Source organism: Pezoporus flaviventris, unplaced genomic scaffold, assembly GCF_033815535.1.
Source record: "Pezoporus flaviventris isolate CSIRO_AGI_PZ_B2104156 unplaced genomic scaffold, CSIRO_AGI_Pfla_v1 ptg000066l, whole genome shotgun sequence".
Taxonomy (NCBI): domain Eukaryota; kingdom Metazoa; phylum Chordata; class Aves; order Psittaciformes; family Psittacidae; genus Pezoporus; species Pezoporus flaviventris.
In genome coordinates this window covers 13,771,313-13,896,868 of record NW_026892614.1, presented here as the reverse complement: position 1 = coordinate 13,896,868, position 125,556 = coordinate 13,771,313, and the positions used below count along the sequence as shown (strand labels likewise).

The 125,556-nt window shown below is 42.5% G+C and overlaps 1 protein-coding gene across 2 annotated transcripts; it reads left to right on the top strand.

Annotated features, from left to right (window-relative positions):
• Nucleotides 1–50,452: 50,452 nt before the first annotated feature.
• On the top strand, nucleotides 50,453–123,412 carry PGBD5 (piggyBac transposable element derived 5). Of its 2 annotated transcripts, none has more exons than XM_061471298.1 (7): nucleotides 50,453–51,275; nucleotides 83,098–83,525; nucleotides 92,007–92,141; nucleotides 102,528–102,708; nucleotides 108,275–108,520; nucleotides 113,949–114,054; nucleotides 115,519–123,412. In XM_061471298.1, exons 1-7 carry the CDS (start codon nucleotides 50,597–50,599, stop codon nucleotides 115,712–115,714), a joined length of 1,971 nt encoding a protein of 656 aa, XP_061327282.1. In that variant the 5' UTR covers nucleotides 50,453–50,596; the 3' UTR covers nucleotides 115,715–123,412. The 2 variants fall into 2 exon arrangements, with proteins under 2 accessions (XP_061327282.1, XP_061327283.1); XM_061471299.1 differs by having other exon boundaries at nucleotides 50,463–51,275; nucleotides 108,323–108,520.
• The last annotated feature ends 2,144 nt before the right edge of the window (nucleotides 123,413–125,556 follow it).

Below are 125,556 nucleotides of genomic sequence, written 5' to 3'. Positions count from 1 at the left end.
AGATCCAAGGATGTGGATGTGGGAAGGGGCCCCAGGGGATGCTACAGTGCAGCTCCCCCGCCCTGAGTGGGGTTCCCCATGCCTGCTAATGGCCCATGGCCACATCCACTCGGGCTTTGGGTCTTGCCAGGCAGGAATGCCCCACAGGCTCTCCAGAGAGTGCCGGGGTCTGACCACACTTAACAGCCATAAGTGCTTTTCTTTATGTTTAAATTTATTGCTATTTGTGCCTGCATGGTCCCGAGTAACAGGAATCGAGCAAGAGTGTAATTTACCTCCTCCATCCCTCAGCTTTTCAGCAGACTTTTCTGTTAAGGTCTTGTTTCCTTCAAAATCTTTTGTTCAAGGTCACTTATGACTTAGTGAAGACAAATTTAGCTCTAAAATGCCTCCCTGCTGTCACTTGCATTACTCTTTACTGCCTCAGGATGTGAGACAGCAAATGATCTCGTTCCTTACATGTACAGTTTATGGATTTAATTTTGTCTCAGTGAGCTCAAATGAGGACTAAGCTCAGAGCCTTACAAACAGTTGTAAGGGTACAACTGCTGTAGCTCTGCCAGTTACTCTGTGGGCAAGTGTGGAGAAGACGCCCTGGGCTTGATGGGTGTGCATTCAGTGGCACTCCAGTGGTGTGCTGCTTGGAGTCCCCCAAGACCTTTTGAGCAGCCACCTAACTGTCAGCACTGCCGCAGAGCCTGCCTGGCTTGTAGCCAACAGTGATTCATGACAGTGATTCACGGCTGGCACTGAGTTTGTTAGGACTTCCCTATGTTGTTCAAAGTATGAATTCAGCTCATACTTATAATATGAAGTATGTTCAGAGATGAGCGTGGTGGCTCAGAGTTCAGAGGTGAACGTGGTGGCTGGCTTCTTTGTGTGCTAATTGCCCCTGCTTGCTTTTGCCCTGTCCCTTCGGAAAGCTCCTCAAGACTGGTATATTTCATGGTTTTCAACCCTCTCAGAGATCTCAGATGTTGGCAGGCATGTTTTATAGCTGTCATGTATTGTCAGCTAGAGAACAGAAAAGATACTCCCACCACATAAATCCACACTGGCCCTTTTTGTAATAGCTATGACTGTATGTGTTAGATCAAAAAGGTTTTCTTACATTGTGATATTTAAATGTCTACATTTTGATACAGGAACAAAGCCATGTTACTACTCAGATGTCTTTTTAATTTAAGAAACTGAATACCCAACATTAAAATTCTAACCTATTTTTAATGTTAATTCCTTAACAAAACAGTTACACCTTCTTTTTTTAAGGTCTTCTGTATTAGCTAAGACAAATCTTGCTCCAAAAAGACCTCCTGTTCCCAGGTAGGTTGTTTACAAAGCTCTAATTACAAAGTTCCTTGAGGAAATAAAATATATGCCTCCCCTTGAATTTGTTTATTGATGAGCTGTTTACGCTCCTCGTATGTATTGATGTCATTTTAAATTAAGTATGAAGTTTGGGGAATTTAGTAATTTGCCAATGCAAACTGCCATATAGCAATTTCAGTAAGTTAACAGTAAAACCAGAACTCATGGGTTATTTCCACATGCTGTCCCTGAACAGCCATCATCACCTGGGGCAGTGGTGCACAAAATAAAGTTTCTCCAAGATGGAAGAGACTAGCAAAGCAGTGAGGGAATTAGCCATTCCAAAGAGGCATATGAAGCTCTCTTTACTTCCATTGTTTTTGTGCTAGGATTGCTTAATTCATTTCTACCACAAGCCCCTTCATCCCTCTCCTTTCCCAATTCTTGTCACTGTCATTCCAAGATTTCCAGGCATAGAAAACAGTTTTAAGCCCTTATCTCCACCACCCTATTCCAATCACAAAGACATGATGCTTAATATAATCACTATTTAATCTGCAGATTTTTGATAACATATGATTAATGTATGCATTAGATGAATGGAGAGAGAGAGCATCTGAAAGTCTGCCTCAGTATTATTGCTATTATCTGAATAGGGATGATGTAGGTGCCAGAGAATAGAACAGCTACTTTCAGCTCTTGTAGGGGTGCTGAATTTTAAAGATTCCAGCCAATGACTAATCCACTATCTTGGAAATACTTTAATTCCAGTATATATCAGTTGAATTGGGAAGGAAAGCAGCTAATTTTACCTCCCACCACATGCTTAAAATCTCTCTCTGATACTGTTATTTTAAACAGCTGAAGGAATTGTGTGCAATTTATGATGAAGGAGAAAAGTGTGACAGTGTACAACATGCAGGGACAGAGATACTACCATTTATTTGTGGTAGATGCTCCAGGTAATAAGAACCTTCAGAAAACTTAGATAGTATTAGACAAACTAAGGTGCCAGTGCTGGTGGATTATTTTGAGCACCTTACCTTCCTAAAATGACATCTCCGTTAAGGTATTACTTTGATCTCAAGCAAACTTGTGGTAGAAAACATCTGTGTTAGCTGCTTTCAGCAGATGTGAAAAACAATGGTCAATAAATGATAAATAGAATTTCAAGTTCCTAATATTGACATCTTATTGAGTGCCTTTATAGAATCATAGAATCATAAGGGTTGGAAAGCACCTTAAGATCATCTAGTTCCAACTCCCCTGCCATGGGCAGGGACACCTCACACTAAACCATGCCACCCAAGGCTCTGTCCAACCCAGCCTTGAACACTGCCAGGGATGGAGCATTCACAACTTCCTTGGGCAACCCATTCCAGTGCCTCACCACCCTCACAGGAAAGAACTTCTTCCTTATATCCAATCCAAACTTTACCTGTTTAAGTTTGAACCCGTTACCCCTTGTCCTATTGCTACAGCCCGTAATGAAGAGTCCCTCCCCAGCATCCTCATATAGGCCCCCTTCAGATACTGGAAGGCTGCTATGAGGTCTCCACGCAGCCTTCTCTTCTCCAGGCTGAACAGCCCCGATTTTATCAGCCTATCTTCATATGGGAGGTGCTCCAGTCTCCTGATCATCCTCGTGGCCCTCCTCTGGATTTGTTCCAACAGTTCCATGTCCTTCTTATGTTGTTCTGGTGTCCTCACCAGAACTGCACACAATACTCCAAGTGAGGTCTCACGAAGGCAGAGTAGAGGGGCAGGATCACCTCCTTCGACCTGCTGGTCACGCTCCTTTTGATGCAGCCCAGGATACGGTTGGCTTTCTGGGCTGCAAGCACACACTGAAGCCGGCTTATGTTCGTTTTCTCATAGACGAACACCCCCAAGTCCTTCTCCACAGGGCTGCTCTGAATCTCTTCTCTGCCCAACCTGTAGCTGTGCCTGGGATTGCTCCGACCCAGGTGTAGGACCTCGCACTTGTCATGGTTAAACTTCATGAGGTTGGCATCAGCCCACCTCACAAGCGTGTCGAGGTCCCTCTGGATGGCATTCCTTCCCTCCAGCGTATCAACCGAACCACACAGCTTGGTGTCATCGGCAAACTTGCTGAGGGCGCACTCAATCCCACTGTCCATGTCAGTGACAAAGATGTTGAACAAGACTGGTCCCAACACCGATCCCTGAGGGACACCACTCGTTACTGGTCTCCAGCTGGACATTGAGCCATTGACCACAACTCTTTGCGTGCAGCCATCCAGCCAGTTCTTTATCCACCAAGTGGTCCACCTATCAAATTGATGTCTCTCCAATTTAGAGACAAGGATGTCGTGTGGGACAGTGTCAGATGCTTTCCACAAGTCCAGGTAGATGACGTCAGCTGCTCTACCCCTGTCCATCAGTTCCATGGCCCCATCATAGAAGGCCACCAAATTGGTCAGGCAGGATTTCCCCTTAGTGAAGCCATGCTGGCTGTCATCAAGCACCTTGTTGTTTTTCATGTGCCTTAGCATGCCAATTTTGTTTTATCTGGGGAATGGAACTGAATACAGGAATAAAGGTAGAAGAGTTTTTGTCCCTGGTTCCAGTCCTGAACACTGAAGTCAGTGAAGTGCTGCTGATTTCTGTGATTAACTGTCAGTCACAGTAATACTTGCCTAACTCCAAAGATGGCAATAATCCTACTGCAGCCAGTGAGGCTGCAGTCATGGTTAAAATTAGTTCTAACGGAACAAGTAAAGAAGAAGTTTGCAAATTCCTTAAGCAATGGGTGTTGGAAGCCAGATATAAAACAGTAGTAATGCCATTGTTTTGTGATTATATTAAAATATATTTTATATGTATGATATAAACATGTATCTTGACATAAAGAAGTTTTTTAAACAATCATTTATTGGAACAACCTCTTCAGGGATGCAGTGGAGTCCCCATCATTTTCAAGATACAATTGGACAAGGCACTAGTGTCATCTAGGCTCCCCCTCCCAGGAGAGCTTGGACCAGATGATCTGTGTAGGTCTCTTCTAACCTGGGCTGTTCTATGACACGTACAATAAGATCTATAGTGAATGTATGTTAAATGTAGAACTGCATTCTGAAAATTGAATGTGTATCATGTTAAAATGTTGCAGAATTGTCCCCTTTCCCTGATGTGTTCAGTATAGACTGATAGTTTACATCAAAGATAGGCTGAGCACGGAGAGATGAGGAGGGAGAGAGGTGGGGAAGGAAGAAGCTCCAGCTCATGCTTGAGTTGTTGTGTCCAAACATATCATAGCATATAAGAGCTGCTTAACTTACCACATCATGCCTCAGTGCCCCAAATAATAACTGAAAGAAAGGCTGTGGGTTTCTGCCTTCTCTTCTTCCTGAAATGCTCATGATGACAGTGAGGAGAGCTCTCAAAACAGGAATTAATTACTTTTCATCTGAAAATTTCTGGGTTGTTGACTTGTCAGCTGGCTAATTGGAATTCAATGATATCGCAGGCAGCACAAAAGTAGCAAAACTGGAACAGAGGTAACTGCCTATATCTGATTCAGCAGACTCTTACCCAAAATTCAGGAACTATCAACTTATTTCCATCAGGAGGGGAAACAGATGGTAGAGTTGTTTATTTCTTTGATAATGTGCTTGTTACAACAAAGCACAAAAGCCTACCTTTTTTAAGAAAAGAGGATTAAAACAACAGCACAATGTATTGGTTTGTGGATCCGAACTTCCTTTAGCCAGTTGTCTGCTTAAAAGCGCCTGCTAAGCTTTTCATTAGGGTTACATTATTTACAAGGAGGGCCATGAAAATGGTCACAGGACTGAATACCTCTCTTGTGAAGAAAGGGTAAGAGAGTTGGAGGTTTTCAATCTGCAGAAGAGAAAGCTCCAGAAGACCTCATTTCAGCCTTTCAGTATGTAAACGGAGTTTACAAGAAAGATGGAGAGGCCTTAAGTGACAGGACAAAGAGCAATGGTCTTAAACTGAAAGAGAGTTGATTTAGATTGGATATAAGAAAGGAAAAACTTATGATGAGGGCAGTGAGATGCAGGAACAGGCTGCCCAGAGAAGCTGTGGGTGCTCCACTGTTGGAAGTGTTCACAGCCAGGCTGGATGGGGCTTTGGGCAAGCTCATCTACTGGAAGATATCCCTGCCTATGGCAGCAGAGTTGGACCAAATGATCTTTGAAGATCCCTTCTGACCCAAATCATTCTTTAGTTCTGTGATTCTATGATGCTATAACTGTCCAGAAGATCACTGCTGTTGCTTTTTCTTTCATTCTGTATTATTTCTTCAGCTTGTCTCACTGTGTCAGGCACACACATCCCTGGAAGACTACATAGTGAAACCCATATATAAGTGTGTATATATACATATATATATATGTATCTCGTTTGTATTTCTCAGTTGCTTCCCATGTTTATTTGTTTGTTTTGCATTGTGATCTGTATTTGTGTTTTGCTTGGAGATGGCATGGTTTCAGCCACTTAGTTTCTTAAGGAAGTTCTATAGTTTGTTACAGTTATCACAAAAGAAAGATTACATTTGAATTTGCAGCTTCAGTGAGGTTTAATCAAATCCACAATGTGTTGTGGAAGAGCCAGGAAACAGGATTTTTCTGCTTTTCTCTTTTTTCTAATAGCTATCTGCTAGAGGAAAAGTTGGAAGTTTGGGTATCCCTCGACAATAGGGGTTATGCATTTTAGCATTTGCATTGGTAGCCACTGGATGTCACTAATGGTTCACAGAAACATACAAATCTGTGCACTTTTTGCAAACAGTAAAAGAATTACTTAAAGAGCACAAGGTTTGGAGGAGAAGCATTTCTATGTGGAATTGGAACAAATTTTATCAGTAAGCAGTAAGCATAAATCTGGTTGGTGTCAACAAGTTGTATTGAACTTGATGACTTTTTAGGTAGCAAACATCCTCCACTATAAGACTGGGGAACAAAGTCTGCAAATTTTCTTGCATAGGTCAATTAAGAGGTAAGCATAACCAAGAGAAATTCCACATGGGAAAATGTAGAGTATGTGTAATGGATATTGCACGTAAGTGTACACTCAAACACACAGAGTCCACCTAATAACATCGCAAGAGAGGAAAGAATAAAAAAGGCTCAGATGTACCATTATAGTATAAACAAGTTAAGAGGAAAAATACACATCTGAGGATTTTATCAAATGTACTTTAGGATGGCAAAGCATCTTCTGGCCAACAGAACCATGTATGTGCCACTACTGGTGTGTTTTTTGTCCTGCAAGTCTCAAGTAGACAACATAACGAATGACTTAATGCTGCCATGATTTTTGCATTAAACGAGCAACTACTAGAATGCCTGCTGCAGATGTGGGTCGGACTTCCAGACTTCTATTCAAGAAATCATAGAGAGATATTTCTATATATGCAGCTCTTATGCCAGATATCAGACAAGCCCGAGCTGCTTCACGTTTGCTGTGAATGTAGAGTGTACAGCCACCAGGCAAGGGATGGCTCTCTATTAGAGAGGTGTTTTGGTCAGGTCCACTGGCCTCAGACACATTCCCATTGCTTGGAATGCCACAGATTTCCTGACATACCCAGTCAATCTGCTCATGCACCACCAGCCATCTGCCTGATTTCTAGAAATGCCAGAAAAATTAGCCAGATTCTGCTTTTCCTTCTAGGACATAACCTGCAGGAAGGAAAAGAGGGCATGGTGGTCAAAAAATGAATCTATAAGCAAGCATACAGAGAGCGGAAGTAAAGGAACAATATAAGTACAGTAGAACTATTGCAGTCTGGAGGCTGGCCCACATGTTAAGACAAGCTGCCCTTACACATGAACACAGATTTGATCAAATTACTAGTTCATTCTTTGTCCTTTTGCTATCTCTGCTTTGAAAACTATTATTTTATGCTTTGTCCACTGTCAGTTCCTTCTATTTCCATCTTAAAGTTTCATCCCTGTTTCTAAGTTGTGGTCATGTTAATGTTTGTGTGCTCATTAAAGCTCGTGAACAACTGAAAGTGATAGAGTTATATGCAAGGTACGAATTTTACAGCACAGGATACAAAAAAAACCCAGGCAGACTAGAATGAGGCTCAATGCACACCTTGGTATAATCACCTTGGTACAATTATCATGACTTCAGATGGATTATACTGATAGAGTAAAACTTTAGTTTCTTAATATGTACAAAATGACATGCTGAGCCATGAGGCAACATCGGTCAATGGGAGCCAAATGTAAGAGAGACATCTGCAGTTTAAGGGACTGATCATTCTCAGACAGCATACCCATAGCTCTCTTATCAGTGCATGGGCCAAGGACAGATGCTTACAAGATGTGCTATCCATTCCTTTGTGGGAGCGCATCCTGGTCTAAAACCTTGGAAAGCTGGAACTTTAATCTCAGCTCTGACATCAAGTTTCTTTTTGATGTGGGGCAATGTGCTTAACCTTTACTTGACTCCATTCGTGTATATTTTTAAAAATGACTCTGCACAGCTAGAAACTTAGAGTGGCATTATTAAAAAAATAAAAATCCTAAACGCTCTTTAAGTTAAGCTTACCCAAAGGTTCAGAAAAACCCGTCTTTCATGAGAAAAGCTGTATTTGATGGAATTAATTTTGCCCCTTCCTACCAAGCTGCTGTCAGACTGCATCGTTTTCTTCTGAGAAGAATTCTTAATCGTCATGCAGATGGGAAGTAACAATAAACACCATCTGCTGCAAATTAGGTTACTCTCTTAGCAACGAGTGAGATCAAGCTCCGTCTCAGCCTCCCATTTTCTGTGCTGAAGTACATACTGGCACTTCAGCCTGTAACATGAACAAGTGATGAGAAACGAAGTGGAAATGAGAAATGAAAAATCTTTCTTACTTCCCTCTGGGTCTGATCCTTCTTGTCCATGCCAACCCCACAATGTTATTGCTGTACATCAAAGAGGATGAGCTCTGCTCCTCACTCCACCTTCCTCCGGCTCATAGCTTCTCCCAGGGGACTGCATGCAGCCTCACAAAACACTGGCAAGCTCTCACAACTGGGAGCCAGCCCAAAAAGTAAATAGAATCGGCAAGGGAAGGCTAGATACCAGTTGAGAGATGATTTAAAGTTGTCTGCTGCTGGCAGAGCTCATAGGGAAGAGGGCCAGTGAGGCACTCTATTAATACTTGGCGTCCCCTGGAAGGACCTGTCCCCTGGTACCGTGGCTACCCTGTGGGTGATGTTTCCCTCCCCAGCCAGCCATCAGCCTTCTCCTCCTCAGCTCCATCCTGGAACTGCTCAATGACTGCAGCATGTCAAGTTGGTTAGGACAGCAGCTGTCTGAGCAGACCCTTGTGGTTAACTTGGCATGGCATCTCCCTATGCAAAACTCTCCTGCGCCACGACAAGGTGATTTTAAATGAGAATGGTCTGATTTTCTATTCGTTTATCTCGTGTCTAATTGGCACTGTGTTGGTAATGTCCATGAGGTTTTGACCAGGTTTAGGCAGCCATTAATTCAAATGTTGTGCAGGTAACAAATCCACATGCAGTCTCAGAAGACAGAAATTCACTGTCTTCAGAAGTCATTTAAAGCATCTGATGCAGCGATATGAAGAAATGTTATCTTTGGCCTGAAATCACAAAAAAACCACTTGTAGATAAAGGACTTGAATTTTGCTTACTGCCAGGGGAAAAATGTCTCTACTCTTTATTCAAATATTTGTGAGAATAAACTGCGTATCTTGACAGTTTTGGGAACTGCTCATAGAAATACTGTCTGCATCATTCGTTTTTCGTATTTGTCACGCTATGGTTTCCAGCTAACGCGCGGGTAGGTGAGCGGTGGCATGATTAGTCACTGGGAACCAACCCTTTTAATCTGCTCAGAAAATTTTACTGGCTCCGCATTGGATTTGTTAAATTAACACGTGACGCTCCATAAGTTGTAAGACTCAGCTAATTGCAGTGAGCCATACAGAGTATTCAATGCTTCTAGGATCTGTCACATCTCACTGAGTGTGTGCACATGTGCTAATCAGCTGATGCTCCTGACAGACGTATGAGCACATGCCCTAAACCATCCACATTTGTGTGTTGGCCCTGCAGGTCAAGCACTGTACATCTGATGTGTTGATGCTTTGAGGAAATACCCTAGCATTCCAGACATACAATAGCCTGGTTGGAATTAGTGAGAAGAAATGTCAGCTGCCCAGAAATCATAGGTAGATATGAAAGATCCTCTCATTTGCCCAGGCAAAACTTTTGAGTGGAAAGAGGCTGTATTTGAGACATATGGAAGCCTGAGCAAACATAAGGCTGTGAGTCACTGTCATTGTCTTACACTGTACAGTTAGAGCTGGGAAAAAAGCCCTCAAAGCTATGATTTGCAATCTTCATTCTGACCTTAGGCCAGCTTTGTCAGATTCTCACTTAGGCTACCACTTAATTTACACACGGCAATAAATGATCGGACATAAGCTCATATTTTCTGTTGATTCTAACATTTTCTCCTTGTCCTCTGCTGTCTGTAATGAATGGCTCTTGTCAGGACACTAGTGCAGCCAAGTGAGTGCCTTTGTTAAAAAAAATTCTCCCCAACCTCAGCTACATTATGGGAAGATACTGTAACTGCAGATGAAATTTTCAGTTAACTACTATTGTGGTACTTTTGATTTAGATAACACTTTGAAGGGGCCACATATTTGAAAGCCGTGCTTGGGGCTTCTTAAGAATCAGATCCCAACAAGATGGATCACATTCAGAATCTGAAAAGAAAGGCAGGCAAAATCATGAGTCACTTATTTAAAAAGCAGAATGAATCTGTGCTTTATGAGTGGAATAATTATGTGCATTACATTAAGAAAGCTCTTTTTATTAAAATGAGTTTTTAGCATGCACCCTCCTGAGATACAAACAAAGAAATTCGCAATAGAAATTACCTGTTTGGTTGTTAAGTCCATCCCTTCACAGCAGTGTAACTGCTGTGTGATAAGAAAGAAAGGCTGAGAAAGTTGGGGCTGTTCAGCCTGGAGAAGAGAAGGCTGCGTGGAGACCTCATAGCAGCCTTCCAGTATCTGAAGGGGGCCTATAGGGATGCTGGGGAGGGACTCTTCATCAGGCACTGTAGTGACAGGAAAAGGGGTAACAGGTTCAAACTTAAACACAGGAAGTTTAGGTTAGATGTAAGGAAAGTTCTTTATTGTGAGGATGGTAAGGCACTGAAATAGGTTGCTCAAGGAAGTTGTGAATGCTCCATCCCTGGCAGTGTTCAAGGCCAGGCTGGACAGAGCCTTGGGTGACATGGTTTAGTGTGAGGTGTACCTGTCCATGGCAGAGGGATTGGAACTTGTTGATCTTAAGGTCCTTTCCAACCCTAACCATTCTATGATTCTATGATTCAAATAGCTCAAATAAACTTAAATGTCTCATGGTGAAGACTGAAGGCAAGATATGACTTCTTTATACAGATTAAAAAGACTTGAATTGATGAAGTTGTCAGCATTTGTTACAAAAAGAAAGAATCATTGTGCCAAGAAGACAATGCCCAGCCTGACCCAGTTTCTGAAAAGCAAAAACCACGGTTTCACCTTTTCTGCTGTCTTTGAGTACATAATTCCTATGAGATATAGGAAAGAAGTGTTAAGCATCATTTGCTGATTTGATGTGCTGCGAAGAATTTCTCCTATTCCTCCTTTACTGATCAGAGTTACTGGCCATTCTCCAGCCTCTCAGCAAATATGTGTGGCCCTATTCTGTAAATCTTGCATGAGTAGCATTGGATATACCTCTGCTGGGGCTCCCCACACCCACATTAAATATAAAGGTGGAGGGCATGGTGCTGGGCTGCATACAACAGCACATGTGGCCCTATCTGCTAAACTGACAGAGCCACCTACTCCTGAGTTACCACACTGTGGGGGAACCACCAGTGTGAGGGAGGCTTTTATGTCAGCTGCTCTCAGTGTTCCCACACATACTGCTTGCTGATGTTTTTTATTGTAAGTGTCACAACACAGCACTTGTTTCCCTGAGTTCCTATTTCATTTTCCTTCACCATAGTCAAATGGCAGAATGGATAACAGCTGATTTTCAGTACTTGCCTGAATCCTCTGGGGCACATATAGGAGAGCAGGCATAGACATTTGATGGACAGAGAAGTTAGGAGCACTTCTTAGCCTGAGACACGGAGTTTCATGCCTTCCAGATACAGGGTGCACCCCCGAGTTGGGCTGACAAGTGTCTCTGAGAGGGCTCTCTGGGTTGCTCTTTTCCAAAGGCTGTGGCACTGAGGATGGCCCAGAGCATACTGAGCACTACTTTGCTTTTTAGCGTAGTTGCATCTCAGCTAAGGAGAGCAAGAGAGCAAAAACAGAAGAAGAAGGATAATGGAGGAGCCAGAGTGGTCTGAACTTAGACAGTAAACCTATATACAGGTGCTGCTAAGATGCCCAAGAGTGCTGTGTGAAGCATTTGAAGTAAAGAAACCACAGGAAATTAACCTGGAAGAGTTACAGGACATCTGGGAATGCTGAAAAAATTGGATTGAACTCAAAGGAAGGGATAGCTGCTGTCTAAATTACGGAGGGGCACATGAGGAAAACAATGAGGCTGTAATACTCTGAAGCCTTTTTGAAGCCCATTTCTAAGTTGTTGCCGTAGAAATTCTTGGCAGTGCTGAGTCATCTGATGCTCTGCAATGACTATTTCCCTTGTGGTTCACAGCTTGATTCCACTTGACCGGTTACCTCTAGTTCTATCTCCATTGCCTGATTGGTTCTGTATCCATCTGACGTTTCATAAGCTGTATTTCACATGGCTGTGAGTGCTTCCTTACTGGGTATGTTGCTGTCCACAATGACAGCATTGTTTGAAAAAGAGAGAAAAGAGCCTGGGAGAATTTTCAAGGTTGAGGTACATTTTGAGCAGATATAAATAGACCAAAGCTATCATCACACCTGCTTCTCTTCTCTAACAGTCCCGCAGATCACAGGCTCTAAATGTCACACCCGGCAAGGGCAGGAGAATACAGAAGAAAGAAAGGAGTACTGCTGGCAGTGTAAAAATACAAGGTTTAAATTTATTTCTGGCTCACAGGCCCTAAACCATGACTATTTTGTGCAAGTTGTGAGTTCAAGCGTGAAAGCACTGTAGGTCACCTTGCTACCAACCTAACTGTCTGCAATTTTCTCTTACTGTCTCATAAAGTATGGCAGGTAAGGTTTTAGTTCTGTGTTACTGTTCCAGCTTTCTCTCATTTTGCAACACCCAATCTCTAAAATGTCTCCTAAAGTCCCCTCCGTAAATTAAAAAATGTTTCCAATTCAGCTTTTGGTTTCTTCTTTTCTAAGATGATAGCAGTTGCTACAGAAAGTCTGATTGACAGCTCAGCTGGCCCCACATTCTGTGTTTGATGGTGCCTAAAAACAACAGGGATATTTATTGAATCCCTGAAAGATACTGAAATCTCTCCCTAGCTAATACTCAAGAGGACACAGATGCCTCAAAGCAAATTAATAATCTGAGATATCAAAAAAAATTATTTTTGTCCCAAACAGTGGTTGCAATGTCCCTATTAATGAAACGAAAGACCAAGACCTAGGCTTAGTTAGATCCAGCTTCAGGCATAAGCACTTCGATGACTGTTGTAACCATGTGTTTATAAGGACCTTGCCATGTACCACCCTGCCCAGTCCTGCATCCTGTCAAGCCACCCCTCCACAGTAGCCACTGATGTGCAGGTTTTAATTCGCGGCAACGGAAGGCCTCTTTCCCTTCAAAGGAAAGACAGCTTGAAGTGCACTGTGGCACAGGATAGTAGTGACGCTGGAGCAGCAGATGTGTTCTTGTGGGAGATGATGGCTTTGCAGCTCTTCTATAGCACTTTGTGCAAAGACTGAGCCAGCGTTAGGAGCAGTACTGCTCTGTAAAAGCACTGGTGGGGCTTGGGAAGCAGGGTTGTGTACGGGGTGAGACACTGGAGGTGAGCAGAGAGAACAGAAGAAGTGGAAAGGATGAAGACAACCACAGAACGGGCTTTCACCCGGGGTTGGGAGGGGGGGAAGGTAAATGTGCTTAGTTTAGAACAACTTAGAGCCCTGAATCCAAGTTTGGCAGGTAGCCCAGTTTTATTTCAAGCCAGTCTTTACAGCACATTCACTCCTCACCAGAGAAGGAGAATTTTCTTCACAACATCTGAGTTGACAGGACCAGCTGGAAGCAGACAGAGTGGAAAAGGGAAGGGGGACACTGAGCTGGTCTTCAACTGGCCTGATTGAGGGCAATAATCTCATTTATTCCTTCAGCTCAGGGACTCTGCGGAGAGCAGCGTCTCATCAGAATCCCAATTTGTCTTTATGACCCTAGGGCAGAAAGATGTGCTCCTATTTTTTTTTTGCATTGACCTCTCAGATTTTTTTTTTTTAAGTGTTTCTTTATTTTAAGAGAGGGCACAGGAATTCCATGTGCTCTAACAACATTTGCTGTTTGCTGTCCTCCATCTCATTGAGATTATGGCTTGCAGCTTCTGCACACTGGGGAAGTCTGCATAACAGTTTCAGTTCACTTATTAACAGTAATTATTTTTTCCAGCCTCTCTTTTAATGTAAGCTTGGCCTGTAAGAGATGTAATTAGTGATTCCTGCAGTTTGCTATGGAATGGGGCAATTGCATTATTAAATTCAAGATAAGTCTTAACTTGGTGTTTCAGGCAGTCACGTAACATGTTATGCAACAAGGGAATAAAAGCTATTCAATCCTGCCCTTAAGAACTTTGCCCCAGTTACTTCTGCCTCTCCACAACTTTAGTGCAAGGAGAGGAAACTCAGATTTAGATTTACCCCTGCAGATGAAAGGGTATCAGCTGCCCGGATAGCATCAGCTGGTATGTACTTGGCTTGTGTAACATGACATGACGCAGCGTGTTTTTCCCCACTCTCTTCACCCTTTTGGCTCTGCTGCCAGCAGAGTCTGGGTATAACATGTGCAGCAGCAAAGACGAGGTACAAAGATGTGATGCAAAGATGATACTAACTCAAGAGAAACAAACAAACAAACAGAGGCCTACGAACAAAAATCAAACCACAGTCCAAACTTATTTGGAAGGAATTTTATCTGGGAAGTCAAGTCAATCATTCAAGAGTGTTACCATTTACTGCTTTCTCTCAGCTTGTTTATTGTTTCCTATGGGAACCAAGTTACTGTAATAATGCTTGGTATTCTTTTGGCATTTACCGATCTGAAAAATCCTAATGTTATTTAAGCCTCATCTCACTCCTGTAAAGTAATCATGATGTTATTACTAGGAGTACCTATTCCTTTCCTCATAGGGAAACCAAGTCACAGAAATTGTAATGTTATATGTGTATTGCTGTGCATAGAATAAGTGGTAGAGTGAAGAACTGATCCCTAGTATCATGCAGCTTTACCAATTCCCTACCTTCCTGTTTTATCCACGTAAAAAAATAATTCAGAAAAAAGTCCAGTTCCAAAGAAGGAAAAAAATACAATTTTATTTAGTAATACTGAAATCTACAGTTTAAAATATTATTCACTATTTTAATTTTATTCAGCCCACTTCTTTGCAGGTAACTAGGATTGATTTTAAGGTAATGCTTTCTGAAGTTTATGTATTATCTCCTTAAAAACATCCCTGCTTTGGGACTGTCCTTTCCTCAAAGTCGTATGGCAACCCTGTGTCAAGGCAGTGTTGTACCTGAACACAGAAATCCTAAGAATGCTGCGATGATTAATGGGACACTGCCACATAGGAGACAGGAACACATTCTTAACAAATTGCAGTCCTGTCTTAGGATCAGAACGGCGTGACACCTAAAAGAAGTGGCAAATACACCAAAACTCGTCATTTTATTTCTGCTTCCCCTGCTCTTAAAGCTAATGCATAGCTAGATGGGTATCAGCAGTATTTCTTATCAAGCTATCAGTTCAGTTATTAAAACCACACAAAACTCATATAGCTGTTCTTTGACTATTCTGCTAAGTGCACAAATGTGCTTCCGTTCTGCAACCATAAGACAGTTTTACTAGGGCTAATGCCTTGTCCCTTTGACACTATCAGAAAGCAGAGGTGAATAGAGATGTCCTTTCATTATGTTGCCTTTTCCCAGTTAATTTCGTGTGCTGTATCCTCTTGCCTACATACACGTTCTGAGATTCCATCATTGCCTTTTACCCTCTCTCATCTGTTTTCCAACAGTTTTTACTCCCTTTTCTTTCCACTATACTATCACATTTGCTTTAAGACTCCCAGAACAATACCCCAGATATCCCAATGGATCATGTGAATACTGGGACAGATTTAAAATCCATTTTAACCAAGGGAAATCTCTCCATTTCAGCTATAGACAAAAATAATATAACATGAACTGGGGTTTGGCATATCTGATGTCCTCTTCCAAAGCACAGATCATACACTGGAATTTGGCAGCTCTGTCCCATATGTTGCTTTTTAACTTTGCAGAGATAGAGAGCGCTAGTAGGCCTTAGGCCCATTTCTGAATTAGCCAGAGACCCTTTAATTTTAACACCGAGGCTTTCTCATAAATCATAGAATCATAGAGTAGTTAGGGTTGGAAAGGACCTTAAGTTCATCAAGTTCCAACCCCCCTGCCATGGGCAGGAACACCTCACGCTAAACCATGTCACCCAAGGCTCTGTCCAACCTGGCCTTGAACACTGCAAGGATGGAGCGTTTACCATGCCTTTGAGCAGCCCATTGCAGTACCTCACCATCCTCACAGTAAAGAACTTCTTCCTTATATCTAACCTAAACTACCCCTGTTCAAATTTGAACCCATTGTGCTTTATCCTATCATTACAGTCCCTAATGAAGAGTCCCTCCCTTTCATCCTTGTAGGCACCAGGAATGTATCTTATCACAGCAGCATCAGTATTTCCTAGAAGATAATATCCATTGCATTTTTGGCTTTCTTGGAAAAGCTATGTCTTATTTAAGGCCTGGATTCAGTTTGTGAAGATTTGTCTCATACCTAATGTATTAGGCATTTAATTCTTCATTCTTGCTGTGGCAAATAGGCAAGAAAAAAGTATCATTCCTCTAAAACTTTCTACTACAGGGATCAAGCCCAGATGCTTAGTGTGATTTATGGGGTACAAATGGCTGTGCTCAGGTGGCTGATCTTCTGTTTCTCTTCCCCACCACTGCCTGTCCCATTGATGGATGCACATTCCTGGGATCTGTGATGTGAGAAGAACTGTGCAGTATATCTCTTCACAGTTTCGGTTCACATGGTCCTTCTATTCCATCAAGGTTGCCAAAGGAAAAAGAACCATAACGGGTGGAAATTTCTGATTAAGCTGGGAGCAGGGGCTGTCCTAGTGACACAGAGTGAAGAGCAGCTCCCCTTGCATTCCCAGAAAGCTCAGCTACCAACATATCTTAATTAGCTCATTAGCATCCCCATTAGTGTCTGACAGTATGTGATTAAGCTTCATAGAGCACAATGGGGAAGCCAGTCAAACTAGGAGGAACTCAAGTCTCTCTGAAGAAGTGTGCCAGCAACAGAGCATTGGAGGATAGACCTCTACAGTGTCAACACAAGTCATGACTACTTCTGCAGGAGTGAAAGGGAATGGAGGTCCCACCACCTGATCGACATCTGGATACAATATGGTATAAAGGATCGCATGACCACCGGCTAGTTGGAAGACTTCTTCCACCTATCGAAACAACTAAGCGCCGTACTACTCTGTGGTGGTAACTGTTTGACTCTCTCTCTCTCTGCAACTCTATCGATATACTGCTTCTATCCTTTCCTTTCCTACTCTTCCTCTTTTCCTTCTTTTCTTTTCCTTCTTTTGTATGTTACAAAAATTTTAGGCAATAAATTGCATTATTCAGACATTTGACCTCGTTTGTGTCTTAATTTCACCCTGCGAGATCCGAGCCCTGTCTGTACCATCCACCGGGACATGACACAAGTGCATACATAGGCCCAAATTCAAAGGGTGGCATGACAAAATACAGAGCTGCAGCTCTTCGGTGTCCCTTTAGGACAATACAGATGCTAAAAACAGCTCCTCCACAACTACAGGTTGTTTTGTAGAAGTTGTTTTACGATCATCTAGGGAAATGACTTCTCCCTTCATTGACTGTTGCAATGACTTTGCAGTATGTGAGAGGCCAAGGCTTTACTGATTTAAAGGAGTTGTTACAGTATCCTCACCTCTTTGTATTTAATCAAGTGGCTTAAGAAAGTTCTAGTAGCTATGTTATAGCCATTTTTTCTCCAGTGGGATTTAGGTGCTATTTTTCCTGCAGTTCCCTTTCTCTGATGAGGAGCATAAATTGCCAGTTGAATAGTACTGTGCTGGGGATACATCCTTCAAAAATGCGAGAAAGAAGCCAATTATTGTAGAAATTATTTTGGATAGCCAAAGAAATCTGCTTTCAGATGCCAAGCTTAGCTGCCTTGGCAAGTCATTAATATTACATTGGCAACCCCCTTCTCTTTCTTTCTAATCCATACTTTTTAATTCAACATCCCCATTGATCTTACAGAAGACTAATACTGGACTAATAGAGCTCATGTAAAATCAGGGCACAAAGTTACATGGAAGAAATAACGAAAAGGAGAAGAAAGATGAAAGAGCATATTGTGGCAGGGACTGAGTTCATATCACTGCCTGTAAGTAAGGCTGCCTGACACTTCCCAGCTAAAACTGCTTTCTGTTGACTGTAATTATATAACTCTTTAGCTGTTTAGGATGAAACTTGCTTTTCTGGGTATCTGCCATAAATAGATTTCCTCTTTTTTTTTTATTTATTTTTTTTTTTTTTTTCTTTAATGCCAGCTAAATAATGACAGAAAGAAACCCTGGGGAAGCTTTCTCTGGTATTCACCATCTGGAACAGTAAATTCCAGAATGGCATCCTATGCACCAGGACTGTCCAGAAAAGCCTTCTTAATGGGTTGTAATATATCTGGATATTGGCATAAGCAGATAGGAAACTGCTTTAACCCAAGTACCAATGCCCTGGCCTTGGAAACCTTAGCCTCATTCAGTGACCTCTCCATTTTAAGAGATCCCATCACTGTTCCTGTGATGGGATCTGACAACTTCTCTGTTTTCAAAGGCAGTGCGCTACATCAGATCTATTTTTTCTGAAACTAAGGAGAGCAAATGTGAACAGCTTTGCCAGTAACACAGAGGAGAGACTAAACCTCTATACCTTGCAAGAGATAGCTGTAGTTGATGTTGGGAGCTGCACATGCAGTAGCATGTGTGGTTGAGGAGGAGACAGCCAGTCTTTGCATGCTAGCTTAACAAGGCAACTGCTCCCAAAGTGCTTTCTGATTTCACTTGTTGATGGCTCAGTTCCCATCTCTCCTGCGTAGAAGGATGAATTGCCTGAAGACTGTCACTCTACCCTGAGCCTCTCCATCCTTTCCCTCAGCCCTCAGCCTCCATGTGCTTAAGCTCATTAAGGTTCATGCTCATCCCTCAGTTCAGTCATGTCCGCTGTTGGTTCATTGTGATGGATGTGTCCTGCCTGCTTCTGTAAACATTGACCATGTCCCTTAGCTTCAGCTCCCTCTGTGGAAAGCAAACAACAAAAATACTTGCCCCAGGGATCTGTGATCAGTGACCTGCTTTGGGAGGGTAACTTCTGCTCTGCAACATATGACAGACGCAGACCCTGTATCCAGTAGACAAAGAATGCCCGGTGGAGCAGCGTGAGGCACGCAACCCAGAGAGATAAGCCACAGCAGCTTTAGGGACTGGTCCTCACTTCTTTGAAGTGCTTATGAGTTTTATAAGTGTACAAAGGACACACCGCCTTTGGAAGAGATGTTCACACCTCAATTTTATTTAAACCTGAGAAAATCAGTCATGACACAAACAAACTCACTAAAGCACTACTTTTTCTAAGCATGACTTCTGAAGCTGTAGAGTTGCTGAGCTTTTCTCTCTTTGCATTCTCAAGGAATACTTCTGCAACAATTGGAAGTCAAAAAACAACGGGCTTGTCTTTGTATGATGTAGAAACATTTCCTTTTTATGTTCTGGTGTCCTGGTTGATGTCACATATGATGTACAGTGGTAAAACTTTGCTTGTACGCATACCATTGCCAGTTCAATCAAACCAGCTAAGTAAAGACGAAAAATAAGTCAGTCATAGCTAGATTAAAGATACTGGTCTATAAATACACCCTGAACTGAAATTACTGATAAGAGTGGCAAGAATTGCCAGTTTTTGAGTAATTTTGTAGCTCTTTCCTTCAAATCTTGATTTGATATTGAACTTTTGGAAATAAAATCTTTGAAATACATGGCTTAAAAATGTTAATTCGTTATTCTGATTATCTGAATCTACATGTCCCCTATTTTTGCATTTTTTTGTTTTTTTCCATTATGAGGCTTATAAACCTCATACATTTCCAAGCTTCTGGTAGCAGTCCTTCCAGAAAAAGTCGTGGCTTCTTAACTCTTTACGTGAATGGAGATGAATTGAATGTTATTTTCATAAGAGAGTAGTTGATGAAATTTCCACACTTTGCAATACTTTGGAGATCATGACTCAGTAGCAAAGGGGAAGATTAACTTTTGAATCTGATATGACAGCCCCACCATTCAAAATCTCATTTCATGACCTTTCACTGCACCCTTTCAAAGCACACTGTACTAGATAACTTTGGAAAGTAGAGCCAGTGCTTTCACACAGACAGTTCCTCTCACTGGATTAAAGATGTGTGTACCCAATGCTGTGACTAACACTTCCCACCTTTTTTCCCCAAATGCAGCATCCTGTTTGGATCATTTTCTTGTTTCCTTCTCCTTCCTTCCGTAGTTATGCAAACAGCTTTTGGCCTGTCTCTTATGGTGTTTTTGGGTTGTTGCATTCAGAGCATGCCTGTGGCAACAAATACATGCAGCTCATACTTCCTTCTGTTGCCATCTGCTTTCTATACCTGACACAAAGCCTGGCCTATTAGCAAAATCATCATTGTGTGCGTGCTCTATTTTTCCTCTATCAGAAGCTGTTATTTTTCCTCGCAATAGCTGATGTCAATCACATACACCATGTGACTTGTTTATTTAATGTCCTTCAGTTTATTTATAGTTGATTGGAAATCATCACCAGCTCCTCCCTTGCACAATTTGATTGTGGACATTGGTTCACAGAATTGCACTGAGCAGGATGGCTCATACAGGCATTTATATTAAGCCTATGTCCAAATATCTGGGTAATGTAAGATCTGAAAAAAAAACTCTTCCTTGGCTAAAATTTTCCTTGGATGGTTCTGCACTAGAGACACACTTTTTACACTTTCAAATACCATTATTGCCTGTGTAATCTTTGTGGAGGCTGTACTGATTGCACATTGGAAGTACCTGAGCTGGACGTTGTGTTTACTTCTCTTCATTCAAGATATAAAGGTGCTTTTGATCAACAGTTTCTGTGTAGCCTTTTCTCATTAATTGAAGAAGGATGCCCATACTGAGTCTGAACAAAGACTCCTAACTCAGCATTGTGTTTCTGATACTGGCCAGTAGCAGATACTTAGAAAAAGAAAGTGAGAAAAGGAGCAAATATAAACCGATCTTTCTTCTATTTCTTGAAACATCAACAGCTGGAGGTTTTCGGACCAGAAGGTTTTCTTCACCTGGAAGACTTAACTGGAGTGTATGTTAAATAACCCTTGGTTGGCTTCTGCATTAATGGTTATGTCTAGCAGGTTTTTTAACCCATTAATGCTTTAGTCTCCTCAACACTTGTGGCAGAGTTCCACGGTTTAACTACCTGTTTTGTGAAAAAAAAGCACATCTTTTTGTTTTATTTAAATTTGCTAATGGCCATTTTGGTTTGGTGCACTTTGATTCTTTCATTATGAGAAGCGGTGAAGATCTGTTGCTCTTTTCCAAACCATCAACCCTAATCATACTTCCCTCAGTCATCTCTTTTCCAAGTTAAAAGGCTCTAAGCTATTTCCATAGCTTTGAACGGACTTATTTCCCTTTCCCGTACCTCTTCTGGGGGAAAAAAAAAAATCTCTGAAAAAAAAGTGGCTGTACAGTGGATTTATCTAATTAATGACAGTTTCTATTTGTGATTCCCATTATTTATTTTTTTAAACAATGTCAATAGCTAAATTAGAGTCCATTCACTTTTATGTATACTTAGAAATCTTCTTCTATGTGATACAATAATCTTAATCTTGTTTCATGTGCCATTTTATCTTGCAGCTATTAGAATTGTGAAATTCCTCAGCAACTTTTTGCATTCAGGTTGACAGCTGGTTTTACTAAATCATTTTTCATCATCACAGAAAATTTGTTACCTATGCATACATCTCCTTTTCCTATCATCTGTAGCTGTTTTACAAGTCCCAGCACATAACCTTTGGGATTCTTGGTGGTAAAATTTCCCTTCACTATGAAAAGTGACTGTTCCTGTCCTCTTTCCCCTATGTTGTAAGCAGATTTTAATGATAAGAGTTCCTTCTTTTCCATGTCATGATAACTATATTCCTTTAAGAGCTTTCAAAGAGAGTTTACTGCAAGTTTAGAAAGGAGCTGTGGAGTAGGGGTGACCTCTGAGAGCTGGGGATTCAGATTGCAGCAGCAAAGCATCTGGGTCAGCCGGAGGGAGAGAGAGCTGCTGAAGGTCATGACAAAACAGCTGGAAAAATATCAAGGAGATCTAAAATTGGGTATGGCTGAGAGAAAACAGGTTGGAGAGGCCAAATAATCAGCCCGAATCAGGTCTTGCTCAGAAAGCTAATTCAGATTAAGGCATATTGTGTGAATGCAAAGGATTATATTAAAATCATGTAGCAGAAAAAGGATTAGAGGACTTGAGGGAGAGGCTGTACGTCTCATTCCTATTTGACTGTCAGTTTATATCTAGATCAGAGCTGTGTTGCTCAAGACTTATTAGCATCCTGTGGCCAATCTGAGTGCAGTATGAATCTGTATTTGCAAGCACTAGATATTCAAATGGGGACAATTCCAGACAACAGAATTTCCTCTGGACGCCTGCTCCATCCCTGGCCCAGTTTTCATGACCAAGCTTGTTAGTGTGTATGGATGGCACTTTGCCCTAAAATGCCAAATTGGAAACTGTTCCTCTTTAGGTGGGAATTAATTCAAGGTGGGGATAGCTCTTCAGAGCAATAGTGGAGGTGGGTGTCATAGTTTGTCCCACAATAAATATTGAGGAGTCAGATCCCAAAGCTGGTTTTCTCATCAGCCTGTTAGTGATGAAGAGTGCCAGCCGAGAAACCACGGCAAACCCAGTAGGAGGAAAACCCCCATTCTCAGTCCACCAACATATCCATTTCTGATGTGCTTGCACTGATGACATACAATTTTTGGTTGGTGAGAACTTTTACGCAGCTTACACTGTCTTCTCCTTATGCCACAGCTTACCTCTGAGCCACGTGGTTTACACGTGTTATGTCATTTTGTGAGAGAGGTTGAAAATTAGTTTTTTTAAATATTTGGAGTTGCCTCTTAATTTCCCAGCCTTGGCTTTTTGGATGTGTTGCATGCTCGATCCATCTTTGTAAGGGCACATAGAGCCTACTGCCACCAAATTGTCCTTCTCAATAATAAAAATGTTGTATTTAATCAAATTTATTATTATTCCCCAGACTTCCATTCACTCTAACAACTGCACCTTCTGCAGTGTTAATAAGTGTTTTTAAAAGGCAAGGAAACAAAAATACCACATGATCTATTTGATGCAAAGTAATGGCTGACAGAAAACTAGAGTTTCTAAAAAAATTATGTTTTAGTTGACTGAGACAGAGATTTAACAACATTATCAGAAAATCCCTTCTACATGTGTTATGTGACCAATAGAATTACAGGTAAAAAACCTAGCATCTCTCTATAGAGTCTTCTCATGTTTCATCACAGAAATGCTCCTGGTTCTTCACTGAAGGAATGTGTTTGCTGCATGAAAAGGCAGAGTTCATGATGACATGTTGCTTTGCTGTGCTACTGGTAACTTTTGTTATGTTCCATGTCAGAGACATGTACAGTGTGTGTGTGTGTGTGTGTTTGTATCTTCTTCTCAGACTGTAGTGAACTCCCAGAGGGTTATATGCTTGAAAAGGTAGACACCTACAGCCATGAATCTCAGCAGTTGTCTTCGCTGCCTTTGTCTAAATCAGCATATCAATTTGGACAAGTAGTGTGGTTTAAAGAGAATTCCATGACTATCTCCACTTATGATCAGTTGGTTTTGTTCACCGAGCGGCATCCATGCACAGGAAGTGGATTTGCTTCAGAGAGATCTAAGTGAGAAACTCTGCTCCAGCTGTGAACCAAATGCCCTCCCATCCTTACTGGGAAACATAAAGATCTGAAACAGTTACTGATTCATGGGACAGGTTTGAACCACAAACACAATAGGATCATAGAGTCCAAGAGTCCATTGAGTAAAGGCTGGTTGAAAACTGAGTTTCCAGTGAAAAAAAAAATAATTCAGTAATAAGACATACTTTCCGTTGAAGGTGCTGTATTTCTAAGCAAAACTTTTGTCTGGAAGATCTTTGTCCCCAACTCTCCATTTTAGTAAAAAGACCTTCAAAAACATCCTTGGCGTCTTCTGTACTTTTACACCAGCACATTTGCTAACCAGCTTTCATTGGGAACTTGATGGCTGAAGTGAAGACACCCCTCTGGCAATACCCTTTCATTGCCACCCGTTGCCCATTCATTCACGCTTTCTGGGCAAAAAAGGAAAACAGCAGCTATGTGTTTGGGTAGGTGTGGGTGAGTTAGTGGAGTAGGTAGAAATTGAGAGAGACAACTGACAGAGGGAAGAAGGATGTTTGAAATGATAGGCAAACAAGGGACTACTCAAAGGGGAAAAAATAAGCATGAGTTTAAGTGTTTGAAAAAAAAAAAAAGGGGCAGAGAAAAGCAAAAATGCTAGACCTAAGAGAGAAAAGGGGAAAAGGATGTGCAGACAGAAGGAAAAAAATCAATGTGCAGACAGAATGAAGGAATAAAACTGTAGGGGAAAAATAATAAAAGGGATTAAATCTTAGAAGAACAGTATTAAAGAACCCTCAGTATTTTAATGATGAGAAAGCAATTTGGTTTTATGCCCATTCATTAGTGAATGAAGTTGGTTGTGGTGCCAGTTGGTTTCTGAGGGCTTACAACTTGTCCTCATTTTTCATTGCACTTTTTCTTTTGTCTCAGCCACAGTTTCATTTCATGAGCACAGCTGTAAGTCTCTTTTCTCTTACTGGAGTTCTAGGAACCATGACCTGCCATGTCACCAGCATCTCACTGGGCATGCACAGAAAGCCACAGGTTCCGTTGAAAGCAAGACAGACAGCAACTGTCGTTAGCCAGCTTCCTTGGCACCCACACACGTTCCTCAGCATAAAACCCAGACTGGTCAGGGCCCAGAGACTGGTTCTCAAATGTCGTTACTGCAATCCGGGGCTTCAGAAATTATTCATTTGGGGGATTGTTTGTTCTTGCAGTCTGACCCTTCAAGGTGGGTGCTTTCTTTAGCATTTTAAAATTCTGGGTAAAGCATCATTTTTAACTGAAAGTTATGGGCATTTTATGATGAATTTCAGTTGAACTCCATTTAGACACTTGATTACTCTGTTGTTCCTAGAGCTCACTCAGAGGAGATGTCTTTCTAAAGCCGCAGGATGTTGTGCAGAAGGACAACAGGCGCAGCAGCTCTGAAATATTGTTTTGCCATAAGGAATAAACATACAGTTTTAACCAAAGAAATGAGAAGCCTCTCACCTTTTCAACTGTACAGAGCATTCCCAGAGCTCCCCAAAAGAAATGGTGAGCTTTATTTTTACTCTGCACATGGCACAGTGCTGCCTTTCAGCCCTCCTGTTTATCTGAAAACAAGATACCCTGTAACTAATTGGTCTAGCTGAAAACTCCTCAATTCCTCATGCACTATAAAACATCAAAATCTGTGATAAAATAATTGAATAAAAGTGCAATAGTTTCATTGTTCATGAATGCTCCAGTAAGGAACTTCATGAAGAGTATTTTCGCTAACAACAAGAAAAATAGTAATAAATAATAATGATTGCAAAAATGAAGGCATATATTTTGCATTTCTACAAAGGAATAATTTCTCTACAAATCTGCTTCCAAAAGTGATATTCTTCCAATCCAGGCACATGCACTTACTATGTTACGTATATATCCAATTAAATCTAGGCAGCAATGCTCCAATTTCAGTTATCTTATATTTTTAATAAAACGTACAAGGATAAAATCCACCCTTCAACAGCATGAAGATCTTTCAGAGCAGGCTTATTAATCCTTATTCCTGCCTATGAGCACTTAGTCACACAAGGAATCCTGCTTACATGAATGAGAGAATAGTGTGGAACTTCTGCACCTCCACAGACAATTGCGCATAACTGGGAAGAAATCTTATCAATGCTGTCTTTGTCTCTTCTCTAACCACAGCGGACGGCTGACCAAGACATTTGGAAGTCACATACCCAGATTTCTAAATAATGTCTGAAATTAAGACTTTAAAGTTGCCTTCTATTGTTTTTGATCCAATTTTGGGGTGTACATAGTAAACAAGCCTGTTAATTTATCCCTTGTGCTTATTCCAGCTACTAACATAAAATGCATTCTGCTTATCAATAATGAAATGCTTTCCCTTGCGTTAGTGGGAAACTGCCATGTAGTATCAGATTTGCATGGTATAATCCTGAGTCTGTATTTTCCCTCTGACTTTGAGCTCCTCAGAGTTCCCTTAATGACTCAAATGGTCAATATAGTTTGTAGGTTCTGTGCTCCTTCATTTAAATTTATTATTGTGATTGATATTATTGTTTTTGTCATTATTATTACATACTGTGTTTCCATCTTCAGTGTGTTCCCCCGTTGAGAAGAACAATGGATGTGGCAGGTATAACAGAAAATTTCCAGTCCTTGCTTATATAATTATTTACATATCTGTTCACCCTAGTCCCCTTGGGTTTCTTAGATTCAGGGAAGGTAAATACTCAGTCGTTACATACAGTGCTAAAAACAACAGTAAAAACAGCAGTAACATCAAAATGCTTTGATTATTCTTATCATGTAATAGATCTTACAATTTGATAGCTTTTCAGTTAAGTCTAATGCTGTTCAAAACTAACTGCCAATTTCTTTTTAGATAGTAACTGTGTAGGTATTGCACTGGGGATTTTGATTCTCGAGAAATTTATATACCTGCCTTTTCCTTTATTGATTTGCCTCTGGCATTTCAAGTACTTATCTCAGCAGAATTATTGATGCAAGCCAAGTCTACCACAACAAACATATGCAAAGCTACACACCCACACAGCACTTTATGCCTGGCATCGTACAGGAATCACAAATGCTCTTTTACCTATTTATGCCAATCACCTGAATTTTTTTTGTCAATCTGAAGTCTATCATAAGTTTGCCTTTCATCAGGTAACTCTAACAACCTCTCCATTGCTGCAACAACAGCTAAACAAGCCCATTGGTGCTCAGACTCACTTTGAGTAGGTGCTTGTGCTCAGGTGGAGATGTGAGTGGTGTAAGTCTCAAAGAAGACTTTTCTGATAGCAGTTCTTCTACATGAGTCAGATTCCACATAGGCCTTGAGAACATAGATTGAAAGCCATCCATCTAACTTGATTCTGCACAGCTTCTCTACTTTTCCAGCCCACGATTATAAGATGTTTTGAAACATCCCTGGAAAAGGAAATCAGTGAGTTTGCCTTCTCATTTGACTAGCCCATTACCTGTGTTCAAACCTGGGGACCTTTCACAATCTGAATTTTGTTGCTCAAAGACACCTTAATTTTGTCTTCAGAAAAAAAAAAAACAAACACTTGCAAAGGGAGTGAAGAAGCACTTCTCCTGCAGTGAACACTCTTCTCTCTGTGCTACTTTCTTGTTTCCTTCACAGTGACTTTTCCTCTTCTGGGGGACAGCCAGCATTTAACACTGAGCATTACCATAACATTTTCTAAAAGCACTTTCCATGATTGAAGAGACAGCTGCTGGATTCCTCACAGGCCTGCTTGGTAGCCTTGCAACAAGCTAAAAAAAAAAATTAATGTAGAGTAATGAGAGAAATTTGCAAACTGACATAATTCCCTACGTTAATAAATATTTCAATGCAGCCCACTAATGCTGTGATTTTCTAAGAATACCCAGAACCTTTCATTAATGACCTCTGCTAATGCCTTTTACTGTCTAGAGTCATTCCTCTCAGTCACACTAATAGCAATATGATAGACAGGCCAGTAATGGCATTCTGGGGGCTGCAGCACCAGCAGCCCAGCCAGGGCCTTGCACTCGGGAAAATGGGCTGGAGGAAGATGTGTCATTCCCCTAGTGATTGCCAAGGGGTTGTCATCAGCTAGGGATGCCTCTGCTGGGGGTGGTCAGTGCAGAAGTGATGCCCATGGGACAACAGGGATGATCCAACAAAGGGGAAAGGCAGGGCAGCCCATGAGCTGATCTGAATTAGGGGAGAGGCTGAGCATGCCCATGGCCTTTTCAGCAACAGGGAAACAGTGGATGAAAGTTTTAAAAGCCCCTTGTTCCTCACCTCAGTTGCTGCACACAGGAATATCATCCAACATTTTAAACTAGTATTTACATTTTGTGTTAGTATTTCTGCAGCTACATCTCCTAAGAGTACAAGGAAGTGGGAGCAAATGTTATATCTATGTAACATAGGTAAAAAACCCATCCAGATTCTTGTAATTATTACTCATTTATAATTTCAGCCTCCATATGCAGGTAAGTATTCTGAATTCTTGTCATGGAAAATTTCTCATGCATTTTTCTGGTACCTGTTGAAAATGTAGGTATGCTCCTACCCACATGGAGGCCACAGAGGGGTGGAAACTGTCATTGTCTGACTCTGGGGAGGTAAACATTGCTGCTCTGTTGGATGCTTGGGGGCACATTCATGTGGAGCAGATAGGGAGAAAAAGCACCCTGAATAGGTCCGTGCCTGTCATTGAGGCTGGTAGAGTGCCCTTTGGTAAGGCCTTTGTCCTATTTTCAGCTGGGATAAAGTTAATTTTCTTCCCAGCAGCTGCTGCGGTGCTGTCTTTTGGCTTTAGTCTGAGAACAATGCTGATAACACACCAGTGTTTTAGTTGTTGCTAAGTAATGCTTACTCCGGTCAAGAGCAAGAACAGTTTCCCATGCTCTGTCACTGAGGGGGGGCACAAGGATCCAGGGAGCAGAGACAGGACATCTGACCTGAACTAACCAAAGGGATATTCCATACCATGGACCATCATGCTCAGTATATAAACTGGGGGGAGCTGGCTGGAAGCCACCGATAGCTGCTCAGAGACAGTGGCAAGCAACTGTGTTGTGCATAAATGTTGTTTGTTGGGCTGTTTTTACTTTTATCTGTCTGTTATTTCCATTTTCACTATCAGTATGAGAATTCATATTAGTATTATAATACATTGTTCTTTAATTATTAAAGTGTTCTTATCTCAACCCAAGGTTTTATCTTTTTTTTCAGTTCTGTGAAAGGGCTGTGGAGAGGCAGGGGTGAGTTAGCAGCTATATGGTACTTAGTTGACAACTGGGGTTAAACCACGACAGCCTTTTACTCTTTAGGTGCTCACTCTGCTACTGGCACAGGACTCACTGCTGGACTCAGCCTTCTCTGTGCGCATGGAAACACAACTCACCAGCACTGCTTTCGGAAGTGCCTTGTCCAGTTTTCAATAAAAAACTTACCATGGGAGACTTTGAGACCACCACTGACACCAGGAGTAACAGCTCCACCAACAAACACACATACTGACAGCCATTCCCCAAACTTGGGGGGAGCCTCCCCCAAGAGGGGCTCTGAGATAGATTGCATGCTGTATTGCCCATGCATTAGAGGAGGGTGCTGGTTTTTTAGTGTGCTTGAGCTGGTCCCAAGCATAAGTCATAATACGGAGCAACAGGGATCCTCTGAATCCTAACTTGCAGCAGCAATGTCTAAGCTGCCCATGTGTACAGGGCACAAGCATGACACTGCTCCTAATATTTTTCATCACTATCTCTGTCATACAGGAAATTATCGACAAACAGCTCAAATTTATGCAACACAAATGCACCTGGTGTGCACCTCATGCTGTAATACCTTTCATCCATTCACCGTATCAGTGTCTTTTCAAACAGATGCCAAACAGTTGATACAGGGGTGTTCTTTCAAAGAGACTTCTGGTGCGAACATCCTTTCTTGGTTCTCCAAATGAAAAACAGATCTATAGCTCAGCAAGATCAGTTTCCTCTCCCAACTTTCAGTCCTCAAAATAGCTTAGAAGCAAAGAATTTGACAGAGCTAGTAAACTGAGGTTTTTTTCCTCCATGTTCTTCTTAAAAATGCAGAGTTAAGAGATGAGCTGAAGGAACAAAGTTATGCAATACAACAGGTGCTTCTGGCAGAGATGTCAGATATGCCCAACATCAAACTGAGGTGAAATCAGCATTGCCTCTGTGTTGCATCTTGTAGAGAGAAAAAGATTTCTAATCTTAAAGTGGCTGAAAGGACATATTTTTTCCTTACTCTATCCTGAACACTTCTTGTGCTTTAACACATATTTTGGGTATAGCAGCAGACTACAGTAAATGGTAAGGAACATTAAGGGTGAGCAGTCAGAAATGCAGAGGTCACTCCCGTTGCTAGCATGTGATTCGAAACAGTGAGCCACATCTGTGGCTGATAAAATTAATCTAACTGTAACTCAAAGACAACACTGGTTCATTTGCTTACAGGTTATGGCCAACACACTTTCCCACACATTCTTGAGCAATGGACTGGGGAGTATCACAGATGATCACTTCCATTGTGGCTATATAGTATGCAAAAATTGTACCTCTCAGAGACATCAAAAAAAAAGTCAATACAAGAAAAGTTTGGGTTAGTGAGTTTCAAATGTTCCACTTTCAAATATATAATCTGTAACACACACCCCTGCCCCAAAAGTGCTAAATTAATTTTCTTCTTGATTTTGAGATCAAAAATATTAATGGTTGTTTTTCTTTAAGTACACCTTTGATGAAGATTGTTTTACTTTGCAGCAGCCTTAATCTGGAGTTTTTATAAAACCTTAAGCTATAGTAGACCCTCCACTGGATGAACTCTTAAATGTTTCATATATGTCCAGAAACTAACCTTGGCACTTACCCAAGGAACAGAGAAAACATGCTGCTTTTCCAGTTTTATAAACAAAGAGCGGATCCTGGATGTGACAGAGTCAGTGGAAGAACCAGCTCCTCTTGTGACTCCTGACCGCTAACTCCCCTCCAGAGACTGGGTTCCTCACCATATGTCTTCCTTCATGCTGCTGTGAACCCATAGGCATTTTGCATCAGAAGAGGGAATAACCTTCAAATCTAGCATTTCACAGAGCATCGTGCATGATCAGCCCAAATTTGGATCAACCTAAAACCACAAACAGCTCTTCACAAATAGGGATTGATCCACTGAAAACAACTGGTCTTTTTGAAAAGCTGATCTAATTCCCCTCCAAGTAGATTTAGTGCTTTAGCTCTTGAAAGAGATATTTGGACTCAACCAAATACAAAAAAATAAGGTTTTTTCTATCCACTGCTGAGCAATTCATGCCTCTAATTTCTAAACTGATTTCTCTTGAATTACATAAGCTGAAGTACTCAGATAGCCAAAGAAATCCTGTCTAAGCTTAAAAACAAAAAGTCAAATTGGCCTTAGACTGAGAAATCAGATTTCAAATCCCCCTAAAATTAATTGATCAAAATTGTGCTTGATTAAATTAAATAATAAGAACAGTTTTCTAACATATAGCAGATTTTTTTTACCATAAAAAAATGTTCAAAAGTGTTTTTAAAAAGTTTCGACATAACTGATTTTCTCATTTCAGCACATTTCCATTGTGTTTAGAGGGTTTCCCTATGTTGAAACAGAATCCAGGTTTTGAGTAAGATAATTGTGAAAATCCAGCAGAAATATTTCCAGTTTTGAAACAAAAAAATGACATTAAGCTTCTTTCTTTTTTTCTTTTCTCCCCCTGCCCCTATCTCAGGATTTCACCTTTAGTTCTATAGAAAAATGTGTTTTTTTGTATTTCCTTGGTTTTCCTAAGAAAAGTCTGGGTGAATATACCTACATCTAGTTCATAATTTAGCCAGAAACAATAGTTTCACAACACTAATATATTCATTTGCACCTTTTCTTTTTCCAAAAGAACACGATTAAGTTGTGAAAGAAACTAATGTCTTAAAGTTCAGCACCATAAGGAAATTACAGATGGCGAATCAAGCCCATGAGAGACTCTCTAATAGAAGAGAATGGGCCTGTAGCTTAGAAACACAATAAAGGTCTAAAAATTCCAGTGTGAATTCTATAGGTTGTTCGCAACCCTTCAGCAAAAATTAGCACCAGGGAAATTTCTGCAGTTGAAAGCTTCAAGACCAGACTCAAGTTCTATTATTAAATATTAGCATCTGCAGTCACACTGTATAATATTTGAAAAAGACCTCTCACTTAGTAAACATGACCCATTAATGACATGTTAGTTTTTATGCTGATGCACATCTTTATCTTGGCAATTACAATATCAGTTCGCGCCATTTCTGTTCCAAGGCAGCATCAGGTCACTTCCACCCCCTCATGAACACTGGCACATTAAACCCCCCCAAGTACTGGTTCATCTGTCTTCTAGAAGCCAAAGGTGGCCTGGAGTGTGCTCTTCCATGGTTGTTTATTGGTTTAGCATCTCCTGGTTCTGAGAAAGCTAGCTTTAAAATACAGTCACATATATGATAGGCGTATGTCACAGTCACATATGTATGTTCCTGCTATGGCCCTCGAGGCAGTATTCATTTCTCTTGGCTTGGGAACTAATTTTAGTCACAACTGAGCAACTCCACTAGCATCACAGATGTAAGAAAGGCATAACCAAGACTGAATTAATCTCCATTTGCCATTGCCCTTTTCACCCTGGCACCTCATGCTTCTATATTTCCTGTTGCACGTATATTTATGTGTTTCTGTTCTCAGTATCTTTAACAAACAAGGCTTGCATTCAACTGTTTGACTTGTTAGAAACAGCCAGATGGCAAAGAGGTGCAACACAAGACAATTCCTGGACCAGCATATTCCTGAACCACCTTGCTCCAGTCCCAGTATCCTGTTAAACATACTGATCAGTGAGCTGCTACCAGGGTTTCACTATGATTGGATATGATCCTTCTATGGTGGCCTTGTGCCAAGCCTTGGTTTGCTTTCCTGAGAATATAGGTATTTCCCCACCTCCCTGCACTGTCCTCAGCAAGACAGATGATCAATGCCTGCACACTGACAATGCAGTGACAAAATGGCCTCTCGACTCCCTCACTTTCCTTTCTATAATTTGCTACTGTCCTTGTCTGTTTAACAATGCATTTTATAGTGGAAGCTGATTCATTTGAGCTTAATAGCACAGCCAAGCTGCTTTCTGGCATTATCCCAGCATAATCACTATAATTCCTTCTGCTTTCAATATAGGTCAAGTTATGCCCAATTCAATAAAATATCATTTTTAAATAAGCATCATTCATCTTAGGGTGCATTATTCTGTTTCATTTTGGTACTTGTTCGTTATAATTTTTGTTTGCTTTTCCAGATTTTCCTTGCTCTTTAATTCTCTAATCACACAATGGATTATGAAAAAGCTGAATTCCTGTTAAATAAAGTGACCATATACAGCAATTTCTTTGCATTCAATTTCCATTCTTTCAAGCTTCAGCACTCATGCTCTCTTGGAGAAAAGAAATTAGTTCTGATTTCAGTTAAAGGCGTAGAAAAGAAGAGGAAAGAAAGGGTTTAGTTGTAGTCAAATCTGAAATTGAATAGAAGTAATTTTAAAAATAACTGGACTAACTGAGGTTTGGGAGGTCCAGTGACTGGGAATCTGACATTTTCTTGTGTGATGTATGGCATCTCTTGGATGGAAAACATCACCTATGCTGGAGAAAGAGAGGAAGACAGATGTAGGTTATATGTATGAAGCAATACTGACAGCTTTTGTTACTGTAAGTGGGTTCATGCCTAAAAGGGGCCTCTCTGACACAGAGTCTCCATAGCAGATGAGCATCCTAAATGATTCTAATGGCTTACATTCAGAGGAAGCAGTTTTTCAGAAAGTTCCCAACACCCACTGAAAGGATGCATAACAATAGGCCTGAACTTCAGTTTCTTTTGGCAGGTAATACAAAGCCGCAAAGAGAGGCTGCATTTTGTATCAAATTGAAATTCAATTAAAACAATACAAACTTAAATTCAGAGTTTAGATTAATTTAAATGCGATAGACTTTATTCTGATTCTACTGAAACACTTCAGTAATGTTGAAACAAAATATAAATATAGTTATTACATGTACTGATAGATACAATGTTCTACGTAGCATTTTAATATGAGTGAAAATTAAGTGAATGAGAACAGTGCAATCTGAATGAAATTATCAAAACAAGACAAAATTAAGCTATGAATGACTGTTCCCTATTGAATATGTGAAAGAAGTTGGCATACTTTTGTGATTTTTTTCAGTGGGAAATAACATTTTTAGGGGAAATGAGTATATGAGTGTTTTCCAGCTAGGTGCGTTTCCAGCAGACATTTTTAAGTAACACTCTGCTCGCTGTCTGATGGAGTGTGAGTTTAGTTTAAACTATGAGTTTAGCTTATACCATGAGTTTAGCTTATACCATGCAAACAAATGAATACTGAAAACCATCCCCAGTAATTATTATGTATTATTTATTCTTGTATGCCTGGTGCTCTTGCAGTTCCATAGACCCAGCAGGAGTGGGGCTTTTCCAGGAGAGCATCTGGAAGATTTTGATATACAACAACCTTCCTACTCTTTCCAATAAAACAGAGTGGAGGTGTTCCTCCTTCTTACGTTCTGCAGAGCAATAACAGCACATCCTGCCTGTTTTAAATGTCTCAAGCCAAATTGCCATTGATAAGCATGTGAAAGAAGAACAAAAATAAACACATCACATGCAGTCTGCAGCTAAACCTTCACTCTCTTGAGAAGGCTGGATACACTGCAGCTGTGGGACCAAGGGGACCTGAGTGGCACCAAACCCACCACAAACACAGTTGAAGAACATAGATTAGGCATGAGGTTTTATATCTGTATATGCGTATATAGGACATCAGTATTATGTTTGGTGAAAGCAGACTGATAGCAGATGGGAGAATATTCTCAGCAGGGCACTTGCTCCATAATTAGCTCTTTTACCTGCCTCTCATCCTAGGCACCATCTCTGGTTAGGTAGACCCTCAGTGAGTAGGGAGTATGCATGCATGCTGTCCTCTTCCTTCTCCCTTTATAAGCCAAGGCGGTTCACCAATGTATTATATGAAAAGAACAGCGCCCTTCTCTGAGCCCCAGCAATATCTAGGGCATTAGAAAGCGCTGTCAAGCACAATCACTCTCCTGAGCCACCCCTTCTTCTTGCCTTTGTGTCTCTGTATCTGGAGAACAACTCAGCCTGTCTGCACAGATAGCAAGCCTGAGGACTGGAGCTCTTCCTCCCTTTCTCACCACCCTCACACAATCCTTGCCCACCTGTTCTCCACTTCTATCAATGACTAAGGAGGAAGGGAATGGGGTGGCAGTGAGAGAACAAGAAGTGGGGACAGAGCAAAGAAGTCATGCAAAGAAATGGGAGTGGATATTTCTGAGCATTAATGATTTGACCCAGCTCCTGCAGGAGTATCCTCATGCTATTCTATCTGTATTTACGGGTATTTCTGACAGTTACAAAAGGAAATAAAGGGTAGATGATGATGTAAGACAAGTGTGGGGCTTAAAATTCCTGTATTTCTTTTCAAAGAGCAAGGAGAGTATGCTTTATCCTTGGGATAGCGTATGCAAAATCTCTGGGAGCTGATCTGTTTTGGACTGAAGATGGTGTTGTAAATGCAGGTGGTTGTCTCAGCTCAGCCATCTGTTTGAATCTCTCAGATTCTCTCAGACAGAGACAGTTCTGGCCATTTTTCCTGTAAGACTTAGCAGGTTAAGAAGGTGCAGTCAATTTCCAGAAGGGATCACCTCTTCCTTTCTGGGAAGGGCAAGGAGACTAAGGTAGGACAAGTACTGCATTATGCAGCTGTCTCTGTGCTTGATCCTGTCCCTCTGTGAGCACACAGACACCTGGACAAAGAGTCTGTAGCTTTCCCTTTGAGTTGCAGACCTTGTCCTTTTGGCTTTGTGGTTGGGCAGCAAGCTGCCAGCATCACCGGGCTGGTGCTGGACATGAAGGCAGCCTGGAAGCCTTCAGCACCCCTTCTCCAGGACACCAGATGAGAAAGGACCTTTTAGGTTTAGGTCACAGATTATTTACCCCAGTTTAATTCCATTTACTTCAATGAACTAACATCCATACTTTTCTGATCTGTGAAGTAAATCGCTATTGAAGTCCATGCGTGAAGTCAGAGCTGTCAGTCTGCCAGATGAATTTAATATATCTCTTGTCTGATCTGACACTTTTTCCTAGGTTGGTCTAGAAAAGAGTTTTGTCACACTGAAGAGCAATTCAAGATGATGTGATTTCTTATACTGGTTAAGGAATGATTCAAATAGCAAGTGAAGTGGAAACAGAGTTCTCTTAAGGAAAAGAGAGCCTTGAACTTCAGACATTCTCTAGCTTTTTATTTTATACACTCGAATTCATGGAGGCCCAAGAGATTTCCTAATTTCTCCTGAGTCTCTGCTTGGGTAGTGGAGCTTTTTTAAGTGGCAACAGCTTCTGGTTCTGGGCGCAAAATCTGACCCCTGGCACTGGAGGAGATGGGGACAGATTTTCTTTGGTGGTTCACTGCCATTCATAATAACATGCTTGTGATTAGTGCTTTAAGGTAACAAAACGTTTATCTATGACATCAGTTAAACATGGAGGCTAGCCTGGCTTCCAGATCAAACTCATCCAGCATAGGCAGATACACATATTGGCCTGAACCCCCTCCTCTGGCAGGGTGACAGGGCGCTCTGAATGGGAAACAACCAACCAGGCTTGCTGGGTGCTTTAGCCTGTACCCAGTATCTCTTTGGGTGTTCTGGGTGGCCTCAGCACTATCCAAGCTGAGCATGCGCCAGCCTAGTCCATGTGTCCTGTGTGGAGCTCTGCTGAGGAGAAGCTCCTAGACATGGCCAGCCACACTCAGACATGTGGACTTGGTGCACTGGCGCAGTGCTAGTGTTTATCAATGCATAGGGACAACAAGATCCACTGAGTTGTCTTTGTTGTTCTCACCAGAGGGAAACAGGGAAAATTGTAAGGCATAACAGGTTTTCCTTTTCTAGTATTTTCTGTCTCTGGTGCCCAGGGGACACCACCTGAGGACTGTAGAGCTACTCATTACCCGTGTGTGAGACCTCTAGCAAAGTAGTGGAACAAGTCAGACACTTTCCAAACCCTGGGGAAACCTGCTGTAATTCTGCATCCTTCCCGGATAACAGTGTGGTGTTTGTTTTTGTCTGGAAGAAGCTGTCTCTTTCCACTCTGACCTGTTTATATAGAGGGACAGAATTAACCAGTTTCCAAAGATTCTTTTACTACCTGGATTTCTTCACTGCTGGCATCTTTTCCCCATTGAAGCCTGCTTTTGATATGCTTTTTCAGTATGGTAATGAGTACATTCATCACAATTCCCAGATGTTTTTTGTTCTAATTCACTGCTTTGACTGCTTTAGAAATTGCTACATTACGCTAAACAATTCATTTCAAGCAAGGATGAATGAAAAAAAAACACATTTCTTTCCATAAAACTGTCAATTTCTCTTCGGACTTTCCACATTTCTTTTTCCTTATACTTCAGAGTAACAAAGAGTAACTAACTGAAGCCAAATCAATTAGTCAGTTAAGAATAATAAACGAGGAAAAATCAGATTTATAACTAAACAGGGAGAAACTGTCTGGTCTCCATCCTGTTCCTAACTTTTTTACTAATCAGGAGAAAACCAGGCTAATTTAGATATTTAGAGATTTATGGGTTCAACAGAGGGGTATAAAAATCACTTTGACTGATGGTCATCTCCTTGCAACGGACTGAAACGATTAAACTATTGAGATAATATAAAGCTAACATGTGTGCAGCATAATCCCCTATGTGCAATGAAGAGTAATAGTGCTTGGAGCACATGAATTTTCACATGAAATATCCTAAGACAGAACTGCTGGAAGCCTCTTAAGGCAATAATGGCTATAAATTCATATGTAATTCATTATCAGAGCCAATATATTACATGTAAAGAACCTTGCTGCCACTAAATGTGTGGGAAATAGTGACTAAAATAATTATTTTTATTCACTCATTTCATCTTTTCATGATCTAAAAAAATAACAGAAATGGAACTTGTGAGTAGTCTTCTAGTTCTTCATTTATTGTTATGCACTATGTGCTTACTACAAGTGCAGAGCAATAATCAAGATGATGCTGTTTATCCTACCAGCTGCTGACATTCACCTCTTGCTTCCCCATCTTCCTAGACTGCACCTGGGCCCCTCTGACAAGTGGTCCCTGGTGCGGTTGTGTGCTGAATAGCCACATAATTTCTCCTCTCATTTTTCTATCTCCTGTCTCTGCTGAAATGCTATCATTTTCACAATTGCAGCATCTTTGATTATTTTCTGTCCCTATCAGGAATTACACTAAATTCTGTCCCTATCAGGAATTACACTAAATTCTGTCCTTATCAGGAATTACACTAAATCAATTACACATTGATAAAGTCTCCTTCATCGAAATGTGAAAAGAGAGATTGGATGGTCCACATATCAGTCAACTCTTACTTCTCACATTGCAACTTGCTTCTCTATAGCATCCTCTCATCCAGCTACCTGTTCTTTCTGGAGATGGGCTGACAGGGAAAAAGAAGTCTGTATCATTAACCATATCAGCTTATGAATCCTTTTTTCCTTTTTGACATTTTTGTCTCTATTTTTACATTAAAGCAGTCCGGTTCTGAAGTTCTGCATCTCATTATGTTCTAATCTGCACGATTATTCATGAAAGAGAAATAGTTGGTTTTTTTTTTCTGTGTAACTCCTGAAAACATGAAACCCATAAAAAAGGAAAATAGAAGGCTAAAAACTAGCTAGAAAGGAGTAGGAAATAGAATGGAAAACATCAGTAAGTCATTACTAAAGTCTGCAATGCACTCATGCCTTGAAAACTTTATGCAGTTTTGATTAATTAATGTTTAAAAGGATATGATAAAAGCACAAAATGTACAAAAAAAAAGTATAAAATAATGTAAAAATAAAATATGAATTTAAAACATGAACACCACGGGAAAATGAATGAGGAATAATTATTGACTGTTCCTCACAATGCAAGAACTGAGGGACATCAAATGAAATGATCAGGTGGCAGGTTAAAAGGAGATATTTCACAAGCTGTTCTTAAATTGTGGCATTCATTGCCACAGCATGTGCTGAAGGGTGTTGAGAAGGCTGGAAGTACAAGTCTGCTTAAAAAGCAACTAGAAAAATGATTGGAAATAAAGCCTACCAGAACCATGAGACAGATAGATGTAGTTACATCAGTCTCCCAAAGTTCCTAAGCAGAAGAGCGCAAAGCTGCGGGTTAACCATGGTAGCATGATAAGATTGTCCTGCTAGGCTTTTCCTCTGTGCTTTTGCTACTAGTGCTTCACAGAGGGAGTATGTAGGCAGGAGAGACCTTCGATCTGCTGCAACATTGCCATTCTTATTTTCTTTCCTTCCCTCTTGGGACCCTCTGTCTTTTGGTCTTCCCCTCCAGCAGGTCACCTTTCCTACTGTAAACACTTCCACATCCTCCACCTCTTTTACAGGAATTCCTGGGTATTGAGTCATCCTGGAAATGCATCGTGATTAGCTTTATACCTTTAGTGTATGTGTCACAATATCAACTGATTTTGGAAAGTGACACTTTTTTTTTTTTAACATTTGCAGATTGCTGAGAATGCCTTCAGGGATGATGAAATGTCACTGTATCTTCCAGCTTTGTAATATCACGCACACATCTCAGACTTTCTTGTGGTAGCAGAGATCAACAGGAAAACAGAAATAGGAGAAAGAATGAAGAGATGGATGGGTGCACTCTGTATTCAGCATTGGTACAGGAAGTGAATTTTTCTTCTGAGTTAATGCAGAAAAATTTAAGACGGTGTTGGAGATATGTGAAATCCAGCCCAGCAGAGCCTTCATGGAAAGGAAGCTCCAGGTTCATGCCAGAGAGGGATGCTTGCAACGGAGGGCCCACCAGTGTGGCTCATCTCCTTGTCTTGTGACAGGATATTCATGTGGCATCTGAGCATGGCATCTAGCACTCTCTGTCAAGCAACCTGACACATCATACCCATCACCCATTGGTAGCACTGTTCTCTTTATTAATGCGGTGTGCATACACCCAGTCACTTGGAGCTGGCTGTCACTGCTGGAACAACTTGTTCAGCCAGCAGCCAGCTCTCCGCTGCGTCTGAAGAGCCTTTCTGAAAGAACATGGCAGAGCCTCTGTGATGGAAAAAGCAGCACAGATGAGGTGGGTCTTGTCAGGTCACACAGGATCCGGGCTGTGAGCCTGGTGAGCCTGCATTTCTGTGCTGATCCCCATGCTGTGCACGAAGTGGAGGAGGAGAAAAACTGCAAACTCAATCACTGTCAAATAGGAGCTTCCTGAGCATGATCAGCATACATCTTATTGCCAGATAAGTCTAATAAGGCTGAATATTATTGAATCAGACAGTTACAGCCCAAGATGATCTGGCCTAACCTATTGATTAATCTCACTCAATACCTGGAGCAAATGCATATCCTCATGAACTAGCAACCATTCACTGACATGGCAATGATAAATATAGACTGTTTATGTGATGAAGGGGTAGCCAGACTTCCTTTAAAAAATGAGTACATTTCCATCAATTACATAAATGTGCTCTTACTCCTGAAGAAGTGCAGATAGACGGTCAGCTATTTCCTCAGTAGCCTTTACTTGTTATTTTCTCTCAGTGGAATCAATGTCTCTTTACTTGAACCACCAAACAAAAGGTGCCCAGTACTGAACAGATCTGTTTAACAAGCTTTGCAAGATAAATCTTGCAGAATATTTATTTGGATATACATTTCAGACAGTTAAATGCTCAGGTTTTACTTTTAACTTTCAATATGTTTTTGTGTATTTTAAGATCAAGGAGATTTATGGGATTTGAGCTCACTGAACTAGGAGAAAAGGGACAACGTTACAGCCAACAGCTGATGATTTGACCTCTACTCATCTTTGTAGAGACTCTGCTTGGAAAAAAAAGAAATTAAACAAAGCTGACTAAAAAGTATAAATCCAGTTACATTTATCATACAGTACATTTAAGGCTGCAAAATAATTGAACACTCAAAAATAACCCTAAAAAGAGTCCTTGGAAAGTAATTGTATCAAATTATTAATCTACACTAAATAAATTGGCTTGACTTGTACTGCAGCTGCCTGCAGCAAATGTCTATTTTACTAAGAAGTATAAGACTCCAGAGAAATGTAATTTACATACCAATCTTTAAGTACTGCTGAGAATAATTGTCTTTGGGAGGGGGGTATAATTCCGGCACTATGTTCCTGAGGTACCTCCTTGCTAGTAGGTGTTGAAACTGTTGAAGATGTAGAGGATGCAAAAGCACAGTAAAGAATTTTTTTTCTTAATATCTAATCTAAATCTCCCCTCTGTCAATTTAAAAAGTTCCTCTTCAGCTCTCCCGTAGGCCCTCTCTAGGTACTGGAAGGCACATCACTAAGTTAACAGCATAGCCATGACATTTCTTTGTGACTCAGTGGCTATCCAGTCCATATCTGTGAGAAGGGTAAGCTATTATTCAGTCCAGCTTGTGAAGGAAGGCGGTGTCTACAGAGCAGTGTGATTTCCCCTGTTTAATGGGTAAGGAAGGAACTGTAGTCAGAAGGGAATGTTCCCTCTGTAATTGTGGCAATCCACTAATAAGGATGACCACGCAACCTTTTTTTAAGAGTAGTGACTATATAAAAACCCAATCAACCAACCAAAACAAAAAAACAACCCCCCCCCAAAAAAAAAACAAACCCACACAATCCCCCCCAAACCCTAAAACCCAACTAAAAACCCCAAACAACCCAAACAAGATACTTTTATGTCAGTTAAATCAGCTAAAGGTAATATACTGATTCCTCATTGCTTTCCAAATAGATCTCAGCCAGTGATATTAAGCTGTAATTTTTCTGTATTTTGAGCATGGAGGGAAAGAGAATTTGAAGGAAAGCAAAACAAAAGCACCCCCAAAATACCACAAAAAAAATCCAGTAAGCCACTGTGGGAAAAGACTTTTAAAATCAGAAGTTCAAGCAGGGGAACCTTACAAGGAAGAGAAAGCCCATGAACATATGCTCAGTTAAATCAGTGACAAAAGCCCTATTGGTCCTGATAAGAGGGGTGAGCCAAATGTGATCAGGGAGATTGATTCAGTGCTTTGAGTAAGCAAAAAAGTAGGGAACCAGTGTGTCCTAATCCTATAGACTGTGAAGATGGCTCTTGTCTGTGACTGCAGGCTTCCCAGAGGAGCAAGCAATAGTTGCATGAAGTGGGGATGATAAAGAAAGATACAGCTGTTGTGTAAATCAGGAGAGAAATGTCATATTTCCCTATATTATTTGTGGAATCTCCTCCTGGGACATAAAGAGCTTTGAAAAGGCAGGTGACCCAAGTGAAGAAAAGTAGGCACTGAAGTGAACAAATGAATGGTTTGACAGCAAGCAGCTGGCATATTTTGCATAATATCTATTTCAAACTTCGATAACTAAACTGGCGTTCAGAAGGGTTTCTTTTCTTTTTCCTCCTTTTTTTTACTAGACTCTCTGTGCTACAGAGCAACTTTGAAGGCTTCATAATTAAATATCTGACAAACATTAATGTCCCTCCAGAATTTAGTGAAGACCCAGTGCTTTTGCCCACTGTGGTTTCTCATTTACTTCATGGAATTAAGCAGACTAACACATGACACATGAAGCACCGCCAGGTTTACTGCAGTAGCTGAATTTCCATGAATATTCTGCTGCTTTCAGCATAGATAGTTTTGCCAAATAAAAATCTCAGCAAAGTAGTGCTCACCTACCAGGATTTTTTATTATTTTTATTTTTTTTAGAGCATGAAAAAAATTGTGTTTTCTTTGTCCATTTTTTGAGAAAGCAAACAAAAGAGAAGGCTTGCTGTCAGAGAAGGTGCCTGTTCACATCCAGGATGGTGCCTGTTCACATCCAGGCTGGTGCCTGATCCTCATAGAGTTGTGGTAGCTGGTCAATGCTCAGACTGAAATACAATGGTGTTACTCCAAACAAACTATAACTTGATTGTCTGAGCAGTGACAGAATCAGTATGAAGATTGAAGTGATCCATACAACAGTCTCTGATGACTTAAGAGTAAACCCCAAGCAAAGCCGCTAGGAAGTGTTCCAAGGTCTGAGGGCAGGACTGCTCTGCCATGAAGTCCCAGTGGGCACAACTATGGAACAATGCACTGCAATAAACTGAGATACAACAAGAAATAATGGCTTTAAAACTCATATACTGGATTTAAACCATAGGCTGGTATTGTCAGGAAGAAGACAATGCAATAGCTGGGCTTTGCTGGAACTCTTCACAATGGTGATTCATTCAGTAATCCACCATGTAACAATCATAAGGCGTACATAAGAAAATGCTGTTCCAGCTTGAGTTACCTGCAGCTGGCAACCAGCATTGCTTTAATATCTCTCAGACAACATAATCTCCCTGCAAAAGAGGTTCAAAGTAGGATTCCATGACATAAGAATGTTTTCATATGTTTTCTTAAGATAGCAGGAGCATGCTTTTTAAAGAAAATTATAAGTTTCTCTTAAAATGCAACCAACCCAACACAACAAGGTCACCAAACTGTGAAAAAGCAAGGGAGTTTGTTAGGGCATGCCCAACTGAATGGAAGTAACATTACTTAAATAAGTTATACAAATTATCTAAGCTACACAAAAGCAACAAAAACCAAAGGGAGAACATAAAGCTGACATAAGAGCTGCTTTGTGTTATTTTTTAGTTTTTGTACAATTATTTTCAGCATCACGTACAGGCAACTTCTAAAAACACATTTCCATTAATAGTTTGCTCCATCTTGCATTTCCTCAAAGTCTGAATTTTATCTTGCTGCTCTTTGGAAATGTTCCTCTTTCAAATCCTGACAGCATATTTGGAGAAAAACTGGAGTGCAAATAAACCATTTCTGACAGAGGACCACAAACATCTTTCCAGATGTCTTTTAAATATCCCGTTTCTAACATTACAAGCAATTTAGATACTATAGATTCTGGAATTGGTAGCTTCCAGTGGTGCATCTCAGAATAGAAACTCAGAGTGTGCCGAGCCAGCAGTCACTGATGTGCCCTGAAAGGACCACTTGATGGGCTGAATTCTGAGAGCTGGAAAGTGTTTGAATGTTTCATTCACTGCTGCAGATGTTCAGTTACCCTTAAGAGCAAAGCCCACGTATTTTTTTGATGGTTGAACTTTTGACCTTTGCTTGGAAAAAGAAATAATCTCCTATGGGATAGCAGATATCAAGCAGAAGATATTTCTGAGATTAACAATTATTTTTGTTAATGAAAATAATCTCTCTGCCTTTCTTCTTCCCATCCCCTCACACATTTTCAATATTGCTCCCTTTTATAATCAGATTTTGACTCCTGAAAGACTTTCTTTTTGCAGGAACTAATTGAGAACTGGTCTTTCTTGTGTTTGTATTGGTTGAATGGCATGGGTAAAGTACCTGAATTTAATGGTGACTAACAGCCATCTGCCATACTCCATGACTAACATTTCATTTTTTGCGGGAAGATGTGATTCTGTTTTATATCCTTAAGCAATTCAAATCACACTACACAGAAGACATTTTGTCTTTTCAGCATCCCGTTTTTTTTTTTTTTTTTTTTCCTCTGGAGAGAAGTTGAATCCCCTAAAGAATGTGATCAAGGGGGTTGCTTTTGGCCAAAACATAATCGAATCTGTTTTGGGGGCTGATGAAATGCAATAACGTTAGTCTCAGCTTACTTTCCTAACCTGTACTGCTTTGCAAAGACTATGCATTTCAACAGGATTATAATTGTCTGAGAAGTTACTAGCATAAAAAACGAGGTAATCTCTTATGAGAAGGTTTAGCATTGATTGCTGATGGATTGCAGTCTACTTAGATAACACTAATCAGTGCATCTTGGCAACTGCCAAGTGGGATACTGTGTGGCTTCAAAGGGATTTTTAGAAAAAAAATGCTAAAAAAAAAAAGAATTCATTTCAGCATAGAAAAGAAAAGTAGTGGTAGACGACAAGGATAAATACCTCAAGGAACTGCTTTGGGGCATTGTAGCTCTTCTACCCACTTATGGGCTATGCTTTCTGTCTCCAAGAAAAGGTATCCATAATGATAGTGTACCTTTGGAGCTGCTCTTCAATAGCATCTTATTTTATGATACTATTATTCTAAAGATTAACGGTTTATTAATAATATTCATAATGTCATTATTAGTTAATAATTAATTACTAAATATTTATTATCAATTATTAATGTTTGTAATACATTATTAAATTATCATGTAGAGCAAACAGGGTTGTAGATGGTAGAAATACAGGTATGTTTGAATGTGTTATTTGCCTAACTCCTTATGGAGTGAACATCATCTCACAGGCCTGTCAGTTGTAGGTCTTGGGGAGCAATGTTCCTATTACTAGCTTTGGGCATCATGCACTGCAAACTTAATGATCCCGTAGTGTGTTTTAATCGAATTAACTAGCTAACCAAAAAGCCACCAGATGACACCACACTCCTAATCCCCATGACTTCCTAGGTTCCACTGCCATGTTGATCAAAAGCTGAACATGATTTACACTGTGGGGGACACAGGCTATTGCAGGGCATTGGCTTAATAACTGCAGCCTTTAACAGCGATCCCATGAGCCTCTGCCTTACAGAATCAGGTCTTATCGTGAAGTGTGTGCTTGGGGTCAACCCTTCAAAAAGTGCATTTCAAAACTGCATGGTTTTCAATGGAAAAATAAGTGTAGCATTACAGCACACTGATTTTTAAGAGACAGCACTGTTCTGCGCTTCTGGCCTACTGGCTACAGATTCTGCTCCACTAGAGAGCAAGTCAGGGCTTTTGCAGACTGTTGCAGCATACTTTATGGACCACCCATAAATTATTCATGAAACAGCTAATTTTCCATGCATGCATGAGCAACACACCTCATCCTTCCTTTTGGAGGTTAGGTGAGATTTGTTCATAATACAGCTTTGGCTAAAAATGTACCATGCATACACAAAACATGTTTTTCAAAGGCTTTTAAGCCAAGCAAATAAAAAGTGTTCACCACTGAAACAATCAAATTTCTCTGCTAAATTTTAAATTTCAGCCCACACCTGTTTCAATGTTAGAAGTGTCAAAAATCATCTCTCCCTTTTATATCACGAGATAAACATATTTGTTTCCTTTCTGTCACTTCAAAACAGCAACTTGATTTTTTCCTTGAACTTTGAGTTAACATCATATTTAGGCAATGTAAAAATATCAATCCAAGAATTAGATGGTTCAAACGCTATGAAGAAGTTGAAAACCAGAAACCAAAAGACACTAGAAAAGTGTTGCCAACATCCCATATGCTGTATGGAGCAAGTATATTACACAGGAGAGTACAGCGGCAACTCAAGCCCTACAGAGCTGCTTTTCTCTGTGCCATGCAGCCAGGCACACAACAGAAACCTTTAGTGCAGAGCATATGCTCTCACCTTTAGTGAGAGCTATATAACATGACTGGTTGTGGTTGTATAGATTTCTTCCCTGTGAAGTAAGGACATCACACAGTGATGTGCTGAGAAATACATGGATCTGCAATCTTTCCCAGGAACAGGACAGATGCCCTCTGCCTCTTCTCAGAAACCTGGGAGGAAGCTGTACACTGGCTCCAAGTCATTGCTGTTTTCAGTCTTGATGAAACCTTTTTCTCAGGTTTTCCTCTTCACATGGTACAATGCAATATTGAAAGAGAACTGGAGCCTGCTGACATCACACTGGGGGAACAAATTGACTCTGACTCTACAAGAGTCCTTTTAGGAGGGCATTGAGATAGAAGACAGTTTGAAATTCAAATTCCGGGCTGCACTCACAGAACAGGGCATTAGAAAAGAATAATTTTGTAACTTGATTAAATATCATTCCATCTTGCTGTATTTGTGCTGTGAAAGGACCAGGCACACACCAAAGCTTAGGTTTACAAACTCTGTGAAATAGGTAAGTGAGGAAGCTTAGACAGGAGACAGAAATGTCAATATTCTGGTGGATCTGGGCCAAGCTTTGACAGTGTAAATACTGCACGAAGATGGCAGAAGACCCTTCCTCAAAGAGCGTGATGTCTAACAATGAAGAGTAAGTTACCGAGAAGTGACATACAGAACTTCTTATCCTACTGCATTTAAAACCTCACCATTCTACATGTAGGCTTAGCAGGCCTGCTCAAACTAGCCTACAATCCTTTTCTTATAGCATGTGTGTCTTCAGCAAGAGATTACCATCTCGTGAAACACGTGGGAGAGCAGTGCAAGAAAAACCCTGATACATTTCTAGCTCTGAACATTAAAGGGAAGTAGTTAGAGAAGGAGAGTTAGAGACTTATGATTTGCCACCTTTTAGTGGTTCAGTTTCACAGCTTTCAGGCAGCCTGCAGTCAATCTATGGGAGCTACAGAAGCACCAAAGCAGGAAAATGCAGAATTGAAGTGGTCTTCCTCAGCAGCATAACTGAGAAATAAGACAAGAACCCAATCCCCTGCACAACAGAGACCACACTGATCCAGGCAATGGAATTACAATACTTCTGGCTGCAGTGGAAGCAGGGCAAAGTTTGAAACTCTGCAAAGAGAATACAAGGCACCATCTGACTTATCTATGATGTGATCCAACATGCGCCTTCCTCAGAATGCTTTATCAGTTACTTGAAAGATTATTCAAGAAATTGACCAGTGACAGTTGGCCTTTGGGGCTGCAAGGGAAGCACTAAACACTTTAACACCCTCTCGCACAGGATGAGAGGTTCAGGCCTGCCATAGTCTTAACCTTGAAGGTTGGAGAGTCAGAAGGAGAGCACAAAAGGCACCTTGGCTATTGCAATAAACCCAAAAAACTTCAGGGAAACAAAACCCAAACATTTTCTCTGTAGGCAAATTAAAAGTAGATCCACAGGTTGCCATGGATACAGAAGTCCATTTACTTTAGTAGTCCTTTCTAGCAGCTAAACACAAGTATAAGTGATTAAGGAGAAAACACAGCTATGTTTGTAATGTTCCATTAAGTTTATATAATTAGTTATTTCAACTGCAAAACACCCCTGGTGACCTTTTTCTCGACTTTTCAGAAAAACCCAGTGGGCTGATGAGACCATTTTTAGAACCACCTGTCCTTCCTCTGCCTCTCCACAGTCATTTGGGATCAAATGACTACTAGAATGGCAATTTTCACAATTCAGAACCGTTCTTTGGAGTTATGGTAATCCAACTGGTGTTTGTATGCCTGGTCTGAGAGGAATACATCAACAGCTACATCTTAGATCATAAGGCAAACCAAAACCTTAGGCACACAACTCTAGGAGGAGCCTTTATAGTCCTGTCTCAGAAAACTGAAAGTTCCATCAACTCAAGGTGCACATGCATGTACTCCATCTTTATCATGTTGGGGTGGTAAATGCAACTGTGAGTCCTCCCTGAGCTCTTGTGTCCAGCATTCTCTTTAAAAAGGAAAGCTCAAGTTCTGATGTCTGGCATGCTGCCAGGAGGGAAGGTCCTGGCAGTATTCCTCATCCAGCTGTGATGGGAGCCTGTTTTTGGAGCGAAGCATGGCGTGAGTTGGGAGAAATTGTCTTTGCTGCAACCAGCAGCTAGAGAAGGCTGGATGGGTTTTTTCAGCCTCTGGACTGTTTCCACTAATACTTTTACTGGGAGCCCATTCTGATAAACCTCTTACTAACATCCTGGACTTCAGAGCAGTCCTTCCCACTGTCGTGTTTTACTGAAAAACAGCAAACTTCTTAAAGACATTTGAGTGTCCATTTACAATTTCATGGAATCTGGATGAGGTGATTTCTACATCACCTGGATGGGCACTTCCATCCATCCACAAATCTAAAGTTTATTTCAATGTCTCTAGTATAAAGAACCTGTTGACACCTTAAAACTGGATTTTTTTCCATCTTAAAAACCATTGTGTGAAAGGTCATCACAGGGAATCACTATCTTTTGTTTCAGGGGAACTGCATATAAATCAGAGGGCATTTGTGAAGAGTAATCTGGTTTTCTACATGCCAACCCAGCAAACCAGATTATGAGGTTCAAGCTGGCTGCTTATCATTAACAGCAATGAAAATTCTGCAAGAGATATGGTGGCATGGATTAAAAGGATAGCTTTGCCTACAAAGGTATGATTTCTGATGAGCAGTGAGATGAAACAAACCTAATGTGACACCCGAGTTACAGGCTAAGTTGGCAGAGCTCGCAGTAAAAAGTAATTAAAAAATCCATTTGTATATAAACTTAGTATTTTTTTTAAAATACTCAATAAGACACTTCTGTGTCTACTTTTCAAAGTAGAAGTATAGCTTAAATCTCACCCCTGAAAATATACTAGGCTTTCCTGTTTGCTAAAGGGTGCACAGGAGATGGATTCTTTTCTCTGGATTTGGCCGTGTGCCCTACATAGAACTTGAAAGTTTTAATGAAGTTATTGCAATTTAAAAATATCTGAATAGAACATAAGATTGGTCTTTTAAATACCTACACAGCCCAGCTTTCTTCATATTCCAGGTTGTGCTAGAGTCCTTGAGAATCATCAGAAGGACACAGATCTCGTTGTTTTAAAGACAGAAACATTTGGTATTACAAAATTTGTAAAATCTGTAGCAATAACAGATCTTCAGATCAACCTATACTGAAAGTCTGCATCAAAAAATGTAAGTACTATTCCTCCCCCACTTGCATACAACCAATCCACAGGATCCGATTACTGTTTATTTTGAAAGTGCTGCTGTGAAAGGATAGGCTCAATAGCTGCTGTTGCTGCTGGTGAGAAAGGAAGCAGGGACTGTCTTCTTAATGAGTGTTTGTACAGTAACCAGCACAGTGGGATTCCAATAGTAATAATAATAAACCTTGATCGGAGATTTCAAACATTCCTGTAACATCAGACAGACTGTTCTGACTGCTGCACAACCAGTGGCTCCAGCTGCATGAAATCCTCCCATTACTCTGGGGATTATTCTGAATCATGTTTAACTAACCCAGTAAGGGTATAGGTATTTTCACTTCCCTCCTTTTTCTTGTGCCACCATAGTGCTTTTAAATCAGTGGCTATTTTGGAAGAATGATTACTTCACACTATACTTACCTCAGAAGCCAAACCTCACAATGCAGGGGCTCAGCCCCACAACCTACAGTGTGCTCCAGAGCTGATTCCAGCAGTGGCCAGGAGCACCCATGTCACTCCAGGCCCATGCAAAGCCTGCCTGGAGCGTGAGCCAGGTGGCAGGCCCAGCAGCCAAGGTGCCTCACAGTCTTGTGCTCCAGCACCTTCTCTGCTTTGCTTCAAGGGACTTCCCAGTGCTGGAGCTCTGTGCCCTATTTTGGGGCAGCAACGTCAGGGGCCCGACTGACACGGGTCAACCTTGCAGGCACTATGAGCTGGTGAGGCTCCAGCCACGCTGTCAAGCCCCCGACCCACCCAGGTCCTACCTCAGCGCCTCTCTCGTCCCTGCGGGAGGCCCCCGCTGGTAGCCCCTTTCCCGCGGGAGTCCTTCACCGCGCACCCCGCACATCGGGCGCTACTCACTGGCCCGCCGGCAGCGAGACTAGCGCTCCTGGCGCTGCCCTGTCCGGCTCCAGCACCACAAGCGAGGGGACAGCTCCGGACGGGGCCGCAGCCGTGGCCGGAGACGGAGCCAAGGCAAGGGGCCGGAGCAAGGGACAAGAACTCTGGTCAAAGGGCCCGGGCAAAGGGCAAGGGGCAAGGGCCCGGGCAAGGGGCAAGGAGCCGGGGAAGGGGCAAGGACCCGGGGCCAGTCGCGGCGCAGCGGCTCCCCTTCCGGCGGCATCGCGCAGAGGCGGTCTCGCCACAGCCGGCGCTGTGGTTTTAAATGGGCGGAGCGGCGGCGGGCGGCAGGGCGGGCGGTGGGCGGTCGGCGCTGGCCCGCGGCGCCCATATAACCCCACCTCCCGGGCGCGGACTGCCGCGGTAATTGGCTGGATGTGGTACTTGGAGATGTTGAGCTGGCTCCTTCCCCCCATGTCCCTGCACACACACAGGGGCGGGTGGTGCGGGCGGGAGCGGGAGGCAGGGCTCAGCCCCGACGGTGGTGGGGCGCCCCCCACTCCCTGCCTGCCGACCGCCGTGTCCGAGCCGCTTCTGCTGCTGGGCTGCTGCCTGCGACCGCAGGACCCCGCCGAGCAGGGCCAAGGGGAGCGCGGGCGGCTGCTGGCGGCGGCCGAGATGATGGCGGAGGGCGGCGGCGGGCCGGCGCGGAGGAAGGCGCTGTCGCTGTTGGAGGCGGCCCGTTCCCGCTATGAGAGCCTGCAGATCTCCGACGACGTCTTCGGGGAGTCAGGCCAGGACAGCAGCGGGAACCCCTTCTACAGTACCTCGGCCGACTCCCGCTCCGCCGCCTCCTCCCAGGATGAGGACGACGACGAGGAGGACGAGGGGCGCCCGGAGGGGCTGAGCCCGCGGGGCAGGGCGGCCCGGCGCCGAGCGCCCCGGGCCGTGGCCACCCCGGCGGAGCGGCGGCGGCAGCGGCAGGGCGGCGGCTGTAGCAGCGCTGTCCCGGGCGGCCCCGGCCCGATGGAGGAGGAGGAGGAGGAAGCGGAGAAGGGGGGCTGGACCCGGTCGCTGCGAGACGTCCCACCCCCTCACTTCAAGGATGGCAGCGGTACGCGGGGGGCGGGCTGCCGGGGAAGGGGCGTCGGGCCCGGGCGGCTCTAGGGAGCGGGGATGCCTGCGGGGGGTGCTCGGAGCGCGGCGCCAGGCAGGGAAGCCCCTGCGGGCCCGGCTGTCGGGCTAGGCTGGTGCTCGGCCTTGGGGCGGGGGGGCAGGCAGGTGCCTCCCGCCCGGTGCTTCCCGGGAGCGGCCTTACTGTCAGACCGCTGGTGCGCGGAGAGCCTTGCCGAGGCAGTGCGCGGGAGGGCAAGGGGAGGCCGCGTGTGCTTAGTCACAGGCACCCCGGCGCCGTAGAGATGCCCCGAGCGCCAGCAGCGATCGGATCCCCGCGGGATTCGGGCAGGCTCCCCCCCGGAGCGCAGGTCCCCAGCTCGGCCGTGGTCTGGGGTAGCCGGTGGCTCCTCTTACCCCCCTTACAGGTGGGGAAAGCCGCTGGTGTGTTGTGTGGGTGACCTGAGCTGCCCTGCGGTGTGCAGAAGGGCTCTGGGAATGGAGCTGGGGTTCCCTCTGGCTGCAAGGCTTTCTGTGCAGCCGTCCTTAACCTTAACCCTTCTTGTGTGTGTTTTGTCCGGAGTGAATACCAGGATAGTGGTGAAATGACATGACGTGACCTACAGCAGCAGTGCACAGCGCCGAGATCTCCTTGGACTGCCTTGTGTGCCAAGTTGCACCACTGGCTTGCCTAGAGATCCTTTATAACCTATCTGTCTGCAGGCCTCAGTATCCAAGCCAACTGTGTAGCGGCAAGGCTTGGCAAAAAGCGATTAATAGTTATGAAGAGCTGGGATGTGAAATAAAACATTTGGACCACAGAACAGGATGTGATGATTGCTGTCATCATCAACTGAGCTGATAGTTTGCCTGTCCTAAGGTCACCTGTCATCATTGTTTTTTTCCATAGTGTTTAATTCCCTCACTTTGCTGCTAAAAGGTAAATGCAGAACAGTGCTGCTACACTTGGAGTGGTGTGCTAAAATTTGTGCAATAGGACAAACCTATCTGAGGAAGCAGCTTGGGATGAGGGAGTAAGGTGGAGCTAGCACTGGAGGCCAGAGAAAGTTCTGTCATGCTTCTGACAAATAGAAGTTACATCTACCTGTAGAAATAGCTAGAGCCTGTAAAATGTTTAAATATAAAGCTGATGTGCTTTCTTAAAGAACTCCCAAGTTTTTTTGATGATAGTTATTCATAAGCATATCTGAGATCATGAGCCGTAGGCTTAATGGTGTGATACTGTTTCAGCATCAATTATCACTTAATTTCTCTGCCTTTGCTGGCTTATTATTTCATGCAGTTACTTTATAGTAATATCCATTTTAACATAGGCAGACCTGGGACTAGGATCTGGTTTGGAAAAAAAATTAAGTTGATGACCTATTAATTCAAGAATTCATATTTCCTTTGAAATAAAGAAGTCTGATTTATGATTGTCAGAAATAGATGCAGACGTCTCTTGAGGAACGTATATGGGTATTGCTGTGAATGTTTCTTCCTAGTAATAGAGAAGAGGTTGCTGCTGCCCTTTCATTCTGTCAATGATGATAGATGCTGCATGCTGTGATTTGATTTGATGGAAGTTTGGTTAGTGTCATTATTTGATACGTGTGAAATGTGTACCTGCTGTATATTTTGACTACTGAAATTCCAAGCAATGGAAACTACTGCATTGTATATAACTAAGCTGTTATAATACTGGTTTTGATTGACCAGTTTTAGACCATACATATGTCGTAATTGGAGTCATGCTAGGCATACTTGTGCTGGCACCATTGTTGCTTCACTGGACGCTGCTCTGACCCAGGAGTTTGGATCCATACCTGCTGAGGAAAAGGTGTCTGCTGAGGTGAAGACAGCTGTCCCTTGCAGTGACAGCACATCTTTTAGTCACTGATGGAGTACAAAGAAGAAATGCAGGATCAGACACAGGGCACTACAAAACTGTGTTCTTGGTTCAAATGTGTTAGATATAAGAATCCTTTATTTCTAGGCTCTGAGCTTAAAGGAAGAGGTTTTCATGAAACTGGGATAAAGCTTATCTTTGGTTAGCACCAAAACTTCAGAGAGAGAAGAATTATAGTGGCAAGTACTTGACATCATCTGATACCAGAAGACAAATGTCCTTGTGAACTGAAGTTCCATGGGACTTCAGCTATGTCAGTGCTGGAAATAAATCCTTGAATTAAACTAGGATCAAGCTTGGTGTCAAGCTTTTGGGTTTGGGAGACTGTCCCTTCATGAAAGGGAAGGCGCGTAGAACGAAGAGGTGCAGGTTAGTTAATGAGAATGAGCTAAAACTCCTAAGGGAAAGAAAAAAAATTGAAGAGCCACTTATGAAACTCTTGTGGCCTTTTAAACTACAAGTAGAAAGTTCTATTCCTTCTTTTTTTTTCCTTGTAAGTTACTTAATACTGTCATTCCCTCCCATGATATTAAATTGATGTCTTGAAAAGTATTGTAGCCATTCCTAGAATTAGTCTTGAGCACAGGCAGGCTAACTGGTACTTCATTTCAAAAAGTATAGTAGAATCCCAGGAGTGCTGGGTATTGCTGGCAGCATTAGATGGTTCAGTATGTCCTCAATCTGAAGTTAGTCACTGCATGTGTTCCTGGTGACACCTGCCTTGGCTGTGTAGCAGGTTCTGATAAACTGGGAAAGGCCCGGAGTAACTTCTGTTTCAGGAGAGGAGCGACTGGATGGTATTGCTACGCAACGCTACTGTGTGTCTGTAATTTTTGTTTTCTGCCTCTTCCTTAGGATTTCCAATACTGTCATTCCTGTTCCATTTAATGAAAATAGTGGGTGCTTAAACTCCCTGGGGAATGGGGACAATGGGATGAGACACAACATGAATAGGTTTAGCTGACTTCCTTTGTGGAAATCCAAAATAGCTGTTAACTTTAACACAGAGGTTGGAACAGATGGCTTGCTGGCACTGTGTGTTACTTCCAGTTGAGCTACTCTGTGAAATTATTCTTTTTAGTTGCTGAGAAAAATCCAAACCATATTGTGATGCCCTGATTTTTAAGCTATAACTAGTGGCACTGTGTAGTTCTGGTTAAAAAAGTTTGAAGAAACAAGTACCTGTTACAAATATGAAAGCAGCAATGCACATTTTGAGGTACTGGGGTATGAATAGTGGATAGGAAGTCTTGGAGACAGTTACTGAAATGCCTTCCCTTCACAAAGAGTGCCTGGCTAAAGCAGGTCTGTGGGTAGGTCAGCATGTATTGAAAAAGATTATAGCGTTAATGATCAAATGTTAGATCCAGGCATGTTTTGGCATCTACCTTCTCATTCTCTCCCAGTCTCCCTGTGAAGGGGAAGCGGAATTGATTTGATGGGAAGTGAATCTACATATAGGTAGGCTTCTAGGAAAGGTCTGACCTCTGTCCAAACAGTACTTTAATTGTAAAAGGAGGGATAGCTGGGACTCCTCTGGCTTCCCTTCATCTGAGAGCAGGACAGAGGTAGTTGTGGAAGTGCAGAAAGAATAGGAGAACAAACTGCTGCTAGGAGAAGGAAAGCATAATTGAAATAGAGCAACTATTACCACTTTTAGTGGCAAGCTAGTAAGTGCCAGTGACGTGCTCTTCCTTCCTTCATGAGTGGGGTGGATCTGAGTGATACGTTCCCTTGTTAGCTCAGTAATCTGGCCAGGAAATGTTCTGTAATAGATGAAGGTGCCTTCAGTTGCGGTTGTTCCTTATGCAGGGTCTTAGAAGGTACAAATATCCTGGTATTGCTGTAGTTTCATGTTCCTGAATTGGGGTAGCTGGTGTTCCCTTCCTGGGTCCAATACTTCCTATATCAATATAGTTCAGTGACCAGAAAGTTGGACCTCAAGTGTAAGAGCACTTCTTATTAAGGATAATATTTTAGGGTGGCAGCAATAATGGTGCTCTGAGCAAAAGTTAGTGCTGAAGTCCTCAAAGTTACAGCCAATCAGTGCTATTGTTTTCTTCATTTTCTATGCCATCTGAATCCTGTTCTTGAGTCTCGACCTGAAGACAAAATGGTAAGAATGTTCCGTGCTGAAAGAGTGTAGCAACTGATCTTCAACTTGCATTTGGAGAGTGTAGCTAGCTTTTTATGGATTTCCAGAGTACTTCTCTAAAACACTGTTTGTCCTAAGTTACCATCTTTGAAGAAGATGCTCTCAAGGCGAAGTTGCATAGGCCATGTCTAGCAACCAGGCTCTCCTTGTCACCTTGAAGAGGCTTAAATGAATATATAAAGTAGTTTTTAGTTTTTTAATTTATTTTGGGTTTTTTTTTTTAGAGGGAATGTTAATTTCCAGAAAGAATAAATGGCTGTTTCCCATATCCTGCTCTATCACTGCTGCCACAGGAGAGATGGTCTTCTGCACAAGTGAGGGTATGCAGTCTGACAGTTGAAATCAACCTGCATGTTCCAGCTAAAGTCAGGGAAGCAAGGCACATTAAATGCTAGGTTGTGACTACCATCACAGTAGAAAGGGTTTTTTTTGTGTTTAATCACAAATGTCTGTTTGCATGTCAGCTGATAAGACATCACTCTTGATTGTATTTTTCAGTTGTGTTGTTATTTTATGAATGCTAAATAAGCAAAATGAGTTTAGTTCCTTCAAGTTAGTCACCAGTGAATCATAGCATGGAGTTGTTAATTTGACCTGTGTTTCAGTACTTTTACTAGAGGTAAACAATTCAGTTAAAGTTAAAGAATCAAAGGAGAAGAAAGTGGTACAGGTAAGGGGAGAAAAACTTTTAGCTGTTACCTGCATGGCTATAATTGTAACTGATCAGAGAGTTGTGGCAAGTTTTAGCAGGATGCAGTGGGAGATCCAGTGTGTGTGTTCTCCCCAGGAGTATGGACAGGTGGATGGGAAGGTGGCATTCCAGCAGCAAGGAGCCTGGAGGCAAAGCTCTTGGATCAGGCTGGGCCATAAAAGAGGGCATATACATATCACCATCTGACAGTACTGATGATCTCGGCTCAATGGAATCTGCAGGCTTTAGTCCTATTAGATTGAGGTCAATATTTAAATATTCTGGAGGTGGAGGAAAAGCTATAAAAACTACTTAGTTGCTTATGGCAGATCCTGCTTCAGAAATATCTGGGCCACATTCTTTGACTGTGATCAGTGGATGAAGTGCCACTGACGTGACTTGCTTTTGCTTATTTATGTAATCAGAGACTTTAGCTGCTTGTTACTTGCATAACCACAGAAAATACTGGGAAAAAAAAGTGTATCTACATAATTTATTCTTGCATTCTGAGTAGAAATTACTTACAATGACAGCATCACAGCACTTCCAGGAAGATACTATAAATACCTGTCACAAAGGTGTGCATTACTACTTTGCAGAGTCTTTATAGGATTTTAAGGCTTGAAGTTTTGCTAAATAAATGAATTATGAAAAGGCTTAATATTTTATTCGCCTTACGAAAGCTAAATGTGCTTTTCAGGTGGTTTCACTGGGTTTAGAGCACATTTTCCTGCTTCCGTCATCACTGAAGTGAATCAAGTGTGTGACATGACAGCCTTACTGATTCTAAAATTTAGTGCAACTTGGCTATCTGTGTTCCCTTCCTTCTTTTGCCCGTATCTCTGCTATTAAATATGCATTTGGGGAATAACCTAGTGTTGACAACTTCGCTACATGGGGGAAGGTTGTTCTCTGCTTTTATACAGAAAACCAGTTTTGGTCGATACTTGAGACATGAAAGTCTATAAGCACTGCAGATCAAGGTCTTCTCCGAAGACACTGTCTAGTCTTTTACAGGGAAAAAAGCATATTTACTCCTATATCTGTTGCTGCATAAAATGAGTCTTTTCCCCTTACATCTATTGATAAGGTCATTTAAAGTAAGTAAAGTAGTTCCTACAGCTACTCATGTCCTTTTGTGAACATCACAGAAACAGCATAGCAAACAATTTCCTTGTCTGCGTACTTTAAAGTCAACCTGGAAAGGAAATAAGCCTCTCTGCTGGGTTTAATGAGAATGCTAATAGTGGAGTTGACTTGTTAATTCTGTATAGACTGCTAGGTCCCAGGAAGCTGTCCTAGATGCCATAGACTTAAAAAGAAGTTGGAAATTTCTCTTAGGTGTGCTTGTTCATGTAGGTGTTTTGTTTCCCTCCTATGCTCAAGCTTCCAAAATTTTGGAGTAGATGGATTTAGCAGCTTGGAAATACAAGGTGTGTCTCAAATGGAAGTACTAATGGATACAGCTACACATTTTACCTAAAGGTTAGTGGGATATAATCCCAAAAGTACCTCATCCTTCCAAATACTGCCAAAAATTGGACATGTTATTAGAAAACAGAACAGATGGATTTAAGAATGCGTGGCTGAGACAAATGCATGAGGTTGCTATCATCTGACATCTTGCTTCCTTGTGGCAAAGCGTCCTTTCTAGGAGCTTATTGAAGCTCCCACTTCATATTCCTTAAAGAACAGGATGTTAATCAGTCACTAGTGCTATTTGAAAAGGAACAGAGATAACTGATTGGGTCTTGTAAAAATGAAGCAAGAGCTCCTTGACTGTGGGACTGCAGGGAGATAGGCTTGGGAGGCTCCTTAGCTTATTCTGTATCTATAAATTACTCCTGGATTATCTCCTGTTTTTCTGTGAAGACAACTGGTATTAAAGGTACATGATAGAAAACATGCTTTTGATCCTGCTTGCTCGGACAGCATGAGGGGTTCTCGTGACCTGTACTGACAAGGTGTATTTGCCATTAAGGACAAAGAACAAACCCAAGCAACTTCTATTCAGCAAGCAATACAAAGCTGTAACTGCAGTTGAAAACTGGGCAAACTTTGAAGTGTGGTCAATCAGGCACACTGTAAGGATGCAAAAATCATGCCAGAGAAGGATATGCAGAAGACACGGAAGCGAAGAATATTGTGTGTGTCTGGATGGATGGGTGGAATTAGCTGTGTTTTGGACAGGAAGATTACTGGGCTGAGATAAAAGAGACAGCAAGCCCGTCAGTGGGCACAAATGGAAATGTTATTTCTAGTGAAGAAAAAAAAGCAGAAAAAAGACTTAAAGCAGCTGCTGTTATAACTGTGATTCATTTCTGATTGCATATGGCAGAGAGGTGGGTGTGTATGAATGATTAAATTGAAGCAAAAAAATGAGAATATCTTTTTTAAAAAAAGTTGCTTACAAAATCCACAGTTGTGGAAAGTCTGACTCCAGTGCATACAGTCATTTGTGCTTTTTTTGAAAGGTAGATGCTGGCTAACTTCCCGGTGGGGTAGCACTTGTAGGTGTGCAGACTGGGGTCGGCGTGTAGCTGTGGGCGTGCGGCTATTCCCATTGATGTCACAGTGCTGTCTGCTGATGGATGCACCCTGCTGATACAGGGCTTGGGCAATGGTAATCTTGTCAATTCAAGCACAGAAAAATTACTTTGAAGAGGTTATATGCATTGAAACTCATACATGTATGCACTTATGCGTGCAGGTTATGGCATTTAGGGTGGGAATGTAGTCTTACTTATTCTGCCCCAGTGCAGGGATAACAGTGGAACCTGGAACTGGACTGCAAGGCAAGAGGTGGCAGGGTGGTGGTTTGTAGACCTTCTCTTGCTGCACTGGTATAGAGAAAATGAGCCACCTTTGGTTTGGGGTAATGGATTCCCAAGATCTTCAAAAATATAAGATACTCTTATATCTGTCATGCTGGATCTATTGTATTATGGATACAAATACATACGTGGATATAAATTTATGTAGCCTTTCAAAGGGCTTCCAGCTCGCTGGACTGTATTCCTGAATGGCATCACTAAACAAGACCTCTGTAAATTGAAGATTTTTCCTCATTTGTCATCATAGTTATTCCTTACTTACAGACTTGTACTGTTATGTAGTTGGTTGGTTTGAGATGAAGTAAAATACAGGTTCTGAATACTTACAGTTGATCTGCACTAACGCCCCTTTGTCACTGGCTTTGAGATTAAAAGAAATTAAGCACTAAGACATTAACCGCATTTGAGTGATCTGTAGCTATTTTCATGGTGCTAACATTGCTGCAAATATGTCTCAATCCTTTAATGGTAAAGAAAGGAGGCACCTTTAAGCGTATCACGAATCTCTCTCACTGAGGAAAGTGTGATGGGTTTTGGAGTAAATGACATCCTGTTCTTTCCACTTGACAGGGTTACACTTGATAAATAAGGAATGACCCCCTCCTGAAAGGCCTTTCTTCATTTGCTTCCGTACTACTGGGTAATGACTCACACTTAAACTGACATCAGAGATGGTATAAACCAGCTTGTCAAACCTCTATAGCCATCCCCTGTCTGTGCCCCATGGGGGCCTCCCATGGGGTCCATCAGAGCAGGGCTTGTCCTACTACCACAGCCAGTACAGTTGCAGCCAAGGGTGATGAGGCAGCCCCTGGTATAGCCCACCTCCCTGGAGACGGGCTGAGGTCATGTCAGGATGTGTGCCTGTGGCTGGGCTGAGCAGGACAAGCTGCAGCCTGGCCCAGCACAGTCACAGTGTTCCCCATCAGACTTGCATCTGTGTTTTCTATGCTTTCCTTGTTTTTGGAGGCAAATTTGTGAGGCAGGCAACCATCTCTGCATTACTAGCTCTGAGTTTCATGTTCCTTGCATTATGCTACATCTGTTGCAACAAAGTTTGTGGATATTAAAATACATAGGTGGGAGAAGCAGGTAGATGTAGAAATATCTGACAATAAATACCATCTAGTCCCTGTCAGGTGTTCTCAGTAAAATTGTCATTACTACAAATGTCTGTCTGTCTCCACTGGATTTTGATAAGGTCTGGCTCAGGATCTCCTAAAATGCGGTGCATGACAATCTAGCACGAGATAAATGTTCTGATGGAAGAATTTTACATTTTTATATATATATATAAAATTTAATGCAAATTTGAAACCGCCTTCCTGAGTGGAGGTGCATTTACTGAATTTGTTTATAAAGTTTTAGATAACATGAAGTCGGGAGCCACTCTATGTACACTGGAGGACAGGCTGAGAATTTGCAAGGTTACTGACAGCCTGAAATAGCCAGGGGGGAGGATGGACAGCATAGTGCGAGAGAGAAATGCCTAGTGTGAAGACAGCAGTGAATAACAGAAGAAGTGCAAAATAGAGGGGAAGTGGAAGAACTGTTTAGGTGGAAAAGGAACTGGAGATTGAAGCTGAACAGCAGACAATTGTGACTCGGTGTCATGTTGTTGTGAAAAGGAAAACATCCTCCCCAGATATTTAAACAGAGTGTACAAGACTTGGCAATGAGACTGGCTTGCCATTTAGGAGAGAGAGTCTGGGTCACCAATCCACATGAGAAGCAAATAAATCAAATGTGAAAAGGCTGATAAGCAGAAAATCTACTAACCAGACATCTTTCAGTATTCTGTTTTTAAGCCATGCAGATAAGTAAGGCATACTATAGGAAAGGGGATTATCTGCCTTGTATGCTCTGAAAACTGAATATAAGGAATAACAGATATAAATTGACTTGATGGATAATTAAATCAGACATGATAGAAACCCTCAGGCAGGCAGTGCACTACTGTGGAAGACATGAGGTGTGTCACTGGAAACCTAAAAACAAGTGGTGCTAACCTGTTGTAGCAGACCGATGCTCAGTATGTGTGCTAAATGAGGGTAGTGGCCCATTGCTACATTTTGAAGGCACCCAGCAGTGCCTAGGTTTGTACTTGCATTTGCCCATGTCTCTCTTTGAGGTAGGAGGAGCCCCCTTGCAGCTGAATCCAATCACAAAACAAATCTCTGTAGATCATGAGGGTGGATATACGAAGGAAGACAAGCACAGGTCTGGAACAGGCCAGATGCCTGCAATAACTGATGGCCATACACCAAGGTACAAGAAAGGACAGCAGAATGTCTACTCCATGTTTCTCCAATTTATGGACTGGGTGTCAGAAGGCTGTTTCTTCACTTCCTTGTGAGCATTGCAAAATTGGCACTTGGGTCATTTTCTGATAATGAAGTATTTGAGATTCTTCTTCCTAGGCTAAATATTAGAAAGTAGCAGGTTTCTTCACAATCTTCCCTTGAAAGAATACACCCCTGCTTCTTCTAGTAGTAGTTCTCTGTCTTTCCCAGCTTTGGATCAACTCTTTGTTGGCAAACTGCACCAGGTTCCAAATGAGGTCTTACAGTTCCTTGATCAAAGGTACTAATATGTCACTATCTCCATGGAAGATTACTAAAAACCTACCTAATGCTGCCTAGAAAATCACTGGTCAGGAGTCAGCAGCGCATCACATCACTTCTCTGCAGGATAAGAGACTCTTTCTGACTTGAGCAGATAATTAGGGAAAAAACTTTCATTATTGGTCTGTAATGTTTATTTTGGCCAACAAATCTAGCTACTATTTATCAGGATGGTTAGTTCAGCATTGCCTGTTAGTGTCTTAATCATATAATCAGTTGCAGTTGCATGTTCTAGTAAAAAAATGAAACTATCTCTTTCCCATGGTCACCTGCCTTCATCCAGCCAACTCCTCTCTCAGTCAAAGATGTGGGTAAAGAGAAGACAGTAATACTCTTACTCATCCCTGTTGATGCCAATTAACCAATTAATTGGCTAGAAACAGAACAGATAAATTCAACTATCCTGTGATATCTTAGAAGCTTACTTACTAAAAATGATTCTAAGGTGACCTATGATACAAATGCATATGTCTTGATGTCCTTGGTTAGTCTTTCCTCCAAAATCTGTTCAGTCTTTGAGGAGTATTGAGACCACAGTAACGAGTTTAAAGTCACCAGGTCTCATTTCTCTTTGAAAGTCTTTATTTTCTCAGCTTGATGTATTACCTTGAACTTGGATTCACTTAGGTTCTTGTTATGGGGCTCCTAGTATTTGAGGATTAGGAACAAAAATATACACTAAACTGCAAGAATTGATCTTTATTTTTTTTTCTTAATGTCTTTGTCTCTGCCACAGGTATTGCAGCCTTTGGTGTCCTGACCTCGGACTCATGAAATGCATTCTCTTATGAACCTCATTTGTGGCCTTGAAAATGAAAACAAAATCCTTGCCCCGACAGCTGAAGCGCACCTAGGTTGTCATGAAGCTCTTTCCCCTGAAAACTGCACTGGCTTCACTTTTTCCTTCTTTCCCTTCATCCCCATTTTATGTTATAGAGCATTTTGGATTTTTCTGTATGAGGCACAGTTTTGTGTTAAGAGGTTAACACAAAGCTAAAGGATGAGGGTATAGCCAGAAGTACCTAATCCTACAATCCCACTAAACTGAGATAGATACACTTGAGTTCTGTTAAGTGCAAATTATAGTGCAAGCACCTACTTGCTTTCTGGGACAGATGGTGGGTGTAAAATAGTCAGCGATGGATATTTTTGAATTGGTACTGTCAGATTGGGTACCGAATATGAAATTGTTGTAGGAATGTGAAATGGGCTTGACACTGTTAATGTTGTTGATATCGTACCAGGTTTTAACTCTTTTTCTTCCTGGCTGTTGGCTATCACTCCCTGAACCAATGGAAAGAAACTAAGTGAGCATTAGTTTCTTTCTAAAAGCAGCTATTTGTTGGCATTTTATGGGCAGATACAGCAGTTGGGTGAGTGAAGTGTTAAAATACAAACTGTGCCTTTTCTTCAGGTCTTTTGCTGAAAGGTTGACTCGAAAGGGGTCTGACATTGAGCAGTGCACTACCAATTGTTCTAGCATCCGCTTTCTTCCTAAGATAAAAGGGAGATGGGATTCTTTCTTTTTTAAGCTGAAATGGGCAGCTAAAGGGAAAATGCTTCAGCACAATATTTTAATCAGAAAAGAAGTGAGAAACAAGTATAACAAAAGCTGTTCAAAACTTTACTGTCAAGCTTTTAGTTTCTGTTGAATCCTTTTAATCTACCCTGTAACCTTTTCCTAACCTCCTCTTCTCTGCTACAGCATTTAGTTTCTCTAATTGTATTCTGCCTCCTAGAATCCTTTGCTGTCACAGAAATGAACATTTCTCTTATATCTTAATATAGATCCTACTGATACCTCACATTTTAACATCATGTCCTTAGTCATCATTATGAAGCTTCCTCTTTTTTTATTCTTTTGGGCTCTGCTGGGCAGCATGTCTTCATTTTCCTGTTAAATGTGCAGGTAGGCTGGGGCAGGGGTTCATTGTTCAAATTTTGCTGCTTAGTAAGCCATGCTTTTTGCAATTTTGCTCTGCCCTTTGTGCACAGATCCATTCCTGTGGGAGGAGAAGGTAAAGGTCTTCAGGTACCGAGTTCTCACCTATCTTATGGAAAAATAGCTGATGGGGGTGACAGCCTTTTGAATTGCCCTTGCTGAAAGACTGCTTGTTTGAGTTCAGTCCTTACTAGACTGCACGTTTGTAGTGAGAAGAGCCTGTAGGCTTTAGCAGCATCTCCTGCCACCAAAGCTAGTTGATGTTGAGAGGCAAGGCCATGTGAAACCAGACTCTTGCCTGTTTTTGCATTCATAGTGTCACATAAAGATGACAGCTGGTACTTCTAACATACCAGAGTGATGGCCAGATGCCCCTGACTGTGCTGCTCACCCACACCCGCTGCAGCTGATGTTCCAGATCTGCTTGTGTGGGAGATGCAATATGCGAACAACTGTCACACCCACCACAACATCAAACTTAGCTTGAAAAAGCTGGAAGGAATGCAGCTCAACAAAATCTGAGGTTTGGATCTAATAGGAATAGTGCTTATTTATGCATTTATTTGTCCCCTGATTAATCAACCACCTTCTTCATTGTGTTTAGATGAAGGTTGCACTTTCAGGCTGTCAGTGCTGCCCTGGCATGGAGTTTTGAGTAATCATTTTCTTGGGACTGAGGTGTGAATGCATCTGTGCTCCTGCTGCCTAGCAGAAGAGACCAGTGGAAGTTTAGAGGCTAATGCACAATTCTTTTGGCTAATGGGCCCCATTCGTTGTGGCAAGCATTAAAGGATTATCCCTTATACTCCCTTATCAATATTGCCAGGGGGAGGTGGGTCATATGTGTCTGGCTCTTCCCTCACTCCAGGGAGGCTCCCTCCCTGGAACCCCTTACTACCCAGACACTGGTTCTAGAGGCAGGGGAATGTGGCCAAACCCAAGTGATAATATCTATAAAGAAAACAAAACGTAATGTTTAAGCAGTTTTGGTGTGTCTGTTGCTTTTCTTTTCTTCTTTGAGACTTGCTGAACTTGCTGTTCTGCATACAAGTGGAGCTTGAATGCTTCTAAAGAAAGGAGACACACAGATATATTTTAAGTTTTGCTTTCTGTGACCACTGCTTCAGACAGCTGATGTAAGTTGCTTTGTCTTGCTTGTAAGCAAGCCTGTAAACTCAAGTTAAGAAACAGGGTGATTTTTTTCCTAAGGAGAGTCTTTAAGCACCTCTTCTGTTGTGTCTTCAAGGACTCTGTATTGTATTTCTCATTACTCATTCATTTGTAGTTATTCCTGGATTTTGTTTTCAGAGTACATCACTTGATATTCTAATACATCTCCATGTCATTTGCTTGGAGCAATCCTTATGCACGTTTCTTATGCATGATAAGAAACATGCATAATCTCACTTTCAGAAACATAGGCTATGGCGTAGCTCTGCACTGGTGCGTAAGAATAATTTGATAACTTATCTCAAGGCTAAGTATCTGCCTCAAAAGCATTCTGCTGGACTGGAGCCTAAGAGACCTGAGGCTAAATTATTGTGTCAGTTACCTCCCAAACTGTAGCTTTGAAAACTTCTAAAGAGATCCCTGTTGATGTTGATCCCTTATTGATAGCACAACCTGTTTGCTTTGACTGTAAGACATTGTTACATGGTGACTTTGTGTGACTGGATTTCTCCCTAAACGTAGCATTTAATTGTGTTTTAATGAACATTTTTATATACTCGGATCTGATACCAAAGTTACTACTGTTGTAAGTGGTAGAAACTAGCATGAAGACCCATGATCAAAAGGAACAACCCATGTTCATCACTTTCAATTTGCTTGCCAGTGTTTGAGAAGAGCAACCAGAATCTACTGAGCGGTAGTTGCCAGGCCCTGAAGGGCAGACAGCAGGGCTGCAGGACAGACTACAGAGCATTTTTATAATGAAAAGATACTTCCCTCCCTTCCTACCAGTACGCATATTGCAGCCTCAGTCTTGCTTACAGGATTAATAATTTGCATGGCTGACTGCACCATGAGTGTGCTCAGGGAAACTTCCTTCCACTAGAGAAAAACACAATGCTATTAAACATCCTTTTGATTTGAGAGTTATGCAAATTTAAACTCCAAAGTGAGTGTTAAAGGATGCTAATATAGTACATTATCCTTTGAATCCAGAGAAGTGTATAAGCACGTGGTGCTACTTTAATGATATAAGCACACAGTAGAGCAAGATAAAAACTATTATACCGATCCAAAAGTACCACTGATACCACCACTCCCTTGTTCTTACAAGAGCTTTTTTTCTGGGGGGACAAAGGGACCAATACCAGTATAGGTGTATATACCAGTACAGGTAGATCAGCTGAAGCTGAAAGGATTTGAATGGAAACTCAGTGCTCTGCCAAAGTGAGGGTGAACTGTGTCTGCTCAGCTGTTTTAGTCCTCAACACTCAAGGGCGGTGTTCTCCTAACATGCTTGATCATGCACCCCTGTCAAGTAGAATTTTTTTGAGCAGGTGCCCCCAATCTGTGTATTTGTATTTATAAGTTATGTACATGCAGCACTGTAGTAGTATATTATGTAAGTTATAAAACATACATGAAAAAATAGAGGATGAGAAAAATGAAATAAATTCTATTTATTAGTTTAATATTTGTTAACAGTATGAGAAAAAAATTTCCTCCAGCATATTTTCTTGTGCAGTCCCTGGCACCCCACCTGGAAACCATTGTGCTAGGGCCTATGAAAGGATCTTTATATTAAATTTGCATATGGGCAAGCAGGACTGTGGCCATTTGTGTCCAGATTTGCCAGATTTCAGTCCAGAGCCAAAAAGGGAATTTCTGTAAAGTGGCTGGGTGCTCCCTGACAAGAGTACTGCCAGACCCAGATTTAGCTGTGATGAAAAGCAGTATGTTCACCTGCTTTCTGTCTTCTCTCTCCTCCCCAAATAAATAACACTCTAGTTTGCCTAGCAGGTTTGAGGTTTTGATCACACAAGGTTACAAAAATTCCAGGCTCAGCCTTGCTAATAATTCGAAGGTGTTGTTTTTTCTTTCTTTTTCTTTCTTTTTTTTTCTTTTTTTTCTCTCCGTACTAAAAAAACAATGGGGGTTATAGCCCTTAGGACCTAGTAGAATCTGGCTCTAAGGAAGGAATGTAATCGATTCTTGATGTGCAAGGGAGAATGCTATCTCTTCCCACTTAGTGGGGAAGAAAGGAGCTATATCAGAGATGATGGAAAAAGCTGATGGCATTGAATGAGATTTGCTTAATTTTATTTTATGAGGTGGTCAACATAAATAAGAAATGAATGGAGGGAAGTGTTGCTTAAATGAGAGGCCTTTGTGAACACAGCAGCAGGTGGCTGAGGAAGTGGAAGGGCAATACAAAGGAGCAAATCCGTCTATAATACAAAACCAGCATTAGCAGTTAAGTCTGGAAGGCTTAGGAAGCAAGAGACTCCCAATGGAGATACATATTCTTGTTCTGTATTTGCCTTGCTATTCCTGCACACAGAACCCAGAGAGCGGGGAGCAACTTAGAGTATCCAGGAACCTCAAGTTTTGATTGCTTTTTCCTGGGGGATTCTGCTTTCAAAGAGCACTTAAAAAAAACCAAATCAGAAAACAGAAGCGGGCTTGGAAACAGATGTGCGTTCTTGATGCCGGAGCTGCAGTGCTGTTACCCTGACTGGAGCAGCAGCATAGGCTGATCTCTCCTAGAGAGCAGGTTGACACTGGGGTTTCTGATGAACGAACATTGACTGAGGCAGTGTCTCAGTGAGGGCAGGAAGGGAAGTCCCAGCTTGCTTGTATGTCAGGAGCAATACTAGGAAGAAGCTTTGCCATGTGAGAGCAGTGACCTGCCTAAGTAACCCTCAGTGATTTGTTATTTAAGTGGAGGCTGTGAGGCATCTAGAGAATAGCTTCCCTTTTAGAAGATGTTGTGGTGCTGGATAAACACCAATATGCTCCACACAGATGTTGGCCAATTCCTTGCAGGGATTGGCCAGCATAAGAAAGGGATTTGCAAAAGCAGCTCTGTGTGTGTTGTTTCACATCTGCTATGAAAATAAATTGATTTTGGTGGGCTGGCTGGGCTGTACAGAAGAGTTCATTTCTGTCTTTGCTCACTTGCAGAAATATGTACGTCATCTTTTTGGTGTTTTGTTTTTAAGCCCACAGAATTTGGATCCATGCTTTTAAGATTTTGAATGCTTCTTCCATTATGTTGAGAACGATTGAAGGTTTATGTGTGGCATGCTCATAACTGTGGGTTGTAGGAGAAGGGACAGGGACAACTTGGAACATTTTCATTTAACATTACGATGTCTTTAAAACTAAGAAGAAAAGTCTCCAGTGGCTTACTTCCTTCACCAGTAGTTATGGCATTTGATCTGCGCTCACTTTCTAATTAGGTATTCCTTGCCAGAAAGGATTTAATGGAAAAATAGTGTATGAAAGTATGACTAGATGTCAGCACAGTGTTAATTCACATCCGCCAGTGCTTGGGAGCAAGGGAGATGAAGTGGAACAGGAGCCAGAGGGGGTTGGGACATAGGACTTTTTGCCAGGAAAAAGCGGCGGGTCGCAGTAGTAGGGGACTCTACTTTGAAAGAGACAGAAGCACTTGTCCGTCAGCCTGACCCAGTCTCAAGGGAGGTGTGTTGCCTACCAGGGGCGTGGATCAGGGATGTTGCAGAGAGGCTGCCTGCTCTAGTAAGTCCCACGGACTATTACCCACTCCTGGTGATACATGTGGGTGCTAGGGATATAGATAGTAGTAGCCTGGGGAACATAAGGAAAGACTACAGAGCCCTGGGAGAGGTGGTTAGGGGCTCTGGAGCTCAGATTGTCTTTTCATCAATTCTCCAGGATACTGGGGAGGACCTAAAAAAAGCTAGGAGGATTTGCCAGGTTAATAAATGGTTAAAAGGGTGGTGTCATAGTCAGGGGTTTGGGTGTCTTGGACACGGGACCCAAGTCTGTAGGCCAGGTCTAGTGGGGGCTGGTGGAGCTGGTCTGATAAAGAAGGGAAAGAGCAGTTTTGGTAGGAGGCTTGTCAGACTGGTCAAGGAGGCTTTAAACTAGATGTGTTGGGGGAGGGGGGCATCATTCCATCCCAACACACCCAGTCAGATGCCAGCACCTATAATAAATGCTCGGAGCAATGCAGAGATATTCCAGCTGCTCCAGCCAATGAGCCAGCTTCAGTTGGAGCTGGGCTCAGATGCCTCTATACAAACGCCCGTAGCATGGGGAACAAATAAGAGGAATTAGAGATGTGTGCACATCTACGGGGGTATGATATAATAGGCATTGCAGAAACATGGTGAGATGGCTCCTGTGACTGGAGTGTTGGAATGGAAGGTTACAGGCTTTTTAGGAAAGACAGGCCTGGCAGGCAGGGAGGAGTTGTTGCCCTTTATGTTAGGGATAGGCTGGAGAGTATGGAACTCTGTCTGGGGACAGGTGAGCAGTCAACAGAGAGCTTGTGGGTCAGGGTTAAAGGGAAAACAGCTATGGGAGACATTACTGTGGGGTTCTGTTACAGACTGCCTGATCAAGGAGAACCTGCGGATGAAGTGCTCTATAGACAGATAGGAAAAGCCTCTTGCTCACAGGCCCTTGTCCCTAAAGCTTTGCTGTTCTCAATGAAGATTAACAAAACATATGCAACGTAACATGATGAGAATTTGATGGGAAACTTGACATGAGCCGGCAGTGTGCGCTTGCAGCCCAGAAAGCCGACCGTATCCTGGGCTGCATCAAAAGGAGCGTGACCAGCAGGTCGAAGGAGGTGATCCTGCCCCTCTACTCTGCTCTCGTGAGACCTCACTTGGAGTATTGTGTGCAGTTCTGGTGTCCTCAACATAAAAAGGACATGGAACTGTTGGAGCAAGTCCAGAGGAGGGCCACGAGGATGATCAGGGGACTGGAGCACCTCCTGTATGAAGACAGACTGAGGAAGTTGGGGCTGTTCAGCCTGGAGAAGAGAAGGCTGCATGGAGACCTCATAGCAGCCTTCCAGTATCTGAAGGGAGTCTATAGGGATGCTGGAGAGGGACTCTTCATTAGGGACTGTAGTGACAGGACAAGGGGTAATGGGTTAAAACTTAAACAGGGGAAGTTTGGATTGGATATGAGGAGGAAGTTCTTTCCTGTGAGGGTGGTGAAGCACTGGAATGGGTTGCCCAGGGCAGTTGTGAATGCTCCATCCCTGGCGGTGTTCAAGGCCAGGTTGGACGAGGCCTTGGCTGGTATGATTTAGCGTGAGGTATCCCTGCCCATGGCAGGGGGTTTGTAACTATATGATCTTAAGGTCCTTTCCAACCCTAATGATTCTATGATTCTATGATTCTAGGATTAGAGGCCAAAGGGAGAGTCAATAGAATGCTTAAGGTAATGTTTTACTAACATAGTAATAAAGAAGTTTGAGTATGTTTTTTGGTCTGTAAACCCTAGCCCTATCCTGCATGCTCTTACCTACTTACAGATTGATTTTCTTAGAGGGGAAAGGTGTAAATTACTGTTTTCACATCAGGCTGGTTTATAATTTCATGATATGATGATAGAGTATATTTAGTCCATAATAAGTAACTGGAAAAGTTCCCATTTAAATAAGGCTGTGAATTTTGACTGCTGCTCAAAGACAGAAGTAGTGCTTCCCTTCCAAACTGGCTGCCCACCAAGCCAGAGCAAGTATTTCCTGAGTGCAGGAACTGGGAGTCAGCTTTCCTGAGTATTTTACTCTGTGACTGATAACGCTCTGCTATCTTAGGTTAATCATATATATCATCTGTGCTTTTGGCTTATCCATGTCTCAGGCTGGTGCTGGAACCTATGTCCTGTTTCCCTTTGCTGCATCCTACACATTCCCAGACTTCCCTGACTCCTTGCTGTTATCTGACCCTGACCTACCCTAAGCTCCACTGCTCCCCACCCTTCTTCCTACAGTTTTGAGACACTGCCACACCTCAGAGGTTAGTGTTCTCTTGGCATTTCACTGAAGTGACAAGATGAGGCTTGTATTAGTATGAATTCTTCAAGTCTACAACTGCTGTTTCTAAGGATATGTGCTTGGAGACAAGGATTAGCTGCCAGATAAAACTGGAGCTCGGCTGGGTCAGTGTTGGTTAGGAGTGTGTCCAACTGTATGCTATTCAGTTGATAGTCACAGAATAAAGATCTGCACCTGTACCTGGAAACACTGTGGCTGCTTTCAAAAGAATCATAGAATCACAGAATAGTTAGGGTTGGAAAGGACCTTAAGATCATCTAGTTCCAAGCCCCCTGCCATGGGAAGGGACACCTCACACTAAACCATGTCACCCAAGGCTTTGCCCATCCTGGCCTTGAACACTGCCAGGGATGGAGCATTCACAACTTCCCTGGGCAACCCATTTCAGTGCTTCACCACCCTCACAGGAAAGAACTTCCTCCTCATATCCAATCCAAACTTGCCCTGTTTAAGTTTTAACCCATTACCCCTTGTCCTATCACTACAGTCCCTAATGAAGAGTCCCTCTCCAGCATCCCTATAGACCCCCTTCAGATACTGGAAGGCTGCTATGAGGTCTCCACGCAGCCTTCTCTTCTCCAGGCTGAACAGCCCCAACTTTCTCAGCCTATCTTCATACGGGAGGTGCTCCAGTCCCCTGATCATCCTCATGGCCCTCCTCTGGACTTGCTCCAACAGTTCCATGTCCTTTTTATGTTGAGGACACCAGAACTGCACACAATACTCCAGGTGAGGTCTCACAAGAGCAGAGTAGAGGGGCAGGATCACCTCCTTCGCCCTGCTGGTCACGCTCCTTTTGATGCAGCCCAGGATACGGTTGGCTTTCTGGGCTGCAAGCACACACTGAAGCCGGCTCATGTTCATTTTCTCATAGACGAACACCCCCAAGTCCTTCTCCACAGGGCTGCTCTGAATCTCTTCTCTGCCCAGCCTGTAGCTGTGCCTGGGATTGCTCCGACCCAGGTGTAGGGCCTTGCACTTGGCATGGTTAAACTTCATGAGGTTGGCATCAGCCCACCTCACAAGCGTGTCGAGGTCCCTCTGGATGGCATTCCTTCCCTCCAGCGTATCAGCTGAACCACACAGCTTGGTGTCATTGGCAAACTTGCTGCGGGTGCACTCAATCCCACTGTCCATGTCAGCGACAAAGATGTTAAACAAGACCGGTCCCAATCAGGCATAGGCTTTTATTCCAGACAGGTTTTCCAAATCATGGAAGATTTAACTCTGGTGTAATAATAAAAAGATCTGTTCTGAACCCTACTGTGAAGTCTGTGCACTTCTATAAGAGAAAGAATATAGCTAGGAAATATGAAGCTTCAGTCAGTGAGGTCTCAAGCTATAAATGTCCCAGTCTGTGGTTACAGAATGGGAGGCTATTGTTTCTGTTGTCACAATGCCCAGAAGCCTCTGTAGCAATCCTTAATGTGAAGTGCTCGGCGCTTTGCAAATGGAAGGACATGCTTTGCAGTGGTTGTTCCCATGTCACTAATTTAAGTTTACCTTGCAGGTGCATTCTGTATAATTATACCTGCAGACTCAAGGAACTGATGTTTGGGCCTGTTTTTTTGTATAGCAGAAATATCTATTGTCTTTGTCTTCCACTCCACTACTTAATATGACCCAGATTTTTATCACCAACAACCATTTTTAATTTTTTTTTAATGTGATCCCACTGTGTAGTTGTTTAAAAATCTTTGTTATATGACATCTCTGCTGCTAGGTCCAAAATGAGAAATACAAGCTACCTTCTCCTTTTATAAGCTGAGTTATGTTCTTACAGTGATTAAATCTTCCAAGGTCTTTCAGCTTCAGGTTCATGTGTTGGCAGCCTGCAAGAAGCATGGGGAAGATGACCTGCAGGTTGTGTAGCAGTGGTGTGATGGATAGCTACCAGTCAGCAGTGCCTGTCTAGTGATCCTTGCCTGATCTCAGAGTACAGCATACTAAGGGTATGTTTGAGGAGATGGACAAAGCATCTCTCCTGAAAGGCTGTGAGAGAAGACACATGATGCTCCTGTTTGCAAACCTATTTCCATGGCCTGTTTCCTGTTCCTCTCGCACCCCAGCAGCTGTGCAGCATGGTGTAGGCCATGAGGGGTGCTGAGCAATTACGCTTGGCTGCACAAGTAGTTGGGCAGAGGTTGCAGTAGTGTTTCTGTGTTGCTGAGGATCACGCTCTGACTTTGTGCACTGTTTAGCTCGGAGTTGTGTTTCTGGCTTGCTCTGCACATACAACTCCCTGGAAGCTTTCCCTGGGGGTACAGTGGTTTGTAAACACTTCTTCGTCACCCTGGAGTTAATACAGGCAACACAGGTAATAAATCCACCTTTTTGCACAGATGACTGTTTTGGTTTTTACACTTATTTGTTGATGAAATGCTCTGTTTTCTTAAAACTGGGAAGTTGTGGGTTTGTAAGAGTTGTTAGGAAGTTTAAGCAGTTGGAGAGTGCCATGGAGTGCATAATGTATCCTGCATGTGGTAAGAGGATTAGGGATGTTGATATTCACAGTATAAAGAATTTATTGAGTTTTCCAGCCATGGGGCTATTTTGAGTTCAGACAGCCTGTGGCGCTGGTCATTTCTAAGGGCAGGCAGAGCAAGGGTGGAAAAAGGCAGTCTAACAACAGGGGCAGGAGAAAAAGAGCAAAAAGAAAACAGAGTACAGAGTGATACTGTGCATGTGTAAAGGAGCCCTGGCCCTAGCATGGACTGCAAATACATGACCTCTGCTTGTATCTTAGGTGTCCTAGGAAAGTATGTAGGCTTTCATCAGCCCCTAAGCCTAATGCACCAGTGAAGAACATGTGGCTTGTAACTGCTTGTCCCAAGGTTTCTGAGGGTGTTGGAGAATAACATGGAAAATATAAAGTGAGTAAATGGTAAGTTTAAAAGCAGCTGTGAAAATGCAGATGTGTTACAATCTTCGCTGATAAAGGTGGTGTAGCCTTCAAGTGATGGTGCCTGTGACTGAAGTGTTGATTATTATGATCTGTAAAATGATGAGATGCCCTTTGCCTCTTAGTCTGGGGCGATGGCAGCAGAGAAACCTTGTTTTACTGGGCAGTTTCTGAAGCTCACCTGGAAATCCATGTGCATGCTTTCTTACAGAAACCTCCCATGGAGCTCGTGGCACCAGCCTCCTTGGGTAGATTCTGGGTTTTGAGCTCTTCTAGCTGGGCTGCAGCAGGAGCACCCTGCTTATCGTCCTCTGCCAAGTGGATGCAGCAGTAGGTGCTTAGTTCTGTTCATGGGAAGTAGAACTGAATGGGGACTTTGGTGACTATGTGCTTACCCTAACAACTGTTCTGTGTTCTCCAGGAAGAGGCTGTAGCTGTTGGGAAGCAATTGCAGAGACCGCTACTGTAGCTACATGTTAGCACGTGTAGGATGGAGATGAAACATTAGGAGGTTCTGTACTGAAATGAATGTTCTGGCATGAAAAGGTTGTCTGTAATGCTTTACTGAATTGTCTGGATTTCCAATTAATATATTCTTTCTTTTGATTATTTAAAAAAATAATTTTGAACAAAGCAGAAAACCATTTCCTCAGAGACTTGCTCAAAAATAAGAGGTTCAGTTTTCAGTGGCGTATGCGTGTGTGCTGCATGTAAATGCAGGAGTTGATGTGGAGGCTTTCAGGATCTCATTAGTTGGGTCACTTGCATATTGACTTTTATCTACAAAAGACAAATTAGATGTCCTGATGATTTGCCTGGGAAATATACTAGACTGTTTTCCCTTCTTCAAATGCAAAAGCATAGAATCATAGAATGAATTGGGCTGGAAGGGACCAGGGTCCTGACATCAAATATTGCTAATGCTTGTACAGGAAGATATTTATTTTAAATTGCTGGAAAGAAGTAAATTGCATGCAGGTAATTGTGTTTGTGAATAGTGTGCACTAGAACAGACCAGGAGCCTGGGAGAGAGAAAGATGTGATGGTGGATCGTATATGCAAGTTTCCACTGCAGAGTGTATCTGTCTCCCCATGGGGCCATCCCAAAGCAGCCCTCTGGGATTTAGTTACAAAGGTCACCCTGCTGGAATGGAAGTTGCACCGACATGAAACTATGCAGGCTGCTTTGTAGATTTATTTCATTAATGCGCACAGCTGTAACTGCTCCTACCCAGAACTGTATTACAGATGATATATAGAATCACAGAATAGTTAGGGTTGGAAAGGACCTTAAGATCATCTAGTTCCAAGCCCCCTGCCATGGGAAGGGACACCTCACACTAAACCATGTCACCCAAGGCTTCGTCCAACCTGGCCTTGAACACCACCAGGGATGGAGCATTTACCACTTCTTTGGGCAACCCATTCCAGTGCCTCCCCACCCTCACAGGAAAGAACTTCTTCCTTATGTCTAACCTGAACTTCCCCTGTTTAAGTTTTAACCCGTTACCTCTTGTCCTGTCACTACAGTCCCTAATGAAGAGTCCCTCCCCAGCATCCCTATAGGCCCCCTTCAGATACTGGAAGGCTGCTATGAGGTCTCCACTCAGCCTTCTCTTCTCCAGGCTGAACAGCCCCGACTTTCTCAGCCTCTCTTCATACGGGAGGTGCTCCAGTTCCCTGAACATCCTCGTGGCCCTCCTCTGGACTTGTTCCAACAGTTCCATGTCCTTTTTATGTTGAGGACACCGGAACTGTGCATGAAAAAGACATATGAAGCCAGCATGTTGATGATTGTCTCTAACCTGCTAGTATACTCAGTGTCAGCTGGATGGCCAGCAGCAGCCAGTTAGCTTTGATGGCTGAGCATAATAGAATGTTAATAGAAAACTGCAGTGGCAGAAGCAAGTGCAATGAACTGCTGCAGCAGGAGTTCCCCTGATTAGGGACAAGCATGTTCAATCCCACAGTCAAATGAATAATGTGCAAAGCATTATGTAAGCTGACATGGTACAGTTTCAGCATTGACTGCTGATTTAAGGTGTTTGGATTTTTTAAATTATTTTGACCGTAAGACCTTGCATTTGGGAAGGTTCTGATTGATGTTGATAATGCTGATTGATAGGCTGTAAGATCTCACCATAGCAATGAAGGAAGTGTACAATGAAAGGTGTAAGCCTTACCTGCAGTGGGATTTTTACTTTTTCTCCTTCAGTTGCCACAGCTTGAAGACTTTGTAGCTTTTAAACATGATGGTAGACATAAGGAAATAATCTCTTAAGCGGGTTTTGACTGTAGCTTTAAGCTACAACAAACCACACTTCCTTGGAAGACCGGCACAACATCTATCGCATTCTCATTCTTAGACCTGTGCTGTCGGTGGTACAGCATGCAGTTGGTTAATGAGAATGGTGTGAAATCTGCCTGGTTCATCCCCTGAAAATGTCCAGAAATGTTAACTATTTTCTTACACTGTTACCATATATGGTAACTGGGTGAGTGATAGCCAAAATTCTCTACCCTTGGCATTCCAGTCTTGGTGTCCTGCTGAAGTTCTTCACCTTTTCCAGGCTGAACTGCCAGCCTGGCGCACAGCAGCATGAGGCAGGAGGAATGAGCAGGGTGCCTTGGCTATCACCCTGGGCCTTGGGAGGCCGCTGTTGCATTGAGTGGGAAGGCTGTCTTGTGTTGTGTAGGAACCAGGTGCGTTACTTGTCCCTGACCTATGCCAGGTGGGCATGCTAGACTTGTCTCACACGGGTTTTACTGTAATGCTGAAGAAAGTTAGATGAGTATCTGGACCCAGTACACAGCAGGGAAAACAGCTGAATTGCAGGAAGTTCCTTAGTTTACTAAACACTGTGCTTAATTTTACCATTTAGTTTAAATTTTACTGTTTAGTTTACTAAATAAGTTCTTTATTTAACTTGTCATAGCTCAGCACTATCCGGTGTAGAGACCAGGGGTTCTTTTGACCAGGGTCAACACAGAGCAGCTGTGTGCTGGTTTTCAGTCCTTTACCATTTGTCCTTGGGTTGCTTTTGGACGCAGCTGTTAATTCTCTCTGTGGATAGAAGTCAGACTGCAAATGTGTGGATCACTATTGTTGAGGCTGTGAGGAGAATAATCCTTTTTAATGCTGGTGAGGGAAGAGAAAGTGCCATTTCATGGAAGTCGTCTGCAACAATTTTTGTGACTACAGTTATTATGTGCAAATGTTGGAGGCATTGTCAAAGGCTTACCTATAGAGGTTGGAAAAGTGCAGTCAGATCGCACTTTGCTAAACAGCTTGGAATAAACTTCAGTGAAACCAACTGCAGAGCAAGAGTGTGTGCTGCTGAGTGCCCCGGCAAGGGTGCAAAGTAAACTTCTGGGGAAAGTGACCTAGTAGGAACTTACCCAGAAGTATGGGCTGCTGAGAGAGCCCTTAACAGTCTGAGAACCATCTTTAGAAGGACCGTGTCCAATTTCTTCTTTCTTGCATAAGAAACTTAATATCGTGTCTGTTTGGGAGTTGTTGCTTTTTTTTATTGTATCCTCTTAGTTTAGCTCTGAGCTCCAAGTAACTCCACACTATGGATCATGTTTTGATCATCTATATAGAATTCTTGTATGAAGCAGTCCAAAAGGAAGATATGATTCATCTACCAAAATAAGAAATGCGAACATCTACTTGCCTGAAATATTGGCAACAATATTACCACAGCTGGTACCTTTGACTTAACAAACGAGACTTGTCCCTAAAGCTTTGCTGTTTTCAATGAAGATTAACAAAACATATGCAACATAGCATGATGAGAATTTGATGGGAAACTTCACATGAGCCAGCAGTGCGTGGTCACAGCCCAGAAAGCCAACCGTATCCTGGGCTGCATCAAAAGGAGTGTGACCAGCAGGTCGAAGGAGGTGATCCTGCCCCTCTACTCTGCACTCATGAGACCTCACCTGGAGTATTGTGTGCAGTTCTGGTGTCCTCAACATAAAAAAGACATGGAACTGTTGGAACAAGTCCAGAGAAGGGCCACGAGGATGATCAGGGGACTGGAGCACCTCCTGTATGAAGAGAGGCTGAGAAAGTTGGGGCTGTTCAGCCTGGAGAAGAGAAGGCTGCATGGAGACCTCATAGCAGCCTTCCAGTGTCTGAAGGAGGGCTATAGGGATGCTGGGGATGGACTCTTCATTAGGGACTGTAGTGATAGGACAAGGGGTAACGGGTTAAAACTTAAACAGGGGAAGTTCAGGTTAGACATAAGGAAGAAGTTCTTTCCTGTGAGGGTGGGGAGGCACTGGAATGGGTTGCCCAAAGAAGTGGTAAATGCTCCATCCCTGGCAGTGTTCAAGGCCAGGTTGGACGAGGCCTTGGGTGACATGGTTTAGTGTGAGGTGTCCCTTCCCATATCAGGGGGGCTGGAACTTAAGGTCCTTTCCACCCCTAATTATTCTATGATTCTATAATTCTATAATATCGTACATTAAAGACTTGGGTATTTGCTTGCCAGTTCCTACAGGAGAGTAATATCTGAAACAAACCGGAATAAAACACAGAAGAGAACAATTATGTGCACTTGATTCAGGCTGTCAAGGCTTGTCATAAGGCCGTCAAACTGACTATGGTTTGAGAATAGTCTGATGTACATTTCTTCCAGGTCATCACAAATACAGCTGATTTTCTGGCAAGCTAGATAGGCTCCAGTGCTTCTAAAGCTTACGTGAGAGAACCTGGTGTGAAACAGAATTCTGAAAAATCTCACTTGGGAAATATTAAAACATTGGGTTTTGATTTTGTTGCTATTTTTTGAGGTGTTTGTGTTGGTCTCTGTTCATTGAGAAAGATGAAAATGATTTAAACTTCCTGTCATTTTTCATCAGTTGACACTTTTCCATCATGATTTTTTTGATGAGTGTGTATTTTCTGACAGAAATCTTCCATTAGCATTTTTTTATGTTCTCTAAATAAGACCCCGAAATCATACCTGTCAGAAAGGTAACTTCTCAGGAATATAAACCAGCCTCTAATTGCTTGGATTTTGGAAGAAGGAATTAATTGGTTTTTCAGACTGTGGTCTTTGACAGCTGTGTCATATGTCAGAGTAGAAAATACTTCCCAATTGCCAAAAACCCAACAGGTTCTGGATAGATTTTTCTTGGGTGTCAGTATATAACACACATAAATGTGCTATCCTCGTGCATGACTACAGATTGTACAAAGAGGACAATAAAATGACTTCTGAATCCTTAAACTGATGCTTCTACCATTCCTATGCCTGATTGAGGAATACTGGGTTCTGCCCAGTTGCTGATGAAGTTAAATTAATTTCAAAATCAACCATCGTTTAGCTTTGTAAAAGGTTTCCTTCCAAACCATGCAATTTGGTAATAACTGGGCCTACCAACATAACATGATGTTTTATGTCAAGAACCTTGGTTACACTTTGAATGAGAGCACTAAGTCTTTTGCACAGCAGAGCCAAAGGAGAACTTTCTTCCACTGCATTTTGTTCTTACAAATCTGATTTATCCTGCCCAAATGACAATGCTTCTGACCTCCTTAAGATTTGTATGTTATGTTGGAAACACCAAGATTACAGTAGGTTTTGAAACTTTCCATCTTTATTCTGAGTCTGTAAACTCTGAGCTACTAAGAAATGGCTTGGTAATCAGAACAGGAGAAATGGAAAAGGATAAATTAACTTACTGAAAATGTGCTCAAATTAATTAGTCCTGCAGAATCAGTTAAGTAAGGAAAAAGCAGTTAATTCACTCGGAGTTCTTATTTTTTTTTCCTTATGTGCTGTTCAGTAAGGAAGGCTAGAAACAGTGGTGGGATTGGAGCAGGGGTAAGAACATGGCTGGTGGGAACACATCCGAGAAAGAAGACCAGAGATTTTAGGAGGACATGCGGGGGCTGGTTGAAGGATGGTCACAGGGAAGTTTCATGTGAATTTTTTCTTAATCTTTCTGTTTTTTCTGCAATGTGGATGTTTGCTGAGACATTGAATGTGCAGCTTGCTCTCTCACTAGGCATTGGACCCAGCAAGGCTGCTGCAGTTTGCTGAGCTGAGTTGAGCCAAAATGGGCTCTGCAATGCGCTCAGTCTGAGGGCGAGGTGCCAGCCTCCTTTCCACAATCCTGTCTCCAGTATGGAAACACAAATGGCTTTCTCTGCTTAGCTTCTTCATTTATTTTGAGTCTATTATTACAGTTTAAATAGCTGTGGCACTTGGGGAGATGTTTCTTCTGAGTGCAAAGCAGAAAATGGAACCAACCTGGTCAAAACAGGATCTAGTAGCAGTAGCGACTTGCAAGATAATTGCTGCTGGGTGCCTGTGTAAGTTTTTTGCTGGTGAGAAGGAAGGAGCATTTGTATGTGCCTGTTTTATCATAATCGAGGAAGTTTATGTATTTTCCATGTTCTGCAAGGTCACTTAAAACAAGTTCAAAGTGCTAGTGCTGGTTTGTGTGAAGCCCAGGCATTCAACAGAGCTCTGTCCTTGCCTGGGTATGCACAGAACCTTGGCTCTAGCTACATGTTTGGAAACTCCAAGATTGCTTTCGTGCTCTGATGCTGTAACTTATACTGGGAGGCTAATTGATTTTTAAAGTAAAAAAAGAAAACTCCCTATATAAATAAATATATTCTCCATGCACACACTTTAGACCAGAGGAGAGAGAAACATATGAATTTTACGCGCACTCACGGTTGTATTCAGCAGAAGGCTAGGCAAAGCCACTATTCTATTTGACTGAGTAAAGCTTTGACAGGTAAGCAGTGCATGTATGGAACAATGAACCCTTTGCATATCAGTATTTTCTGAGTAAGTGCCATTTAAGTCCTTAAAAAGTACAAATTCACTATTTAAGTTTCTTATGCGGTTGTCTCTATATATGGGATATATCTGTATACTTAGTTATATTTAAATAATTTATTTTAGGCTAGTCATTATGCAAAACCCAATTCATGCAAAAATTAGTTCTCTTCCTACAGAAATTCAGTGTCACTCTTGTTTTATTGTGCATTAGTAAATTATGAATCAGTTATGCTCACTTTGCCAATTGAGGCTGGTTTTTAAGACATTGAGATTATACAGGGGCTTTCAGAATTATATTTAGTCAACAATTAAGTTGACGTTTGAGTCAGAAAGTGATTCAGCTCACTTTTTAAGAGCTGTGTGGGTTCTGCATGGCCGATGGGATACAAATCTTACATTTATTTCAGGAAGGAGAGCAGATAAGGGGATTCTGTGTGGCTGGAGCAGGACTGCTGGGTAAGTAAGGATTGTCCTATCCAGTATACCTGACAGTTTTCCATAATCACTTTTCAAGGTAAACTTGTGCAGCTACTGAAAATCGAATTACATCAAAGGTTCCTTTTTGTGCCTCTGACTGCTCTTGACTTCCTAAAGATGGAGTCCAGCACAGTCCACCACTATCTATTGTCCATATCCGCCTGTCTCAAAACCAACATATTCCATTTCGTAAGTCTTAATGCTTTATGAATGCATCTTGTTTGCTGTAGGCAAGATTTAAAATCTTATCCCTACTCCCAGCTTCTGCTTCTAAAGGCAAGAATTTGAGAACTACCTCTACGCTCTACCTGGAAGGTTGCCTGGGCACTGGAGTTGAATTAAACATCTACTCAAGATTTCATGTATAACTAGGAATATATACAGTCTGTGCTGTGTGTTATGAGAAAGCTGTCTCTACTGTAGAATGTCAGAACTTGCAGGGAAGAAGGAAATGATGTACTGTAAGGTATTCATACAGGATCTTTCATAGAGCATTTTATAACAGTCTGGTGGGTGCTAGCAGAATATAAATCTTCTGATCAAAAGAAGAGAACTCTTTGTTAAGGTGCTTTATTATTGCAATAGCAATTAAGTTTAAGTAATGATATCTATTCTAGCCCCATAGTTTTCACTCGATAATGAAATTGTTTTCTCATTTAAGATGACATTTTCTGCTCTGTCCTTACGGGAAAATGGTTTGTGATCTCAACTCTGGTCTTGTTATATAGAGCAGTGTGCTTTCAATTGAACTGTTTCACTCTCAGTTTTTTTATCTCTCAAGTTAAAATTAGGAAGTAACCTTTAAATATATGTTTCTTTCCCCACTGAACTGTTTGCTTTTTTGGCATTCTTTGCAGTCTGAAGGTTCACTGTTTCAATATCTTGGTGCTATTTTAGCTTTCCTTCTAATAGTTGAGTCCACCAGAGCTCACCCAAAACATTAAGGTTTAAAAGCGAGTCCAACCACAGTGTTAGTGTAGTTTCATGCAAAATTTCTGTATGCTATAGTTGCTGCTGCAAGTAAGGTTGTGAACTGAGCTACAGGGGTCCTGGGGGATGTGACCTGACCAACACGGTAGTGGATTTTTGCAGAGCCAGATTGTAGAATGGCAAATCTCATGCTCTGATTCAGGTGGGAGAGCTGACACTGAGATCCTGGCAGCCACGTAGTGCAAGGAAGATTCACTCTTCTTAGGCAAAACTTCAAGTGAGAAGCTGTGTGCTTGCCTGCATTTGATCAGGAAGAGTGTTTTTCAGACAGTCCCAAGGCTGAAGGCACAGTGGTTTTTGGATCCAACTTTTCATGTGGGGTTATAATCATGACACTATCTTTTGCACATGGGTATAGAATTGCTGTTTAGCACTGCCCTGTCCATTGGGCTTGTCCATGCTGCCCTTCTCAGGTATATTGATTTTCACTGCTTCTGTGGGAGAACAGAGGATACGTCTCCCACCCCCTTTCCCATGGAATAGTTGAAACTGGCAGAGAAGGTGCAAGATCAGTGAAAAGCTAGAGTAATGACAGCACGGGACTGCAAGGTTTGTTACATTATGGGAGGAAGAAGACCAGTGTATGCATCGTAATGCTAAAATTATTCCCTGTGATGTGGGACAGTGATACGAGCCACATGGTGTCTGACTTGTTCTGGGACTATGCTCTCTTTGGGATGTCAGAGTGCAGACACAAAGAACTCAAAAGCACATAGGCATGACCTGCATGGTTCTGTGAGTGAAGAGAAGCAGATTGAAAGTCACAGGATTAATGACAATGAACTGGTCAGGAATTAGAGGTGCAAAAGAAAATGTGGGATCAGGTTCTAGTGCCCAGGAATCATGTCACCTGGGATGGGAGCAGTAATCTCTCTCTGGAGGGCTCAGACACCTTTCTTCTGGGCCGTTTTGAGGAAGGCACTGTTCTGACATGCATATGTACAAATAAAAAAGTATCCCCCCAAAAGGCCAGAACAGCTGCTGAGTGTCCAGATGGTGTGTAAGTGGTAAAATTAAATGCATGCTACCTCACGGACCTGCGTGCTACAGAGTGAGCAGAGGAACAAACTGTTCAGTATGTTGTATTTCTATCATTTAGGAGGAAGACAGAGAAGGGGGGGGGGGGGGATTTCTTGATGAGACCTGTCAGCCGGTGGGTACACTTTCAAAGGAGTTAGCTGACATTCCATCACTTTGGCCTTGTTTTCTGGAATGGGTTGCCCAGGGAGGTTGTGAGTGCTCCATCCCTGGCGGTGTTCAAGGCCAGGTTGGATGAAGCCTTGAGTGTCATGGTTTAGTGTGAGGTGTCCCTGCCCGTGGCAGGGGGTTGGAACTAGATGATCTTAAGGTATGTTCCAACCCTAACTATTCTATGATTCTATGATTCTATAATCTTGCTTTAAATTGCTGATGTTAGACATGATGTTGGTGATGATCAGGAGTGAGCTTACCTTCCCTTCTTGCTTTTGTCCTAGGTCCAACCCGAAAAATGCCCTTAACAGCCAGTGCCATGGACTTTTTTCAACTCTTTGTCCCTGACAATGTACTAAAGAATATGGTGGTCCAAACCAACATGTATGCTAAGAAGTACCAGGAGAGGTTCGGTAGTGACGATGCCTGGATTGATGTCACCTTGACGGAAATGAAAGCCTTCTTAGGCTACATGATATCAACCAGCATCCACCACTGTGAGTCTGTTCTCAGCATCTGGAGCAGCGGCTTCTACAGCAACAAGAGCATTGCACTTATCATGACACAAACACGGTTTGAGAAGATCCTGAAGTACTTCCACATTGTGGCCTTCCGTTCAAGCCAGACAACACATGGCCTCTACAAAATCCAGCCTTTTCTGGACTCTCTGCAGAGTGGCTTTGACTCTGCTTTTAGGCCTTCGCAAGCCCAGGTGAGAGTTAACCCATTGGCAAGGAATATCTAACCTATGTGCTTTAGGTTGTCTTGCTAAGACTGAAAGTTCAGAGCTCGCCTACCCGAAGAAAGAGGTGAGGCTTCAACAGTGTGAAGCTATGCTGTAGTGCCTTCATGAAACATGCGAAAAAGCAGCACTGTCCTATGCGAGTACTCAGGTACCTGGCATGTTTTGGTAAGAATGATGAACTCTCAGCTGGGGCTGTTTGCTTTGGTGGTCTCAACAAGCCTGGACACTTCTTGGTGAGGTTGGCACCACTAGGTTTTGCTATCCTGAGGACGGGAGGTTGAAGGCTGCTCCTCTGAGGGAGAATGGAAAGGGCAGAGCTGGTACAAATGGGCTGGAGGGAAAGCCTGTCACTGCTCCTGATGCAGGCTGAGGGTTGGATGCAGGAGCTGAGTTTGCTAGGAGTGATCATCCCTGACCTTAGCAGTCAATGCCTGTGGTATGGTCCAGCACCATAGCCTTCCCCTCACGGTAGGGAAAAGGGAAAATAAGCAGCAGGGCAGGTGCCTTTGCTTGCTGCAGTTGGCAGCTACCCTCAGCAGCACTGCCTGTGCCTTGTATCAGTCCTGGTTTTTCATGATGGGTAATGCTCCTATGGAAAAACTTACTGAGGTATGGCCTTGCAACCAGAGTGCCAGGGAACTGGAAATACTTCTATATTACCAAGAATAAACGCAAACATTGACTCCAAGGAATTTTCATTTCCAAGTACAATTAGGGGTCAGAAGGATGCCATTCTCTAGGGAGACTGTTCCTTAGACTGGGCAGATAATGTAAGGAACTAAATATAGAAACTTATGTAGGCGGTGATTGTCTGACTACAGGTGTACAGTTGATCAATTTTTTATTTTTAAAGTGCAAAGAAATCTTTTCTTAATATTCTCAGGCACAATTTAAACTTTATTCCAGTATAAATGATCTCCTTTTGGAGCTGTTGCTGCTGGTCACGTTCAGAAGTCTGGAATGAAAAAAGGAATAAGCGTGAAATACATTACTGCTTGAAATAATTTTTCCATCAACTCCATTACCAGAATATAAAGATTTCACTTAGACATTTGGAAAGGGTGTTGTGTCCATCATCCTCTTTTTATTTCTACTTCCCCTCTGAGGCATCATATTTTTGCCCACTGCACAAAATTAATAAAGATGCATCACATCCATTGAAGTGTGCCTAGAATAAATTGGGAATGATTACAGTTTTTTTCTGTTTCATAGACAATAGCAATCATATCTGTGTAATTGAGGACAACACAGTTGTCTAAGAAGCTGTTATGGTAGAGAAGGAGGGAGGGAGGAATGTTCTCACTAAGCCATGCCAGCAAGGTGCATTTCTATCAAGACAAAACAATATTGTGAGAGGCACAATATTGTTGGGACTGAGCTCTCATAAAGATGTGAAATCTAATCCTTATGGCCACTGTCTTCAATCGGCAGAAGATAAAGGCTTCAGAAATGTGATTGTTGTGTCTAATGTAAATGCTTATAATGGTGTGCTGTGGGACCTGCTGTGAGTGCAAATCCATTAAAGGATAAAATTTGATTTGCATGTATATCCTTTCTCCCTTCCTCCCTCCCGAGCAAGGTTTGAGAACTGAATTGACAAAATCGTAGCATCCTTTCGCAATGGCCAAACATCTAAATCTCCACAAGCAAAATGTATGCTTGTGCTGGGCTTGGTAAGGTGATGCTACTTTAAATTAAAAAAAAATAAAAGGAGGGGAAAGAGGTAGTGACAGCCCAGTTCTCTTCCTCCCCTCTACTTCTCTGCTTCCTTGTCAGTGTTTACATCAGTGATTCCTATACAGCACATTTCAGTGGTACTGAGAGGAGCAAAAGCACTAAAATGCAGCTTCAAAAATAACTGTGAGAAAGAAAGAGGTTTTGAATCTGTCGTTAATAATACTCTAGTGTAGCATCATCCCCAGCACTACTGGGGGATGATCCAGGCCTAATGTCCTCCTGGATGCCATCAGGCAGGGCTGCATACTTCCTCTCGCAAGAGGCATGGACCCCATCTGGTCAAAACAGCAGGAAAGGTTTCCCCCTGGAAATTGTCTTGAGTACAGATTAGTGGACTGCAGTAAACATCAAACCTGGAAGGTCAGGCCCAGTGAGAAATAGTTAAAAAATAATAACCCAGTTGCACAGAAACAAGGGGAAAAGACAAGGGAAAGACCCATTCAGAGGAGCCCTCGGTTGTGCAGCCTCTGAAAGCATTTTGGGAAGAGGGGCCCAGGTTTCTGTAATCAGTGATACCTAGAATCCCACGTGCAAAATGGATTTGTTCCTTAAGGTACATCTGTGTCTGAAACATGAGACTTGTGGTATCCGGGTGGCTTGTGCCTGAGCCGAAATCTATGCTTAAGCTTTAGGTTAACATCTTGTAAGTGGCATCAAGCAGAGGAATAACTGGGCTCTTTGCTGTTGAATGCAACAAAATGGCTAGGGCTTGTAGATAGACTTGTTACTGACTATCCTCCGCTGGCAGTGTGGATTTACAGAGCATGGGTTAGTAAGATGCCATGTTTAACTGGCCTTTATGGACAGAGCAGAAAGTCTGCATCCAGCAGATAATGCAACATCTGCCTTCACATTTATTTCTTCTGCAGAGTGGATCTTTTCTTTCTGGAGAACTAGAAAAGATTCAAGTGGAATTTCTGTCAGAAACCATTTAGGGTTCTTTTCTCATGTGTAACCCTCCCCCTCCCCCCCCCCGCGAAAAAAAATGACATGCAAAAATGACACCATAGCTTCTATGAAAGGAAACAGAGGGAGAGAGAGAACTATGCCAATATACCAAAACAGAGAAAACGGTCTAGTGAATTGTAATTATTTTGCTAAATATACTGAGCAAACAAAAGGAAATAATTACTCTCCAGCTTGTGAAGGTATTGAAAGCTCAGAACATTATAATTGTATATCAGAGCACTCGCTTCAATTTGCAAAGTAAAAAAATGTCCTGACCTGGATTGGGTAGGAATGACAGGAATATTCTCTGCATCCTATCCCTTCGTGACATCTTCTGTATAAATTACTGCTGCTTCAACCTGAGCAACAAGATGTGGGGTTTTGGGTCTGTACCTGGAATTGGTGTTGTCTCTTTGCTGCTTAGCTTTGTAGACGTGCTGTTGGCTTACAAGTGGAAGCCTGGAGACAGGGAGGAGGCCCTGCCTGAGCTCAGGAGTTGTGCTGCAACAGATTCAAGGGTACTCACCTGCCAAGGGTATACGCTCAATTCCAGAAACCAGAGGAGCTCAGGAAAATAACATCACTGCTCAAATATCCTTCTGTGCCTGCTGAGTAGTTATATGCTTGTCAGCAGGATGCGACTAGACAGGACTGCTGTCTTTGGCTCTCCCTGACTTGCGTGGGAGAGGTCGGGAGCACAACTCCGGGAACTTTCCTCTTCATTCTCCTTCCAAAGTACCTTCTCTTTGGCATCTTAGAACCAAACAGTTCTGCATCTGCCCAGTGAAATATCATGTGGGAACAGCTGGCTTAAGTCCTTACCTCAGGCAGGAGTGAACTCCCTGGCAAAAAGAGAGACATAACTCCAACCTCTTGATCTAAGCGCATGATGCTAAAGTTCAGCCATTTAATAGGGGGCTGATTTGTGACTTACTCTCAGTGGTACCAGAGTATAGCTCAGCAGTGTCATCATCGTTCTTCCAAATCAACTCACATCATTAGGCAACAGCTTCTCTGAAAACATACAGGTGCAGAACCAGGCTGATCAACTCATAGGTCTTTTGTGTCCTCATGATTAGATGTAGTTTGGTATTGGGCATTTCTGAATTAGAAGACTGGTTCAAGTCTACATCTCAGTTTTCTTGTTGTCAAAATGATTCTTTGTGAGTAAGGGTGTTGAGCCAAACCAGGACTGTTCCGTCTTAGGGATTCCGAGAGTGTAATACAAATATGTAAGTATTCAGGGGATATCAGCCAAGTAAAAGACATGGAGCAAGCTGAAGAGCAATAAGAATATTGTATAGCCAGGTAAATTGCTGATGTCCCACAGCTGTTGGCCAGTTGTTCCTCTGGTGAAGCCAGTTTTTAGGGAGAGTTTGACAGCAGAAAATGATGAACCTTTATGGCTATTTTTAAATTGCCTAATGGTAATGGAGTGCTGTAAAAAATGTTTTTTTTTCTTGTTTTTTCTTTAAAGGAAGTTGATTAAAGACTGAGCAAATGGGCAGAGGAGCATGAAATCATGGCTCCATCAGAGTTGAGAGTTAACTTTTGAATAATGGGAAAGAGGATCAGTGATATGTGGATAGGCCAAACAGTGAAAGAGAAAGAGTATGTCTGACATATTTGAGAAGCTCTATCAGAGAAATCAAGAAAAGTGGTGTGGCCAGTGTGATGGACAAGGAGAATAGCTTTCCAGCTATTTTATCTGTAGAGCAAGGTTGCCTTATGTTGAAGCCAGAAGGAAAACTGCTGTGGGAATGCTGTGGGCTTGGATGAAAACATGACTGGGTGAGTGGGTTGTTACTCTAAAATGAGTAACATTGTGGAGCTGTTACTCAGAAAGCATGAAAAATACAGGCACTGACTGGCTCAGAAGACCTTGCGAGGAGTTGAAGGTAAAGGCTAACATGCAGATTCACTGGCCAGTGAGATCTGCAGCAGGAGAGGGATGTCTGCAGTGACCAAAAAAGGAGTTAAGGGGTTACCTTAAGGAGAGGAAGATGCTCTCAAGCACAGCATAGTAGAGTCAGAACTGACAGCTAGATACGCAAGTTGAGATGTCAGATACTAGCAGAGAATTCAGTTTAGACAGGAGGAGCATTGGAGCAAAGAGGCAGAAGGACAAGCTACTGTTGCAGAAGCAATGGCTGAATCTGTGCATAGAGGTGCAGATACCCAGGGGATTCTGTTTGCAACTGGATGGTGCCCACCAAAAGCCAGAGACAAAGCAAGCTGAGGCAGTTTCTCCAGGAGACAGGCTGAACAGACAGCCTCTATTGGGGATGACAATGGAGCTAAGAGAAGATGAGATATCTCAAACACATCTTGGTGCATTATCTGAGTAAAGGGAGTCTAGGAAGTCCAAGTACAAAAGAGTTACTGGCTCTGGACTTTGTCTACAAGCTTATTTGGGCTGTGGTGAGACCAGGATGGGTAGAATTGTGGAGTGGAAGGAGCTTTGGAGATGATCTAAAATGGAGAAAGGCAGTCCTGACAGTGGCTAGCTGTTTCGTTCAGTGAATGAAAGATGTTGTGGGATGGAGCAATTGCTGGAGTCCTATCTTGGAGTCTTGCTCTCCAACACTTAGAATGCATGTACATATTGAGGGGAAAACAAAGAGTGAAAGCTTGGCAAGAATATCTAGCAGAGATGAGGATGGCTATAAAGAAGAGAGGGAAAGAAAACGAGCCATAAAACCAGTGGCATAGCTGTGGGGGAGTGAAGCAGCTAGATGAGGAGCTGCTTAGATCTGAACAAAACTGGGGACTTTAGAAAAGAAAATGGGGATAATTCTATGTAGAAATCTGCAAGATATCTTGCATCAAAGGAAGTGAAAATAAGAGGGGAGGGCTTGGGAAGTGAGTCAAGATGGTGAAGAGGCAGCAAGGAATACGTGTAGGAGTCAATTAAGCGTGAAAGTAGATTTCTATCAAAGAAGATGAGAAGCAGGAAAGAATATGCCATGGGGATAGTATGCTCACTACTGGAAAAGCAGGTATTGCAGCAACAGCAAGAATGGGAAATGGGGAAGGAGCAAATAACCACTCTGCATGGTAATTTGGCGAAGAGGTGGATTTGAGGTTACAGGAAGAGCAAGGACACTGAGAATAGAGGAAGGTGAACAAGCTAATAGGAACAGCCAGTGGCAACAAGGCTAACTCTTGCCATAAGAAAACCATGTCGATGCCAGAAGCAACAAATTGCCCCCTTTGAAAATGAGTTGGGGATCAGCTCTTCTAGCAGGAGGCACAACCCATGCAGTACCTTGCTTGCAAAGTCCTTTACAGTTGTTGAAGCAGTGATTGCACATGAAGGGGGTGATAACACTTCTCTCTACCCTCTTGGGAGAAAACAAGGGCAAGCTCTAGTGTTTTCATTTCGGTTTCCCTGCCTGTCCGCATTTCCCCTTAGCAGCAACAGCAAATCTTGTCCTGCTCTGTTTCCATTTTTGTTCCCTCTTCCCAGCAGTTCAGTAGGGACTTCAGTGGAGCATTAGTCATCTTACAGAGAAACGGGAATGACTTAAACATTTGGGATAGTGTAAAGGTGGGGAAGCTCTGGGTTCTTGAGGAAGGCAGTGCTGAGCATGTGCAGGGAGAAGAGGAAGATAGGCAGATGTTTTCAAAATTCAGATTTGCTTTCTAAATTTAAGGCTGACAGGCCTTACTGTGTCCTGAAAGACAGAAAGAGTGTGAAGGGTACGCAGGATGCAGTAGAGCTGCTGTGGGGAAAGCTGATGCTGTGGTGCAGAGGAGGGAGCTAACTAATGACAGAGAGTAAAAAAATGTCCTCAAATGATGCTTGTATGCCCTTTTCTTTCTGTTGCTTTCCATCCTATAGCAGGGGAGTTTATAACAGTTGAACCACATCACTCAGAGGGATTTGGCAGGTAGGAGGGCCTTTCCAGAAGCTGAGGAATTCTTACTGGTGTGTCCAACCCCCTCCCAAGGTCCTCCCCTTTGCACAGAAGAGACTGAAGGGCAAAAGTGAATGAGGGCATGTTTAATATTTGCAAAACACTGTCAGAATTCCCTGAGGTGAAAGTATGAAATGCCCCAGGTGGTCTTCAGAAAAAAAGAGTGGTGTTTTTGTGTGGACCTTGAGAAAGAGGGTTTGGCTCCAGTGGCGAAACAGGGCAGCTGCAGCCTTAAGAGCAAATAGCTTTGTGTGCAGTTCTCCTTGCTTGCATCTGCATTTTGGTGCATAATTTGAACATTTCACAAGAGTGCTTTCAGATGGTCTTGTGAATGTTTTATGAGTTGTTAAGAACTGGAGTGCATATAAATGAAAGTGTGCAGCCGCTGCTGCATGGGGAGGGCACGGGTGCCTATTTTGGGCTGACAGAGTGATGTTCAACCAAACATCTTATATTCAGGAGGCCAGCAGCTGCTCATCACTGGTGCTTAACTGCTTACCCACCACATCTCTCCTATAAGCATCACTCCCAGGCTTAATGCAGCTTTGTTCTTATTTCCGCCATGGGCTGCATGCAGATCTACACAAAAGTAGCACACATGCAGGAGTGGAAAGGCTTCGTTTGAGAGTGTGAGCCTCTGCATTTTGGATACCTGTATCTGAGTCTAGATTCTGGGGTTATGTCACTGGAAAAGAATGGGCTCCTTTAGATCATGACCTGTCTGACTTACATTTCTTTAAAAGAGCATGAGTTCTGGCCTGCTGGCGCTTCTTTCCCCTCGGCTAATAGGGCAGGAGCCTGCAGTGGCTTGCTCTGATGTAGATGTAGGTGTCTGAATTCTGTCAGCATTCATTAGCTGAGACCTTTCAACAGTTCCCAAGCATTTTTACGCTTACAAGTGTCTTGCTGAACAACTCACAGGGATGTATGTGTCATGCATAGCTACCTAAGAGCTGCAAGGAAGTAATAGTGTTTTCCTATAGGTGTGTTCTGTCGTGTAAAACTTGAATGACTTTGCTACAGAATTAATGGAGAGAAATGTAACAAAACAGCTGTAAGGAACAGGGAACCACTTATAACATCTGGATGGAGAATGCAGAAATTGCTTCACTTTCACAGATTTTCATTACTTGGTCCAGCCTGCCTTGTCTTTTTCTATTACTGCCTCTGGTCCTTTATCTTTCTGCCTCCTTTTGTCAAATTTTTCAGCTCCTGAGGCAAGAGAGGCTTTCCTGAAGCTGCTGCCACCAGGAAAAAATGTTTTCTGTCTCTTCAACACTTCCTTAAGTGGCAGCAGAAAATATCCTTTTTCTTCCTTAACTTCTCTCTCTCTTTGCTGTGTGATTTCCTTTTCTGTAACCGAGGAGCATACCTCACAAAGTATTATGGGGGGCATTTGGGTGGAAGATGTTCTGCCAAGCAAAATGAAGCTGATGCTGAAGCTTGGAGAAGGATGCTCCTAACAATCTCCACATCCCATCCTATCCCCTGCCTCATTTTGGAGGGATATTGAACTGTAGCTGATAGTGGCAGGTAGAGGCCACATTTTTGAGGGATGTTAAACAGTAGCTGCTGGTGAGAAGTGAGCTCCATGCCTTGCAGTGTTTGCAAACCACATGTAGAGCAGCCATCCACCATGGACTGTGCTTGGCCAGGCTTTGGTTTTTGTTGGATAGCATTGAAAGAAAGTGGGTTTGCTCCTTCATATGAAGTGATGCACACAAACACAATGCAAGGATTGTGTTTCCTTGGAAGAATTTGAAGCTCCATTTTTACTTTTTCTGCAATCATACACCATTCTGTTTCTCCCTCCCTCCCCCTCTTCCCTTCTTGCCAATTTCAGGTACTACATGAACCCCTGATTGATGAAGATCCTGTCTTCATTGCCACTTGCACAGAGAGGGAGCTGCGCAAGAGGAAAAAGAGGAAATTTAGTCTCTGGGTTCGGCAATGCTCATCCACTGGTTTCATCTGCCAGGTGAGTTTTACCTCTTCGGATATCTTGATACAGTTCCATCAGGCCCTTAAATATATTGCAGGACCAAAGGGAACAGTCACTTCTCTTCATTGTGTCGTGGGGGGCTACAATCTGAATGCAGCAGGCCTCTGTCTCCCACAAATACTGGATGTGACGGATGGTGACAACAAGTTCCTGATGCTCTGCTGTATGATTTAACTCAGGGTGCCTGTCTCTAATACTGTCCATCTGGCTGCCAGCCCTAGCTAATTAAATTGAAATAGAGTAAAAAGGTCTGTCTGTTTGTACATCCTAAGTTTATTTAAGTGTCTAGGTACTGTGACTTCTGTCATTTTTAATGAGTCAGCTTCTCTAAGGCTGTGTCTGTGATAGCCAGCGGTATCCAATAGTTTGAATCACTGTTGTATCATGATGTCCCTTTTTCTGTGAGAAACCTATTAGTGGGATTTCCTGTTACATCTCTTTTCACATCTCTACTTCTCTACCAAAGAAATAAAATCCGATGTGGCTTCAAGGTGAGATGAGCTTGAGTGGGAGACATGTTTAGTGTTATAAAGCACTGGGGACGCTTTTTCAAATTGTCAGATTCCCCAGTTGCTGATGTGTTTTGAGAGATCTTGAAAAATCTGACCATTTATTTTGATGCCTGGAGGTGAGGGTGGAGATGTTTTTCTGTATTTCTTTTTCCCAAGAGCTTCTGTGAAAACATGGTGTCCTGCATGTTCCAGAGCAGCAGTTCGAAGGTGCAGGCAGGACATGCACATTGCCTGCTCAGGCTGAATGCATGTAAAAACTGCAGGGCCTGTGGATTTGCTGCTGTTGAACATTTATTCACAGTAAAATTTGATCTGTGAATCACTATGACTGTTTGAGTAGCTATGTGAGAAAAGAGGCTTGCTGGGAAGAGGGGTTTCCATTTTCAGCAATGCTGTTCATTCCAAGAAGAAAATTAGGATCATGCATCTTCCATCCCAGTTTTAAAGCAGTTGTTATGTCCGATACAAAAGAGATTCATCTTGTGAAACATCCTTGGAAGTTCCTACTCTGAAGCCTTTTGGAAAGTCATTCGCTACACAGAGGCAGTGTCCTTAGCCTCCAAAGTGAACTCCACCATTCCCACGTGCATCTTATTACTGAAGTGTAATATGTGTAGTGAGCACAAAGTTTGCTGATCTCTTTTGCTATCTTCCCCCAGCCAACTGCCACCAAACTAAGTCTTCAAACATGCCAGAGTTTTCAGATTCTGAGCTATAATTACGTTGCACCCCCTGTCCTGTCTGTTGAGAGAGTAAATTAATGGAATGTCAAATTAAATAGAATAGATGCTCGGCACCGTCCTAATCCTCCTGCTCCCTTAATGAATTAGATACTCATGCTTCACTTGCACCCAGATGACGTCCAGGACCATCTTACTATCCGCCTTCTATTTTCATTCCATGACTTGGCTGTAATTATCATCATTATGCTAAAATGATTGGATAAGGAGGACCTTAGGGAAGGGTGAAAAAGAATATACAGGAGCATGAATGTTCATGCTAAAATGGAAAAAGACTAGTCTGAGGAGGATGGGGACCTTCAACTCTGGTATGCTTAAAATGCTACGTTCATTTATGCATCACATTTACAAAGGATCTTGCAGAATCCAAAGCACTTATTTGTTGGTTGGTTTATTTACTGTATTAAAACAGAGGTTATTTCTTCTCCCTTTGTTTAACATATGGAGAGAATTGATCTAACAAAGAAGAAAATCCAGTGTTTTCACCCTTTGCATGCACACCTTCTTCTCCATCTCTTGTGAAACTGCCATCATGAAGGAAAGACTTGTTGCCTAATAGTTAAGGACTGACTAGTCTATCACCTGTCTGCTGTCAGAAAAGAATTTACAACACCCACTTGGAAATATGTAGAAATTCTGTAATACTGTCTGGATAATTTCCCTCCCTCATTGTGCCACATGGTGACATAAAGATCATTTTATTCTGGATAAAATAGGACTATAAGCATGTCATAAACCAGACTAATTTAGTTTCACCCATCCTTGATGCTGGACATCAAGTGGCAGCACCTGCTGCTGTAGAAGAGAGCTTAAGAAGTTCAGATTGCATGACCACAGATGTCCCTCTCTGCTCCATCTTCTCTTTGCTTCCCTCATTTCCTTCCAATATATTTCCCTACATGTTTGTTACCACTAAGATTCTTTTCAAGCCATATTTTAGTATCTTAATTATAGTTTAAATTATCACAGTAGCTTAGAAGTGTTTCTTTCTTAGAGTATTTGCTAAGTCATCCTATTTAAATCAAAACTCTATTTGTGTCAGTTTTTATTTCTCTCAAAAAGTCTGGAACACTTGCAAGACATATTAATAAATATGATTGGTAGGACTTTTTCATTTTAGATATAGCAATAGGACCCATTAAAACTCTACTGAGAGTTCTCAACTATCTGATCAGGACTAGTTATTTTGTCCTGGTAAGGACACATTATGCTCTCTTTCCTAGTCTTGTGTGGCTCATGGGGAATGAACATGGTCATGAGTAACTTACTACTACTGATGCCTAGTCCTTGCATAACTCTTTCTGCACAAGAAGGTTTTCTGGTCATTTTGCAGAAGGAGAAGGAAGACAAGGAAGCACAGGAAGCTGGTGCTATGTGCTGAACCCCGCAGAGAGTCAGGCAGGATGAGCTATTCCCATAGGGCTTCATCCTTGAACCACAGGCTCATGGCACAGACATAACCCTGAAGACAGTCCTTGATCCAAAAAGCCATCAATCAACAAAGTGGAAGGCAGTAAGTGGGTGGTAGAGAGCACTGGAAAAGGGGCAGTCTGGCAATATGAATCATTGTGATAGTTGGTAATAGAATTATGTCATCAACTTAATTATTCACTTATAAAACTGTGATGATGAGGTGGAGAAGAGATAACTTTATGGATGTGTGTATCCTTTTCTATTCTTTGGGATGAAATTTGTTCTCTGAGGCTATTCTGGACATTCTTCCTTCCCACACCCAGTCCCTGCCCCCAGCTATATGGGCTCTGAACTTGCAGAGCATTCACTGGAAGAAAGTTCTTGCAATAATACATTTCATTTTCACTAATAACCCTTTGAAATGTGTTGCTCAGATTTATGAGGTCCTTTAGATCCTTATGCTGGGACTGAATTTCAGTTCCCACTTTCCACTGCTTACCCTTAAAAAGTGATGAGTCAGAACAGATTAAGAAGAGAACTGTGTGCCTCTGCAGCTTGAATCTCCACGCATTACTGAATGATTTAAAGAGTGCAACCTGGATCAGGGTGGCTCCTGCATAAGAAGGTAAGAAATGGCTCTCCCTGACAAGCAGCAGACTCAGTGAAGGCAGATGTCTGAGGTTGCTCCACAGATCAGTGGCAGAGGTCTCAGCTGCATAAAAATGACCCCAGACAATGTAAATGTCATGCTTTTATAGTGAATGCTATAGCTCATTTTTGATTTCAGAGTGCAGTCAGCTCAAATACTTCTTGACTCTGTTGATTTTCACAGAGTAAGAACTTAATTCCAAAATTAAAGGAAGCTTAGAGAGTTCCCCAAAGAATTTATGATTTCACAACACACCACGTAAGTGCATTAAGTCACTGGGAAAGGGATGGGTAAATAAGCCTGGAATTAGTTTTGTTTTCAAGGTCAGAGTTGCAGGAGAGTTAGCCATCTGCACTTTTGTTTAATAAAGCAGCTCAGAAATGTTGGTGTTTCAGCTTGTTTAAGTTCAGTTTAGATATTAGTCTGAGCCCTTGGACTTCTTTGAACAGTGCCCTGATAATTTCTGTTGATGGAACAGTTGCATCTGGAATGCACAGATGTACTGGCTATGTTGAGTAGGTTCTCAAGGTCAGGCTTTGGCTGGGAGGGGATCCCAGGAAATCTGATCGTCTCTTTTTATCAGTCACTGGTAGCTGGAAAATCCTACCTCCTTTCTTACTCTGGTTCCCATCAGGCTCTGCCTTTCTAGTTCATGTAGTTATGTACTGTCAGCATCTGAGAATCTCAGATCTCAATTAAAAGTCATTATCCTCTTGCTCACTGGTATTAAGTGGGAAGGTAGTTTTGCAGATGTGTGATGGGCCAGCCCCATTAATTTCTATAGAGTTTACAATCTTACCATGTTTCTAGACAAATGAGAAACCCAAACATCTAAATGTAACCTAATGCAAAGATCTCTCTCAGAGTTTATACACAGTCCTAGTGTCTTATTTTCAGGTAGGAATGAAGGTTATTTTTTAATTCCTGTCTGAGGTGCTTCGAGTTTCTGATGATAAAGCTACCTATGTAGCTGTGTCCTTTCTGCAGCTGTTCTCACTCAGTGCAATTCTGCTGGGGAAAGGAGGCTAAAAGCACCAAAGCCTCCTCTCTTCATCACCTAATAGTTTTGCTGTAGGAATGCCTCTCACAGATCCCATCTTTTTGTGCTGGGTACTGTGGGTGGAACAAAAAGGCAATCCTTGCCCTAGCAAAGCAGCATTAAGAGGCAGCAGCACCAATGCATGGATTAGCGACTGTGTTCTGTGGGTTGAATCCTTTCTAAGAAAGGTATTGAAGAGCAAAAAGAAAGAGCCTTGCAGAGGTTAATGATGATTTCCAACCAGGAAGGAGAAGGGCAGAATGGAAAGAAGAAAATGTGGCCTTGTTTGGCATCAGTGGTTGGATGCCTGACTTCACAGGGCAATTGCTGGCAGGAATCAGTATACTGAAAATGTATAGGAAGAACTCAGTAGGTGATGCTAAACTTCAAAGGCCTGTCTCTGTTTTCCATTCCCACTTCCATTTGATGCTTCAAGAGGGAACTGGCAAAAGACTGACGTGGTCATAGCAAAGGGTTAGGCAAGTGATATCTGGGCAGACCAGTGTCTGAATGTTAAGATATGTTTAAGCGAGCCAGAGGAAAGAAGGATGATTGTAGTAATTGAGAGGCAGGCCAGGCAGCTCTTAGAAATATAGGAAATGCTTTATCACTGAGGAACTGCAGATAATGAATCTCCATGACACAGATGTGGCTGGCTTGGGAGAAGCTACAGAGAGAAATCTGTGTTGTTGGTTGTTGGTCCACCATGCCAGTAGGATGTTGAAGTGCCCTCAGTGATAATCACATGGAAGAGGAATATCATGGGAAGGAAAATGAAGAGCTTTATTTTAAGCCATACTAGGTTTGCATTGTTAACTCTACCAGCATCTTTCTGTCAGTATCCTAAAGATCTGGTTAGAAACTTTGAAGAAAACGTGCAGACAAAACGAACATTTACCAGTCCTCAGCACAAAGATGTTAGCTGGATCTACATGTTAATGCAGATTGAAATAATTTAAAATAGGAGGCAGAGGGAGAAGAGAGGGGGGACCAAAGAAAGACCTTTGTAGGGAACCCCAGGAGCTAGCTGGGAACAGATGGGGAAAGCTGCCTGTTCTTTGTATGCTATTTTCACAGTAGCCTTCAGTAGGAAGAGAATGAAGAGAGGCTCAAACAAATGGAAAGTTCTGGTCTCAGCAAGAGCACCATCAATGGTGCCAGCAGCTGCTGAGGAAGAGGTAGAACTAAGAGCTGACTTGGGAAGAGGGTATTAAAGAAGGTGGGAATATAAGCTGCAGCAGGTTTGGGGTGAGACTGGGGAGAGAAGGATCTCCTAACAGTGTTGGCAATGGCAACAATTAAAGATGATGTTTAGGATGAGAGGGGAGGACAAGAGTGATGCAGGATCTAGAGAGCACTGTTAGCAAAGAGCAGTTGAGTATTTGGCTGTGAAGTCTATAGAAAAAGGAAGCTTTTTTTTTTTTTTACAGCTATTTAGGATCCAAAAAGTACGGCAGTATTTCTTTGTTCTCTTGCTTTTCTAATTGTGTCACCGAAAAGCTTGGTTTTTGTTTTGTGGTTGTCTAGAGTCTGCCCTTTGTGAGATATTTTGGACAATGTAGCTTTCAAGAATCTTCCTCCTGTTTATTACTACTCCCGCCCTTTTTTTTCCTCCAAATGTCATCTGTTTCATCTGAGAATTGTACCCTGGGGTGCTTCAATTATGTATGAATGTAGAGTATTTGGGATGTTCTATTCACAAATGCTTTCAATTTGCCATCTGAGCTTTGAATATGAGCAGAAACGCCAATATTTTAGCTTCTAGGTCACTCTTAAATGTGCAGTCAAGATGCAGCTTTTGTTCCTAAGTGCTCAGTTTTTTGCTCAGTTTTTTACTCAGTTTCTCACAAGACCTTCTGAACCTTCCACATAAATTTTCCATAGACTAAATTGCAGCACAGAGCAAGGAAGTTCCTGCTGGGTTGTAGCATGGGTGTCTGCTCTGAGACCTTCCTTTCTCTGGTAGCACTCTCTCCAGCAGTCTGCCTCTGTAGCCAGACATACATGGTTTGAGATTCTGAGTGGTGAGTGATTGATTTACCTCTGATCTGTCAACATGTGAAATACACTACTCTGAAATGTGATCTCTTTTCTGACTGCCTCCTTCCAGAAGAGTTTGCCCTCTTTTCCTTGGTTTGGAATCGCTCAGCACAGTCTTCACCCATATTCTGTCACTTGGCCATTCAAGTATATTGATTCAAACCTACTTTTGATTTTATGATAGGAGGGGGCAGAAGCATCTGTAGGTGGAAGGAGGGATGAACCAGAGACTGTGAAGGTCTTTTACTGTCAGGCTTTTAAAGGGAAGAGACTGTTGGGATGCTGCAATGGAGACTGAAGGCAGAAGAGAAGAGGGTTTGAGCACAACTTAAATGATGTGAGAAGAGAGAGCTGCACCAGGATGAAAACATATTGTATTGAAAGTATCTGGTGCAGTGGGGCTGCTGTAAAAGGGAATTGCAGAATTCAGTGTGTAGCTGTTCTGGTAAGAAACAAATAATTGAGGGATGACTAGAAAAAACTCCCTTTGTGTACCAGTACTGCAGGATAAAGAGCTTCAGCCTGTAGCTGCCTCCGAAGACAGATGAGGTCACATCTGTAGAAGTTACCCATTTGGTGCTGTAGATCAAATGAGCCAGTCGCCACTAGAAAAGGACGCACGATAAAAATGATCTCTCCTGATGCTCAAGAAGCATTGCTTTGACTGTCACCCACAGAAGCAGAGGATGTTCCTGCCAACATCTCCCTCTGTTGTCCAGCAGCAGTTGTCAAGCCTGTACTCCTGGCGTGGTTTTGCTGTTGGAGCACATGGAAAGGGCACAAAGCTGTAACGCTGTCACAGGGCAAACCAGAAGCTCTGGTGAATGGTTTAACAATTAATTTCGGGGAGCAGCTTCTGACTGTGCCTGTGAAGGTCTTGCAGCCAGTTTCTGGCAGTTCTGTGCTTTTTCTGCAGATTGCTAACTGTTAAATACCACTTCTAATGCATTGCAGAGTGGGTGGGGAATGCTGTGGGCTTCAGTAGGCAGGATCCTATTCATTTAAGGTAGAACGAAATAAGCTGAATAAGAGGATGGGGAGAGGGAAGATGAAGACCATATGGGATCCTAGGCACTTGCAAGAGTATTTGAAGCTATGCCTTTGCCAGTTCTCTGTACCCAGCCAGTGTTTCACAGCAGTCTTTATGCCTTCCAACATTATGCTGCTGTCACCCATCTTCCCAATAGAGCTGAGCATGATAAAGCTTTGAATGATGCTTCTGCAAAACAAGAAAAATTGTGTGAAGAACAAAGGCAGTGCTTGGATAGGCAAAGAAATGGCCAAGGAGAAGAAAGTGAGATATATTTAACATTAGAGGAGGAAGGGAGGTTCAGCAGTGGGTATGGCTGTTTGAGTGAAGGGCACTGGGGAGGTGAGCAAAGCAAAGGGAAATGTGAATCACAAGGCGACCATTGCAAAGGGCCCTTGAAATAGAGAGGAGCGCAAAGGAAGGGTGCCAAGTGCACAGGGAACTCTGCGAACAAAACCTATGGAGTATGTAGCATACTAATATGAAAACAGTGGTACCTCAGTGGACAGTTGCATGGTAGGCATGCTCTTTAAACTAGCTGCTTGCAGACTCAAACCAGCCCACGGTGTGGAACCAGTTGGCAGACCAGCAGTGCCAGCAGACTGTCTCATCCCTTGGAGCGCTGGTAGCTCCACAAGGAACATGAAGTAAGCATGAAGCAGGAGAGACTGTCAGTTGGCCAAGACTTACTGCAATAAGGGAGGGAAGATGTAGGACACTTTTTTATAGACTTAGAGATTTCTACTTTGTTTTTAGCCTAGCTGCTGTCCAAGGTTGAAACTCATCTGTCTGCATCTTCTGCCTTGTCTGTAGATTTTAAAGGTTTTGATGTTGTCTCTGTACTGCAATACCAGTAACCTAATCTAAATTTTGATGCCAGTAATCATGAAATACATCTCTGGAGTTCTGATTAATAACCTAAATGACTATCATAATTAGCTAGCCCTCAGCCTTAGCGCTGGGGAAAGCACAAATCTGACAGCTTTCTGAAGTGAATGGAGCATGATCTGGGTGTCTGCAAACATTCCTGCCTTTGTCTTCATCTGGAAACTGTTTCTACCAAAAAAAGAGTTGGGTTTGGTTTTTTGGTTTTGCTTTTTTTTTATATTTAATTTTTTTATATTTAATACTTTCATTTATGCTGTACTTCTTTTTGGAATTAGTGTGTGTTCGTCCTTGCACACCAACTTTGTTCTTTATCGTGTCAGTTACTTCAAAATGCAAATTGTGTCTCATTCCTCAGAGTTTTTATACATGAAACACTCCTCTGGGGTCTGTTCCATGAGGCGTGAATCGCTAGAGAGTATTGCATTAATATGTCTAGAATACCAGTGCTGGGGATACATCATGTGAAAAAGGGAGAAGCTGTTCAATTGAATTTTGTTCCTCTCCAAGATCATTGAGTTATATCATTGGGAGCACTACTGCAAATGTATGAACGTTTTTGTTCTCTGAGCATTTGTAATAAACTTTTCTGTAGGAAGGAGTGTGTTGGTAAGAGAAACAGATGCATGTAGAAGAAAGCAGTGCTGCATGTTCTGGATGGTTGAGGGCTCAAGCAAGTTCAGCAAAAGCTTGTCATGGATATATCACTCTAACAAACAGGGCAAAATTCCTTTTTGCTGCCCCTAAATACTGAGCAAATTTCAGCTCTTTCTCTGATGGTGAAATTTTCTGAAATTCCTGAAAGATTTGGGTATTTCAGAGTCAAAATCACAAAGGGAGGCCTGGGCAAATTTTCCAGAAAATTTGCATTTGTGTATGCTTTTAAATCTTTGCAAGTTCCATGGTTACAGCACTGTTTGAGTGACAGCACACTGTCTGCTGCTTCTTGTTTCTCTTTCCAGCAGGCTATTTCTGCTGACTTTCAGAACAAGTTGAAGGTCAGATGCCTAGTTGATTTTAATAAGTGTTCAACATTGGTGGAAGTTAGGCTTTTAAAATACTGTCACTGAAATCAAATCAAAGGCTTGTGTACAAAGGAAGGGTTATGTGTTTTCTGCCTCTGCATGACAGTGCAGAAGACTCCTCTTCTAGAGGGATCACTCATAAGAATGATTCAATAGCTTTACTTCAAATGCTGTTTCAGTTGGTGGATTGTGTTCTGTTAATTATAGTCATGTTACTAAGGCATAAATGTTCTTGCACTCTAAGCCAAACATGTATGTCCACCTATAGGTGATGGTGACAGCTCTCAGGAAATGCATTGTGATGTGGTCTGCACTATAGCAGGATACAAAGTAAAGCTCCTGCAATGTGATGCATTTTTCTATTAACAGCAGCATATTGCTCTGTACCCTGCTTCCTGGTTCAGTGTGTTTCTGTGGGTTGTCTTCAAATCATGATCCGAGAATCAGCATTGTGCCTGGAGAGTTTGATGAGGATGTTCTGGCTGGTTGGGTATGTGTATTGCTGGCTCCTCTCTTTTATGGGGTCGCATACACACTTTTGTCGCAGCCTAATGGTTCCTGCCAACAGAAATAGATCTGAACATTACTGCAGTGAAGCTAATGGGCCATTTCTTCTGGTCAACTTTAGTGGCTTTTCTTGAAACTGAAGTTCCCATGCTCTCCTTTTGCTGGCAGCATTGAAGTCTATGCAGATTCCGTACAACATATAATTTCAGTTACGGCTGGAGTCTTTTCTTGCTAAGCAAACAATCTTCAAACTGCACAACAATGACAAGAGCATCAAAAAGCCTTTAAGCTGAGGAGAAGGACACTGTATTTATCGGTAGCTGTGCCAGCTAACCTGAAATGGTTTTAAAGCAGCAGCCCCTTGAAAGGGACTTTTGATTAATTAGCAGTATATAAAAAGTATCTGCTGCCTTGATTCTCAGCTTGTCTCCAGTTGAGCTGAGCAGGTATGTTAGCAATTGCATCCTCTCCCTCTGGATTCCTTATAACCTTCTGACTTCTCTTCCCATTTCTCATTTTAAGATTTATGTCCATCTCAAAGAAGGGAGTGGTGCTGACGGGCTGGATGCTTTGAAGAACAAACCACAGCTTCACAGTATGGTGGCCAAAAACCTTTGTCAGAATGCCTCTGGGAAGAACTACATCATCTTCACAGGCCCAAGCATTACCAGCCTGAATCTCTTTGAAGAATTTGAGAAGCAAGGTATGCATCAGGTGACTCACTGGGTTTAAATGATGACAGACCTAGGGGCCTCCTGCCACTGGGTTTACAAAAACTCCCAAAAGGCTTCACTGATATTTCAATCCCTTGTATAGATAAGCTGGTCATCTCTAAAAAAAGTTGTCATTCATGAAAAGGCACTATACAGAGGACTTTCCAAGTTGCTCTTCAAATCTTCTTTAAATTTTCATGAAGTTCAAAATGAGGATGGAAATACTTCTTAAATAAGATTATTTTAAAGGCAACTCTTGTTCCTTGCCTCACAAATGTGAGGTCTAATCTAGCAGGTAACAAATTCAGTAATATCTTTCTAAAGCATCTATATTTGTCTTTCTATCTGATTAAATATGCTAATACTATACTGAGATTTTAGTTTAGTTCAGGATTTGTTATATGAGTTCATAAGACTTTTTATGATATTTAACAGCTGCTTCCAAAATTCAATTTCAGATCTGGTACACTCACCTTCCTAGGGGTGACAGTGTGGGGTGGCTGGACACTAAGATAGAAAGTCTATTGGTTTTCCAAAATATTGTGGCACTGCTATATAAAGAAAATCATGGGGAGAACATGGAAGTCTTTGTTTAAGAAGGCCATGGAATTATCTGTGTCTGCCATGAGTTACTAGGGGCTAGCTTGGAGGTTTCACAGGGTGATGTTGAACTGGAAGGACCAGGAGGCACTGGCAGAGGTAAGGTGCTAGAGATGTCAAGCAGTGAAGTCAGAAAAAGCCCTGGAAGAGATGAGTGTTTACTGACTCTGCTGCAGTAGTATCCCAGTACCTGCTGAGATACTACTGCACTGGCAGTAGGTTTGGGTAGAGGCAGGCGGAGAAGCCTGGACTCAACAGAGATCTCTCCTAATATATCACACAGCCACCCTCAGCAGTGACCTTAATGCTTTTTTTCTGGTACGTGGCTTAGCCAGCAAAATCTGAACAGGGACGCATCATGACCAAGAAGTGTCATGAGAGCCTATTGAAAAGCATCTATGCTCGGGTGCTCATGACAGTTCAAGACACATTCTTAAACTGATCAATTTGCTTTTATTGTTTAAGAAAATTTGGGTTTTGGGCTAGAGCATGGTCAGCAGTAGAATGATCCCATTGAGAACTGAAAACAAAAATAAACTGGTATTGATCTTAACTACTTTACGTTGTTTGGGTTTTTGGGGGGAAATAGGGAGAGATGCAAATAAGCCAATAATATAGTTAATAATTTAAATAAGCTAATAACAAACTTTAGGGGAACTTAGGCTGACATTTAAGGGAACTAAAGGGAATTCTGGGAAATACAGAAAGAAGCACCCTCTAAAAATGTATTAGTTTGTCTCAAAATTCTTGATGAAAAGGACCTGGGGTCTTGGTAGCCACCGAGTTGAACATGAGCAGCCCTGGCGACAAAGATGGTCAACACCCTCCTGGGCTGCGTTAACAGGTCTGTAGCCTGTAGAGGCTACATAGAGGAGGTGATAATTGCCTCCTACTCAGCACGCTTCTGGACAACATGTCCCCCAGTACAAGAAAGTAATTGATAAACTGAAGTAAGTTCAGTGGAGAACCACCAGCCTGACCAGAGGCAGTACCACATGCTCTGCTGTGGGGAGGGAAATGTGCTTGTTCAGCCTGAGAAGAGTAGGCTTCAAGAGGACCCAACAGCAGCCTTATGCTACCCTAGGGAGGTTACCGAGAGTTATAGCAGCCTTCCAGTACCTAAAGGGGGCCTACAAGAAAGCTGGAGAGGTACTTTTTACAAGGGCATGTAGTAAGGGGGAAAGGGAGAATGGCTTTAAACTGGAAGAGTGTAGATTTAGATGAGATATTAGGAAGAACTTTACTGTGAGGGTGGTGAGACACTGGCACGGGTTGCCCAGAGACACTGTGGCTGCCCCATCCCTGGAAGTGGGAAATGTTCAAGGCCAGTTTGGACGGGGCTTTGCGCAACATGGTCTAGTGGAAGGTGTCCCTGACCATGGCAGGGGGCTTGTAACTAGATGATTAAGGACTCTTCCAACCCAAACTGTTCTATGACTCTCTGAATGGAGCTTTTTGCGGTGGTGCATCATGGAAGGACAAAAACAACAGACAAACTGAAACAAAAAAAAAAGCAGTTCAGACTAGACGTAAAGTTTGTCCTGTGGGCGGTGCAGCAGGATTCCCAGAGTGGTTGTGCAGTCTCTGTCCTTGGGTGGTTTTAAGCCCAGACAAGATAAAGCCCTGAGCAGTGCCATCTGACCTCAGAGCTGACCCTACTCTGAGCAGGGGATGGGACTAGAGACCTCCTACGTTCCCTTCTAACCTGAAATACCCTTTAATCCATAGGATCCTGTGATTCAATGAAGACCTTTTTGGAACCTTAACTGTCATTTGCTTTTCTTAACCCTAACCCACACATGCGTTACTGCAAAATCCACAGCTCTTCATTTGAAAGCCTGCTGTGTAGCACCTTCACTGTACCACAGTAGAGAATATGCACCTAGTAGTATAAGGTGATGTTGGTGAACGTAATTCTAAGACCTATGAAGATACCAAGAGCTGAGAAAACTTCAGAAAATAAGACAGGGCTTTTTGATCTTTTTCAAAATAAAAAGCCTGAATAGACCTCTTTTTTTCAGGGGACATACAAAGCATTTCTTTCTCTGGCCTCTTAATAGAACTGGAAACCTGCACTGAAATGCCCCGAATTCTCTGCTCTGTGAGCAGTCAGCTGTCATTGTTACTTGCTGTGACATTCATTCATAGTTCAGATTCTGTTTTCATTATTTCTAAGCATTAGTGTTGTCCATTACAGAGAACAGCCCCTCCTAAAGCCCTGTGTCCCATGCTTCTCTTTAACGTAGGGTTCCCTGAAGTCCCTTTTGCGCTTTCTGAACCAGCAGAAGCAGCTGGCTCTGTCCTGCAAAGTAGCTGGGGTTGGCAAAGCTGCAGGAGCTGCCAGCCTGGTTGACCATGGCACTCCCACAAGCTTTGCAGGATGCTGCAACTCCAGCGTACTGACTAAAGCAAGCTCTCGCCTGCTTCCCACATAGCCCCCCCCAGTTGCCCTAGCTCTGACATGACCCAGCATTGCATGCAGGATGAGTGCAGAATTTGTGGTTTTGCCTGAACTTGTTCAGGCAAACTTTGCATATAGTACTAATGAAGATGTGGTGAAACAGGCTTCAGCACAAGCTCTCCAGGGTCTGGAGACCCCAGCGTGAATCTTGGGTGACTACACCACATTTCCTCATCTTTGCTAAGCTAGTTTAGGTGTATGCGTTTATACTGCAGTTAGTTTTAAAAGACCAGACCAGGACAGCCTGTCTCCGATGTTTCCTGTGTATGTGGCAAACACCTGTTGTGATTCTGATTTAATTACACACAAAAACTTCATTGAGCCAGATGGGCATAATTTTTATTGCTTCTATTGCTATAGTAACTGAGTGGTTTTAAAAAACTCAGCAGATTAAGGGTGTCATCCATGGTGAGAGATGCTAGTAAATGTGCAGAAGTGCTGCACTTTTCTAGGCTACGCAGCAGGAAAGTTACATAGTATGTACCTGAGACTGGAAATAGTTCCCAGGAGTGAGAGGAACCTTTATTCTGCATGAGGAGTGAAACATCTGCTGGAAGCTTTCTGCAGGCTTATTGCTCGAGCTAAAGAAAAGGCTACCATTATTATGTGATCTCAGAGATGGGTGTTGCTGTTTTGAAGCTCTAGCAGAATAATGTACTTACTAGCTTGGTTTTATACCTTTGCAGTTGCCTGGAGAGTTCAGCGAGTCCTAAATTTTAGGCAGCTAAGGAAATTCTTCTCATGCTTGCCACTATCAGAGCGGGAAGATTTTAATACTGACTAGAAGAAAGCTTTCTAGAAGTTTGCTATGTTGATGCCAAAGTTTGCAAGTTTGCAGGCTTTTCTCATTGTCTTTTGTGGAAGGAACTTAGAAATTTTGAGGGATTGATTCATTCATTAGAAAAAACTGATGGAGTACAGATTTCCTCGTTCAGAATGAAGATTCCCCATTGTTGTGTTGGTTGATCTTCTGAAATGAGCATGTTAAATTTCTGATGGAGGAGCTCTGTGTAGATCTGCTCACAGCAACTGGACCAATTGATGAATATTAGCAATTTTTATATTAGTATTCCTGTAGCATCTGTGAGCTGTTGAGGGGATGCTTGGCATGCCTGGCACTACATGAACTGAGTACAAAGTCACTCAAGCACTCAGGTCATTCCAGAAAGACAAAGGCAGAAAAGCCACATAAATGGAAACCCAAGAACAGAGGCAACATGCTCAGGGGAAACCAGACATGGTAGTCTGACTTGGCATGTCCCCTGTAAGTATATCCCATTGTCCAGTGTGCAGAATTCAGCACAATGAAAAATCTGATCAAACAGACTTAGCTGACAGATGAGCTTTAAATTGCCAAAAGCCTCTGCTGCCATATGAAGGATGTGCACAGATGTCAGCATTATCCATGGCCTTTGTTTGTTGGGGTTTTCCTCCCACTTTTGTGGATTAGCAGAAAGCCTAGGGAAACGGAGGAAATTCCCATCCAAGATTTCCTGGAGTTCAGTTAATTTGATCAAAAAGATCTGTTTCTCTTGGGCTAACAGAAACAGGCTGTTATTTCACCACCTAATGACAAATTCAACCATTGTCATTATTAATGTTGTTTCCAAAACTTGTTTGTGCCTACCTAGTTGTGCTGACATGTGTTTTGTGGTGTTAGATTTCATTAATTGCTTCATTCACATATTCACCTCACAAAAGACCAAGAAGCTTTTGTGAGCAGCAGAACGTGTCACCTGTGCAACCTCTGATGGCTGTACTAGTCAAGATCAGTGCTCATTCACCTAGGGCACCTTGGTTTATCTCCTTTCCCTAAAATCTCTTTTCATTGAACTTGTATTTCCACCTTCTCTATCCTTCTGGCACATGCACTTTTTAAATCAACCAGCAGTTTCAGTGGTTCTTCATTGCTAAAGCAGCATTTCCTTAGCAAACCAGATGATGCAGGTGCAAGGAGTAGTGAGCTGAAAATCAACAACTGGGCAGCACAATAAAGCAATAGATTAAACTGGACTTTGTCAGCTATGTATGCTGTGATCAAAAGCATTATGGGAGTCATGCAGGACAATTTATTTCAGTTAACATCTAAGCTGCTATATGTTTCCCTACCTCCCTGCTCTCTCCACATTTTATTTTATTTATGCATCAGAGACTCTTGGATCATAAATTCTGATTTGTTTCATAATGCATATCATTGTTGGGGTTATTTTCAGTCCAATTTCAAACATGTTGTGAAGACTATTACACAGGTTATAGATGTTATTGTTGAGAAGGTACCCTGAATTTTTCTCCATCATAAATGTTTAATAGGTGTCAATACATTTTATCAAGACAGCAGGCTTTCTGCACTTGGTTCTGTTTCCAGAGTCATTACTGTAGGACACAAATCTTTGATATTACAGAGGAAGGCCAGTGGAACTGCAAAGTTGTAGGACAAGCTCTTTCTCTTGGCATTTCTCAAGTCATTAAAGTCGTTCCACTGCTCTTCCTTTCAGGGTCCATGCAATGGCTTGCTGATAGAGAGTATTTTTGTTCACATGCAGAGATTTACTGCTGTGGGTTGCTGAGCACCAGGAAGAGTGACTGCACAGGCCTACCTCCATCCATGCTGAACAACCCTGAAACTCCCCAGTCCAGAGGACAGTACAGAATAAGAATGAAGGGAAACATGTCCTTGATCTGCTGGTATAATAAAGGGCACTTTCGTTTTCTGACCAATGCCTATTCACCAGTTCAACAAGGTAAGCAACGTTCCTACTGCTCGTCTCAAAAGTGCACATGCTTTATGTGACAAGGCAAAATGGGTCACTCAGTTTTAAAATCAGCCTGACCAAAGAACTTGATCGTCATATCCTAGGTAAACAGTAGCAGTAGTGATTACTTCCCTTTTGTGTTTTCCTAAGCTATTCTCTTTTCCCATACAAAGGTTAAAAGCCTACTATGATGCAACCTCCTTTCCTGAGCTGGTGGAAGCAGTGTCCTTTTAGGTATAAAGATTGTATCTTTGCTGATGGTCAGAGAAGGGAAGATGGTTGCTGTATTACACTGTACTAGCCCCATTTGCAAAGCATCTTACAGAATTGCTGCTACAGAAAAATTAATAAATGTCATGATGTACTTAGGGCTCTGAGCAGATCCTAAAATTAATTTATCCTATCCAGTAAAAACTTAGTCACAAACAAACATCTTTTTCCAGAAGTAAATGTGATTAAGGCTTCCTGTTGTATGTTAAATTGATTCTAGCAGTTGATGAAAAGAAACCAAAGCAGATAACTTGGATAGTTCAAAAAATTGCAAAGAGCTTCTTGACACTGAAATCTTTGTGAAAGTATACAGATGCTTTTAAGAAGGTTTGGAAACTTCTGTAAGATGCAGTATGATTAGCTAACTCTTTGAAATTAATCTTTCAGTGAAAATCTTTATTCAGATTCCTTTCAGTTTTATTATTCATATTTATGTATAACTGTGTGAGAGAGGTGAGAATAACCTAAATCTTTAACTGTAAAGCCACCAATTCAAAGGGATCTCGTACGCTCATGTTCTGAATCCTGAGTGACTCTCACATGTGTTTACAGACTGCAGAAGCAAAGTTAAGGCCTTGAATTACTGTATGGTAAACTGAGAGGTTCACTTAGCGTATTGTTCAGTGCCTTGCCAGAAGGCTCATTACCTTAGCAAAGTGTGGCTGATCCTGAGGAGTTCTGCTGGGCAGTCCAGCACAGCAAGGACTTGGTGACTCACATGGACCAGTGTCTGAGCACAAATGCTGAAAACACATATATGAAAGAAATCTGACACTTTGGGGACCCTGCTGAAGCCAGTCCCCAGAGTAGTATTGCTCCCCACAGGGGGCGTGGAATTAGATTATTCAGCTGCACTAACTGGACAAGAGTTATCACTACATGTCACTTGTTTTTTATAAGATAGCACAGAACATTTGGTTCTAATTCATAAATATTACTAGAAAAATACTCTGTTTTCAAGTTAACAGTGTTAACTGTTAAAAAAGGAAACAAAAGCAGACTCTGCACTGGCAGCATCCTTTACAAGAAGCACACAGAGGTGAGGGCTGTTATTCTTGTGCTTGACCTTGGGTCTGTTTTGGCAAACCTGGGACTGTGTGAGGTAGTTTGTGAGGGACAAGACCTGTCCAACACATTGCTCACCAAATGCTGGCTGGGACAGTTGACATAGTTCACAGTGAATCAGAGCAGAAAACAGGGACTGCCTTTTTAAAGAGTGGTGCTGGGGAGAAGAGAGTCTCCAGTGGAGAGCTGGGAACAGATGGAGACTCGGTAGGAAGGCAGGAGAGCAGATTGCCTGCCTCTAATTTGGCATCTCCGTAGTCAGTGCAGCAAAGCTAGTTTAAACCACCTTAAAGCTGGACTGCCAAAGTGTCCTCTAAGGCATGTAAATATAGAGGAGGAATCTACTGTCCATGAGGAAAGCCTGTAGCACAAACGTGCTGGTGCACGTGCATTGGATGGAGAGGAGGCAGGGACAAAGGGGAATAAAACCGACACAGGGTAGGACAGAAACTGGCATCCATGGGATTGCTTGACAATGTATGGTGTGTGTTTGCACTGGGTAGATGTTGGCAGGGGTGGAGGAGGCCATGGAGAGAAAACCTTAAAAAATGTAAGGCAAGACATGGTCAAAACAAAACAGAATGACAAAAGGGATGAATGTAGCTAATAATGAGCTATTTATTGCAATCCAAAGGAAAGTCAAGAGGGTAAATCTTGCCTGTACTTGGAGTGCAAATCCCACCCAAGACAGAGGCACCAGGAGGGCAGTACACTTGTCAGAGCTGATCTATGAATACTATTCTTAGATGCAGCAGGTTATTTATTATAGATGTTTTGAACCAATGTGTCATAATACATCATCTCAGATGCTAAAGGATGAGTTTTATCTTTAGTCTTGCAAAAATGTCCTGCTTACTCTGCTATCAAGCATGAAGTTTCTGCCTAGAACAAAATTCAGTGGGGTTTTTAATTTCCCTTAAGCCTTAACTTGAGTTAATTTTCCCTTGTGTCTGTATTACAGAAGAACTGAAAAACCAAAAGTGATTGGGATTGGGACCCACAAAGAGTAAAAAAGTTACCCTTATTCTAAAGCAGGTCAGGTATGTGCTGACCCAAATGTCCCCATCTGTGGGAAAAGGCTGCATTTTTGTTTTTCCACTCCAGATCTGGTGTTCACTTTCCCAGCATCTCCATTACTATATTCTAGAAATAGCTACAATCTTTTCTATTCCTCAGATGAAGCAGGATGGAGCAGGCAGTAACCTCACTTGCTGCACAGAGTGACAAGAATGACAGAATGCACAGGATGATATCTTTAGCAAAAACTTGTTGAACCCAAGATATTTTTAAGTAGCTTCTTTCTGAGAAGAGCTTTCATACCCACTCTTCACCGACCAGCTCTACTTAAAAGCTAAGTAGACAATAGCTAAAGGTAGAAAACAAAGCTTGGGACACACATGCAATGACTAAATTGCTGAAAATTTTCAGCGAAGCATGAAAGTGCCTTGTGAGAAGATGGGAGATGTGGAGACATCACAATTGCATGAAGCTGTTATATAAGTAAGTCCTTGTGCAGTTATTAGCTCAGGAGAAGCTGGAGTGAGGAGTGTCCAGTGACAATCTAGTTTCCTGAAAAAATCAGCCTGTGGGATTAACCAGGAAGTAGAAGGTCTGAGGATATAAGCATTATGTTAAAAAGTATGGTTTAGGATGGGGAAGCTTATGGTTTTAACTGGAAATTTCCATAACATCCTTTGTGAGACTACATTTCAAACCCAAAAGCTGATGGCTGTCCGTGGTGGCAGCATGGCAGCCAGCACTCCTTCCAGCACACAGGCAAAGACAGCGCAGGCGGTGCGTTCCCTGGAGTGCTGCCAGGGATAGGAACACAGCGATGCTCGGGGAGAACCGGGAGGGGAAATAGCTCATCGGATGTGCTGGTGAGTCATCTGGCTTGGGACTGCTTGCCATAGAGACCTGCAGCTAGGGATGACCCAGCTCTGGCATTTGTCTTCCCTGGAGAGGTGGCCTATGCCTACAAAACAAGCATAGGGAAGGCTATAAAGAGAATGTGCCTGTAAAGCTATTTGTATTCTCAAAACAGGGGAATGTTACATGGAATACAATAGAAAGTGAGAGGGAGTATATGGTACCAGCTTAGCTGCCGCTGCATTTTTTTAAAAGGGTTGCGAATACAAAGCAAATTGCAAAGGAAATATAAATCCTCCAAGAAGTAGAGAGGGAGAGGAAAGAGAAGAAAGCAAGAGGAAAAAGGAAGGGATTTTTCTGTAAAACACTGGCACCAGGAACATACACACCCTTTCCTGACCTGCCCAGCCAGGTTGGGATGGCAAGTGATGTTGCAACACTGGTGCAGACTGGTGATATATCAGCCCATTTTACCTCATGCTGGACAGATTTTTGTAGGACTCATTAAAAGGGTAAAAAAAATAAAGCACTGTGATAAGTATGTGAATGTAATGAAAGATGTGTTCATTTGTTTGATTGGTTTTTTTCCCAGCCCTTGCGGTACATTTAAACCCAGTTTGGGGAGGCAGAGGTGAGAGTATATTGAACAATTTAGAGGTGGTATCATTTTGGCCTCTTGTAAAATCAGACTATTAAAGACCGCAGATAAATTGCTGCTTGGCTCAGCTGTAACATGACATTTAGTATGTGTCATATATCTTGCTTCAGAATAGAGCCTGCCAGCTAGGACAGCACAGGGGGCTTGACAGAGATAATGGATGGAGTGAGACTTCCAGATGAAGGAATAAAATGGTAAAGTCTGTAATCAAAACGTGAGGAGCATTTTGGGGATGATTGTAAAATGAGTTGGCAAAAGAAGGGCAATGAGAGTTTGAAGACTTGAGAAATGAGAAAGCCCAGGATTGTACCCATATTGAAAGAATGCTGAGGAAGGATGCAACCAAGTCTGTGCTTCGTTAGACCTGGAGAAAAATAGTGTTGTACCTGGAAGCAAATAGGGATCCTCACTAGACAGTGTGCCATAGACACTGAGCAAGAGGCAGTCCCACACCCTGGAGAGCTGACCATCAAACCCTGGAGGGACATAAAGTCAAAAGTTAGGTAATAGACTCCCATACTGTAAGTTTTTATTCAACCTTCCCTCCTACAAGGAGCTTTCCCTGGATAGGGAAAACATGGAGGACAGAAATAGTAAATCAGAGAAGAGCTAGGGGGGTTCTTGGGAGAGTGTTGAACTCAGAAATACTGCTGTAGTACTGGAGAAGGCCAGGTCAGAGGGAACGGGGCCCATTCTTGGAGTAACCTGCTCTAGGCATCACATCTTTGCCTATGCAAAGAGGGATTGGTAGGCAGGTTCAGGGGACTTGTTGCCTTACCACAGATTTCTGCAGTAAGCAAGGTAGTCTTCCCCCATGATGAGCTGAAATATCAAGCCAACTGACCAGGGAGGGCAGGAAGCATCATTCACAGGGGGAGAAATGTATGCTTAGTGCCACTGAGCAACCTAACCGTACATCTGAACTCTGGCTCCCTATAGCAGCAAATGAGGCTGCTTCTCATTTCAAAGATACTGTGGTTGTGGCTCCTTCAATTCACCCACCAGCATCACCTCTGTCTTGACTGGGTTGAGCCAGTTGCCTCCTGCTTAGTGTATTTTCCTTTCTTTATCAGTTAACACCCAGTGGCATGAAGGCAGTGTTGCTCTTGCCTTCCATGGGTGGAGATAAGGGATTTAATTTCAAAGGACCTTCATTTGGGACCTTCAGAACTCAAAGCATAAATTGGCAAGTCACAGCTCTAGACATGACTACAGCACATTGGGAACTAACAGAGGAAAGACTAATACTGCCTGTAGGGGGCTGCTGTGGGTCCACGGCCATGTGTGGTTTTTTCTGAACCTATGGTAAAAGCGTTTGTGTCTAATGCCTCTCCATTTCCAGCTGACAAATGACCCCTCTTCTTACCCTTCCACTTGCTCAGTGTACTACCAAGAAAAAAAAAATCAAATTAGTGTCTCTGTTACAGAGAACTTCCCAGTTTTAGATCAGAAACTGTCAATAAGATTTATTTTATAATAGGCTGTATATAGAAACCGTATGTTTTAATTGCTAGACCTATGGATTTCAAACTGTTATGTTTCTATTTGATGCAGGAGTTATAATTAAGAGAAAAAGTGGAGAAATTCCATGCCCATTGGCAGTTGAAGCCTTTGCTGCTCACCTCAGCTATATCTGCAAATACGATGACAAATACAGCAAGTAAGTAAGAATATGTGTGTGTGTATATTTCTCTGTTGCTGAATTGTTTGAGTACTCCATGTTGAGATGCAACTGAGGGCCCAATCCTGCTTTCAGGATATTAATATCTAACAAAATTCCTGTTTCAAGTCAAAGATCAGAAGCTGAGTCTGCACGAGCAAGAGCTGCATTGCTAGTGTTGTTTCTGGCTCTATCTATATATCCACCTGTCAACAAAACTTGAGACTTATGTTCATCTTGACTTTTAAGAAGCGTTGGGAAGATTAGCCTGCAGACTGATGTTCTCAGCCACATCAAATTAAAGGCTTAAACAGAGATTTCAGCAAGGGTCTACCAGCTTTACAACTCTCTGAGGCTAGCTCAGCTCTCCTCCCCTATCAGCAGGTGGTGTTTCAGTGATTATCTGTCCCAACTAGAGCCAGCAGAAAAAGATGTTTAGTTACGGATGTAAAGCTGATCTAGATGACCCGGGACAGCAGAATTATGTTGGTCTTTTAGCCTCTGAATTCCAGTTGTGGTCCTTCATATTAGCTCTTAATGTAGCAGGGAGAAACAGAAATGAGCAAGAATAGCAGTGGTGAAGCTTGGCTGTGGGAATAGTGAAAAAGTGCAGAAGGTTTCAGGAACTAAAAATTGAAAAGAGAGAAAAAGCAGCAGGGATTTTTCTAAGCCAGTTCTGGGCAAGGCAGCAAGAATTCAGTAGAAGAGATGAAAGAGGAGGTGGTTGTTGCTGGAGACTGATGCTGGGATTTTATCTGAGGAAATCAATATGAAAAAGAGGTAAAGTAGTAGATTTAAATGGTTACTAAAAAGATGAAAGTAGGAAAGTTGAAAATTTTATAACCAAAGAATGGTCCTAGATTTAGTCACAATCTAAATACAAGGATGTCAATCCTTTCTAGTTCTGCCTTATGGATTATTGCTCCACATACCAGCACTGCACGCTCTAGCTCTACCCCCACATCCTCCCACCTGCTGTTGACAGCAGCAGAAATCATTCTTTGCTTGCAACAGAGATAAACAAGAGGAGAAGCATCAGCAATCTTCCCTAAGCTGTAACATAATGTGCCTGAGGCATTTATTTTAGTTAGAAATTGGAGGGATTCAGACCCACAGCTCCCATCACGTGGATGTTTGTCATGGATAAGCTCAAGGAGTCTGTATCGGTGCTCTTACATGGAATTCTGTAGAGGAGAGTGTTGCTGAGGCTTTGCTTCTGAGAGCAAGGAAGTTTCTTCTTCTAGACACTACTATACATTCCTAAAATTGCACAACTTAACTGTAAATGGCTGTCAAATACATTGTACAAAAACTCTTAAGATGATACTTGCATTAGGTATTAAGTCCTGGGCCTGCTTCCCCTTTGAGACTGCAGAATCTCTGCCTGTGGTGATTTCTTTCATCCCAGCTGCAAGTGTTTGGCTGAACAGTGCTTTTCCCTCCCCTTCTCTCTTGGCTTTTTAGGTATTTCATTTCTCACAAACCAAACAAGACCTGGCAGCAAGTATTCTGGTTTGCCATCAGCATCGCTATAAACAATGCCTACATCCTCTACAAAATGTCAGAGGCCTACCATGTGACGAGGTATAGCCGCGCACAGTTTGGGGAAAGACTTGTAAAGGAGCTTCTGGGCTTGGACGACACCTCACCCTCCCATTGATGCATTGCTTTTGGTGGCATAGACAGGGGCTGGAGGGTAAGCAGAAGAAGGTACTGCACCTGGAATGACAAAGCAAGGAACTTGTGACACCACCAGTGCTGTCGTCCAAAAATGCCAAGTGATGCCACTATAGAGGTGGAAACTGTTCTAGTAGGAGCCAGATGTGAACATGTCCTGCAGAAAGTGCCACTGAAAAGCTGACACAAAATTGCATATATGAATGCCCTGTGGTAACCTGTACGCCAGAAACAGACTTGTATGAGTTGTCATCTCAATACTATGTGTTGAACAGAGTCATCTTGTAAAGTTCCTCTTGGGCTAAGAGCTTGTCATAACCTCATGTAGCTCAGCAGTCCTAGGAGGGCGTTACGGAAGACTCTGTACCTTGCTTGGAGTTATTAAATTCTGGGAAAAGGAATGTAAGTCTGCGCCATGGGCTGGGGTGGGTAGTGTCTGCCATCCTGTAAGGCATGCTGCTGTCCTCCCAGTGTGCTAAATGAAGCAGTTCAGATACATGAAGACGGAAGCAAGCATATTGACAAACACAACCTTCACAGGCAGGCAGCCAGGAAGTGAGGACCAGTTAAGACTTTTTCTTTCCTTTTATGTTTTTTTCTAATTAATGTAATGTATGGCAATTTGATCCCAGTTAGAACGCAGCAAAATTAGAAGAAACCAAATATCTTAATGAAACTAAAATGGAAATACATTTCATTGATTTTCTTTTTTAACCAGGATGAGACATTTTATACAGTATTACTCACTGTTTGTTTGTGTAAGTATTAAACAGTGAGTAAACCAGTAATACTGCCTCACATCTTAACTGCCACAGTCTGTGTACAGGTGAGAAATCAGAGTATATCTTGATTTCAACTCTATCTTAAATGTTGCTTAAAAATCTAATGTAATGGACTGTTAAGTTTTTAGGAACAACAATTTCTTTCTTTTCCTTGTGTAACTGTCAAGACTCTTTTTGGTCCATTTTAGGACTTCATTTGGCACAGAGTTGGCAGGAAAAAATAAGTCACTAATAGCAGTGTGTTTCCCATTATCACAGTGGGGTGGACTGTAGGAATTCTTACTAGAATTCAGGGCTTGTCACAGTAGTTGTGATTAAGCAAATTACATGTTTAGCAAAATAACATGGCGTTGTGTTTTACAAAAAGGAAGTAGTCCAATCGCAACCAGACCTTAAACCTTCCCAAAACAGAGCAAGCCCAAACAGTTCTCCTTTTCTGAGTAACACTGTAGAGGACAAGCATAGTCATAAGCTGGTGCCCAGGGTTGAAACACCACGTTTTGGTGCTTGTGGAATCTGAAGGCTGCTGAAGCTTTGAAAAATAATGCTGAGAGACATATGATTGAAACTGGGGAGAGTTAATACTGAGGTGAAATACTACCCTGCCACCCTCCACATGTTACTGATTTCAGTCCACAACTCAATCAGCAAAAAGCCCTGTATTCCAAAGGTTATCAGTAATGGACACAAAAAAGAATTGCATTAACTTACAGGGTAAAAACATGTTGCTTAGAGGATCAGTTGGTTTTAGGTGCCCAAACCTGAAAAGTTTTACCAAAGAATGACTTGGGTTGATTCAGAGGAATGGAGTGATTGATTGGTTTCATCAGTGTAATCCTCACCAGGGTATATGTATCTATCTGGCAGGAGCCAATAGAGGGTAACCAGCATGAATTTGACAACTCTTTGGGTTTCCTCATTATGTGATGTTCAAATGCATAGCATATAGATCATAATGGGAAAAATCCAGCACGGGTTAGTGAATTGCTGACTAGCCCAAAGCACATCTTTGCACTGACATCTTTCCACCAAAGTCTTATTTGTTTGGAGTAGGTTTAGAGGCAGATCTCACCTGGTTGCAGGGAGATCAAGGGGACAACAAACTGGTGGTTCTGCTTGCAATGCAGCCTGGAGACTGTCTCACATGTCCTGCTGTGCCTGCCAGCTTCATGATGTACGGAAGTGGGTTTCCTAAACATCCCATTCTACTTCTCAGTCTGCAGGGTCTCCAACAAGGAAACATGGAAGAAAGGACAAAGCCTTGTGCACTGAGGCCTCCAAGCCTCAAAAGGAAGGAGAGGGTTTGTACCACTCTAGTCCTTGGCAATGTCAAGTTGCATAGGAGCCCAAGGATGAGTTCAAGATTTCTTGGCCTTGCAGAGAACTAAGACCACCCCTCTTCAGACTGAGTGAGTGTGGTAGCTGGTTCTTGTCAAGTATTCAAAGGGAGAGAGGAGCTAGCGTGAGGAATGAAAAGCAATGTTCAGCAACATAAGCCTTCAGTTTCCTTTTTCTAGGGAATTCCACAGAGGTACCTAAAGGCAAATAGTGTTCTTACTGCACCCTGCTTCAGGCAATACCAGCCTATATTGAAACAGGAAGAGTAGCTGCACGTTCATTATGTTCTATAGATGTATATGGTAGTCAAAACTGGGGCGGTAAGGAAAGGTCTGGCTTGAGCTTTGCTAATAAGATAGCTTGAATGAACAATGCAAATGCTTCCTTGCAGTTACCCACAATGCCAGAGCATTTGCAAGGTGCACATTCCCCCAGCAGATACGTCAAGGTTTGCAGGACCTCCTTGGAGCCACGTGCCGCTTGTGAGGAGTCAGCATAGCATGTTCCAGCTGTCATAGCTTCGCAAGAGAGATCTGCAGCCCTTGGCCAATAGCTACATTGCTATATATGCTTAAAGGCTTGGATCTCAACCATCCCATACAGAAAATGCCTTTTCTTTTTCAGGTGGCAATCAGTCCAAGTCCTTGGAATGTTTAATTTCCCACTAATGTATGCTGTTACTTATGTGCATTACTTGAGCTAAAACCATGAATTCCTAGTTTTTTGCCTCAGGGACTGGGTCCTGAGTAGTTTTCCCTAGAATTGGTGTTGACGGGGGATTACACAGTGGCTGACTATTACAGGGAAGATGCTTTAGTCTCCTTTGTAAAGGAGAAAAAAGAAGACAAAACTATAGCTTTGCAATGAATTTAATTTTCTTAGCCTTAACCATCCCTCATCATTTTGAACTGGTGCTCTAAATATGCACTGACATTCCATAAGTAAGCAAAAATATTTATATATATTTATATGTGCAAACTGCCTGAATTTTGGCTCTCAAGGCCAACAGGAAAAGCCACCAAAGTATAGTCTATATCTACAGATGACTATTCCCACCTCATCTTCTCCATTTATTGGCTGAGAGTGGATAGGGTTAGGGAAAGTTATGATTTCTCCTTGTTGAAAAAGCATCTTGCACTTATTCTGTGTTACTACAAACAAGGCAAAGTAGTTAAGGAAGAAACTGAATCACTTTTAAAAGGCAAAAGCTTTTTAGCTGCAGCTCAGCTTCTGTTCTATTTCCTTTAGTGCAAACTGGCTTGCTCAGATTTGTTTCCCCACCTGCTTGTAACATTAAAGCTTCTCCCTAGTTAGAGGGGAAAAAAATGAGGGGTTAGTCTCAAAGTAGTGCAAGGATGCTAGTTATAGTGTGCACGCACATGTGTTAGTTGTGCAATGGCTTGTGAAATGATAGCAAGTTTGGGTTGTTTGGGGGATGTTTTCTGTATAGACTCGAGATAATCTGGGCAAGAGATCTTAAAGCTCAGCAGTAGCTAAAACGCAATGGAAATGCCAACCAGGTCAAAGAGGAATATCTCTAAATTGGGGGGGGGGGGGAGGAAGAAATAGGTTGAAACTGAAGTAGACCAGGGAGCAGCAAGGCTCGCTTCTCTCCTGTTGACCTGAATTTTCAGTCATACGTACTTCTGAAAACTGAAAATTACTTGTGGCACACAAACTTTCTCTCATAGAACCAAGACCATGAGTAAGACATACTGACCTCCTTCTATGCTCGGTATTCCTTTCAAGAAGTGTCTGTTGTGCCCCAATCCGTTCTTGGAAAACATTTCTTCTCCTGGTGTGTAATATAATACTCGCTAGAGCTTAGAAGCCACTGTGAAATGGTTTACACGGCTGTTGTCTCAGTTGAAAAATGCTTCAAGGGCTTGCAGAAACTCTGCCACTTCCTTCTTCAGCCCATTTGTGCACTTGACACTAGTGCGCAATTTACAGTAATCTCATCTCCATTTTCCACTTCTATTCTCTAACCCCAACCCTTCTACATTTACAAGGTAGTCAGAGAGTCCCAATTTGTAGAAATCTCACTGTTGCTAATGGGTACAACTTTATTTTCCTCAGACAATTCCTAGAGAAAAATGAATTTAGTCAGTTTCCAGATGACATTAAGGATGGCAATTCAAAACAGTGTTTCACTTCTTTACCTCCAGCTACACTTTGGCTGAAGAGTGTTTTTTCCTTCTTTAGCAGTCTGCCTTGAGCTGGTGAGTAGTGAAAGAAGCCTCCAGTATTTCAGTCTTAGGTGTCTTAGTGCCCTAGTCCTGGAGCTGATTTTAGTGATGAGTGGGGAATTCTGTTGCACTGATAATACTGTACATCAGTGCCACTTTCAGCACAAGGATTGCAAAGTGCTATATCAACCTCAGCACTCATGAGATTTCATTAGCTCCTTTCCCTTCCCTAATCAGAGACTGAGGCACAGCACTGGTAAGGGAGCTATGAAACTGTAAAGTGGAGTTTGCACTCTTGCTGGTTAAGTCCATGCTCTGCATTATCAGTGACTTGGTTCTTGTTCACATGCACTTTTCCAAACTAGAAATGAGAGCATGTTGACCATCCTTCCACTGCGAAGGTGGCAGGGCTTTGTCAGCACAAGCTCCATACTCCATATACGTGCGAGTCAAAACCAAGTGGCACTGAAGGCGAGAGAAAACTGGGAAAAACGTAGCAGTCCAGCCTGTGTGAGGAGCTTAGAAGAGATAAATGGAGACTCTGAAGCTCTGCCATAGTCCAGTAATCAATGTGAAATTCAGACAAATAATTACTAAGACTGACCCGAGAAAACTCCCCTAGGCTTAGCTGGAATATGAAGTCTTCCATCCATCTCTGTTGTGGAGTTTGCCATGGCACTTTCTTGTTGCTAGGACAAGACCTCGTCTCAGTCTGGTTGAGAAAAACGTTGAAGTGACAAAGCACTGTTTTAGCAACATTTCACAAAGGCGACGAACTTTAAGCTCAAAACATGCATATATTTGGCCTATCATTATTAGGATGTTTTGCACAGACATATCACATCATCATCTGCTCAAATGCAAGCCTATCCCAGTGCTACTTGATAAATATTCCTTCTTGTTCTTCCCAAACTTACCTTTGTTTCCAGAGGCATTATGAACTGGAGCAGCCCTTTTATTGTCATCTCACTGCTGGGGAGTAGGTATAGGGTTCTGTGCTTTGTACAGGAATGATCTCTTCTCTTCCCTCTTCTTTTGAGAGACAGCTCTGTGTCTTCAGAAATCTAGTTCTGGAGAAGTTTCCTTCCCAATGGCTTTCCTTTGCTTCCCACCATCCAAATTATCCCACCAGTTCTAAGTCAGTCTGGAAGAGGTGACCACAGCGAGTTGGCTTTTCAGTTTACTGCCGTAGTATTACTTTGCTGGCCCTTTCTGCTATTTTGCAAATCTCAGATGAAACAGGGTATTGGTTCTGAAGCCTGTACTAATTGTAATCACTGTGAAGGTGTTGCTTTGCCCCATTAGTGCTGCCTCATCAGGTTTGTATGGACCCGAAACAGGTAACAGCATCACCACACCCACCGTCCCCATGGGAATGGCTGTAACATTCCTCAGCTCTAGATCCTCTTGATGGCTGTCAAAGAGGGGGCTTTGACATGTCTGAGCAGGTTTTTGATGTTTTTGTTTTGTTTCTTAAACCCTTCCACTCTGATGGGTCTGGTGAACAGCTGTGAGGTATCACAGAAAGGCCTTAAGTGGTAAATCCCTTTTGTATCACTCTTCAGAAGTAATTAGAAGCTTGTATTAGATGTGTAGTGCAAAAATCTTGTCTATGGAAACACCACTCTGCAAAAGTTCTCATTTGATGTCACTGCAACAACCCCTGAATGCAATGTCAGCGGGGTACCTGGATGAAGAACCTAGTGGGAAAGAGCCCTGCAGGGACCTGATTGGATAAATATAGAGGGGAGAGAGGAGTGTGATTTGGGATCCAAGCTCCTTGGACAAACAGACTTCATAGACAAGCTACTGTCAGAAGTTTTACTAGGGAAGGGAAGAGGCCAGGCCCATACAGTTCGCTCCCAGCCCTGGCAACTCTGTCTCTAAAAATAAAACTGGCAAATGCTATCACTGCTCATGTACTTACGGTGTGACCTGGACTTTGCAAAACAGAGCATTTTTGCTTATTTTCACTAGTTACCAAAAAAAGAAGGACCCCAAAACCTCCACAAACCAAAAAGCAAAGCCCTGTACACTAGGTTCATCTGTCCAGAAACCCCGACCCACTTGGTGTCAGAGTAACATTGTGGTCTTGTTCTCCAATTAATGTGTCAAGGTGTATACCAAACGTGACTGCTGAACAACTCACACCTCTCTGTGAGACAGAGTTACTCGTTTGATGGAAACCAACCTGCAGGTCTCTTCGTGACTTACTTTTGCAACCTGGATTTTTCTTCTAGATACAAACCAAATCTTTCAGTACCGACACTAAAAATAGCTTGACCCCATGGTCTGGGGTGAAATTGGAGATGACAAAACTCAGATTTATGCTAGAGATTAATCTGATCCCACATAGGTGAGGCTAATCCACACAGTCTGACACAAGGAGGAGCTTAAGGGGAGCAGTGGGTTTGGGAGGCAGGAGAAAGTTCAGAGTTTGGGCATGCAGAGGGAGAGGAGCCAGGTGATCCCTTCTAACTCCCATCTTTCCAGCATGGGTACCCCCCCATCCCCTGCTGCTTTTGAATTAAAAAGGAAAGGCTGATGTTTAGCACGAGTCTGCACAGCTGCTTTAGCAACATGAACCCTGCTTTAGCTACATCCCTGGCCTCCCTCCCTGCCTTTTCCCTGTACTATACATGTTCAGTAGTCATAAACCCTGGAGTCAAAGCGCCGCTGCGTGTCAGCACAGCGTGGAAGCCACAGGCTGAGGAAGCGCCACAGTAGAAACAGAAACAATGGGGATTCTGGATAAAAGGACCTTTCATAGGCTTGATTTTCAATACGTGCAACTTACATTCCACCAAAAGCAGTGACGGCACCAGACGCAAAGACAAGCCCTAGCTGGCTGAGAGCTTCACAGCTGACTCCATTGGGCTGTGCTCAACATCAGCGGCTGCAGTTCTGTTGCAAAGTTCCATATTCTCTATAATTCTAGATTTCTGTTGGCAGTGTAAATCCCAGAGGTAAAGCATTCACTGCAATGGCTTTTTTTTTCCCTTTTTTTTTTTTCCCCCTTGGGTTTTTGTTTCTTTTAAAGACTTTTCAGAGCAAATTCGTAACAGCCAAGTCTTTTCAGGAAATGCAGGTGCGTGACCTCTTCACGGTAAGAGATACACAGCTGCGTTTCTGCACGGGACAGGGAACTACTTTTGTGACACCAGTTTTGTTCTACACAAAGGCACGCTTGCAATAAATTTTTACAAGTTTTGTACACCATGAGCTAAATTCTGAGTTCCAAAAATGTGAAGTGTGGCGACAATAACAGAATGGATTTATAGTTATCACTCTGATCTCTTGTCATGTGATTTTATTTCTTCAACACAGTTTGTTTACGATCAACAACTTTGAAATACAGTCAGATATATATTACCGGGTGCTCTTCTGTCTCGTTCTTTTCTGGCATAGATGGGGAAGATGTGTGCTCATCCTGTGGGTGTGTAGGTGAAAGGATAGGGAGAAAATACTGCTAGCTATCTAAATTACAGGTTCTCGCTCTAAGCCCATTAGAAGCAAAAGCCTGACATCTTTATCCAGCCACCGAGTTCAAGGTCATTTTCTTTAGCAAGAACTGAGTTTAAAAAGCCTTTTAACATGGTCTGCACACAGGCAGGGGGTGTAGTTGCCCGCACATGCATCCCGACACCCGCTGGGATGCGCCCCAGCCACCTCAGGGCAGGGATGGGTGGACACAAGGACACTGGCAGCTGTCCCAAGTCTTAGAGATATCTTTGTCTGTGCTGCTCTGACTCTTCCTGGCAAGGTTTGTCTGTACCACCAATGGCACCCACCCAAAACCACAACTGACCTGCTTAAATTAGTGTCATTTGCAGGCAAAACCAGACATACATCATCTGGAGTGACCCATGTCTCAGCTCCAAGCTGGCAATTGCTATGACCTGGTTTACACCTTAATCCACAGAGGGAGCAGAAACCTTGCAGGGGAATGCGTAAGTGGGGTTCCAGTGGGTCTTTGCCAACAGCCACAGTAGAGATGCCCCCACTCTTTGGGCCTGCCTCCGTCCTTCCCCTGTGGCCACAGAGCCATCCACCGGGGACCAGGCTGCAGAGCATCCTTCAGGTCCGTGCGAGTGCGGCTCAACACTGACCTCTTGCTGTGATCTGTCTGGTGTCCGGGGTGTCTGGTTCGCTCAGTCTTTCTTGGTAGTAACTCGAGTTTTCCACAGAAATAAATTCAGTTTACATCTAGGTTGTCCAAAGAAAATTCTTGCAGACTTTCAGGGAAAATAAAACATTAACAGAAGCAAGCAGCAGCGAGCCCCTTGACCTGTTTAATATCTCTGTAGACCCAATCCCTAGGGAGGTGACTGTTTTATTTAAGTCGCTTAGCTAACAACAAAAAAAAGGGTGAGAGGAAGAGATTCTGGCATGTCCTGCAAAGCCAAGCTCTCAGAAACCTTTTCAACCTGCAGGTATCTGAACTGACAACCCAGAATATGCTGGTCTGAAAGACACGCTGGTCCCTTCACACAGTCAGCCTCTCCAAGGAATGGGCTCCTTTTCTGCTTCTGAGACATCACACCCATGATCAAGCAGCAAGGAAACCACAGTGCTTACCTGAAGCACACTGTGGAGGCTGGCACATCCCAAATGGGTGCTGAGGCTGGAAATGTGTAGGTGCATCATCAGGGTGGTGGATTGGCAGGAACACACCCTGGCAGGTTGCAGGGCTCCCTGAGATGTGAACAGCCACACACAGCATGGCACTGGCATCCGCGGGTGGCTCTGTACATCACTGCATCAGCACACGGAGGCAGGAGAGGCCTAAGGAGATGATAACAAGCCCCTGCAGCGAGACCAGCCACACAGCAGCCAAGATGTCCCACTGTGTCATAAACCAAAGCAGAACGGCTTTGAGTTCACTGTCATGGGTGGAGAGCCACCCCCAGCAGCACATCGCTTTGCTCCCTGGTCCCTGGATGTGCCGCGACCAGAGCTAATGCTGTGTGTAATTGGGGTACAGGACCTGAGCTGTCAGAAAGCAATGCAGATCAGTTTTACACACTAACTGAATAAAACAAGGAATTTATTTTGTGGAATTATGAAATCTAGGATCTGATTAACACTGAAACACACACGCACATAACCTCAGCGCTGTCATTTAGATCAATGCCATCCATTCAGATCACGCCAGGGCCTGCAGTAACTCAATCTCCTGTGAAATTATCCTCAAGAGAATTTGCAATTAATAATTCCAGCAACATAGTCTTTCTTAATTAAGCCAAACTCAATGCTCCATTTTGTGGTGTTTCTGATATCCTGTTCCACTTGCCCCTCTGTCCCTGGAGAGGGGCACAGAGAAAAATTTGCCAAGTCACAGCCGCTGCAGAGAAGAATGCCCAGCCACCATTAAGTCAAAGCACTGGCACTCCCTAAAGCACTCTCCTCCGATACTTAAACAAGCACTTTACATGCAGTAATGAAAGGCATCTCATCAGACCCCTGCAAAGCGAAGCCATCTCGACTCTCTTCAGAGACCATCTCTGCGCTCCGGT

Excerpts from the sequence above, each read along its gene's own strand:
- PGBD5 (XM_061471298.1), top strand. The coding sequence starts at position 50,597 with ATGTGGTACTTGGAGATGTTGAGCTGGCTCCTTCCCCCCATGTCCCTG. Across the intron at positions 51,276-83,097 it reads TCACTTCAAGGATGGCAGCG|GTCCAACCCGAAAAATGCCC; the intron begins GTACGCGGGGGG and ends CTTTTGTCCTAG. Across the intron at positions 108,521-113,948 it reads CTATTCACCAGTTCAACAAG|GAGTTATAATTAAGAGAAAA; the intron begins GTAAGCAACGTT and ends TATTTGATGCAG.